The 126,636-nt window shown below is 44.2% G+C and overlaps 6 protein-coding genes and 2 pseudogenes across 13 annotated transcripts; 3 read left to right on the top strand and 5 right to left on the bottom strand.

Annotated features, from left to right (window-relative positions):
- Positions 1-1,826: 1,826 nt before the first annotated feature.
- On the bottom strand, positions 1,827-2,608 carry LOC110148105 (spliceosome-associated protein CWC15 homolog pseudogene; annotated as a pseudogene).
- A 24,244-nt stretch (positions 2,609-26,852) lies between these two features.
- On the top strand, positions 26,853-55,967 carry RNF212B (ring finger protein 212B). Its single transcript, XM_020909861.2, has 15 exons — positions 26,853-26,945; positions 28,499-28,599; positions 30,429-30,481; positions 30,949-31,023; positions 38,846-38,961; positions 39,588-39,648; positions 40,314-40,342; positions 41,308-41,354; positions 41,590-41,632; positions 41,789-41,849; positions 42,240-42,288; positions 53,592-53,631; positions 53,928-54,028; positions 54,718-54,779; positions 55,640-55,967. Exons 2-15 carry the CDS (start codon positions 28,500-28,502, stop codon positions 55,688-55,690), a joined length of 888 nt encoding a protein of 295 aa, XP_020765520.2. The 5' UTR covers positions 26,853-26,945; position 28,499; the 3' UTR covers positions 55,691-55,967.
- Positions 48,183-51,333, top strand: LOC110147975 (calcium-transporting ATPase type 2C member 1 pseudogene; annotated as a pseudogene).
- Positions 55,968-56,726: 759 nt separating the features above from the next.
- HOMEZ (homeobox and leucine zipper encoding) lies at positions 56,727-71,552 on the bottom strand. 4 transcript variants are annotated; one of them, XM_070468846.1, is made up of 2 exons: positions 71,462-71,552; positions 56,727-59,402 (listed from the first exon to the last, which is right to left on the bottom strand). In XM_070468846.1, exons 1-2 carry the CDS (start codon positions 71,487-71,489, stop codon positions 57,817-57,819), a joined length of 1,614 nt encoding a protein of 537 aa, XP_070324947.1. In that variant the 5' UTR covers positions 71,490-71,552; the 3' UTR covers positions 56,727-57,816. The 4 variants fall into 4 exon arrangements, with proteins under 4 accessions (XP_070324947.1, XP_020765441.2, XP_020765451.1 ...); XM_020909782.2 differs by lacking the exon at positions 71,462-71,552 and adding an exon at positions 68,334-68,549; XM_020909792.2 differs by lacking the exon at positions 71,462-71,552 and adding an exon at positions 64,682-64,891.
- On the bottom strand, positions 69,098-75,456 carry PPP1R3E (protein phosphatase 1 regulatory subunit 3E). The gene is made up of 3 exons (XM_070468851.1): positions 74,007-75,456; positions 73,250-73,706; positions 69,098-71,584 (listed from the first exon to the last, which is right to left on the bottom strand). Exons 1-2 carry the CDS (start codon positions 74,421-74,423, stop codon positions 73,284-73,286), a joined length of 840 nt encoding a protein of 279 aa, XP_070324952.1. The 5' UTR covers positions 74,424-75,456; the 3' UTR covers positions 69,098-71,584; positions 73,250-73,283.
- A 2,750-nt stretch (positions 75,457-78,206) lies between these two features.
- Positions 78,207-94,760, top strand: PABPN1 (poly(A) binding protein nuclear 1). 5 transcript variants are annotated; one of them, XM_070468848.1, is made up of 7 exons: positions 89,610-90,283; positions 90,643-90,757; positions 91,464-91,531; positions 92,009-92,115; positions 92,582-92,669; positions 92,752-92,903; positions 93,832-94,760. In XM_070468848.1, the coding sequence occupies exons 1-7, from the start codon at positions 89,933-89,935 to the stop codon at positions 93,869-93,871; spliced, it is 921 nt and encodes a 306-aa protein (XP_070324949.1). In that variant the 5' UTR covers positions 89,610-89,932; the 3' UTR covers positions 93,872-94,760. The 5 variants fall into 5 exon arrangements, with proteins under 5 accessions (XP_020765517.1, XP_020765511.1, XP_070324950.1 ...); XM_070468850.1 differs by lacking the exon at positions 89,610-90,283 and adding an exon at positions 90,405-90,493; XM_020909858.2 differs by lacking the exons at positions 89,610-90,283; positions 90,643-90,757; positions 91,464-91,531; ... (2 more) ...; positions 92,752-92,903; positions 93,832-94,760 and adding exons at positions 78,207-78,343; positions 78,621-78,708; positions 79,179-79,618; positions 80,208-83,151.
- Positions 94,761-103,979: 9,219 nt separating this feature from the next.
- Positions 103,980-110,241, bottom strand: SLC22A17 (solute carrier family 22 member 17). The gene is made up of 10 exons (XM_020909883.2): positions 109,948-110,241; positions 109,243-109,749; positions 109,049-109,152; positions 106,811-106,965; positions 106,073-106,238; positions 105,728-105,873; positions 105,540-105,645; positions 105,154-105,371; positions 104,760-104,871; positions 103,980-104,618 (listed from the first exon to the last, which is right to left on the bottom strand). The coding sequence occupies exons 2-10, from the start codon at positions 109,648-109,650 to the stop codon at positions 104,330-104,332; spliced, it is 1,704 nt and encodes a 567-aa protein (XP_020765542.2). The 5' UTR covers positions 109,651-109,749; positions 109,948-110,241; the 3' UTR covers positions 103,980-104,329.
- A 3,242-nt stretch (positions 110,242-113,483) lies between these two features.
- EFS (embryonal Fyn-associated substrate) lies at positions 113,484-124,740 on the bottom strand. Its single transcript, XM_020909904.2, has 6 exons — positions 123,261-124,740; positions 117,626-117,904; positions 117,240-117,380; positions 116,401-117,123; positions 115,971-116,060; positions 113,484-114,454 (listed from the first exon to the last, which is right to left on the bottom strand). The coding sequence occupies exons 1-6, from the start codon at positions 123,276-123,278 to the stop codon at positions 114,020-114,022; spliced, it is 1,686 nt and encodes a 561-aa protein (XP_020765563.2). The 5' UTR covers positions 123,279-124,740; the 3' UTR covers positions 113,484-114,019.
- Positions 124,741-126,636: the final 1,896 nt, after the last annotated feature.

Here is a 126,636-nt window from a genome sequence, read left to right as displayed (position 1 = left end):
TAAACAGAAGAAAAAAAAAAAGACCTCAACCCTGGTCCCAGGAAAAAAAATGACACAAAATCTGGTGGAATGGGGCCTTTTATAGCTTCTAATATTATACTTTTGCATAATGAAATTATTAGAAAGGCAGACCAGAGAGGAGGTGGGGAGTTATCAGCACCTCTCTGATCATGAAGCAGATTGTTGATGTTAAGAGATGGCTTACTTCCATATTGATATTGTATCTAGTCTTCTGTGACGAATTCTACCCAGAAACTCCTGCTTTAGGTGAGAGCAATGATGGCTATTTATAATTGCAAAGTACTCTGAAAAAACAGCAGAAAGCAATATAGCATATAAAAGTATATATCTAAAATGAAATTACTTTGAATATGTGTTACATACCTTATGCAAAAGCACTTGAGTTTAAAGTGGGTCTAAAAAAGTTCCCAAGTTGACACTAGTGTGGAAATTTGGCCTCACTTTCTGCAGAATGTTCCAAAAGATTTTGGATTTTAAGAAAAGTAAATACTTAATTCCTTAAAATGGGGATGGCTGAGCTGTTGTAGGAAGGTCTTTTTCAAATGGGGTAAAGTCCAATCGACAATCTTTTCTACTTCTCCCCTTGACCACTCAGCAAGTATTAAGAAGTTTCAAAGGTTGAGAGTTCAACTGCTTCTCCTTCTGCAGTTCATGATACAATAAATTGAAAGCCTCAGCAAAAAAAAAAAAAAGAAATAAAAGGTGGGGGGTGGTGATGCAAAAAGGATTTTTTTCTTAACAAAAGGAGCAGAGGAACAGACAAGGCAGGGAATATATAGCCCAAAACTCCACAGGAGGGGATGAGTCATGAGAAATGAAAAAAATCTGAATTGCTTTTGGCCTTTCCTCATGACATCAGAGAGCATCAATAATCTCATTTTGAAACTTCTGCTCAAATTTCAACATCAAGGTATAAAACAGTCTTTCTGCTCTCAAATATGAATTCTTTCAGTAATGTCTCAATTCAAAAGCTGTAGATTTCGTATGAGATAAAATAAGAATGTGATGAATTCCAGGTCTCTTGCCTAAACTGGTGCTTACTGACCACAATATGGTAAGCTTTAGCCATCTCAATTTATGAACTAAGAAGCTAAGAGAGGAATGGGATCAAATGCAACCGTGGAATGCAATTAAGCACAGCCAATTGGAAAGAACGGGTTGTTGAAGATTAATATTTCTATTTCTTTTGCACTTGAAGTTTATAAGTGGCTTATGATTGTCTACTAATGGTACAATGTAAAAGCTAGAAAAGGAACCTCCACCCCTTCTCCCTCCACAAGACCATTCATGTGTATTATATGGCTCCCTCCAGGTTGGGATCTTTTTGTGAAATAAAGCCTAAGTGTGTCAAAATTCCACGTGGCTAACAAAGAACTCAGGAGAGAAACAAAAATTTCCCTCTGATAATTTGAGAAAAATCTGTAAGAATAATTAACTGAAGGTTCAATTTTGAGCACTGAATTCTTCTTTATTCATAACTAATGTACATTTGCCTTTATTTTTTTATTTAAAAAAATTTTTTGGGGGGAAAATACGTAATGTTTTATTAGCTGCATACATTTCAACAAACAAGTTGGGGACACAGATTTGGCTATTTAAATTATTAAAAATATTTATTATAAGCAGGTTTCTTTTCCCATATTTAAGAGAAAACACATGACTGGAAATATTGAGATGGAAACTGGGTTAAACCAATTCCCAAGTCCTTACCAAGTAATTAACCAATAAAGGAAAAGATACTTTGGAACTAAAGCCTATACACAATTTAGACATGGGTGGGGAGGGAAAAATAAATCAAAATGAAGTCAGATCATTTACATTTTATAGCCTTCAATTCAGCACATAAAACTGTACTATTTAATGTATTTCTCCATGAACTTTTTGTGAAATTCAGATCGAAGCGTATCATTTACAAATCTTTTGTCTTTCTTCTGATGATCTACACCTTTTGCACAGTTCTTGAAGACAACATCATCATCCCACCTTCTTTTAACTTTGAAGTTGGCCTGAGGCTGGGATGGGCCAGTGAGATTAAGAAGAGGGTTTCCACTCAGAATGTTTTCCATATGAATCCTTTCTTCTTCAGCCTTTTGTTCTTGTTCCTTCCTGGCCTGCTCTTCAGCTCTTTCTTTTTTAATTTTTTCCAGCTCTGCAAGAAGAGCTGCAGTGTCGTCATCATCACTCTCCTCTTCAAAATCTTCATCTTCATCTTCCTCATCTGTTAGAGGGTCATCTGCATCAAGGTTGGCAGCAGGAATCTGGTCCAATCGGGGCTTCTTTGACACTGATGAAAAGGTTATATGTTCTCGGGTTGGCCGATCTCTGTTTTTTTCTCTTGCAGCAGCTCTCTCTCTCTCTTCCAACTCTCTCCTGAAGTCATGGTTTCGAACCTCTTCAGGGGCATCCTGAGTGGTCTGTCTATATTTTATCTTTGTATGAGAGGGTAGGTCTCTGCTTGAATACTGCTTTGACAGCTGGCTCAAATCACCCTCACCTTTTCCTCTTCCACCTCTTGTAGGTTCAAAAGTTGGCCGAGCTGCTGTTGTCATCGTTTATGTTTGGCCGAGCTCCGACGCCGCTGCCTTCGGAGATCATACAGATGCCATCATGACTCTTACATTTTTGCCTTTATAACTTTAAATCTACTATCTATATTTAAATAATACATTATCTACAAACTGTTTTCTGCACAATATCTTGATTTTTTTTTTCTCATTAAATACTGTGGGTAGACAAGAACAATTATTTTTTCCTCTTTTAAAGATTAGGAAGCTGAGGCTCAGAGAAACGTCTTATCTGAGGACAAAGATAGGGCACCTTTGGACAGACAGGATATCAATGGTTTACACTGATATCTTTCCCCAGGACACTGCAGCTACTTGCTGATGCCTCAGCTTCTTCCACCTGAGGGAGATGAAGACCTTTGATCAGGTCCATGTCCATATCTTCTTGAGTTGATAGCATAACTGTGATACAGCCCACCTTGATATCACACCTGATAGTTGATGAAAGTGAAAGAGGAGAGTGAAAAAGTTGTCTTAAAGCTCAACATTCAGAAAACTAGGATCATGGCATCTGGTCCCATCACTTCATGGCAAATAGATGGGGAAACAGTGGAAACAGTGTCAGACTTTATTTTTGGGGCTCCAAAATCACTGCAGATGGTGATTGCAACCATGAAATTAAAAGACGCTTACTCATTGGAAGGAAAGTTATGACCAACCTAGATCGCATATTAAAAAGCAAAGACATTACTGTGCCAACAAAGGTCCGTCTAGTTAAGGCTATGATTTTTCCAGTGGTCATGTATGGTGTGAGAGTTGGACTGTGAAGAAAGCTGAGCGCCGAAGAATTGATGCTTTTGAAATGTGGTGTTGGAGAAGACTCTTGAGAGTCCCTTGGACTGCAAGGAGATCCAGTCAGTCCATCCTAAAGGAGATCAGTCCTGGGTGTTCATTGGAAGGACTGATGCTGAAGCTGAAACTCCAATACTTTGGCCACCTCATGAGAAGAGTTGACTCATTGGAAAAGATCCTGATGCTGGAAGGGACTGTGGGCAGGAGAAGGGGATGACAGATGCTGAGATGGCTGGATGGCATCACCGACTCGATGGACATGAGTTTGAGTAAACTCCGGGAGTTGGTGATGGACAGGGGGGCCTGGCGTGCTGCGATTCACGGGGTCGCAAAGAGTCGGACACGACTGAGCGACTGAACTGAACTGAGACCCACAGGTTTTAACCTGTCCCCCACCCCTCACTTGTCCCATTTTCCCATAGTCCCACAGTCCATTCAAGGTACATTAATACAATTCTGTTTCCAGAATCACTGTTTACTATTGTTTTTCATGCTTAAGATGAGAAGAAATTAATCTTTTTACCCAGGGAAAGGGTGCGTAAGAGGGTAGTTTTCTTAGGAATCTGTAGTTAGGAAGAGAAAGACTGTGTGAGGCTGACATCTACTGCATAGAGAGGGATATAGCATGGGGACATGCTATCATGTAATAGCGGAACAGAAACACTATCGTGTTTCAGTGTTCCACCTTCAAAACAACAGATAAAAAAAAGATGAAAAAAACAACAACAGATAAGAAGTAACTGCAGAGGAGCAGAGCATAAAGCACTCTCACTCCATTTCTGACTTTTTTTTTTTTTTTTGGCCTTGTTGCATGGCTTTCACGATTTCAGTTCCCTGATCAAACCTGGGCCCTGGCAGTGAAAGCCACTGGACCACCAGGGAATTCCCTTGACTTCTTTTTCTGGACAAGCATTTTATTCTTGTTTCTTGTAGCAGAGCTGTGAAGTCTGAGGTCACTAAAAGAGGATCCAAATCTCTTTCTGGAGGGAACTCACAGTCCATGTTCCCAATCCACTCTTCTCGCACCTTCCTGCCCAAAGTCAGAAGGGAGCCATGATTTCAATTAAAGCCAGCTTTCTTCCTAGAATCCCAGCGACCAGCCTATAGTGAAACAGTGGCTTCCTGAGCTAGTGGTTCTAAGAGCCTTTGTTTCACTAAAAATGGAAAACAGATGAAAATTAGTGAGTAAAGAAGAAGGAAGGAAGGAAGGAAGAAAAGGCCAAAACGGGCAAGAAAAAAGGAAGGTGGAATGAGGAGATGCCCTCAGTTAAGCCCTTTCAAGGGTATGCTCTGTTTTACATATTCCTAAACTGAAAGGAACTTGTATCTTCCCTGGTTTATGTAGTCCTGAGAATTTGGATGGAGCAGACCCTGTTTTGTTATGATGGTCCATTAATTCATGCTTTTCTGGAGATAATGATGAATCCTTACTCTGACACTAGAGATAAAAATTCCAGCATATTACTCTTCTGTCTGCTGCACTTGGCTGCTTTCCATGGAACTAGCCCAGCACCAGTGGGAAAAAAAGAAAGATGCATTCCCTGAGGCAGACTGCGTGTCCTTCACTCCTTTACTGGCCACATCTATCATGGCACCTTGGTATTCTTCTTTTTAGAATGTAGGTGACTTTAGTTTTGAGTACTTAAATATGAAACTTCCACCTCCTCACTGGTTTTCACTGAGGAGTTGTATTAACCAAAGATGAGGTCTCTTGTCTTTTAAGATATGGAAGAGAAGTTCTCTGAGGTCAGAGGTTTGTTTTGTTCAACTGATATAGCCCTAGTGCCTTAAGTGGTGCCTGGTACTCAATAAATATGATTCAGTGAATGAATGGTGATGTGCGTTAATAAATAATAAATTATATAATAACCAATGAACCGATGTAGTGACTAATTTTAGCAAGATACAGTCCTCAGTGCTGGGAGAGGTACTGGATTGTGGAAAGAAGGGAACAACATCATCCAAGTTTGACTTAAAGATCATTTCTCACAGAGCACACATCTCAAGCAGGCCCTCAACACTGCCCAGCAGTCCTACTGCAGTCCTGTAGTCATTGCCTGTTGCATTTATCTACTGCTTGCTGCAAACCAGCACCATCCCCCAAATTCTCACTTTCAGTTGACATCCTTGCCTATTGTTTCATGGTGAGACGATAGAAGAGAATGTCCATATCCTCCAGCCACTGCATCTGTCCAAGCGCCTATATCTTTCCCCGCATACTCGATCTCCTCTCCTGTAGAAATGGGTGTGGTGTGTTCCTGGGTGTCTCCCTGACTTGTGCACTAGCTTCCCTGTCCTTTCTTACCCACTCAGGAATTTTGCTCCTGCAACTACTCCTGTCTTTCCAGAATCATGTTTTTTACTCTCTCCTGGATCATTCTTATCAGCATGCAAACATGCTGTAATAACTTCAGTTTAAAAAATACAAAACTAACAGAACCTCCCTTGACTTTACTTCCTTCTTCAGCTGCCAGCCCACTTCTCTGCTCCCCCGTTTTCACTTCTTCACCTCCATTCATGCTTGAGTCCACTACCCTTAAGCTTTTGTCTTTATCCATATGATGAAGCTGTCTGTCAAGGTCACAGATAGCCACCACAGGGTCCAATCTAATTGGCATTTCTCAGTCTTCAGCCTACTGATCTCACAGCAGCCCTGGCTCACGGGATCCACTCTTCTGGCTTTCCTCTACCTCACTGGCCTCTTAGGCTCCTCAGCCGGATCTTTTTCTCTTTCCAATCTCTCCTCTTCTTTGTCTTCCCTCACTACCTGGGTGTTCTCGTTCAGTCCCATGATGAGACTAGCGTCTACAGTAGCATCTACACACTGATATCTCCCAAATTTATAGATCCAGCCCTCATCTCTCCCAGAAACTCTGGAATTAGCTATCTATCTACTTGATGTCTTTCTTGGATGTGTGTGTAATAGGCATCTCAAACTTAACATGTCCAATTACTTCAAACCTGCCCTTCCTCCAGTACTCCTCACTTTAGTAAATGGCACTCGTTGGCCAGCCCAAACATCTTGGAGTTAGCCTTGACTTACATTGTTTCTTATCTTTTACTCTACATCTGGTTTATCAGCCAATTCTATTAGCTGTCAATTTAAACTTACTGAGAAATGACTTATTTCTTACCATCTTCACTGCTACTACCCTAATTCATCAATGACCTTTGTGACCTTCTCACCAGCGCTCACTTGGAGTGTTTCAATCATTTCCTAGTTGGGCTCCTGTTTCAGACACTTGTTCTCCTAAAATGTCCTCCTATACATCACTCTTACCAGAGCAACCAGAATGCTCCTCTATAATTATAAGTCAAGGCATGTCTCTCCCCTGCTCAGAATCCTCCAAGGCTGCCCATCCCACCTAGTTAGAGTCAGGTCTGAAGTCCTTTCTCATGGCCTCAGGTGAGCATTCCAAAATCATATCCTTGTACTCTTCCACTTGGTCCTCCCAGACTGCTAGGCCTCTTTCCCATTCTTTGAACACTGAGCTCTGCCTCAGATCTTTACACTGGCTGGAACTTCTGTGAGGAAGACTCTTCTTCTACACAGTCATGTGCTTTGCTCCCTCCTGTTATGCTCATCCATCATCAAATGTCACCTTGCAGGATTTCTCTGATCACCCAATAGAAAAATCAATCTTTATCCCATCACCTGGGCATTATTGTCATTATTGCCTAATATTTTTTGCTTATTTTTTCCTTGTTTCCCCTGTTGAAATGTAAGCTACAGATGATTGGATTTTTAATTTATTAGGTGGGGAAATGATATTATGGTTATAATGAATATATGTCATGTCTATATAATCTTTTAGAGTTATATACCAATATGGATGAAACAATTTGATGTCTTGGGTTTGCTTCAAAGTAATATGAAAGGGAATGGAGAGGTAGTTGTCAATGAAAGAAGACTATGAGATGATATTGTTTAAGCTGGGTGATGAGTAGATAGGAGTCCATTATAATATCTTCTCTGGTTGTTGTTCAGTTGCTAAGTTGTGTCTGACTCTTTTGTGACCTCGTGGGTTGTAGCCTGTCAGGCTCCTGAGATTTCCCAGGCAAAAATACTGGAGTGGGTTGCCATTTCCTTCTCTAGGGGATCTTGCCGACCTAGCGATGGAACTCATGTCCCATGCATTGACAGGTAGATTCTTTACCACTGAGCCACCAGAGAAACCCACTATCTCCTCTAGCTTTGTATATATTTACATTTTTCCATAATAACAAACAAACACAACCTTTGCTAGTTTATCATTATCTCCCTAATGCCCAGAGTAGTACTAGGCATATAGAAGGAATTCAATAAATATATATTTGTTGTACAGCAAAACCCAACACAGTACTGTAAAACAATTGTCCTCCAATTAAAAATAAATTTACAAAAAGAAGAGAGAACATTCTCCAACACATTTTTAAGTTTTAAAATGTTTCATCTGATCCCAATTAAACAAATGTTAATAATATATATATATAAACTATAGAATATGTTCTTTATTACATATAATAATAAAGGCTTGTATTGATCTATAAAAATTCATATTTATTTAATACTGATTGCATTTTGAATCAGTTAGGAGAGTAAAGGTATATTTTCAAGATAAATGTTAACCATTTACTGCTAATTGTGGAAATCTAAATTTTAAGTTCCAAAGGAGATTTTATAAAGAGTATCCCCTTCCAGGTTTTGCATCTGAGAATGTTTAATTGTGGGAATACTGAAAACTAAACTTAAGAGCAATTTTAAAAAATCCAGCTTGGGGGCTTCCCTGGTGATCCAGTGCTTAAGACTTTAAGCTTTCAAGGCAGGGGGCACAGGTTTGATTCCTGATCAGGGAACTAAGATCCCACATGCCATGAAGCATGGCCAATAAATAAATAAATATTTTAAAATATACATGTGGTTTAATTTCTTACCTCTTTTCCACCAAATCATGGTAATTAACTATCATCTCCTATACTACTACAACTGTGTAGCGAATCTGCAGAGGAAATACAAAAGTCTAAAAGGCTACAGTGTAGAGATCACTGATGTGCAATATACTGCCCATAGGAAGAGAATGTGATTGTTAAGGAAATTTTCAATACTACACAATTAATCAGATTAATATAGAAATAAATTGTAGAAGTTGGATTACACATATGGGGATGTGCTCAATTAATGTACTTGCATAGTCAGCCCATATTTATCAACTGTTTACTGTGCTGGATACTGGGAACAAAGACCATCTGCTGGGGATTCCCTGGTGACTCAGTGGTGAGGATTCTGCTTGCCAATGCTGGGGACAGGAGTTCAATCCCTGGTCCAGGAAGATCCCACAGGCTTTGGAGCAACTCAGCCCATGTGCCACAACTGTTGAGCCTGTGCTCTCGAGCCCATGTTCTACAAGAGAAGCCACTGCAATGAGAAGCCTGTGCACTGCAACTAGAGACTATCCTCCACTCGCTGCAGCTAGAGAATGCCTACGGAGAAACAAAGTTAAAAATAAAAATGAAAATGCTTAAAAAAAGAGACCATCTGCCTTCAGGGACTTCAAGGACTGTGATGATTAATTCTAGGTGTCAACTTGACTGGCATGCCCAGATTAAGCATTATTTCTGGGTGTGTGTAAGAATGTTTCCGAATGAGATTAGCGTTTGAATGATGAACTCTAAAGTGAAGTGCCCTTCCCCACGTGACTGCATCACCCAATCTGTTGAGGACCTGATTACAAAAAAAAGCAAAGGAAAGAAGAAGGAATTCACTCCTTTCTGCTTCCTGTCTGCCTGCTGGAGTTGGGCCATCTCATCTCATCTTCTCTACCCCTTGGATTGGGATTTAAAACTTTGGCTCCCCTGGTTCCCTGACCTTTGGACATGGACTGACTTACACCACCAGCTTCCTGAGTCTCCAGCCTGTAGACAGAGGGTCATGGGACTTCCCAGCCTGTGTATTGAGTAAGCTAATTTTTTATAAATAAATCTCTCTTCCCACCTCCATCTAATATACATATTATATATGTATGTATATATATATACACATACATACATACATACATATATCTTCTGCTGGTTCTGTTTCTTCGGGAAACCCTTACTAATACAGGGATCTTAGATGCCCAATACTTTAGATCTTTATTCTCCTAAAGTGAGGTATAGTTAGGTTGCCTGTGAAATGGGAGGGAAGAGGGCAAGGCACAACCTTTAAAAGAATGACAAAACCCTTGAAGAGATAACAAAAACTGGTTAGAACCTACTAAGCCAAAGATAGTGGAAGATTCAATTTCAGTAGACATTGAGGTTCAGTGTACGCTCTTGGTAGTACATTGAAAGTGAAAGTGTTGGTCACTCAGTTGTGTCCGACTCTTTGTGACCCCATGGACTGTAGCCCACCAGGAGGGTTACCTGGAATTCTGGCAAGAATATTGGAACGGGTTGCCATGTCCTCCTCCAGGGGATCTTCCCAAGCCAGGAACTGAACTTAAGTCTCCTGCGTCTCTTGCATTGCAGATGAATTCTTTACAGCTGAGCCACTGGGGAAACCCTTGGAGTGTGTATCCCCCTCTTAAATAAATCTGCTTTCACTTTACAATGGTTTGCTCTTGAATTCTTTGCTGGGCAAAGCCAGGACCCTCACTTGCCTGTGCATTCCAGAGACTCATCTGAGACCTGGGACCTGACCAGCCTCTCTTGCCCCATTTTCCTGTAACATCATGACTTCAACAAAGGGTCACTGGACATTTGAGGAAAGCTCCAGCATGAAAGCCATAGGCAATAACAAACATAGGTGATGCAAGGAGTGGAGGAAAATTTCCCCCAAATTATAATTATCAGTATGCAAAAAGGGAAGAAGATAGGACCTTGTTCTGAGGCCAGGTAATAGGCCCATTAGGTCGAAACAGTCACTGGGTTCAAAACCAAACTCTTCTCCATTCCACAGACAAAGCTAAACTCCCATGTTCCCCATTTCATCATGGCCACAGTATCATGTTTTTGTTACCAAGTTCAAACTCACTCTGTTCACCACATGAGAGGCCAATAAATCTGAGAGATAAGGTGTTGAGGCAACGAATAGGGCTTTATTCAGAAAGCCAGCTGACTGAGAAGATGCAGATTAAAGTCTCAAAATAATCATCTTGTCGGGCCTGGATGCCGATTTTTTTTTTTTTTTATAGAGCCTGAAGGAAAGAAGCAATGAGGACCTAAAGTCTAAAGGCAGAATAGAGAGGGAGAGGCAGTGAGGAAGTAAAGCAAAAAGAGTCTTAAGTCTTGCAAAACATCTCCTGGAAGGGCCAGCCTTTGGAAAGGGGTGTGTTGATCTCTTCTTTTTCGGTAGCCATTCACAGGTGGGCAGGGTCAGATTATCTCTTCGCGGGTTGAGCAAAGTTACTTTAGTTTAACAGTTCCCAGAGGGGCAGGATCCTTTGAGGCAGGCCATTATGTATGACCATAATATCAACAGCAATGAAAAGCAAGTCAAAGAAAGTTTTCAACATGGAATCAGAACTGGTTCTTCTCTGCAACATTATCATAGCATTGTGCTCTCAGTCACCCAAGCCTAACACCTTAATCTTTTTCCTTCCTTCCTCCTTTTTAACCCCATAGCCAATTAGTTACCAAGCCCTGTTGTTCTGCCTCTGAAAATGGTTTCACATCTGTATTACTACCCACAGTTGTTGGCCTATTCCAGAACTATTCTTCTCTCTGCAGTCCCATTGCAATAGCCTGCCAATTAATCCTCCGTCTGTGATCGTCCATCCTTCATTCTGTCCCCAGAGTTATGTTTCATAAAACATGGGATTGATCATGTTTCTATCCTGCTGAAAGCCTCTGGTGGTTCTCTATTGTATAAAGCTGTGGTCCCTAAAGCTGGCTGAGCGAGCATCACAATCACCCCAGGAATTTTAAAATTAAAAAATACTGGCCACAGGGAAGGTAGACCTTCTCCTATGGAATCTTCTGGTGGCAACTTCCTACAATGGAAGTTCACCCACAAAATTCCCTCTGAGCTTTTAATTCAGATGGATATGACTATTGGTTGGGGGAACCACTAACTTAGCAAATAAAGTCTAAACTCTTGGATATAGGAATCAATTAATTCAGATGGATATGACTATTGGTTGGGGGAACCACTAACTTAGCAAATAAAGTCTAAACTCTTGGCTAGAAGAATCAATCAATCTCTCTAGCTTTTCCCCATAATATTGTCTTTTCCTCATCATTCTCTTTTGGTGTCCCATTCACTCTTCCCTTTAGACACACAAGACCAGCCTGTACTTCCCCATACTAATGTGTTTACTGATGTTCTTCTCCGCCCTCCTCTACATCTCTGCAGAATAAAACTTCCCTATTAAGGCTCATTCAAATACCCATTCCTCTAGGAAAACTGTCCAAATTGTCCTGATCTCCTCTCTCTCTTTTTGTTCTCATAGCTTTCTCTACTTCCTCAGGGAAGCCTTCCTAAACTATATTCTGTCATAGTTATTGGTGTTTTGATTTATATGAGAGTATTTAAAGTACTTAATAGTAATACATTTATTTATGAGGTTTAAGAAAACATCTTTGTCTCATGCTATACTGGAAGTGACTTGAAGGCAACAGTTTTATCTGTTACCATGTACTGATGGTGCCTAATATATGTGTTCCATAACATTTGTCGACTGGGAGGGGAATTAATGTTTTTGGAATGATCACATTTTCTGTTTTGTTGTGTGTGCAATTATATCTATATATATTCCCTTATTAGGTCACAGGCTTTTTGAAGGGAAAGATAATATTTATCTTTTTACTATATCCCTATCCTCACCTTGATCTGTGCCTGGTGGCTAAGATGGTAAAGAATCTGCTGGAAATGTGGGAGACCTGGGTTCAATCCCTGGGTTGGGAAGGTCTCCTGGAAGAGGGCATGGCAACCTACTCCAGTATTCTTGCCTGGAAAATCTCACGGACTGAGGAGCCTGGCGGACTACTGTCCATGGGGTCACAAAGAGTGGGACATGACTGAGCTACTAAGCATAGCACAGCATAGTATCCCAGGAGAATACAGATTCCAAAAGAGCCATGACTTTGTCTTCTCTCTTGTCATATTCCCAGGGGCTAGAGTAGTGCTTGGTCCCCGGCATTTGCTTAGGAAATGCTTGTTGGATGATTGATTATAATTATCAGATGGATCCTTCTCCTATAGTTCCTAGTGGTACTACTAATCTTCATTTTATTCCTAGATTTCTCTTCTCCAATTGAGATATAGTTCCTGTTTGAATGTACTAAGGTGTGACCTGAAGCAAGGTAAGAGTCTCCCTGATAATTTCCTTTCTTATTCCATTGTTTATCAAATATCTACCCAGCACCTACTACATATCAGACACTGTGGGAGGACTGGTAAGGCCGAAGCAAAGTGTAGTCCCAGTCTGGTTAGAGGGATAAGTGAACACAGTGAGCTATGATAGTGACTTGCAAAAGTTACTCTGGGAGCGCCCCACAGTGGGCAGGCCAGGACTGGCATCTGGAGAAAGTGATTTCTGAGCTGAGTCTGAAAGGACGAACAGAAGTTAATCTGGAGACTATGCCAAGCAAAGGAAACAGCTTAAAAGGCACACCAGTGGGACAGTGTGATTTAAATTCAGTGTGACTGAAATGCACTGCGCTCTTGACCAAACATTGAGAAATGCAAAAAGAAATGCAAATCATGAAGAGCTTTAGTGCCATACTCAGTGAATTGTCTTGAAAGTATCTGGCAGTTTTAAACAGAACAGTGATTGGATCTGGCAGCTTAGTAGGACGGAATGGATTGGGCAAATCTATAGGCAGAGAGAAGTTAGAAGGTGATTAGGATAATCAAAACAAGGCATAAGGAGAAAGAAAGCAAGACTAATGAAAATAGAAAGATGATGGATTCCAAGCATATTTATAAAATACATACTCGACGAACACTTATGTCTAGAAAATTAGTTTCAGAAATAATGGCATGGGTGCTTAAAGGTCAATAAAGATGTTTATTATATCATATTTCTGCAACATTTAAAAATTGGAAACATTATGTGTCCATCAACATGAGATTAATTAAATTAGGATATACCTTATCAAAGCATGCAAACTTTAAAAAGAATGGTGTATAAAGGTGAAAATATTAGCTAAAAACAAATTGTAGGGCTTCCCTGGTGGCTCAGTTGTAAAGAATCCGCCTGCCAATTCAGGACACATGGGTTTGATCCCTGGTCCAGGAAGATCCCACATGGTGTGGAGCATCTAATCCTGTGCTCCACAACCATTAAGCCTGCGCTCCAGAGCCCACAAGTCACAACTACGGAGCCTATGTGCTGCACCTACTGAAGCCCACATTCCCTAGAACCTGTTCTCTGAAACAAGAGAAGCTACCACAATGAGAAACCCGTGCACCACAACTAGAGTATCCCCACTTGCCATAGCTAGAGAAAAGCCCTTGCAGTAAGGAAGACCTACAACAGCCACAAATGAAAAAAACAAATTGTAGATATTATGTATGTAATGTCACATTTTCCTTTAAATGTGTCTAACATATGTCTATGGTGTATTGGTATATGCATTGAAAAAATTTTCTGAAAGGATTTATATAAGACTTGTCAACCATGTTTGTCTTTGGGGAATAGGGTCGGGGTGATGTGCTTTCACTTTCTAATATCTAAACCTGTGTTTTCATTTTTAAAAAATTGGATGCAACATGTGAGCCTGAATAGAAAACAAAACATTTTCTTTTTCTATAAAGGACATTTGTGGGACAGTAGGTGAAATTTGAATGAGATTTCTAGATTATCATATTAATGTTAATTCTTTGATTTTGATAATGGTATTGAGTTTATGGGAGAAAATGTCCTTGTTTACGGGAAATACACTCTGTATTATGTCTGTTCTTGTCATAGTTAGGAACCATTGTCAAATTCAAGGTCATTAAGATTTGCCCCCTATTGTTTCTTCTAAGAATTTTATGCTTTTTGCTCTTACATTTAGGTCTTTGATCCATTTTTAGTTAATTTTGTATGTAGTATAAGTAAGGGTCCAGCGTTATTCTTTTTCATGTGGATATACAGTTTTCCTTGCAGTTTGTTGAAGAGAGTATTCTTCCCCCAATGGAATGGTCTTGACAACTTTGTTGAACATCAGTTGACCATAGATATGAGAGTTTATTTCTGGATTCTCAGTTCTAACCCATTGCACCACATTATTTTGATGATGGTAACTTTGTTTTTTTTTTAAAAATGATTAGTTAAAACTGGATCTTTGTTGCTGCGTGCAGGCTTTGTCTAGCTGCAGCAAGCAGGGACTACCCTGTAGTTGTGTTACACGGGTTTCTCACTGTGGTGGCTTCTCTCGGTGTGAAGCATGGGCTCAGTAGTTGTGGCTCAAGGGCTTACTTGCCCTGCTACAAATGGGATTCTAGTTTCCAGACCAGGGGTCGAACCTGTGTTCCCTGCACTGTCAGGCAGATTCTTAACACTGAATCACCAGTGGTGATTATACCGTAACTTTATAGAGTATGTTTTAAATTTGGAAAAAGAGAAGCTAAAGGCAAAGAAGAAAAGGAAAGATATACCCATTTGAATGCAGAGTTCCAAAGAATAGCAAGGAGAGATAAGAAAGCCTTGCTCAGTGATCAGTGCAAAGAAATAGAGGAAAACAACAGAATGGGAAAGACTAGAGATCTCTTCAAGAAAATTAGAGATACCAAGGGAATATTTCATGCAAAGATGGGCACAATAAAGGACAGAAATGGTATGAACCTAACAGAAGCAGAAGATATTAAGAAGAGGCAGCAAGAATACACAGAAGAACTGTACAAAAAAGATCTTCATGACCCAGATAACCACAATGGTGTGATCACTCACCCAGAGCCAGACACCCTGGGATGTGAAGTCAAGTGGGTCTTAGGAAGCATCACTACGATCAAAACTAGTAGAGTTGATGGAATTCCAGTTGAGCTATTTCAAATCCTGAAAGATGATGCTGTGAAAGTGTTGCACTCAATATGCCAGCAAATATGGAAAACTCAGCAGTGGCTACAGGAATGGAAAAGGTCAATTTTCATTCCAATCCCTAAGAAGGGCAGTGCCAAAGAATGTTCAACTACGGCACAATTGCAATCATCTCACATGCTAGCAAGTAATTCTCAAAATTCTCCAAGCCAGGCTTCAACAGTACGTGAACCATGAACTTCCAGAGGTTTAAGCTGGATTTAGACAAGGCAGAGGGGGGAGGGGGGATCAGGATGGGGAACACATGTAAATCCATGGCTGATTCATGTCAGTGTATGGCAAAAACCATGACAAAATTGTAAAGTAATTAGCCTCCAACTAATAAAAATAAATGGAGAAAAAAAAAAAAAAAAAAAGAAAGAAAAGGCAGAGGGACCAGAGATCAAATTGCCAACATTCATTGGATCATAGAAAAAGGAAGAGAATTCCAGAAAAACATCTACCTATGCCTTATTGATTATGCCAAAGCCTTTGACTGGGTGGATCACAACAAACTGTGGAAAATTCTTCAAGAGATGGGAATACCAGACCACCTGACCTGCCTCCTGAGAAATCTGTATGCAGGTCAAGAAGCAACAATTAGAACTGGACATGGAACAACAGACTGGTTCCAAATCTGGAAAAGAGTATGTCAAAGCTGTATATTGTCACCCTGCTTGTTTAACTTATATGCAGAGTACATCATGCAAAATGCCGGGCTGGATGAAGCACAAGTTGGAATCAAGATTGCTAGGAGAAATATCAATAAACTCAGATATGCAGATGACACCACCCTTATGGTAGAAAGTGAAGAGGAACTAAAGAGCCTCTTGATGAAAGTGAAAGAGGAGCATGAAAAAGCTGGCTTAAAACTCAGCGTTCAACAAACTAAGATCATGGCATCTGTGTCCATCACTTCATGGCAAATAGATGGGGAAAGAGTGAAAACAGTGGCTGATTTTATTTTTGGGGGGCTCCAAAATCACTGTAGTTGGTGACTGCAGCCATGAAATTAAAAGATGCTTGTTCCTTAGAAGAAAAGCCATGAACAACCTAGACAGCATATCAAAAAGCAGAGACATTACTGTGCCAACAAAGGTCCATCTAGTCAAAGCTATGGTTTTTCCAGTAGTCATGTATGGATGTGAGAGTTGGACTATAAGGAAAGTTGAGTGCCGAAGATGCTTTTGATGATTTTTTTTGATGCTTTTGAACTGTGTTGTTGGGGAAGATTCTTGAGAGTCCCTTGGACAGCAAGGAGATCAAACCAGTCAATCCTAAAGGAAATCAGTCCTGAATATTCACTGGAAGAAATTATTCTGAAGCTGAAACTCCAATACTTTGGCCACCTGATGTGAAGGACTGACTCATTGGAAAAGACTCTGATGCTGGGAAAGATTGACGGCAGGAGGAGAAGGAGACAACAGAGGATAAGATGGTTGGATGGCATCACTGACTCGATGGACATGAGTTTGAGCAAGCTCTGGGAGTTGGTGATGGATAGGGAAGCCTGGCATGCTACAGTCCATGGGGCCGCAAAGAATTGGACACGACTGAGTGACTGAACTGAAATTTGGAAATTGTGAGTCCTCCAACTTTATTCTTCTTTTTCAAGAATGTTTTGGCTATTCTAGATCCTTTGAAATTCCATATGAATTTTTGAATGGATTTTTAAATTTCTGTAAAAATCACCATTGGAATTTTCATAGGGATTGCACTAATCTGTATATCACTTTGGGTAATATCAACACTATTTAGTAGTTTTCCATACATAAGTCTTGCTTCTCCTTTGTTAAATTTATTTTAAGTATTTTTTTCCTTTTGGTGCTTCTGTAAATGGAATTGTTTTCTTACATATAACTTATTTTTGACAAAGGCGATTTAGTTGAGAAAAGATCTTTTCTTTTTTTTTTTTTCCATTTATTTTTATTAGTTGGAGGCTAATTACTTTACATCATTACAGTAGTTTTTGTTATACATTGAAATGAATTAGCCATGGATTTACATGTATTCCCCATCCCAGTCCCCCCTCCCGAAAAGATCTTTTCAACAAGTGGTGCTGGAACTACTGGATATCCACATGTGGAAACCAAAAACAAAAGACAAGGACTTTAATCCATACCTTAAATCATGTAGAAAAATTAACTCAGAATGAATCATATTCCTAAACATAAATACAAAACTGTAAGTCTAGATGTCTAGAATTTTAGAAGAAAATGTAGGAGGAAATCCTGGTGACCTTCAGTTAGGCAAAGATTTCTTAGATATGACACCAAAAGCATGCTCCATTAAAGGACCAACTGATAAATGGGACTTAACCAAAAGTAAAAATTTGCTCTTCAAGGGGAATTGCCTGGTGAACCAGTGGCTAGGACTTGGTGCTTTCACTGCTGTAACTGCATGGCATGGCCCCCCAAAAAAGAAAAAACAAACAGTCCCTGCCCCGCCCCACCCTTACTTTTTGAAGACTACTATTAAAAGATTGAAAACACAAGCCACAGTTTGGACATGTATTTGATAGAGAAATTTCTTCAGAATATATGAAGAACTCTCAAAGTTCAAAATATGAAAAAAAAACCCACCTAGTTAAGTGGTTAAAGATTTTAACAGGCACTTCACACATATTTGTGCTTCCTGGTGGCTCAGTAAAGAATCTGCCTGCAATATGGGTGACCTGGATTCAAATTCCTGGGTTGGGAAGATCCCTTGGAGAAGGGAATGGCAACCCACTCCAGTATTCTTGCCTGGAAAAATCCCATGAACAGAGGAGCCTGGCAGGCTACAGTCTATGGGGTTGCAAAGAGTTGGACACAACTGAGCGACTAACACTCACACACATTCATTTATATATAAGCACACAAATATATGTTCATCATCATTAGTCATTAGGGAAACAGCAATTAAAGCACAATGAGATACTAGTACATACCTATTAGAATTAATAATAAAAAAAGACTGAACATTCTGTGCTGGCAGTAGCATGAAGAACCTGAAACTCTCATACATTGCTTGTGGGAATAGAAAATGGTACAACCACTTTGGAAAAGTTTGGCGTCTTCTTCAGAAGTCAAACATGTACCCAACACAGCTACTATATGATCTAGTCAGGGAAAAGAAGGCATACATCCAAACAAAGACTTGAACATGAACATTTATAGCAGCTTTGTTATAGCCCCAAACTGGAAACAACTCAAATGTTCATGAACAGATGAATGCACAAATTGTGGTATCTCCATATTAAAGGGCTTCCCTGGTTGACTCATCCTTAAAGAATCTGCCTGCAATGCAGGAGACACAGGTTCAATTCCTGAGTCAGGAAGATCCTGTGGAGAAAGAAATAGCAACCCACTCCAGTATTCTTGCCTGGGAAATCCCGTGGCCAAAGGAGCCTGATGGGCTACAGTCCATGGGGTTGCAAGAGTTGGACACTACTGAGCAACTAAAGCCACCACTGCCACATATGATAAAAGACTACTCAGCAACAAAAATAAAAGAATTATTGACACATGCAAGAATATGGATGGATCTCAAAATCCTTCTGTTGAATGAAAGAAGCTCAACAAAAGGTATATATGATTCCTATATGTAAAACTCCTGAAAATGCAAACTGATCTGTAGTGATAGAAAGTACCTGTGTTACCTGGAGAGAGAAATGTGGGGGAGGGTTGGGAGAGATGGTTAATAAAGAAGCATGAAGAAACTTTGGGACATAATGGATATCTTCACTATCTTAAATGCAGTGATCCTTCAAGGCTTTATAATATGTCAAAACTTATCAAATTATACATTTTAAATATATACAGTGGGTCAGGAAGATCTGCTGGAGAAGGGATAGGGTACCCACTCCAGTATTCTTGGGCTTCCCTTGTGGCTCAGCTGGTAAAGAATCCACCTGCAATGCAGGAGACCTGGGTTCGATCCCTGGATTAGGAAGATCCTCTGAAGAAGGGAAAGGCTACCCGGTCCAGTAAAATTCTGGCACGACTGAGTGACTTTCACTTCACTACACATGTCAATTCTATATCAATAAACTTTTTAAAAAAGCTACCAATCTGATGTATAGTTAAGTTCATTTGTTTTAGTCCTCAAATTTTAGAAGTTGCTTTTTAATTCTATTTTTGAATATGTAAAATAATTGCATTTCTATAGACAAAATTATATAACCAGTTAAATTCAGGGAAACATTCCTTTCATATTTTCATTTCAGTGTTCCCTTCCTATCTCCATAGGTAACTTTTTCTTTTTGTAATTTCTGTTTTATCATCTAGAGTTGCTTTTTGATATGTATTTATACTCTCCCCCATCTTTTGGCCATGTTTTGGCCACAACGTGTGAGATCCTAGTTCCCCCACCGGGGACTGAATTGGTGCTCTCTGCAGTAGAAGCTCGGAGTTTAACCTCTAGACTGCTAGGTCAGTCTCCCTTCCGGAACAAAGAATTGCACATTATGCAACCTATAACTTTTATTTTCATTTAACAATAAATTCTGGAAATTGTTGAATATTCTTCTTTAAAAAAATTTTTTTATTTATTTATGCCGGGAGCCAACACACGAGACCCTACCCGTGACAAGGTCATGAGGGAGAAAACCTGACGGGCAAGGCGGATCAGGTCTTCAGGGGTTTCGGAAAGCTGCCCCCGGCGCTCACCTTAAAGATAATATCTGTCTTTCTGATGCTTGCTTCAATAGACTACTCCTTAATTTCTGTGACACAGGCAGAAGGCATTGCCCGATCTCTTTCCAAATTAAAAAAAAAATCAATTTAGAACTTTAATCAATAAGTTTTCCGGGTGGTGGTATTTTATGAGATTATCCAGGGTGAAAGGAGTGTTTTAATTTAAACTCCTTTGCTGGCATTCTAGTTCGTTTAGCAAATGCGTCTATGCCCTTAGTACTAATATGCATGATTGCTTATAATACCCTAATCATAAAACAGCATAAAGAACCTGATCATATAAAGGCCCTAATAGACATAGAGCCCTTCAGGGAGTGAGGAAGCCCTATTAAGAAAACATAAGAAAAATTATTCTAAAAGTGGTTATTGGGTTAACGTTTGCTTGCTGTGTTTTCCTTGCTGTGTTTTTGCTTTTAATGTGCTAAGGTTTGTGTTATAGAAACCATTGTTAATATAGTTATAGATCTAGAAAAATAAGAGCTTAGCCTTAGTGTGGTACCAATGAGATGGTTGTTAATTGTCAGCCAGGAGTGCTAGGCAGAAACTGCCTCACCAAAGTCGCAGAGTCTGTGTGGGGTAAACTTCTTAGACAAACGCAACTGACAACTTCTGCAGAAAGATTAATTTTTGTGTTAACAAGGTTATACTTCTACTCTGTACTGTTGCCCTATGAGACTGCTACCTTTCAGTTAAGGTCACCAGAGAAACAGAAAGTAGGTTTACATTCACCTGACCTACATAAAATGTTAATGGGCCCCAAGGCCAGAAGATAATGTACAAGACCCTCATAAACAAAGAAGTATGCAGAAAACACCCTGGTTTCGTGAAGAACAAGCTGATGTAATGCTAAACTATCTTCCCCTTAGAAATGTACTAACTTAGGGTATAAAAGCTATGGTAAAAAATAAAGCATTGCCAGACTCTGCCAGACTCGGCTGCACCCCCAGTCTGGTCACTCTCCCTCTCTCTCTCTCTCTCTCTCTTTCTCTCTCTCTCCCTTGCAGACTTGGCCCTATCAAGGCTGGTCTCACGTGTCTTCTCTCTCTCTCTCTCTCTCTCTCTCTCTCTCTCTCTCTCTCGCCGACACTATTCATCCTGAGGGTACCCCCTGGATCCTGCTGGGGCTGGACCCCGGCGTATTTATGGCTGCCTTAGGTCTTTGTTGCTTTGCTTGGGCTTTCTCCAGTTGCTGCGAGTGGAGACTACTCTCTAGTTGTGCATGGGCTTCTCACTGCAGTGGCTTCTGCTGTTTCAGAGCACAGGGCCTAGGTGCACAGGACGCAGTAGCTGCAGCGTGTGGGCTCGGTAGTTGTGTCTTGTGAGCTCTAGAACACAGGCTCAGTAGTAGTCGCGGTGCATGGGCTCAGCTGTTCCACGGCATGTGGAATCTTCCCAGACCAGGAGTTGAACCTGTGTCCCCTGCATTGGCAGGTGGATTCTTATCCACTGTGCCACCAGGGACATCTCTCCTTTCTTTATTTCTTTTTAAAAAATATTTGTTTACTTATTTGACTGGGCTGGGTCTTAGTTATGGCATATGGGATCTAGTTCTTGGACCAAGAATCGAACCCAGGCCCCCTGCATTGGGAGCCCAGGGTCTTAACTACTGGATCACCAGGGAAGTCCCTCCCATTTCTTTTTATATGTGCATAATACTCAACTGTGATTTGTCACTGATAAACATTTGCTATTATAAATACTAATGCAAAAAATAACCTTGTTCATAAGTGATCTCATATTTTTGCCAGTGCATCTTTGAGACAGATTCCTAGAAATAGAATTGCTCTGTTAAAGATAAATATATGTGTAACTTTCCTAGATAATGTCATGTTCACTACAGAGTGGTTGCAGTATTTGGCATCCTCACCAGCAATATATGAGTGTCTGTTGTCCCCTAACCTTGACAAATGAATATGTTATGAAATACTTGGGTCTGCCAGTCTGATAGATGAAAAGTGGTAGTTCGATGGAGTTTGCTTATCCCACTAAAAGTGAGGTTGAATATCTTTTAATATGTTCAAGGGCCATTAAATTTTTCTCTATGAACTGTTCATGCCTTTTGCTCAAATTTCTATTGTCATTGGTTTTCTCTTTTTAGAAGTTCTTTGTATAGTAAAGTTATTAACCCTTTGTGATTTAAGTTGTCACAGTTTGTCACTTAGGTTTTCACTTCATCTATAGTGGGCTTTCTCTGTGTATATGTGAGAGAGAGAAATAATTTGGACTCTTTCTCCAAAGGGTGTTCTTTTATTTTTATTGTTGCCGAGTTTATCAATCTTTTCTTTTCTTTTCTTTTATTGCTTCTAGACTTTTGGATCACAGCAAGAGTTCCTCCAGTCCTCCAGTCCCCATGTTTTCTTTCAGTACTTATATGTTTCGGTTTACATTTCTGACCGATTTGAAATTTATCTTGGTGAACAGTGTGAAATACAGACCCAGTCTGATATTTTTCCAAATGGCTATCCAATTGTCTCAAGTCTTAAAAAAAAACCCTCAATTCTGGGAATTTTCTGGGGATTCAGAGGTTAGGACTCTGGCTGTACTACTGCCAGGGGCATGAGTTCCATCCCTGGTCAGGGAACTAAGATCCCACTCCCACTGGTGGTGCGACAGGGCCAAAATAAAAACAAAAACAAAAAAACCCTCAATCCCATCCCATTCCTGTTGAATTCCTCACTTTTATCACAAAATAATAATTTCAAATGTGCATGGATTTATTTCTGGACTTTCTCTTCTTTTTTATTGGTCTGTATGTTATCCATGCACCAAGAGCACAATTTTTCTGTATGATTTTTTAATATAGAAACTTTATAGTATGTTTTAATATTGGGTGTGGCTAGCTTCCCCCCCCACATGACACTAAAAGATTTTCAGGGTGTTCCTGGATGCTCTTGTCTGTTTGGCTATTTTCTACATGAAATTTATAATCAATTTGTTTAATTTGAGAAAGGCAACATTTTTTGGATCATGTTGTTAAATTTATAATTAGCTTAGGGAGAACTGACATCACTATGATGTTGACTCTTCCTATCCACCATGACGTTTATCTCTTTCAATAAATGGTTTAAAGGTTTCTTCATATATATTATTAAGTTATTCCTAGGTATTAATCTTTTTTGTTTCTACTTTAAATAGTTATCTCTTATATCTTCCACCTAGCTATTATTTGAATATGGAAAGGTTATTGTATTTCATTTTGTTAATTTTATAACTTGTTACTTTACTGAATTTTCTTATTATTTACAGTAGCTTATCCATTGATTCTTTTGAATTTTTCAACATACAATGATATAATCTGCTAAAAGAGGTACTTCAATCTTATCCTTTTAGATTAGTGTTTGGATACCATATTAAATGCTAGTGGTAGCTCATTCCTGACTAGCAATAATGCCTCTAATGTTTCCTCATTTAAAAAAACATACTGGATTTTGCATACACATACACACACACATCATTTAATCACATTAAGGAAATATCCATTGACTCTTACTTCACTGAATTTTTAAATCAGAAATGGATATGAATTATGACAAACATTTTGTTGGCAACTGTGGAGATAAGCATATGACATTTCTTCTTAGAAAATTACCATAATAAGTTACATTAATAGATTTCCTAAAATTGAATTATCCTTTTTTTTTGTAATGAACATCACTTGGTCATACTTCTAAAAAATGTGTATTCTATTTTCTATCTTATTTAAGATTTTTGAATTAATATTCACAGGTGAGATTGTTATATGGTTTTCTTGTGTGTATGTGTGCAATCTTTATCATTTGTTTACTAAGTTCATTTCATAAAATGTTTTTTAAAAGTTTTATCCTTTTTCTATGACCCAGAATGTGTAAGTAGAATTAAGATTATATTTAGGAAAACTAGGCAATGGTTTGAGTTATGGGCTGAACTAATCACTTTTTAGTGGAACATCTTTTTAACCTGAAAGAACAACTAACAAACTATACTTATTCAGATTTGAGTATTTGGTAGACATTTTCTCAAAAATATACAAACTGTGGAGAAGGAAATGGCAACCCACTCCAGTATTCTTGCTTGGAAAATCCTATGGATGGAGGAGCCTGGCAGGCTACAGTCCATGGGGTTGCAGAGAGTTGGACACTTCACTTTCACTTTAATTTACCATTAGACTGTACTTGAATGGTAATGCTTCAAATGAATATAATCTATATTAAAAGGAGGCTTGTGGTTGGAGAACAGGGTGATTCTGTAGAGATTAGTGTTTTATACATGGACCCAACCTGATTAGAGATAAAATGATTGAACATTAAATATATATATATATACACAAACTGAATTTGTCACTTCAAGGAAAGCAGGTGACTTAGTATAATACTTATTGCCAATGATAAAACTCAAACTTTCACATGAAAATCAAAATTTTGAGAAACTTTTATCTGCAACTGTACGCCTGACTAATTTCCAAAACTCAAAGATTTTTCTGGTGAGATAGGTAGTGATATTAACAAAGTTGATTTAAAAATATTATAAAATGAGTGTGTCAACATTTAATATTGTTTCATGAAATGTGTCAATGTGTGTAATTCAGTGAACTAGTATTTTCCAAATGACCAATTTGGTCTAAAGGTAAAACGTGACAAGTTCATTGATACAGTGCAGTTAGCTTTTAACAAACTCCCACTTCTTAAATTTTGGTGTAGTGTCAGAGATAAATATTAACAAAATCTAAATAGGTGAACAGCAGACTCATTGGAAAAGATCCTGATGCTGGGAAAGATTGAAGGCAAAAGGTGAAAAGGGCGGCAGAGAATGAGATGGCTGGATAGCATCATTGACTCAATGGCTATAAACTTGGGCAAATTCGAGGAAATAGCGGGGGACAGGGAGACTTGGCTTGCTGAGACCCACAGCCTCGAAGAGTTGGACAGCACTTAGTGACTGAACAATAGGCTCTAGGGAAATACTACTCTCTTTTCCAGCTACATACTTGAGTGAGTCCAGATCTTTACACACTTCAACCAAAACAGTATACTGTAACAGAGTGATTGCAGAAGTACATGTGTGAATCCAGCTGCTTTCTATTAGGTCAGATTGTGTGTGTGTGTGTGTGTGTGTGTGTGTATGCACACACACATGCTCAGTTGTGTCCAAGGCTTTGCAACCCTGTGGGGTGTAGCCTGCCAGGCCCCTCTCTCCATGGACTTTTCCAGACAAGAAATACTGGAGTGGGTTGCCTTTTCCTTCTCCAGGGGATCTTCCTGACCATAGGATTGAACCCACGTCTCCTGCGAATTCTTTACCACTGAGTTAGCTACCTGGGAAGCCCAGGTTAGAGAGTGTTGTTATTCAGTTGCTGGATCCTGACTGATTCTTTGCTATCCCATGGACTGCAGCACACCAGGCCTCCCTGGCATCATTAGATGCCTGGTCAGATAGTAAGAGATTATAAAACGGTAAAACAAAAGCGATGCCACTCTTCTCACCAAGTTGTATTTATTTTGGAACATACAGTTATATTTCACAGGTTATGTTACCACTTAGTGGGTTTGTTATTGTTGTTTTCAAATAAATTAATAAATATTTTAAACTTTTCAGTTTTAATTGCTAATATGGTGAATATTGATAGATACAATCCACATAAACCAAAACTTTGTAGGGAGGGAGTCTTCAATATTTTTTTTTTTTTTGCTATAGCATGTGGGATAGAGGATTTTACTTCCCCTACCAGGATCAAACCTGTGCCCCAGCAGTGGAAGTGCAGAGTCCTGACCACTAGACCACTGCTGAATTCCTTTCAATACTTCTTAAAAGTTAAAAGAGTTCTGAGACCAAGAAGTTTGCGAATCACTACTTATCGACTTCCTCAAGGAAATTTCATGTTCACTTTTTTTTTTTTTTTTTTTTTGGTCAGCTACTTTTATAACTGAACAAAGGATAAAGAGCCATAAAATTCTTGGATCATATTTTCTTTTTGAAAACCTTGAAATGCATCTTCATTGTCTCTAGCATAAAATGATTCTGTAAAGAAGTCTGATGCCAATCTACTTTTCTTTTCCTTATAAATGACTAGTATTTGTTGTCTGGATGCTCAAAGGGGTTTTCCTTATCATTTTTTCCCTTATCTTTAAAGACTAATTTAATAGCTTTACTAGAAAATGTTTTGGTTTTGACTTTCTGGGTCCATTTTCTCCTTTGCAATATATAGACTTAATTCTTGTTTCAGGAAAATTTTCTCAAAATTTTGTTTTAAATATTTGTTCTGATAACGTTGCTCTGGTTTCCCTTGAGAGGATAAATGTATGTGTAAAATATCTTTGTTTGTTCTCTATATCTCTTTCTCTTGAAAGTTTTTCTTTTTCTTTTTAGAAAAACCTTCCTCCTTTCAGCTTTATTTCTGAAAAAAAAATTTTTAATTTCCTTGATACTGGTTAGTTATCATTTATTATACAACAGTACTCTAAACAAATCACTTTTTAGCTTTTCTATTTCTGGCTTACACTGTTCTTTAAAAGCATTTATTATTTTCTTTTTTTTAAATATTTTTTGTTTTACTTGAAAATCAAATGAAAAACAGAGAAGAAAAAAAATTACGTTAACCTTTTCATCAGCTTTGTGACCACATTTTTCTAGTGTGTTACCGTCTAATTATTAGGTTTATTTTCACCTTTTTGTTTCCACAGTAGCACGCATGGGATTCGATCATATTTCTTATCTTTTCCCAATTTTAAATCAGGTAGATTTTCCCGAAATATTAAGAAAGGGCACTTTCGTCTCTCGGGCCCCGCCCACTCCCGGGCCCCGCCCACGCCTCACACACCATCGCGGGACACGCCCAGTTGCTTGTCTCTCGCTGGTGCCAGACTCGCTCTATTTTTTCCCGCCATTTCCAGCTCTTCTTGAGAGCTGGTTGATTTCGGTGAGACCCGAGGCCTTCCGGAATCACTGCGGTCAAACAGGTAGGGAATATAGTTTAAGAAGAGCTTCTGGTAAATTCGAGCCTTTGCCAAGTCTCCATCGCTCTTAGAAATAGGGCGAGTCTTACCCTCACAAACCCTGTTAACGGCTCTTCTTTGAAAGAAAGAGTTCATTTGGTCAACCCATTTGATTAAAATTCTTCTTGCTCCGTCTAACTGGGAGCATTATAACTGGGACCTTTCCAGTAGTTCTTTAGACTCACTTCTGGGAGAAGTTAGTGTGTCTGTGAGCAACAAATAGAAATATGAAGCTCGTGCCTGTGTGTAATGTCTTTGCGTTGAAATGTTTGCATGCTCAGTCGCTTCAGTCGTGTCTGACTCTTTGCGACCCGATGGACTGTAGTTTGCCAGGCTCCTCTGTCCAAGGGATTCTCCAGGCAAGCATACTGGAGTGGTTTGTCGTGCCCTCCTCCAGGGGATCTGCTCCACCCAGGGATCGAACCGGTGTCTCTTTACAGATCCTGCATTGGCAGTCGGGTTCTTTACCGGTAGCGCCATCTGGGAAGCCCTATTGAAATATTTATTCAGTGTTTTTGTCTTGAATCTTGCCCTTGTGTGACAAAAATGTTAAAGTGTGGGACAACTAGCCAATACCCTTTGAGCAAATGTCTCCATAAACGACTTTAAAACTTTTTTAAAGAAAAAACTTAAGTGGGGAAAAAATTTACCTTCTGTTTTGTATTTTCCCCCCAATTTAATTTTAAATTAAAATCAAACCTATTTCATTCTTGTAGTATATTCATGAAATTAAACATAAATTCATTAAATATAAGAACTAATGACAGCTCACTATGTATCAGTTCTGTATTTTTAATGTCAGTTTTTTTGTTTCAAATCTTGCTGTTCAGTGAATATCAAATACATCTTTTATTTTTATTTTTTCAAATACATCTTTTAAAAAAGGATGGGATTGGACAAAACGTTAAATGATTTTTAAGATCACTTTCAGATCTATGATTCCAAGGTTCTGTGGAGTAGAAGAAAATGTAAACAAGCTGAGACATCATTCAAAAACCATGTTTCTCTTAGATAAAATGTGTCCCAAGTGGTTAATATGTGATCTTCTATATTTTGTCCACTACTTCCTCCTTGCTCCATCTTGCTGTATCACAGGAAACTATTAGGAAACATGTAGATGGTTCTTTTTTTTAAAGATTGTTTTTTCTAATTACAAATTAATACCTGAATTAATACAGAAAACTTAGAAAACAAAACAGTGTAAAGACAGCATATACACACAAATATCCATAATCTCACCATTCAAAAAAGAAATCATCACTGTCCTGTTACTTTTCTGAATATGTATACTTTTTAGAAAATGGCATTGCATACTCTGCAATCTGCTTTTTTACGCTTCAGAGATATATGTACTTTTCTTACAACCAATTGAAATACTCCACAAAAATATGCCCATATTCCAATAAATTAGCAGAAGCTAAGCAAACATTGTTAAGAAGATTTTTGGAACAGCTATAATTATGTTATAGTAAATATAATTATGTTATGCCCAGAATTGTTCTCTCTGTTTGCTGCAGAATGGATTGGTTTCACTGCAACCGATGTTTCCGAAAAGATGGGGCCCATTTCTTTGTCACCAACTGTGGCCATATTTTCTGTAAAAAATGTGTGATTCAGGGTGAGTGACTTAACTGTTTTCAGATTCAGGCAAAAATGTTTTAAACTTAGAAATAATGATTAGCCATTTCTCTGTGTAATTTGGAATAAAAATCACTTAGGAGGTCAAATGTGCTGTGAGTATAATAGGAAACTGTTGATTATGAAAATTGGAGGAATCCATTAACAAAGAATGATTTAGCAAATGGAATATCTATTATATGAACGTCAAAAGGTGCTTGTCAGTGTTCTGAAGCCTGTAGCAGGGAAAGCCACAAAATTATGAGACTGACTAGAGAAAAGAGAGAAAAATAAAAATGATGACTAGAAATTGGGAAAGTGGTTGATAACAAGAGTCATTTCTAATAGAAAGTAGTATAGTCTGTCAAGTTAATTTGTTTAGAAATATTGACTATGATGATAGTGGTGGGTAATACCTTTGTGGTTTTCACATGTTCTGATTTTATATATCCTTACCACAACCCCAGGAGGTAATTATTAGTAGACCCACTTTACAAGTAGGGAGCTGATTCAAAGAGGTGATTTGACCAAGTTCTTACAACTGTTAAATCCTAGAAGTGGGACTTTAAGATATGTCTTTTTTTTTTAAATGCTAAAACACTTACATTTTCTGTATGTATGTATTCTGGGTATGTAGGTCCAGAAGAGGGACTTAGGATGCTTTGATCAGGGAAAATTTCATGTAAGAAGTGCCACTTTGATAAAGTTTTGAGTAATAAATTGGAGTCTGCCAAGTGAATTAGGCAGGGAAGATCATTCTAGTTTAAAAGAACATCATGTATAAAGGAATATAGCATCATAAAACTTAGTACAGGGAAGTACACGTGATTGGGATTGGTAGAACATAAAAGAATAAGATGAGAAATGTGAGAGATGAGGCTAGAGAGGTAGGCAGTGGCCAGATGATGGAAGGCTCTACCTACCAGGCTAAAGAACCTGAACTTTATCCTGCAGGTGATGGAGAGCTGTGGAAGTTTCTTTGTTTGGCTTTGTCTTAAATAGAAGAATGATTTGGATGTGCTAGCTGGTTCTGGCAATAGTATAGGAGGAAGACTGGGAAAACTTTATCCCCAAGGAAAAAGAGTCAGGTTAGCTCACCTCTGGAGAAGCTTTTTTGAGGTGTGAATCTCATGACCCTTTTAAGTTCTCTGCTAATATAACAAAACTATTACTATGCTAACAGCAGCTCACTTTGGAGCAGTTTGTCTCAGTGAAGCACATGTCATATGATGTTTTCTCCTGACATGGCCTTTATCTTAATCAATAACCAGCACCACTACTAAAAATTCAACTTCAAAGGAAGATTAGGAATTTTAATTCTCAAATCTTTCATGTTGAGTTAATTAGACAATGAGGGTAGGAGAGCTTCAAAACGATATCCAGGAATAGTAGCAAAGTGCGAACAGGGCAGGAATAATTGGAGAATTTCTTCAGGTACCCAATGTGTGCCTACTGTCAGGGAGATGGAATAAAAAAATAATAACTTAAGTTGAGATCATTGGTACTCTTCCTAGACTCTAGTAAATGTACACCCCTCAGTGACTGCTGGGAGGCAACTGTCCCTCATGTGTAGCAGAAAATTGGGAATTTATTAAAAAGGAAATGGGTAGAGGTACAGAGTGAAAGCCTTACTTCTCATCAACATACATGTTTGGAAACGCTGATTTCTGGCATGGTGCTCAAGTTGAGGTCCTTTTTTAGCACAATGACATTCTGAATTCAGTAAGAACCTCTTTTCATTAGCTAGCCAACTTGACTATTACCACATACTTTGGGAAAATCTTACTTCATGCCCATGAGAACCAAACATTTTTTCCCTTTCTCCCCTAGAAAAATGTGCTGTTTGTGGAACTGCCTGCAAGTATCTGGCTCTTTCTGATAATGTAAGTTTTTCCTTCTCTGTCAACAATCTTATCCTGTTTCCTGATGTATAGGAAGTATACAAAGAATACAGTGACTATGAACTGAAAGTTGGGGGGAATTCCCTGTCGGTTCAGTGGTTAGGACTCAGTTCTTTCACTGCAGACCTGGGTTCAGTCCTTGGTCAGGAAACTAAGATCACACGAGCCACACCATGCAGCCCCCCAAAAGACACAAAATAACATAAATAACAATTGAGGGGGAAAACAAGAGATAGAAGAATAATTTGTGGGTTTGTGGCTACTGCCACAGAAGCGTGAGGTAAGGAGGATTAAGACATATAGTTAACATCTCCTGGTTCAGTAGTGATCACACTCTTACCTAGCACAGTAAAATTCTATCTGGTGCTTTAGAAAGGGTGGTACATCTTTAACTGTATTTGCCAGTATTTTATTTCATTCCATTGTGATGTGTCTTATTCTCTTCATAGCTGAAACCTCAGGAGAAGATGTACTTCAGAAACCCTGTGGAGACAGCTTTGCAGTATTTTAGTCACATCTCTCAGGTATGAGAAATAACAGTGAAGACAGTCTGATTTTCCAGGCAAGTTATAATTACATCTTATTTCTTTTCCAAAGGTTCTCTTTAAACTACATTCGTACATTTATATACAATGGGGAGAAATTGGCTGCCTTATTTGCTTTCCTCGCTGATAATACAAATCTCAACAATTAACTTTTTACTGACCCAGAATCTGTGATAGGCTGTAAAAACCACTATGTAGCTGAATCTTGTAGTTCCTAGTTCTATTAAGTCATTTTTGAGGATAAAGATGCTTCTAGGCAGCTTCATTATTCTTCTGTGCAGATTTAGTGAATCTTCTAAAAGTTGCTTTGAATATATAGGTCTGACCCTGCAGTGGACTTAGCAACCTGGCTTTCAAAGTTTTGCTTATAGACCTAAGTTCAAGAAGGGATTTCTTGTTCTCTATTCTTATTTTTCAATAACCTTTCTTAGTAATGCTTATATATTTAATTCTTCATTTGGTATTTATAATTAGTTGTCTGAACTTTAGAAGATATTTTTCTTTTCCTGATGCATGATATGTTGTCATGCATATCACTCGGTCAGGAGCAATTGAGTTGTGGAAGGAGGTGAAGAGGAAACAGGACAGATTTGAGAGAGTTCCCAAATTGTAAAAATTTTGGTTTTTCACTTTCACTCTTTAGTTCTCCACCAAGATCATTTCATAGCCTCATGGGATTCTTATCTGGGTATGTTTCTTGAGATTTTATCGCTATTTTTCTTCTCTATTCTTCTCATTATTTTGAGAGTTTTTTTTTTTTTGAGAGTTATTCTTTTATTAAACATGAAGATGGTCCTTTGTCATGTTTGACTGAAGAGAGTAGATTTCATTTTTCTTCGATGTCTCCCCTTTGATGTCGTCAGTCCTGACTCTGAAGATGGAGGAAGGGAAAAGAGGGCTTTCATGGCATCCTGCTTTTAGCTGCTTGGGTGAACCATCATATTTGAGATACTATTTAACATTATGAGGAGATAAAATCCAGCTGAGACTCAAGGAGAAATGTAAACAAGGTCACATGAACAAGAGAAAGAGCAGAGCTTTGGTTAATAATGAAACCAAGGATTAGTTAATGATCAGTAGAGAAATTATATGTAGTCTGAATTCTAACCTACCTAATCATGGGACCAATTACACATGGTCAAGTAATCAAGATAAAATACATGGAAAGGGTCAGTTAATCATCACTTTAGTGAAGTGCCAGTTTGGTAAAGTCAGCAATGTCTGAAAATGTGTTTTCCTAATCTGTGAAGTTGAATAACTGATCCAAGTAATGTCTAGATTGTTTTTGCTCACATTTTCTTTCCTCAATCAGACTTTTACTGATTCATCTCAAATAGCAGCCCCAAGTGTACTTATCCTGCTTTTTCATTGGAAATCTTATCTCTAGTATTTTATAGTATATTTGTTATTGTCTGAATTCTGCTCTGCTTCCCCATAGCGTAATGTGTTCAAGGTTCATCCATGTAAAAATATTATAACTTCATTAGTATTTCATTCCTTTCCATGACCAAGTAATAATATAGATGGATATACATTTCATGTATTCATTCATCTGTTTAGGGACATTTAAGTTGTTTCCACCTTTTGATTATTATGAATAATGCCATTATGAACATGTGCATACAAATTTTGCGTGGACATATATATTCATATCTCTTGAATATATACATAGGAATTAAATCACTGGGCCAAATGGTAGTTCTCTGTTTAACTTTTGAAACTGCCAGACTGTTCTCCCAAGTGCTTGCCTATTTTACCTTTTTACCAGCAGTGTGTAAGGATTTTGATTTCTCCATATTCTAATCAAAATTTGTTTTTATCTGTCTTTTTTTTATTATAATCATCCTAGTGGTATGAACTTGTATCTTGGTGTGGTTTTGATTTGCATTTCTCTGATGATTAATGATATTGAGCATCTTCTCATGTACTTATTGGCTATTTGTTTGTCATCTTTAAAGTAATGTCTATTCGGATACTTTACCCATTTTTAAAAAAGTTAGATTGTCTTTTTATTATTAGTTGTAAGTGTTCTATATATATTCTAGGTACAAGTCCATATATATCGGACCGTATATATACCTAGGTATATATCCTAGGTACAAATCAGGTATATGATTTGCAAACATTTTCTACCATTTTGTTGGGCCCTTTCCACTTTAAAATTAAGAAATAAAATAGGTCTTCCCTGGTGGCTCAGTGGTAAAGAATCCGCCTGCCAATGAAGGAGACTCAGATTCGATTCCTGGTCCAGGAAGATCCCACATGCCGAGGATCAACTAAGCCTGTGCGCCGCAACCATTGAGCCTTTGCTCTAGAGCCTGGGAACCACCACTACTGAGCCGCAACTACTGAAGCCTGCTCTTGGCAACTACAGAGTAGCCACCACTGGCTGCAACTAGAGAAAAGCCCGTGCAGCAAGGAAGACCCAGCACAGTAAAAAATAAATAAAAATTATTTTTAAAAAAAGAAATAAAATAAATGTTCATTAAGTAAATTCAAATAGGAAGAACAGACAAGATGGGATATCAGTAAAATAGGAAATAGAAGATATTGAGAGAAGAAGAGGGAAAAATGTAAATTCACAAAGAAAGACCAATTCAGAGCAAAAGGCATAAATGAAAATACAGAAAAAGACTTTTATTAGTTTAGTGTTGGGATAGACAAATATTTCTTGAAAGATCAGTAAATAGGCTTTGCAGGCCATGCAGTCTCTGTTGCAGCTACTCAACTCTACTGTTACAGCATAGAAGCAGCCATAGGCAGTCTGTAAACTAATGGGCAGGACCATATTCTAGCAAAAGGCAAAGGAGAAAAGGAAAGATATAACCATTTGAATGCAGAGTTCCAAAGAATAGCAAGGAGAGATAAGAAAGCCTTCCTCAGTGATCAATGCAAAGAAGTAGAGAAAAACAATAGAATGGGAAAGATTAGAGATCTCTTCAAGAAAACTAGAGATACCAAGGGAAGATTTCATGCAAAGATGGGCACAATAAAGGACAGAAATGGTATGAACCTAACAGAAACAGATGTTAGGTGGCAACAGTACACAGAGGAACTATATACAAAAAAGATCTGATCGATAGTTGCCTGACTTTGAAGTCATATGTTTTCCTAACGTACATAGATAACTACCATACAAGTCATTTGAATAAAATCAAGATCCGATCTCATCAGTAGACCAGACCAGTTTTCCATCCCTCACTTGAATTTCAACATTGAACAACTGAGATAATCAGTGATGCCTTTGAAGAAAAGTTTTGTTTAATTGAAGATTATTTTACCTGAAAAGAAAGTTTATCTGTCACTATATAAGACTTCTGAAACAGTATAGTTGAGTTCTTTGTCACTACTGAGCAGGTTGAGGAACTCAGGCCCCAATGTAAGAGATAATATCGCTTTGATTACAAACTGTTCAACCCAAAACTTAACTTTCTGACCTCGCTGCACAGCATGTAGAATCATAGTTCCATCAACCAGGGATGGAACTCATGCCCCTTGAAGTGGAAGCATGAAGTCTTAATCACTTGCCCACCAGGGAAGTCCCCTGCTTTTGATAAGGAAGCATTTAGAAGAAAATTTTTTTTTGCACAAATCACTTTGAGCATCATAATTACTCTTGGAATTACAAATCTGAACATGTAACTGCCTTTTCAAAACCCTTTGATGGTTTCTTATCACCTGTTTCTGACTCTTCAGAGTGACACCTAGTTCCCTTAAGATCTGGTTCCTCCAGATCTTCTCTCTCCAATGTCATCTACAGCTACCACCTCACATTTTATGTACCACATAAGTTCTTATGTAGGTTATTTATTACCTAACCTATAGGGTAGGTTTAGTTCTTTGCAGTTCTTTTATACACCATGTAGTGAATAACAGTTTTGTATCTCTGTGCCTGGAATGCTTGACTTCCACACTAAAGTCACCTGTTAATTATCATTTCTATACTTTATATATACTTCTTCTGTTTTTCATATCACCTTTTGTTTTAGTTATTGATTCATACTTCTGAATGTCTCTTGTACAATATAGTGAGGAGCTACAAAAGTACAAGAGTTCATACAATCCCTCTTAGTATTTCCTATTCCTTGTATCCATCACCCTGCTTCATCAATTCTTAGCTCTTGGCCAATCTTCCTTTTTCTGGACCACCCCATCTCCTGCCACCTCATCTAGATTATTTTGAAGCCAAAATCAGATATCATATCATTTCAATTTGTAAATATTTCAGAGTCTGTCTCTAAAAGATAGGTACTCCTTTCTTAAATATAACCATGTCATGATAAAGTAATTCCCTAATATTATCCATTAATCAGTTAATATTCAGTTTCCTCAGTGTTTCATAATTATTTTAAAACTTTTAATTGGTTTCAATAAAATCTATATAGCTGAGTTGGCTATTTTGTCTCTTAAGGTTATTTTAAACTGTAAGTTTCCTCTCTTTTCTTTTTTACTATTGTTGAAGAAAATGGTCTTTTGTGCTGTAAGGCTGTTCACAGCATGGATTTTCCGCATTGTATCTGCCTGGAGTCATTTAGTATGCTTGTCTGTGCTCTATATTTTCTCTAAGTTAATAGTTATTTAGGCTTAATCAGAATCATTTAAATTGAGGGGAGGGGATGAGACAAGACTACTTACAGCAGTGCTGTGTTCTACCAAGAGGTATGTAATGATTTTCTGTCTTTCATTTTGTGTGATGGTAGAAATTGATGAACTTTACATTGATCCATTAGTTCACTGAGTTGCAAGATGCTGATATTTTAATTCTGTCTTTTCTTCTCATTTATTTTAGCTGAATACTTAGGAGAAATTTACATTTCTCAACTATATGATTACCTAGAGATATAATTCAAAATTATGGGAATTCCCTGGTGGTCTGTTGATTAAGATTCTGAGCTTATACTGCAGGGGGAACTAAGGTCTAACATGCCACATGGCATTGCAAAAAAAAAAAAAAACCCAACAGCTAAGACCTGTAGATATTAAGTAACAAGGGAGTCAGTTTCACTAAAGATAGATATGGGAAACTAATAAATTTTGAGTACTTAGGAGAGATAGTGAATTTACCAATTTTTTTTAATATGAAAGTGAAAGTCACTCAGTGGTGTTTGATTCTTTGCAACCCCATGGACAACACAGTCCATGAAATTCTCCTTGCCAGAATACTGGAGTGGGTAGCCACTCCCTTCTCTAGGGGACCTTCCCAACCCAGGGTTCGAACCCGGGTCTCCTGCATTGCAGGCAGATTCTTTATCAGCTGAGTCACCAGAAAAGCCCAAGAATACTGGAGTAGGTAGCCTATCCCTTCTCCAGTGGATCTTCCCGACCCAGGAATTGAACCGGTGTCTCCCACATTGCAGGTGGATTCTTTACCAGCTGAGCTAAATGTATTTATTTGGCTGTGCCCAGTCTTAGTTGTGGCTCTTTGGATCTTTGATCTTCGTTATGGCATGCAAACTATTAGTTGTGGCATGTGAAATGTAGTTCCCTCACCGGGGATTGGACCTGGGCCCCTTGCATTGGGCCCCTTAGCCACTGGACTAGCAGGGAAGTCCCTACCAATGCTTTTAAAGTAAATTTTTTAAACTTAGCAGCTCTTCTATAATATTCAAAGCATTAAAATTGCATGGGAGTATAAATCTGCAACTAAAAAAATGACTTTTTTTTTTTAAATGACATTTAAAAGTAAAAATTAGGAAAGCCATTCTTTAGCACACACACACACACAAAGCTGGTCACGCTAATATTCATTGCCAAAATATATTTTATGAGACAAAAACCCCCTTTTCAATTAAGGCAATAATATGCACACCCACATTGTATCATATGTCTTAAGAAACCACTGAACTCCCCTTTACTTCTGTATGGTGACTTTCTCAATATCTTTCAGTGGTTTCTTCCTTACTTTTTCCAGCCTCTTGGCATTAACTGAATCTAATTCATAACTGAAATTTTAAAAATATTCTACAGTAAACAAAATAAAAATTATGTCCCATGTTATCAATTCTAAAAGCAGTGGGAATCCAAAGCATGAAGACCATGATGCCTTTACCTGGTCCTAATATGAAGATACAGGAAAGGAGTCTGAGTATTAAAGTAGGTAGTTCCATGCATTGTTACAATGAAATAAACAATATTTAACACTTGGCATTATACAATGTTTAGTGTTATCAGCAGGACTACTTTTGTTACTATCTGCTCTGTTATTATATGAAAAAAATAATCCCAACTAAAAACAAGTAGGCAAAACTTGTCCTAAAGAAGCTATAACCTTTTTATGAGGCTGAAGGATTTGAATGAGACAGAATAATGAATTTGCTCACATTTGAGATTTGTAAAATACTGAGATTCATTACTGAGTTTAGAATCTCCTTTAGTAGGTGTATTTGAAATAGATCAAACATTTGTACTCTAGCTTTGGGAGAAATCCCTTGATTTTCTCCTCTGATTCTTCTTTTTTGCTGATGGTTGTTTACCAATTGATCTTTCTTCCTCTTGGAATGGTCAGATCTGAGGTTTGGGTGTTAGTTTTTTGGGGTAAAATAGGTGAAGCAGGCCTACTTAGCCCTAGGCAAAAGGTTCCCCCAATAGTCTAGTCTTGTTCCCTGGAATTCCACAGTAGGGGAGGGTCTGTTCCCCCTGCACACAGGACTAGGGGAGGAGTAACCCGGCTAGGGAAAGATTTGGGCTTTCTTGGCCCAAGCCTGATACTAACAATTTTATCACAAACTGATCCCAAGAGTAGGTTAGGATGTTTGTGGTACTGGCTTTTGGCTATATATTATATCTACCTGTAATATCTATTTCTCCCTAATCCGTTGCCATTTTAGATAACTCTCAGGAGTGAGTGCCTTTTTTTCTGCTTCTGCATTGTTCAAATTTTCTAAAATGAATATGTTTTTACTTTTATTGGAAATAAGAACAATTTAAAAAATAGACTACAGTGAGTTCTTATCTGTATAGAATTAGTTTAGTTTGTTTTTGAGTAGAAAATTAAGAGTCTGGAGATAGTATAGATTCGGAAGTAGAATTCTTCAGTAAGGTGGCAAAAGCCACTTGCAAATTAGACGAGAATGAAGTTTATGGCAAAACTACCAGAACTAGGAAGGACCTCAGACAAAGGGTTTATGGCTTGAATAGGTAGGAAACAGATGAGACATAAATACTGCTGTGTATTCAAAAGTACAGCCTGACAAAGCTAAAACGCTTTCTAAATATTAACTTTTGATCTGATTCAGTAATCCCATGATGGGCACATCAGTACATCAAATGGTAAATTAAAGCAAAAGATAAAATTATTTGCCCATGCCCAGAAATAATATTCAGGAAAAGTCATCTCCGTGTGTGTCTCTTTGCCCTTAACTGTAGCAGTATAAACAGCCTGGAAGTATCTTTGTGTATCTTAGGGAAAGTAAATTGGTTACCAGTGCTCTGCAGTATCTAGGAATGTGGAAGCCGAGTCCAAACTAATTGTAAACAAGTAAGGTCAGAACCAATTCTAAACCAATTCTAAACTTGGAAACTTTTTTTGTTTTTGTTGGTTGTCACTCTTGCTCATGATGAATGGTTATATTTTAAAAGGGCTTATCTGTGTCAGTATTCTCATTAAGATATTAGGAAGGTGTTATTCTGGAGATGTAAAGCTTTGGCTTTCCCTAATTTTGGGGAATCGTGAATTAGGTCAGATGCTCCAGAAGAAAACAATCAGTAATAGAGTATGAATTAAAAAATTTCTGTTTGTTGCTGGAAGGAAGGGGAAAGGAGTTATGGGGTTGTATGTCAAAGGCCTGTTTTTCCCTAGTAGGTGTGGAGTTTCCAGAAGAAACAAACAGATCTCCTCATCGCCTTTTATAAGCATAGAATTACAAAGTTAGAAGCAGCCATGCAGGAGTCACAGGAAACGCTGACCAACCAGGACAAGTAAGTGACAAATCAGATCACCCAAGAGCCCTTTCCAGAGAAGCTAGAGCCTTTATATCCTTATGGTTCCAAAGCCTGAACATTGCTTCATGTGTGTTTATGTTTGTTTTGGGTAAGTTCAGTACAGAATTTTGTTCCCTCAGTCTCCATTTTCTTTTTCCCTTTCTTCCCTCTGTACTTTACAGCTTTCCTCTTTTACTTCCATCGGTCAAAAACTGCTTTTTCAGAGAAATCAGACGTGGCTTTTTCACAGTAATAATGATGGGGATAGCATTTAAAATGTTACCTGTAGGAGGATGTGTTTTGGAAGTGTTAAGCTAAAAGATGGAATCCCTGATGGAAATGTTCAGACATCTTCAGGCCAGGGGTGCATATGAAGAAGAGATGCAATTCTGTGTAAAAGCCTCTGAAACCATACCAACTGATGCTTATTTTCTCCACCTGGTTCTTCTCACCACCAAAACCCTGCCATTGCTGACCTGAATCACTAGGTCTCTGTCAGAATTATCTTGTATAGTGGCAAACGTCTCTCTGGAAGCATTAATTAGATTTGATAATAATAAAAACCAGGAATTTTTTTTATCCCACTGACCTGCTGGAGCTCACTGTTTCCATCTTTTGCCTAGAGAGCTGTCAGTCTTAAGGAAAGAGAATGGAGAACTGAAGAAATTTCTAGCCATCGTGAAGGTGAATAAAATAGATTTTCCATACTATTATTTTCTCTTCTACTTTGCCCATCTGTCTAGCTGACTGAATAGAATAGTTTTACATGGCAGGTAATAATTAATAATGTTTGTAAAATAAACATACTGTAGTAAATGGACAAGGCCACAGAAGACCTTGAAGGGATGAGAGGACAAAATTTAGCACAATGGTAACCCATTCTCGAACATCAATGAATCATAACATGGCACATGGGGAAGCTCTCTTACAGAAGAGTTATCTGTTGTAACTTAAAATTTCTCTTCAAGAATCCCAAGGCACCTCAGGACCCTTCTCCATCAAACTCTATTTCCTAGACATTTCTGTCTTCCCAAGATTGTTCTTTGTGTTTATGTAACGTTCCTTTTTATCTTACTCTTATATTTTCCTTTCTCTCTCCATAGATTCTATATATTTCCCCATGTATATCAGTTTTCAGGATTCCCAATGTGTTTTTGTGAAGAGAAACTAAAATTTTCTTCCCCCAAAGCTAATCATTTTCTAAGGAAACACTGCAGCTGTTTTCTTCTATTGGAAATATTAGTAACCACAACTAGAAGACATTGCAGCTTAGTTATCTGAAAAGTAAGATCCATTGATGGGGACTCTTGAGCTATAGCTTCCTTCACCCCCATTTTTTTCACTTACAGGAATCTCCAAGTTGGTACCAAGGAAGCAGGTCAGTTTTATTAGGCACCATAGCTTCCCTCTTTGAAAATATCTATCTTTTCTTGACACTTGGCTCTAACTCTTATGTGGGCTCTGAGGTGGAGGAAATGGTTTATGAATTTATCTTTCACTTCTCCATGAAAGAGTTAACTCACTGAAAAGCGCTGATGTAAAATTTTGAATGCAGTGCTCACCCCTGACTGTCATCTTATGAAATTCTACTCATCCTTCAAAATTCAACTCAAGTGTCATTTCCTCTGTCGAGACTATTAGGCAGAGTTAGATGTTCTGTTATTCACTTATTCAATAAATACTCATTAATTGCCTATTGTTTGTGATGTACTGTGTTAGGTGCTGGGTGTACATCACCAATGCTTCTAATTATAAATGTCTGTACCCTACCAATCATTAAATATTTTTAATATCAGCTCTGTACTGATGGATTAAAAAAACATGGCCGTTGACTCGCAGAAGCTAAAGTCTAATGTTCTAGCATACTCCATACTTCGAATACAGCCATTATAACATTGAACGTTGCTTTTTTATTGTCTCTCCCACTAAGCCTCTCAAAAATGGAAACCACATTCTAGTTATCTTTGTAACCTCAGGATCTAAGATACATGAGCACTAAATAAATGCTTCTGGATAGATGGAGGAGGGGATGGAGGGAGTGAGGGAATGGTGGATGTGTAAATGGGTGGATAGATATACGTAAAGTTAAGAATACCTGGTGAGGCACTAAGGGAAGGATGAAAGGACTTCAGAATTTCTATTACTGGCGATAAATAGAGAAGTGGAGAAGATTTCACTTAGGGAATTGGAGAGCCAAGGAGACCCATATGGAAACCTTGCTTCCACTATGCTCAGAGAGGAAGCTATTATTTTTATAAATAATGGTGTGATTGATCCTCTAGGGGTGGCACCAAGTTCTGCTTACAGAGATTAGAACTGCTTTTGTTTTTTCCTTCCTTGCAGGTTAAACACACCTCGGCCAGTGGGCATCACTTCTCCATCTCAGTCAGGTAGAGACCATGTTTTGCCCAAATATAAATGTGAGATAAATAAATATCCTTTTTCATAAACTATAAACCATAAGGAAGATGATTTCCTCTCAGAAAGCATAATGTGATTTTTCCTATTCTTATGTATGATATGGAAAGGCCAAACTCACAGATACCAACTTGCAATAGACAGGCCAGGCAAAACAGGGCACATCATTGATGGCAACTTTTCATCCTCCGTTTTATTCCCTTTTAGTTACTCCAAGACCCATTTCTCAGCATAGTGGCCAAGTGGTCAGGTGAGTAGAAAGCTACACAGAAGCATTAAAACTGTTGGCAGAAGATGGAAGATGAAATGCCTAGATGTGGCTGAGATAGGGACTGAGGAGACTTTACGTCTATAAAAGTTTAATACCAGGTTTGTTTGCTTTTCGTTTTTGTTTCACTTCATACAGTCGGTCCTCCTCAGTGGAGTCTACCCCTTATAGAATGGCTGGCTTTAGTAACTTGGGACAAGTAAGTAATGTTTACATTGTCTTTCCAGACTGAGATTTCTAATGCTAAATGAAAGCCAAGATTAAAGAAAGAATATTAAACTTTTATTGGTTTTAGCATGAATTGTCTCTCTTTTGGCAATGCAGACCTGATATTAGAAGCGGACCTAATTCATAGCTTGGAATGAATAGACGTGAAAATAGTGGACCACATTAACCGTGTCCATGATGTTAATTTTGGAAGGATTAAAATGTGGGTCTTAAAAAAAGTAATTAAATAAAATAAAATGTGGGTCTTTCTTGGACTTGTGTACCCACTCTGGGAGAACAACATATTCTTCAATGTATACATATCATGAAATATGGAAGCCAAAGAATCAGGATATATTTACTAATGTTATTTGTCCCTCAGGGAGCCAGAGGTCTTCAGGGAAGGAGCACTCCCAGGGATTCTTTTACTGGTAAGGGGGAGAAAAAGGTTTTCAGAAACCAACATATTCTGTAAAAGTACTAACAGATTTCGGGTTTTCTGTGCATAATATAATGCCATTTTACTTCCTTTTTCTCTAAACAGTGATCCCAAGTATCCAGACACTACTTTTGAATAATATTTCTGTTCTTAAACTGATAAGGAGAAAATTGAAACTTGAGTAATAGGAAGTCTTTAATTTTTCTGGTCAGGAGATAGAACTTTTGAGTAATTGACTTAAGTAATTGAGTAATTGGGTTTTTTTTAATTGCCACAAGATGGCAGTAGAAGTTAGATCTAAAAGAAGATTAACTGGTTGTCAATTTATGTTAGCCTGAAGAGTACCTGGCTTCTTCAGTTCAGTTCAGTTGAGTTGCTAAGTCATGTCCGACTTTTTGCGACCCCATGAACTGCAGCACGCCAGGCCTCCCTATCCATCACCAACTCCCGGAGTTTACCCAAACTTATGTCCATTGAGTCGGTGATGTCATCCAATCATATCATCCTCTGTTGTCTCCTTCTCCTCTTGCCCTCAATCTTTCCCAGCATCAGGGTCTTTTCAAATGAATCAGCTCTTAACATCAGGTGGCCAAAGTATTGGAGTTTCAACTTCAATATCAGTCCTTCCAATGAACACCCAGGACTGATCTCCGTTACGATGGACTGGTTGGATCTCCTTGCAGTCCAGGGGACTCTCAAGAGTCTTCTCTAACACCACAGTTCAAACGCATCAATTCTTCGGCGCTCAGCTTTATAGTCCAACTCTCACATCCATACATGACCATTGGGAAAACCATAGCCTTGACTAGACTATGTCTCTGCTTTTTAAAATGCTGTCTAGGTTGGTCATAGGTTGGTCATAATTTTTCTTCCAAGGAGTAAGTGTCTTTTAATTTCATGGCTGCAATCACCACCTGCAGTGATTTTGGAGCCAAAAAAATAAAGATAGTCAATGTTTCCACTGTTTCCCCATCTATTTGCCATGAAGTGACGGGACCGGATACCATGATCTTAATTTTCTGAATGTTGAACTTTAAGCCAACTTTTCCACTCTCCTCTTTTGCTTTCATCAAGAGGCTCTTTAGTTCTTCACTCTCTGCCATAAGGGTGGTGTCATCTGCATATCTGAGGTTATTGATATTTCTCCCGGCAATCTTGACTCCAGCTTGTGCTTCTTCCAGCCCAGCGTTTCTCATGATGTACTCCGCATATAAGTTAAATAAGCAGGATGACAATATACAGCCTTGATGGTACTCCTTTTCCTATTTGGAACCTATGTGTTGTTCCATGTCCAGTTCTAACTGTTGCTTCCTGACCTGCATACAGGTTTCTCAAGAGGCAGGTCAGGTGGTCTAGTATTCCCATTTCTTTCAGAATTTTCCACAGTTTATTGTGATCCACACAGTCAAAGGCTTTGGCATAGTCAATAAAGCAGAAATAGATATTTTTCTAGAACTCTCTTGCTTTTTCGATGATCCAGAGGATGTTAGCAATTTGATCTTTGGTTCCTCTTCCTTTTCTAAAACCAGCTTGAACATCTGAAAGTTCACAGTTCACATATCACTGAAGCCTGGCTTGGAGAATTTTGAGCATTACTTTACTACTCTGTGAGATGAGTGCAATTGTGTGGTAGTTTGAGCATTCTTTGGCATTGCCTTTCTTTGGGATTGGAATGAAAACTGACCTTTTCCATTCCTGTGGCCACTGCTGAGTTTTCCAAATTTGCTGACATACTGAGTGCAGCACTTTCACAGCATCATCTTTCAGGATTTGAAATAGCTCAACTGGAATTCCATCACCTCCACTAGCTTTGTTCATAGTGATGCTTTCTAAGGCCCACTTGACTTCACATTCCAGGATGTCTGGCTCTAGGTGAGTAATCACACCATCGTGATTATCTGGTTCGTGAAGATCTTTTTTGTACAGTTCTTCTGTGTATTCTTGCCACCTCTTCTTAATATCTTCTGCTTCTGTTAGGTCCATACCATTTCTGTTCTTTAGCGAGCCCATCTTTGCATGAAATGTTCCCTTGGTATCTCTAATTTTCTTAAAGAGATCTCTAGTCTTTCCCATTCTATTATTTTCCTCTATTTCTTTACACTGATCGCTGAGGAAGGCTTTCTTATCTCTCCTTGCTATTCTCTGGAACTCCGCATTCAAATGGGAATATATTTCCTTTTCTCCTTTGCTTTTTGCTTCTCTTCTTTTCACAGCTATTTGTAAGCCCTCCTCAGACAACCATTTTGCTTTTTTGCATTTCTTTTCCACGGGGATGGCCTTGATCCCTGTCTCCTGTACAATGTCACGAACCTCTGTCCATAGTGCATCAGGCACTCTATCAGATCTAGTCCCTTAAATCTATTTCTTACTTCCACTGTATAATCATAAGGGATTTGATTGAGGTCATACCTGAATGGTCTAGTGGTTTTCCCCACTTTTTTCAATGTAAGTCTGAATTTGGCAATAAGGAGTTCATGACCTGAGCTACAGTCAGCTCCCAGTCTTGTTTCTGCTGACTGTATAGAGCTTCTCCATCTTTGGCTGCAAAGAATATAATCAATCTGATTTCGGTGTTGGCCATCTGGTGGTGTCCATGTGTAGAGTCCTCTCTTGTGTTGTTGGAAGAGGGTGTTTGCTATGACCAGTGCATTCTCTTGGCAGAACTCTATTAGCCTTTTCCCTGCTTCATTCTGTATTCCAAGGCCAAATTTGCCTGTTACTCCAGTTGTTTCTTGACTTCCTACTTTTGCATTCCAGTCCCCTATAGTGAAAAGGTCATCTTTTTTGGGTGTTAGTTATAAAAGGTCTTGTAAGTCTTCATAGAACCGATCAACTTCAGTTTCTTCAGTGTTACTGGTTGGGGCATAGACTTGCATTACTGTGATATTGAATGGTTTGCCTTGGAAAGGAACAGAGATCATTCTGTCATTTTGGAGACTGCATCCAAGTAGTGCATTTTGGACTCTTCTGTTGACTATGAGAGATACTCCATTTCTTCTAAGGGATTCTTGCCCACAGTAGTAGATATAATGGTCATCTGAGTTAAATTCACCCATTCCAGTCCATTTTAGTTGGCTGATTCCTAGAATGTCACCGTTCACTCTTGCCATCTCCTGTTTGACCACTTCCAATTTGCCTTGATTCATGGACCTAACATTCCAGGTTCCTATGCAATATTGCTCTTTATAGCATCGAACCTTGCTTCTGTCATCAGTCCCATCCACAACTAGGTGTTGTTTTTGCTTTGGCTCCATCCCTTCATTCTTTCTGGAGTTATTTCTCCACTGATCTCCAGTAGCATATTGAGCACCTACTGACCTGGGGAATTTATCTTTCAGCGTCCTATCTTTTTGCCTTTTCATACTGCTCATGGGGTTAAGGCAAGAATACTGAAGTGGTTTGCCATTCTCTTCTCCAGTGGACCACATTCTGTCAGACCTCTCCACCATGACCCAGCTATCTTGGGTGGCCCCATATAGCATGGCCTAGTTTCATTGAGTTAGACAAGGCTGTGGTCCATGTGCTCAGACATAAAAATATTGCAGAGAAGAAATACTCTGCAAAACTCCAACTTAATTTCTTGTCTCTTTCCCCTTCGAACTATTATTCTTACTACTGTTTTTTAAGACATTAGTCAGTCCATAGAGAATACTTATCAGAAAGGATTTCCCTTTCTTTCCCAAGAGGCAGTTTTGAAATTCACAAATCTCTTCCTGAAATAGCCATTTTTGAAATTCACCAAATAGTCTCCCTCTGATTCTTTCATACTCATCCCTTTGAAGAGTAGGTGTCTTAGCCAATTTATTTCTGTCAAGTTAGTAGTAATGTTACTGATTTTAGTTATTTAAGGCTCTCTTTTTTTCTTGAACAACCTGGCTAAAGATTAGTCAAGTGTTTTAAACAACTCTAAGAGGGAAGTTTTAAAAATTTGTTATTGAACTATAGTTGATTTATAATATCATATAAGTTTCAGGTTTACAGCACAGCAATATATGTATATATATTTCAGATTCTTTTCCATTTAGGTTATTGTATAATATGAGTATAGTTCCCTGTGCTATACAGTAGGTCCTTGTTGGTAATCTAACTAACTATACATAGTAGTATGTATATGTTAGTCCCAGCCTCCTAATTTATCCCTCCCATTACCCCCTCAGGATTAGTGAATTTTGTTGATCATTTCAAAGAACCAACTTTTTGTTTTCTTGATTTTTCTCTATTATTTTCCTATTCTCTATTTCATTTATTTTTGCTCTAATCTTTTTCTTTCCTTCTGGTTTTGGGTTTGGTTCTTCTTATTTCTTAAAGTGGAAGGTTTCATTATTGACTTAAGATCTGCTTTTTTAATATAGATGTTTACAGTTATGTTTCACTCTGAGCACTGCTTTCACTGCATCTTTCAAGGATTGTGTTTTTGTTTTCATTCATCTCAAAGTATTTTCTAACTTCTGTGATTTTTTTTTGTTTGATCCACTAGTTATTTAGCAGTGTTGATTATCCATATAATTGTTAATTTCCCAAATTTCCTCCTGTTTTTTAATTTCATTTCACTGTTGTTGGACAACATATTTTGTATGATTTAGATCCTTTTAAATGTATGGCCTAAAGTATTGTCTATCCTGGGGAATGTTCCGGGCACACTTGAAAAGAATGTATATTCTGCTGTTGTAGGGTGGAGTGTTCTATAGATGTCTGCTAATTTAGTTTGTAGGTAGTGTTGATGTGTTTTAAAAAAATATTTATTTGTTTGGCTGCAACAGATCTTAGCTGTGTTGCGGCATGCAGGATCTTTCGTTGTGGTTTCTCGCTGGTTGTGGCTTGGGTTCCAGAGTGTAGGCTCTGTAGTTGTAGCACGTAGGCTTAGCTGCCCCACAGCATGTGGGATCTTAGTTCTCTGACCAGGGATCAAACTTGTGTCTCCTGCATTGGCGAGCAGATTTTTAACCACTGGACCACCAGGAAAGTCCTTATAATGTTGTTTAAATCTTCTGTTTTCCTGCTGATCTTGTCTAGTTGTTTTATCCATTATCAAGGAGTATCTTAATTTCTCCTTCATTTTTGAAAGATAGTTTTGCTGGATTTAAAACTTTTGGTTGACATTGTTTCATTTAGCGTTTTGAATATGTTATCCTCCTATGTTCTGGCCTCCATGGTTTCTGAGGAGAAATCAGTGCCAGTTTTATTGAGAATCCCTTGCATGTGATGAATGGCTTCTCTCTTGCTGCTTTCAAGGTTCCTCTCTTTTTTTTTTTGTCTTTAGCTTTCAGCAGTTTATGATGCATCCAGGTATGGATCTCTTTGATTTATCATCTTTGGGATTTGTTGAGCTTCTTGGATTTATAGATTAATATTTTCATCAATTGGGAAGTTGTCAGCCCTTATATCTTCAGATAATTCTCTCTGCCCCTTGTCCTCTGTTTTCCTTCTGGGACTCCCATTTTGTACGTGCTGGTATGCTTGATGGTATTCCATCAAATTTTCCGAGGCTCTGTTCATTATTTGTCATTCCTTTTTATTTATCTTCCTCAGACAGGATAATCTCAATTGAATTATCTTCAAATTTGCTAACTCTGAGTGCGGGGCGGACCCCGGGTGCGGGGCGCGCCGGGGCGGCGGGCGGCGGGCAGGGCGGACCCCAGGAGGCGGAGGCGGGAGCAGGCCAGCACGGCCGCATCGAGCCCGGGCCCGCTCGAGACCGGTCTCCTCACTTGCTCCCCTTCCCGCCCCGCCCGCAGTCCCGGTAACCGCCCTCACGTCGGGAGAGGCGCCGGGAGAGGCGCCCGTACAGCGCCGCCGCTTGGCAAGCCGCTTCTGCGACCTTGCGGATGCTGCTGGTAGGGGTGGTGGGCGCAGCCGCGGGCGCGTGGCCGGGAGCGGGGGTGATGGCCTGGGATTCCGGGGGCTTCTCTTGTTCTCTTCCTCTCCTTCTTCCCAGTGTGGCCGCTGCTGAAACTAAAGACTTTGTAGCCATCAACCCAAGTGCAGTTTCGATGGAAGATGAAGGTTGCACGTTTTCAAAAAATTTCTAATGCTGAAAATGAGACAATGATTCCAGTATTGACATCAAAAAAAAGCAAGTGAATTACCAGTCAGTGAAGTTGCAGGCATTCTCCAAGCTGATCTTCAGAATGGTCTAAACAAATGTGAAGTAAGTCATAGGAGAGCCTTCCATGGCTGGAATGAGTTTGATATCAGTGAAGATGAGCCACTGTGGAAGAAGTATATTTCTCAGTTTAAAAATCCCCTTATTATGCTGCTTCTGGCTTCTGCAGTCATCAGTGTTTTAATGCATCAGTTTGATGATGCTGTCAGTATCACTGTGGCAATACTTATCGTTGTTACGGTCGCCTTTGTTCCGGAATATCGTTCAGAAAAATCTCTTGAAGAACTAAATAAACTTATGCCACCAGAATGCCATTGTGTGCGTGAAGGAAAATTGGAGCATACACTTGCACGAGACTTAGTTCCAGGTGATACAGTTTGCCTTTCAGTTGGTGACAGGGTTCCTGCTGACTTGCGCTTGTTTGAGGCTGTGGATCTTTCTGTTGATGAGTCCAGCTTGACAGGAGAGACAACACCTTGTTCTAAGGTGACAGCTCCTCAGCCGGCTGCTACTAATGGAGATCTTGCATCAAGGAGTAACATTGCCTTCGTGGGAACACTGGTCAGATGTGGCAAAGCAAAGGGTATTGTCACTGGAACAGGAGAAAATTCTGAATTTGGAGAAGTTTTTTAAAATGATGCAAGCAGAAGAAGCACCAAAAACCTCTCTGCAGAAGAGCATGGACCTTTTAGGAAAACAACTTTCCTTTTACTCCTTTGGTATAATAGGTATCATCATGTTGGTTGGCTGGTTACTAGGAAAAGACATACTGGAAATGTTCACTATTAGTGTAAGTTTGGCTGTAGCAGCAATTCCTGAAGGTCTTCCCATTGTGGTCACAGTGACTCTAGCCCTTGGTGTTATGAGAATGGTGAAGAAGAGGGCGATTGTGAAAAAACTACCTATTGTTGAAACTCTGGGTTGCTGTAATGTGATTTGTTCAGATAAGACTGGAACACTGACCAAGAATGAAATGACTGTTACCCACATGTTTACTTCCGATGGCCTGCGTGCTGAGGTTACTGGAGTTGGCTACAATCCATTTGGGGAAGTGATTGTTGATGGTGATGTTGTCCATGGATTCTATAACCTATCTGTTAGCAGAATTGTTGAGGCTGGCTGTGTGTGCAATGATGCTGTAATTAGAAATAACACTCTAATGGGGAAACCAACGGAAGGAGCCTTAATTGCTCTTGCAATGAAGATGGGTCTTGATGGACTGCAACAGGATTATATCAGAAAAGCCGAATACCCTTTTAGCTCTGAGCCGAAGTGGATGGCTGTTAAGTGTGTGCACCGAACACAACAGGACAGACCAGAGATTTGTTATATGAAGGGTGCTTATGAACAGGTGATTAAGTATTGTACTACGTATCACAGCAAAGGGCAGACCTTGGCACTCACCCAGCATCAGAGAGATCTGTACCAGCAGGAGAAGGCCCAGATGGGCTCTGCAGGGCTCAGAGTTCTTGCTTTGGCTTCTGGTCCTGAATTGGGACAACTGACGTTCCTTGGTCTTGTGGGAATCATTGATCCTCCTAGAACTGGTGTGAAAGAAGCTATTACAACACTCATTGCCTCGGGAGTGTCAATAAAAATGATTACTGGAGACTCACAGGAGACTGCAGTTGCCATCGCTCGTCGTCTGGGATTATATTCCAAAACCTCCCAGTCAGTCTTAGGAGAAGAAATAGATGCAATGGATGTCCAGCAACTTTCACAAATAGTGCCAAAGGTTGCAGTGTTTTACAGAGCTAGCCCAAGGCATAAGATGAAAATTATCAAGTCTCTGCAGAAGAACGGGTCGGTTGTGGCCATGACAGGAGATGGAGTAAATGATGCAGTTGCTCTGAAGGCTGCAGACATTGGAGTTGCGATGGGTCAGACTGGCACAGATGTTTGCAAAGAGGCAGCTGACATGATCCTGGTGGATGATGATTTCCAAACCATCATGTCTGCAGTTGAAGAGGGTAAAGGGATTTATAATAACATTAAAAATTTTGTTAGATTCCAGCTGAGCATGAGTATAGCAGCATTAACTTTAATCTCACTGGCTACATTAATGAACTTTCCCAATCCTCTCAATGCCATGCAGATTTTGTGGATCAATATTATTATGGATGGACCTCCAGCTCAGAGCCTTGGAGTAGGACCAGTGGATAAAGATGTCATTCGTAAACCTCCACGCAACTGGAAAGACAGCATTTTGACCAAAAACCTGATACTTAAAATACTTGTTTCCTCAATAATCATTGTTTGTGGGACTTTGTTTGTCTTCTGGCGGGAGCTGCGAGACAATGTGATAACACCTTGGGACACAACAATGACTTTCACGTGCTTTGTGTTTTTTGACATGTTCAATGCACTGAGTTCCAGATCGCAGACCGAATCTGTGTTTGAGATTGGACTCTGAAGTAATAAAATGTTTTGCTATGCAGTTCTTGGATCCATCATGGGACAGTTATTAGTTATTTACTTTCCTCCACTTCAGAAAGTTTTTCAGACTGAGAGCCTAAGTATACTGGACTTACTGTTTCTTCTGGGTCTCACCTCGTCGGTGTGCATAGTGGCAGAAATCATCAAGAAGGTTGAGAGGAGCAGAGAGAAGATCCAGAAGCCTGTTAGCTCGACATCGTTGTCTTTTCTTGAAGTATGATGCATATTGCATTCTTTTATTTGCAAACTAGGAATTGCAGTCTGAGGATCATTTAGAAGGGCAAGTTCAAGAGGAAAAAATGAAGATTTGAGAACTTTTGAACTTTTTATTGACTAAAAATGAGTGTTAAAGACTTGAGACTTTAACCTGCTGACAGTCCCAAATGAAATTATGTAACTTTGGTAACATTTTCCTTGATTTAAATTGGCTTTTGCAATTGAATGGAACTTCATAAAGTGTATGGGCAGTTATTTAATTAAAAAAAAAAAAAGGTAAAACCTGAACCACCTTCTGCACTTAAAGAGGTCTAACAGTTCAAATACACTATCTATTCTAGATAGATATGATTTTAAAAAAATTTTTAAATATTGTACTATTTATGGTGGTGGGGCTTTCTTACTAATACACAAATAAATTTAATCATTTCAAAGGCATTCTGTTTGGTTTAGGAAGTTAATTCCCAGGAGTGCCATATTTCAGCTACTGTATGTCCTTTTCCCTGCAGTGTAAGCAGTTCAGCTACCTTGTGTTAGCATTTTTGTATCTCACGTTTTTTGCACAGGATGTGACCACTGTCAGATCACTGTTCTTTTCTTTCTTTTTGTGATTGAAAAGCCTATACTGCAGTTTGAAGTAAATGTTTGCTTTTCTTAAAAACAAACAAACAAACAAACAAATTTGCTGACTCTTTCTTCTGCCTGCTCATATCTCTAGTGAAGTTTACAATTTAGTTAGCTTTTACTTATCAATTCCAGAATTTATATTTACTTAGTATTCTCTATTTGGTGAGACCATTGTCATACTTTCATTTAGTGCTCTAGACATGGTTTTCTTTAGTTATCTGAATATGTTTAAAATAGTTGGTTTAAAGGCTTTCCCTTAAAAGTCTAATGTATCTGTGCGTGCGTGCATGCGTGTGCATGCTAAGTAACTTCAGTCATGTCCAACTCTTTGCAGCCCTATGGACTGTAGCTCACAGGCTCCTCTGTCCATGGGATTCTCCAGGCAAGAATACTGGAGTGGGTTGCCATGCCCTCCTATTGTATCTAGGCTTCCTCAAAGACAGTTTCTACTGCTTTTTTCCTTTCCTTTTGTAGGTTCTACTTTCTTGTTTCTTTCATGCCTTATAATTGTTGAAAACTAGACAGCTAAATTATATAACACGGCAACCCTAAGAATCAGGTACTCCCTTGCCTCCCAGCGTTTGTTGTTGTTTGTCATTGTTGTTTAGTGACTTTCTAAAACTAATTCTGTAAAATCTGTTTTCTTTGTCATGTGTGGCCACTGAAGTCTCTTTTCAGTTAGCTTAGTGGTCAGCTAATGATTGGACAGAGATTTCCTTAAACACCTGATACCAGTAACTCTCAGTGTGTGCTAAAGGACTGTATATTGAGGTGCACTTTCAACACTCAGGCAGTTGACTCCTGTGCTGTAGCCTTCCCTTTCTGCTTGTGTGACCTCTACGTAAGCCCAGGATGACAGCTTAGGGTGTTTTTAGGTCTTTTCTGAGCGTGCATATAGCCCTGTGCACATGGCCTCGATTCCCAAGAACCTGTTGTTCCTTTTCAAAGTCCCTGAAGACAACTCATTCCATAGCTTCCTTTTGATGCTTTTTGATTAGACTTTTATTTGTTCCAATTGATAGTCACCTCAGGCAGCCTAAACAAATACCTCTAGTTGTTTGCAACAAACACTCCTGGGAGAAAGGCTTTTCACACTTGGTGAACTCTAAGCTCCAAGTCCTAGTAAGTTTGGCTCTTTGTTGTTCAGTTGCTAAGTCATAAACTCTTTACGACCTCATGGACTGCCGCACGCCAGTTTGGCATCAAGTCAAGTCAAATAAAGGCAGCCTTGCAAGTGAAATCTTCCAGTGAACTGCTAGACAGGTGAAGTAATGACAGTTTTCTGGGAATGAGGCTTTGAAAGAGTTCTAACCCCATTCCATCCCCTATGATGACGGCCAGACTTGGTTTTCAATGCTTCCATTGAGCTGGAGAGGGAAAAGTGGGACTAGGGCAAGTTAAAATGTCCCAAAGCTCACTGTTCTCATTCACATTCAGTTATTTTTCTGGAATAAACTTTCCCCAGATTGTTAAAGATGCTTTGTTAATTTCCATAATTCTGAAAGTAGTCGACTGACAATTTTTGCCAGATTTCTCATTCCTTTTATGGAGAGACTCTGTGGAGGTCCTTACTCTGCCATTTTTATTGATGTCACCAATTTAATGACCCATTGTGTTTAGACATTCTTTCTGGTAATCTTCAACTTAGAGGGAAATCAAGGCACAGATACATTAGAGCACATCAGAGCAGTGTGCTCATGATCCTAGCCTACAAACTCATGAAAGAGAGAAGACAATTCCATAATGATTCACTGCAAGGTGATTTGTGGGCTTTTTCACTTGCCTTTAGCCCCAAAGCCTAACATATATACTGAAAATCTTTGATCCCCAGTTCCTTTACCCTGGTCCCCAGAATATCTGGATCTCTTCTCAGTTCATAGATTATCTCACAGACTCGTTTTTATGCTTCCCAGAAACCCCTTCACCAGCTTCTACTCACAGCCTATCTTATAGGTAAGTAATACTGTTTCCTTTCACTTGAGATCTGTTCCCACTGACATTCTGCCAGCAGCCCTGGAGTTATTTCTCCACTGACTTGTACTACTGAAATTTATAATCTACTTTGTAAACAAAAGAGAAGATAGAATAGTACTGTGTCTAATACATATCTAAATTATTTAATTGTATTCGCAGTTGCAAGCAGGGGATTTATTTCCTCTGTGGCTTAAATGTGTAGGCTCTTCCTTTACACATGCTTTTTACTTTAACTTTTCCTTTTTTCTGTTGATGCTCTTGTTTCCCCTCTTTAGAGCTTCATCTGTCTCCTCTGGACAGGGGGTCTTTTCTTTCAGACCATCTCTAAATGGTGGGGATTCAGGTCACACAAGAGTCTTCACCCCTAATAATTCAGGTAAGTTAATTTAACATTCCTAAAGAAGTGGCGCTTCAACTATCAACATATATACTAAAATGACAATTTCAAGGTGAAAAGAAGTTTTTTTTTTAACATGTTATTCTAGACCCTGGAAAAGCATTGTCTCAAGTTGTCCCCCTTAATTTTCTTTAAGACCATTTCCTTCACAGTGAAGGCAGGCTTTGGATTGTGCCTAATTTTCACTCATCTTATCCCAGGAATCAAAGTCTGCTGTAATATTTAGCCAGAAGATTGGTCTATAATATTAAACTGGCTTTTTTTTTTTCTGTTGCTTTTGAGATCCCTATGTTGGAACACTGCTGGGGGCTCAGTGCTCAATTAAAATGATAAACCAGCATCTTTTTTCTCCTCATGTTTCTAAGATATTTCTGCCACCAGTCCTTGTGATAAGGGTCTGTCATCTTCCATAGCTCACCAAAATCTTGATGTTGTCTTTACATCTTTCTCTTCATAGTTAAATTCAAATCTCAGACCTCCATGTCAGTACCCCATCCTCAAAGGAAAATAATGAACCTTATAACTCTTGAGTTACTTAGCTAACAGCCTTTTCTCTTCTGAGTAGTGTACTACAGATTAAGAACCACTTATTTAACCTGATCCATAATTAACAATACTGAGGAAATGCTCTAGGAAGTTATCTTTCATCATTCCATTCCATCCTTAAGGTCAGAGGCAGAACAGAACCACACTGGAGAGCCTTCCTGGTTTCCAGCTACCACTCCTACAGGTGAGCCCTAGCTGGTCTAACTTGTCTGCACATGAAAACCTCAGTTAGGCCTGCACACTAAATGCCTCATTTATCACTAAATGTTAAGGTGATAAAATGTAACAAGTGAAGAGGGAGGTGGATTTCAAGTGTGGTAATCATATGCACACAATTTTTCAGAGTGGTCTTAGTTTCAAAGGTTCTATTCTACTGTCAGATTGGCCTCCTGGTTTGGGGTTTAAAAATTATGTCACACAGTTGTTGTTATGGTTGTTTTTTAAAAGTCTAAAAAAAATAAGTCTATCTTTCGGAGATGTATACTAAAATATTTATAGATAGAAAGTTAAATGATTGTCCTAGTTTTGCTTTAGCTTCATCTAGTGGAGCAGGGTAGTGTGAGGGAGCAGAAATCAAAGAAAATTTGCCATGAGTTAACTGTTGAAGTTGGGTGATGGGTATGTGTGAATTCATTATATTACTGTTTATATATATATATATATATATATTACTGTTTTTGTATTAAGAGTTATTGAAGAAAGTACCACTTACCCAGAGACATAATTCTGCCTCCCTGGTAATGGTCTCTGGGTATGGTAGTCATGTTCCAGGTTTCCCCAGTTTGATTTCAGAAATATTCTACCTTATCACCATAAACCAACTGAAACATTCCAGTTTCATAAGTAGCGACATAGCCTTTGTCACACTGGACGTATCAAATCTTATAAGTTTTCTTGCAATGAAGAAAACTATGGGGAAGCAACAGCAGTGGTTTACCGTCATGCTAAACTTCATATAATGACTTAAAAGGGCCTTACTTGCCCTTTTTTGTTATAAACGCCCTTAACTGCCTTCCTGTCCTGTGCTGCAATCTCTACCAACAGAGGCAGATGGGATTAGCCAGAGGGAGAGAAGCATGGAACACTCCCAGATAGACCACCTTCAAGGTCTCACCTATGCATACTGCTGAAGGATGGACAGAGGCATCTCATACTCACTTAGGTGTGATGCCCTTGGAAAATGTACCCCTGCCTATGCACGTTTCATTCTGTACTTTCTCTCAACCTTTACCCTACACACACTGGATTACTTCCTATGAAAGTGATCAGGTCAGTCCTTCAGGAAGATGTTTATTATCTCTCTCACAGGATACAGATAGCTCCTTTATTTCCTGCAACTTGAAACAAAGGTTATAAAAACAGTTCTTGGTATCATTGGGGGGTGGGGTGGGGTGGGGTGATATACTTATTAACTATGTTTTATTTCTGGATTTCACTTTTTAGCTTTGTATATATTCTCTCATTGTCAGTGTTAACAAGCAATAACTGTTCCTTGGCCTTATTATAATTTTTCTACTTCCCTGTTGTTTCCTCTGTATCTAGATCCTGTTAAATATGTTGATTTTCCTTTCTTTCTGTTTGGTAACAGTTGGAGACATAGGCTTGAAGCCCTACTAAAGTATACAGATAATGAAACAAAGGGGATGCCCTTTTATTGCTACTGTAACTCTGTTGACGTCATAAACTCTCAAATGGTGGGATAAGCAAAGAACACTACCACTGAGATCAAACATTTATTCTTCTTTGGGTATTAAGGGGTAGAAATGAAGGATTAACTGGGTGGGCCATAGGCAGGTATACCTCAAGTGAAAATATTGGAAAACTGAAGATAGCATCCGCTAGAGATAATTGGGTCTTAGGAGTGAGCTTGTAGCTGAATAGGATCCCATTACCCTTTCTGAAACTGAACTTATTTTTAAAGGCATTTCTAGACTTCCCCTCTTCTGAGAGAGAGCCTACGCTGTAGCAGGTGCAGAAAGCAATCGGCCTAGTAATAGGTACTGATCTATTTCAAGTTTTGTTCATTTACTTTACTTCAGTATATCCTGCTGCTTTGAAAATAAAAAGTATGCTAAATCAGAAAGTGGATGGATTTGGTTCCATTAATCTTTAAACCAGAGAAGTGGCGAAGTGGAGAGAGAAACAATTTTATTTTTGGCCTTTTTATTATTAGTCTAGCAATTTGGGGCTTCCACTCTTTTATTTCTAGATGGTTAACCCACCGATATCTTTATATCTGACCCCAACGGATGAAAACCACTCTAAAACATAAGGACTTCTGTCCCCAAGACAGATATTATAAACAGGGGGTAAAGTCTCTTTTCTGGACACAAATTAAACCAACACCAAAAAGATTAAAAAATCGGTTTCTGTCAAACTAGGCAGGAGGGAGTGTCAGGTTTGTAAAACCAAACCTGGAATCTATCTGTACTGTCCTTCCGAACAGCAGATACCATTCCCTCTCCTCTACCCCTCTGTAATCTATAATTCTACTAATTCCCACCTCCAATAAATATCCAGCCTAAATTATTCTCCACCCAATTATTAAACTTTTTCACAAGCTCCGGGGGGAAGATTTACCCTGAGACAAACAGTGAACAGAATGGGGATTTTTGGAAAGGTACAAGGCATAGTGGTCCCAGTATCAGAAATGAAAACATTCTGCTCCCTGTGTGATTCAATAAAGCAGCAGGAAAACATATAAAGTCAAGCTGGTATGAGGAGAGGAAGTATTTGTGATTGACTGGGACATAACTGAGATTCTTAGCTGCATTATGCATGAACTTGTGCTCAGAGAGAAATGGGGTGCAAGGCAGCCTTATATTCAGGGAAAATGTTGGGACTGGGGTCATATTAGAAACTTTACTCCTTTCCAGAACTCCATGGCCGTGGGCCAAAGCCTCGCCTCTTTGTAGAACAGTAAGGGGAAAGAACAGGGATACGAGAAGAGCAAGAGCCTTTTCCCAGACCCGTAGCAAGCCCCTCATTGAGACTGGAGGCCTAGATTTCTGCCCATCCGATCCCCACTTCATTCTGTACTCCATGGTCATCCTTTCTGGTCTACCCTTACTGTATCCCTGTCCCCCACACTCAAGAACACAAAGCTTTTCAGTTCTTTGCCACAAGGTAAGTTAAAAAAAAAAAATGTGGTTTCTTTGTTGAAACAGTTACTAAGTTGGTTTGTCTTTTAGTAACAGACCTCCCCTCCCCCAGCCTCCCACTCAGTCCTGGATGATCACATCATCGTCATCATCGTCATCCTCCTCCTCCTCCTCTTCATCCTCATCATCTTCTGGCAGTTCCTCCTCCTCCTCTTCCTCCTCTTCATCTAGACAGACCACCACTTCAGCTGGCTCAGGTAATCGGGAGTCAAACCAATCCAGTACCTGCTGGGTGCTAAGCCTTGATGCCTGACTCAGTTGAGGGATATCACTTTCCCGGAGCTGTTGGTGGGTTGCCCAGTACCTCTCCAAGGGTCGTATATCCGGTGGGGGCGGGGGATTTGGCAGAGGTGGTGTCTCAGCCCATTCATTCAAGGAGCGGGTTGAAGGTGGTGGTGTGGGAACTGCTGGATCCTGGAAGCTAGGGGCACCAGGTACTGCATTGTCCCGAAACCATTTTAGTTGCCCATGCTTCAAGGCATAGCGTGTGTCACCAAACCACTGAATAATCTCAGGCCGAGGTAAACCAGTGATCTGCTCTAATTTATGGTAATCCTCACGCCGTGCCCACTGGCACTGTAGAAAAAACGATTTGAGGATAGCCAACTGCTCTTTGGTTTTGCGCTTGGTCTTTCGCTGGCGTTGCATGTCTGGGGAAAGATACTCTGCAGGGCCAACCCTACCTGATGCTGAGTTATGCCTCAGCCCCTGGGGCCAGGCTGGCTCCAGCTGTGGGGGTAGTGCCTGTTCACTGGGTGACAGTGGTTGTGGGGCACAGCCCAGTGGCTGCAGGGGCTTAGAGGTGGCCGGAGCTCCATTAGCCAGTCCCTGGAAAGAGGAAGAAGAGGTAGAGGAAGGAGGAGTCATATTAGATGCTGACTCCTTCTTACAACTACTGGCAAGTAATGAGATGGGTGGGGGCTTATCCCGAGCATGGGGCTGCTGGACAGCTGTGGAGTGGTTCCAGGAAGCAGTACCTAGGCTGTGTGACTGGTCGGGACCCCTGCCTGCCTGCTCCTTAGAGAGGCCACTGCATTGATGATCCTGCCAAAACTGCGATTGGTGGGGGAATGCCCCACTGCCAGGCACCATCAGGGGCTCCTTTGCTTTCTGGTGACTCAGTGGCTCCTCAGGCTCTACCTTCAATCCTTTCATCTGGGTGGGTTCGCTAAGAGTCAGGGGCACTATTCCAAGACCAACTTGTTCCGGAGGTGGCACAGGAGAAGGAGGCACTTCCTCTGGGGGCCGCCCTGCATGATGAGTAAAAGAGAGAAGGGATTTGAAATGGAGTTGGTCCCGATGGTAGACTACTCGGGCTCGAGTCTCTTCAATTTCTTCAGATGACCAACTAATGCCACAGCGAAGGCGCTGGGCCATGAACCAAGTCTTGACTTTCTCCATCTGCAGCCCATAGCGTAGGCAAAGAAGGGCAATGTCTGCTAAACTGGGATAGGGGAAGTAGCTGAAGGTTTGGAGCAAGTGTTCATTGCTGTCCAGCTCACTGGTCTGGGCTGCTTGGGTCCACACAAGCTGTAGCTCCTCAGAGATTGGAGGGAGGCAGATGAGGCCCGCAGGGGAGCTATTAAGACTGCTGGCCTCTTTATTAGGAGGCATGGTGCTTTCTGATTTGTGCCCTTCAGAGATAGCTGTAATAAGAAGAGAAACAGCTCAATCACTGGGGTTCCCCTTTCAGGCCATTGCTCAATTTCTACCAAACAAAACGCTGGACTCCAAAAACAATTTTCTATGTGTACTGTGCTGGATTGCTTTTAAAGTGCTTAACAATTTCTCAATTTTCATAACCTTATAAATAATCAGAGCCTGCTATAATTCCCCCTGGGTATGAAAAAACCAAAGTCCAGAGAAGTTAAATTATTCCAAGTCACAAAACTAGTGAGTGTTGTCACCAGGATAATAATCTGACTTCTGAGGTTAAAAAAAAAGGAAAACATCCTTAGAGCCTTTATCTTTCCCATTCAAATTCACCCTCTAAGTTCATGCAGCAAGAGTGACAGAATGAAGACTCACCTAGAAACCCAAAGAGATGTATGTAATCTCAGAACACTTTAGCTCCTAACAGATTATTTCTTGAGTTATCTCTAGATTCTCTCTAGAATGTGGAAAGATTAGGAATACAATTTGTGACAATCTAGAAGGTAGAGAAGGTAGAACACAGCACTGTCCCTCTACCCAGCTCCCTTTTCTTTTCTTCTTGGTGGGAGTGTTGGGGGAAGGTGATTGATAGTTTTATTTTTTTCTAAGTCTCAGTAGGATGAGATGGGTCAGTGATCTGGGATGAATGGAGCTCCCCTTGGATTTGGTCCGGAGAGGGTAGAGGGAGGTGAATGTTTCCTTCCCCAAGACATCCACAGAACAAAGGTTATTCCCCTCTTCCCCAGCCTTTGTCTCTTCCAACTGCTGAGTCTCTCTCCAGGGAGCCTAGAGAGCTCCCTCAGACCTTAATAGCCGCCCCCAACCCCGCCCACACACACACACACACACACACACACACACACACACACACACACACACACAGGGCGGTAGCCCTGCAGCTCTTATCTCTTCAGTCCAGCTTTCTTCTTGGAACCAGGTGGGCAGGCTCATTATAAACTGTCCTGCAGGCTACCCAGTGGCACCAGGGCTCCCAGGCTCAACATGGGTGTGGGGACTGCAGAGAAAGCCTCTGACTATGCTTCATTCCTGGAAACCTGCCCAAGCTGTTTCCCAGAATAATTCTGGGCCCCAATTTTTTTTTTTTGCGACGTGGCTTGTGGGGATCTTAGTTCCTTAACCAGGGATTGAACCCATGCCCCCTGCATTGGAAGTGCTGAGTCCTAACCACTGGGCCACCAGGGACTTCCCTGGTGACAGAGTTTTAACTCGACTCCCTGTTAAATGTTCCCTGTGTGGGCATTAGAGACTAACATTATCTGTCACCCTTTACTTTTCGAGGACTCCCATCTGAGTTTACAAATAGTCCTTCTAATACACTACGGAGAGGACAACATGCCTATGTAAAAGTTACAGGTAGAGCAGTGTAATATTGGAAATTTTATATGATGAACAGAAAAATTCGGCAGCATTATGATGCATGTCACCATTCCCTTTTAACAAGAAAATCTTAAACTGAAGGCCATGCAGACCGTGAATGCAATGCAGTGTGAGAACCTTCAGAGGGTAAGTGGAGGCAGCATGGCATAGTGGATACGAATGTGATTAAGGCCCGCATTACATAGAAGTTTGAATCCCAGTTCTGAGCTTACAGGACCCTCAGTTTCCTCATGTGTAAAACTGAAGATAATGTTGAGTGTATGTAAAGTTATGTTTTTACAGAGCACCTACTGTGTGCTCGGTGTCGTATAGGTGGGGCCTAGAGCTGTTAGAGGTAGAGGCCTGGGGTGAGACAGATCTGAGAGGAATCACAGCTTCACCACTCCCGAGAGTGCTCGCTAAGCCTTAGTTTCCCATCAGAATAAAAGGTCATAACAGTATCTACCTTGTAAGGTTATGACTAAAAAAATGCAACTGATATGATGCCTATACTAAAGGCTCAATAAATTAAGACTTTTTGTCATTGCTTCAGCCTCATGGGATGACTCTGATATAAGGTAATGCTCCTCCTAGACAACAGGGGAAGTGAGACAAAGATGGAATATTTTAAATTACTGTATCCAATCTGTTATTGCAGAGTCCTAATTCTAATGAACAGTGGGGGCAACCAGGGTATCTGATTTTGTACTTTTTATATTTGGGGAGTTGGATATAATTCCAGAAAGGATTTTGCTGCTTTTTTAAAAAGTATCAAAATGACTGCTTTAGAACTGAATCTATAATTTAGGTATAAATCCTTTTTGATTGCTGCTACCCAACAGGTTCCTCTCAAGACACAGCTGAGTGGCTGTGAGGAAGTGCCTACGTGGCCAGGTACTTAAAACCACCATTTGGAAGTTGTGGCCCACCAGGAACACCACCACATCTAAACTGGAGAATACTTGATCCAATGCTCGACACCCACTCAACCTTATTTGTGCCCTGGTTTTTTAAGGTCACGGTAACAGTTTAGATGTGAGGAAAAGGTAGCACAAGGAATAAAGCAGTCCAGTGTGAGGATGAAGACTGCTAGACAGGGAATAAGGCAGGTGCAGCTATAAGCCTACAAGGAAACAGGTTGCTTTCATTCGTGTGGTCTGCTATCCTTAAGATTCTCATGGCTTGATAGTTCAGTATAACAGTACTGCAAAGGTCGTATTTGGTGTACTGCATATATCCACATTTCTTCAATAACACAAAACACAAGTTGTGGAAGACTTTTTGATACAGAATGGTGCCTTAAAATTAGGACACAGCAGTAGAGCTGGTGCCCCCTGGAAGAATCTGGCTTTGACATAGGGGGAAACTAGAACCAGGGAGTGGCTCATGAGAACTATGACAAGGAGGGTAGATCCTACAGTAACCAAAACCACAGTGAAGACACTATAGCACCTTGTGACCTTGTGCCTCATTTGGAGAAAGTAGAAAAAGAATGAAATCAGAGCTGGAGAAATAATGATTCCTTTGGGCAGAGGTGTCAGTGGTGGTGGTACTATCAATTCTGAATTTACTAAATTTGTAACCATGCCAGATATGCCCTGCTGCTGCTTAAAAGTCACTAATAAGAAGTACAGAGTCAGGGTAACACCCTTATTTCCCTTTGGGCTTTTCCATACCCCTGGACAAAAGGCAGAAAAGAATTAATGGGCTGCCTTAAACTTCCAGTGTAGGTGTTCACACGAGGCTAGGAGAAAGAGATCTTCAGAACTTGAGCCTAGGCTGGGAATTTCCTGGTGGTCCAGTGGGTAGGACTCCACACTTGCATTGCAAGGGGCATGAGTGTGATCCCCTGGTCAGGAGACTAAGATCCCACATGCGGCATGGTGTGGCCAAAAACAAAAATCTTGAGCCTAGGCTTATGGTTAAAACAGGTGACAGTTCAAGTGAAGACCAGATATGAGCCTGCTAAATTCCCTAAGTCTTTATTCAGAGAACTGAAGAGTTTCTAAATGAAATGTGTTTTGGTTATTGTTTTCGGGGCCTTAAAGGACATTTAGTGATACTCAATTCATGTGCTTCTCACTTTTTGGATCATGAATCTCTTTGAAAATAAGAAGTTAAAGGTTCTCAGAAAGTTGTGACTTACCTCGCACCAACCCCCCCCCCCAACATTCAAACTTACAGATGATAAATTATAATCTCAGGGGGTTCACCGATTGTCCAGAAGCCCCTGTTAGAAACTCTGTCCTATGTCCTCCCAACTTAACAATGGCAATGGTCGTAGCTGCTTTAAGAAAACAGTTTATGAATGAATGGAACGAGTGGTTGGAAGGCTGAAAGAATGTAAATTAGTTTAGAAGGGACTAGGTACTAGTGCTATTAGCTGAACAGAGTAGAAGCGAAAGATGTTCAGTTGGCCCAGGGGCTTGGTTTAACTGACCCCCACTGGATGACATAATCAATACCCACAGTGCACTGGACACTAGAGGCTAGTAGCCTAGTCTAGCATGGCAGTCATCTGCTTCCTTCAGCTGCCCTATGTGCTGCGGCCAGTTGTGTGTGATTCCAAACCTGCTTATGCCCCTTGTTTTTCTCTATGTAATTAAACATTCTGTAAACCTATGAAAATTAGTGCATTAAGAATTGTTTTTGGGGAAAAAAAAGTCAAATGCTTTGGAAAGACATAATACAAAGAAATGCACATTTAAAAAAAATTGTTGAGTTGGGAGTAGGCAAGAAAACTGTAAAAGACTGGAGGGGCAGGAGACTTTAAAATCTCAGAAGTATTCTGCACTCATATTGCTTCAAAAGTGTTTAAATTCAGACTCCACTTTAAAGAAACCAAACCTGGAAATCACAGATGATGATGCAGTGGCTCCAGTCTGACTGCACATTAGAAAAATTACCGGGGGAAACTTAACCCACAGCATCCACCTCCTCCTTCTGACTTAGTTAGCCTGGATTGGGGCAGATGTAAGCAGTTTTAAAAAGTTCTCAGGGTGCAGCCAGATTAGAGATTTGCTTATGTAGTTGATATTAGAAAGACAATTGGGACTGCCAATCAGCAACACAAAGAAAACGCTGGGACACTTACCCAAGAAATTGGTGAGATGAATACTTTTAATGACAATGCTTAGGATATGTATGCATCATTTAAAAAATTCCTAACTTTAACTAGCTTACTTTTAATTACTGCCACCTACCTATCCTCAGCATAAAAAGCCCTTCAAATATATGGTGAGAAGAGGGTTCATATAAAATATATCATCTGGGTCCACATTACCAAATAGGTCTCAGCTTGAGTCTTCTTTCAGTTTAGAAGTCTCTTGATTAGAGAGACTGGCAACACCAGGAACCTCTGAGAACTCAGGTTCTCACTTTTCTGGTTGGTTTTCTGGGTATGGCTGGGCAGGGGTGAGAAGGGGCAGTTTCTCTCAAATCTTTCATTCCCAAAGGCCATGCACCCCAGGAATAAGGCCAGGTTTCTGTACGTGTGTTGAAGTCGCCAGGAGGCAGTCATGGAGGGGAGGAGGGGAGGCCTGGGAAGGAAACGTTTCTCCTATCCTCCATTTCGCAGGCAGTCTAGAAGGCTCCAAACTGGGTCAGAGAACAAAAAGTTGCTGCACTTGGGGCGATGAGCCCCAGGGAGCAGGCAAATCTCAACCCTCCCCTCGCCAAGGGCGTCCCAACCCGGCCTTCCCTTCCTCCTACACACCCACTCACCCTCCCCCAGTTAAAACAGGGAACCGAAAAGTCCTGAGGAGAATGGAGAGAGAACCGGACCACTTCGAACCTAGAATTCTCCTCCTCCCCCCAGCGCGGAGATGGGGCTCCGGAGGTCGGAGATCGTAACAGGGACTGGAAAGGGAAGTCGAAAGGGCTGGGGATCACTCACCGCAGTCCAGCCCGGGCGGCGGCTCCCAGCCTCGCACCATGGGCCGGGGGGAAAGGGGGAGAAAGGGCAGGGGGCCTCCGGGGTGAGAGTGGGGTTGCTGCCCGGCGCGGCCTGCTCCGAGCCCACCCGCGCGGAAGGCCAGGACCGGGACTGCCCCCCCCGCCCCCGAGAGCGCGCCCGTCTAGCCCAGCCCTGCTCCAGCGAGTTGGAGGCGGGGCGGATGGGCGGGGTGGACTCCAGGGGTGGTGCCAAGGTGGCCGGAGTTCTGATTGGTGGGCGCAGGCAGGCGGGCCCTTGCGGAACGGGCTGGGCCGGCCATTGGCTGAGTGGGTCTCGGCTGAAGTCGGCTATTGGCTGCGTGGGCCTCAGCCGGGATGCCGATTGGCTACATGGGTCAGGGAAGATGTCCCCCCGGGCTAGGATGCCGTGAACAGTACCCCCTCCCACCCTCGCCTTGTGGACGCCGGATCTTGGGGGTACGCTGGGCTATGTTCCTCCTGGAATTCCCCAAGAAATTCAAAGCAGTTTGCTGAACTGTCCAAACCGCCTACAACTACTCCCCATTTGTTTCCTCCGAAGGAAGACGTTTTCAGTATCCCTTTGCCAGCCTCGTACAAGAAGACAAGCGTTCCCAGCCTAGGGTCAGACCGCCGTCAGCAGCGTCAACTGTAAACGAAGCGCCTAGAGCAACCGTTAACTTGTTCTCCAGATGGATCAAGTGTCTTGGCCACCCAGAAAAATGAGGATCCTATCAGCCTGGCACCTTCCGCCGCTTCCCGGGTTCAGTTGTCACCAGACAGGTGTTCTCAAAGATGAAGTTCTAGAGGGGGTCACTTCATTAGGTCTTGCCAGGCTCCCCAGGCCCTTCCTCTGCCCTAGTAGAGACTGCCTGGAGCTGTGCCTCATGTTGGGGGGGCCTTGGTTTTGCTGTCAAGAAAGGGATTAAAATAAAAGGGCTTCCCACCGACTCAGTATTCCACACACTCCAAAATTCTGGGCCAAAAGTTTGTATAGTTAGGATTCTTAGTTTTCTGACCAAAACTTGGGAACAATACTTTATGAAGTGACCCTTCTGTTCTCATGATAGTCTTCTCTTGTTTATTTAGGTCACAATAGCTTATATACTTACAATAACTTATAAAACAGTTTCAGACGGGTGCCCTGTATTCCACAGATTTTGCCACTCCATATACCCCCTAAAAAGTCAACCATAACTGATACTTCTGATTCTTCATTGCTCCACACTAAGGTCTAGAGCTCTTTAAAGGTTGCCAAGCATGAGAAGTGTATCTCTAATTCAGCTTTTTTCTGTTGACTCTGCATTTGCCCCTTCCTCCCTTCTCTCAATACATTTGGTAACAATCCCAACTCCTAAGGGCCATGCCCTTCAAACTAGTATCCCTTAAAAACATGATAGGAGTAAGCAACAGAAATAATCTTCTCAGCTTTAGAGTTAGAAACTTTTGATCACTTAGGATTTAAGCCAAGACCGGTGCTATATACAGACCTAACTCAAGACTTATTATAATAATCCCAATGGTTTGTTTGTAAGGAAGAAAGGGAAAAGCAAAACATTTTAGGCAGTGACAACCCTCAGCTGTCAATGGAGAGCTCATTCTTTTAATCCAAACAATGAGGCTGGATATTGACTGGGAAGAACTCAGTTTGGCTAGAAAGCCAGGCAGGAACTGTGAAAATTTAGTGGCTGCTCTTGGGGGGTTAAGTCAGTCCTTCTGGGCATCACAGATCATGGGCTGGGAATTATGAAATGTAGACAACTCAGTCACATTTGTCTCAGAATGATACACACTTCCAAGTTAGGAGTATGCAGAAGAGTCAAAGACTCGAGATTTAAGAGAAGAAAGAAATCCAAGGAAAGAAATTCCTGTGCCCTGGTTCTGGAAAGCAGGCTGAAGACTTCCTCTTTTATGTGGGTTTCACCCTTACACTTAAGATGATGGAGTGGACTGAAGTAGGGTAGTGGAAGAGAGGAAGAGGTCCAGACTTGACATTATCAGAGAAGGAAGTTAGCAAGTCAGTGATCATCCCAGCTCTCCCAGGAACTAGTGCTGAAGAATCCACGCCATTCTCAATCTTTAGTGAAAACTCCCTCCCCCTTTGCATGGCTCAGTAACATTAGCAGGACCGACCAGATACACAATTACCCAATAGCTAAGGAAGCTGGAGGAAGTTAAGAGTCCTCTCTTGCATAGATCTCTTCCAAAGCACTGGAAGAGTCTCAGCAATGTGCTAATAGGTTTTTGTAGAATTAAAAAAAAAAAAAATTCAAACTACAGTTGGTCAAGATTGATGTCTCTTTCTGACTTCCCCTCTATTACCCTTCTCTTTTTGTCCAATGGCAATGAAGAGGCCATGGGCATTTAGGGATTGACTAATGAAGTTGAGTTGGGAATACATTTAGTTTGGGTTTAGGAGTTACACATCTGTGGTTTGCAGTTACTTCTTTGAACAGTTATTAGTATTTATAATGTTATGGGCTGAACTGTGTCCCCCTAAAATTCCTGTTAAAGCCCTAACTCCCAGTACCTCAGAATGTAACCATATTGGGAAATAAGGTCTATTCAGAGGTAATTAAAATAAGGTCTTTAGAGTAAGTCAATTCAGTATTAACTGCTATCCTTATAATAAGATGGAATTTGGATGCAGACATGCAGGTAGGACAGACCATATGAAAACATAGGGATAAGATGGCTATCCACAAGCCAAGAGAGAGGAACCTCAGAATGAAATCAACCCTGCCAACGTCTGGATCTCAGGCTTCTAGTCTCTAAACCGTGAGAAAATTTCCATATTATAAGCTACCCAGTCTAAGTATTTTGTTATGGCAGCTCTAACAAACTAATATACAGCTTCCAGGAATACTACTGTCAACAATTCAGAGTTATGTTATTCATTATTACAAAATTTGAAAATGCTCCAAAATCTTACACCACATCTACTAAAGAAATTTGGTAGGGTTTTCCCAAGTTTGACAAAAATCCCACCCCCCAATTATGTGAACATTATGACTTACAAGGTATGAAGGTGAAATGTTTTTAAATTATCCAAAAAATTTTTTTAAAAAGTGATTATGGTGATGGAATTACCTCTTTATGGAAAAATTATATGTAATCATATTAAAAGACTGATATCAAAGAGTGTGCAGCCAAAAACAAAATTGTAGGAAAAAACATTTAGGTTTGCCACATTTTTTCTTGGATTTTGTGATCTTTTATCAGCTTTTAAAATATTATAATTTTTCTATTTTTTCTCATCCTGAAATATATTCACTCTTTTGTGCCTTGTGTATTTATTTTTCTTGAAAAAAGTTGTGTGCTTCAGACAACCAAAAACTTGGATCTATCCCTGGGAATGAAATGGATATGGTGAGTTTCTGCCCCATTTAGGGAAACCCTGCTCTAGTGTTCTATGCTCTGTCCTGAGAAACACTGGAGGGGAGGGCTGACCAATCACAGCTGCCAAGTATGGAGGACTTAGGATAGCAAAAGCTGCAATAAAGGAGTTTGCAGAAAAAGATTTCAGACAAACCTATTACCAAACTAAGACGTGACAAGTCTGGAAAGACATTAGGGCCATGGAGCAACCCTAGGCAATAAGCCATGGAGGGAACCCCCGGAAAGCCCTCAGTTACCTCTCCTTGGGTGTCTGCTCCTCATGCCGATTCTACCCTTCAGCGTATCTGGTTTCAGTTACAGTGTGTACTAAAGAGTAGGTACTCTGCAGTGACATCACAACTTGGCCATTATGATGTAATGACATGGCATCTGATTATTCTAGGGCTAGGGCTTCCCTATAAGGAATGTCCTTTCATTACTTTGAGGGTAATTGGACTCTCATCATTCAGGTGATGTGGGAGTCAATACTATTTTAGAACTCAGTCTTTTTCAAGATTACTTCTCTTTAATATCTGTCACTTCAAAAAAAAAAAAAAATCTGTCACTTCATTTTGTATTAGACAAAGGTCCTTGCTTTTCCTCTCCATCATGCTTTTGTTCTTTGTTTTAGGGTTGCCCTTGACAATGGGGCTTTGATCTTCCCTCCACTGACTAAGGAGCAGAATGTAATTTAGATGATCCCTTAAGAAGAGCACCCCACCAACGGGGAAAACTTTTACCTGAGCTATTCTCTTTAATTGCAGCGGCAACTGGTTCTGGGCGCGGGGTAGAGGGGAGCTAAGTGCCAGGCCTGGTAACTTTCCCTACCACTGCCCCAAATGGTAGTGTTATACAGTAGGGCTGTCTCGTAACAGGGTCACCCAACTCCTCCATTATCTCCTTCCCATCTCAAGCAATGAGATGGCCAAGCAATGAGGGGTGAGAGGGAAGAAGAAATCTTGCCTCTGGGTCTCTTGCCACCCTCAGCCCCCCAAAAATACTACTTCTCAACATCTTATACTTTATTTTCAAATTTCAAATTTATTTCAAAGATGAGGTCTTCTATCCAAAAGGGAAGGCAGTTGCATGAGGAAGCTGAAATGAGGCACAATACCAGCAGGTATGGGGTCCAGAGAACCAAGCTGCACTGTGAAGGGGGTGAGGAGGTTCAGGGAGGGTCTGATGAGAACAGTGGTTTGGGGGGATTCACAGAACACACTTTTATTTCCTCTCTAGGTTAGCTATTCAATGGGTAGATTATTCAGTTGTTTGTTTTAGCAACTTCACTGTTCTTCAGCAACATCACTGAAGCAAGTGCCAAGGCTAAGACATACTAGTCCCTTTTGTTTCTCTTTCTGCCTGAATGCAGTAGGGAATGGAAACTAGAAGCAGAAAATGAAACACTTCTGATGTATCCCTTGCCAAGAAAAATCATGGGTCTGTTCCTGTGGAGAGAGGACTCTTTGGTAGCCTGGGAATATGATGAGGTCAGGAGGCTTGGATTTAAGTCCCATCTGCAGTTGTACTAACAAATTCTCTGACCCTGCTGGGGTCCCTTCTAATCTCTGGACCTGTGTCCTCATCTCTAGAGGAATATAGATCTCCAAAGACAAGCCTTTTCAGGTCTCTGAATTCTGTGATCTATGGATTGCCAAGATCCAGAGGAGCTCCAGAAAAACACAGGAGTTAGAAGAAAGGGAGTGTAGGATGAGATTGGAAAGCTGAGTTAGGGCTTATTAAGAAGAGAAATGATGAGCTACATTCATAAAGGAAAACAAAGGAACAGGAAGAGTATGTAGGAAGGACATCTGAGGTCTGGATGAGAGGAAAGGGCAAAAGTGTTCCTGCTGTGTTGCTTCAAGGACCCAGCCCATGACCATGGTACTGGTTTCTCATATGGCACTTCCCAGTCCACGACTGACAGGTTATACCCTGAACTGTTCCTGTTTGGTCAGGAAGTCCTGTGCTTAACACATGACACACCTCTAAAGATTCTGCCAAATTCCAAGTGTTTCTCATGTCAGATTTGACTAGCAGCTTACCACCTTCCCACCACTACCCTGGGGCAACTCTGTATGGAAAAACCACAGGACTCATGTCTTGGCTCTGGAAAGTTGAGAACAGGAATGGGTGAGCAATGGTAATTCTCAAGGGATGAAGCCCAAGAACAATGAATTCTCCTTGGTTCCCTGCCCCCAAATTCATTTGCATTTATCCCCTTAGTATTACTCGGGCTCCAGAGCCCGACCATCCAGCAGACCATCCAGCAATTAGCCTATTCATGAATCCTTCCAGTGCAAATTTTAGGCAACTGGGCGGTTCAAGGCTAGTAGGGGGGTGGGGGGTAGGGTAGGAAGGCGTACAGCACGCCAACAGGTGTGGACTAAAACTACCTAGGGCCAGAAGAGAATCCCACTGTATGTGAAGGCTGGAGTTCACATGGGTTCCTAAATTCTCCAGCAGGCAGGTGAAGTGGTTCCTTGCTGATCCAGAGCTGGGACAGGGTCACAGAAAGCAGCAGCAAGCTTCTGGAAGGAGCAGACGAAGCCTGGGACCCTCAGTGCTTTGCCTTTCCCAAGCCAGTTAGGAAGGCTGGGAAGGCAGAGCACAATTAGAAACTCGTCTTTTCCTAGTACGAGATGTGGCAAGGGTTTCTGTTTTTTGTTTTTTTTTTAAAGGCAAGGTTTTAATTTTGTTTTTAAAGGAAAATATTATGACATCATGCTTATACACAGAGGCTCTGGAGATCTCCTGCATTCACAACCCTAGCTCTGCCATTTACTAGTTGTGTGATCTTGAATAAATTACTGAGCTTTTCTGAACTGTTTTCTCTCTAAAACAAGAATAACATTACTCAATTCATAGGGTTGTTTTCAGGATTATAATGCATGCAAGGCACCAGATTTTAGTGGATAGATAAGTAAATGTGGGCTCTTGAGATTGCTAAATACAAGATAACAGTCATGCATACACATTAAGCAAGAGATTACACATTGAGCCTTGACCCCGTCTCCCACTCCATTATCCTCCCCTGGGCTCTTCACTGGTGACTAAAAAGTGCATTGCTTGGTGGCTTCCAGTACACGTTCTCTCCTCACTCTGCTGGGACTCTGACCTGAAGGTGATCCACAAGATACAGGAAATTCTTTGTTATCAGATAAGGATAACATTTAAATGGGCATTAGAGTGACTTGGGGTTTCTCTTTTAACCTTTTTTTTCTTTAAAGAATTAGGGTTTTGGAGAGGAGGGGCACGATAAACAAGCCCTATACTCTATTCTGAATGCATGTATGCGTCTACCTTCTCTCACTGAGTGGTAAAAGGGGAATCCAAAAATTTTTGAGAAATCAGTAACAGAAAGAAATGGGTTTGGGGAGCTGGTTACCTGGGAGCTCCATGTTCATCTGCAGCATCAGGAACTGCTTCTTCTCCCTTCTAGAAGACTGTCAAGAAGGAGCCTGAGAGAGCAAAGTGGACCAACCATGGCCTTGGAGAAAAGGAACCTCTTATGGAGGGAGAAGGAATAGCAGAGATCAACAAGGATGAAGAGGGAGGCAGATGGAGAGGAAATGAAGGTAAATACCCTACATGCTAAAAGAAAATGAAAATGGTGAGAGGGGCAGAAGGAAAGAGAAGAACTTAGAAACAGGGTGGAAAAAAAAAAAAAAAGAAACAGGGTGAAAGGAGAGGAAAAACAAAACACCCAGCAGAGGTTAACCAGGAGACATAAAGCATGAATGTGAATGGGTAGGAGTCCAGCTTTCCCATTCACTTGCTCAGGGTATGAACAGACTGCTATCTTCTGGCACCATTTAATTTTCAAGCTGCTCTGCTTCTTTATTTGAAAAGTTTTCCATTTCTCATACCAATAATCCTTTAACCTCAAGAAAGTCCCCAACACTGTTTCATCTTAGGGGCTCCCAAGCATCATTTTCCCCGAGAGGCACCTCCCACAAGCTGTCTCATAGCACCCAGGCTGGAAGTCTGTGGGGCAAGAGCAAAAAGCAAGGGGGTGAAAGAGGCCCTGGAATATCCTGAGACTGTAAGCTGGCTATGGGATGTTTCCTGGGCTCTGGAACATGTGTCAAAAACTGGAGGACCATTCTCAGGCCCAACCAGATGCTTGGGGTACTGTGTGTTCTGAACTGTAAGCACTCCAACTGCAGGCTGGAGAATGTGGCTTCTAATCCACACTCTTCCCCTCACAGATCATACAATGTCAGAGCAAGAAGGGGCCTAAGAGATCAACTAATCCAAATGCAGTTTCTCAAGGAGGAAACTGGGGCCCAGAGAGGTGAAGTAACTTGCCCAAAGTTATCCAGCTAGTCAGTGATTCCCTTTTCTTCTGAGGCAGAAAGAACCCCGTGTTGTCCCTTGACAAAGACAGTCCATAAAGTGCTTAGAGGTCATTAGAAGGCACCCAGAAAGGTAAGGCTGGCATTTTTCTGGAAGCTCCTGATTGCACTCACCCCTTAGGCACCACATTATTTAGCTACAAGGCCTGGAGTTGGTTTTGCTTTCATTTTCATCCCCAGGGCTGCCTGGAGGAAGGAGCTCCGACTGTTACCTGCCATCACTCCCCAGCCAGTCGGCAAAGACTGAAACCAGGGACTGCAGGGGTGACAAGGGAATCCTGTCATAATGCCGGGGGCTGGGGAGCAATGGCCAAATTCCTGGGACTTAAGCAAGGTAATTATAGCTGAGTTAAAGCTAGGACAGCCAGGTCCCCTGTGGGACCTGGGGTGGCAAAGACCAGTAAGAGGGAGTGAACCAGCAATCTAAATGATTTCAACTGCGGTGTGTTTCTAGTTCACATAAAATACCTCCTGAGTACCAAAGAGGTGTCCTCAACCTTTGACTACCTAAGCCTGACCCACCTACTCACTTTCTCCCAGTACCCACTCACGGAAGAGAATGTCACCATCGTCCTTTTGCTTCTTTTCTAATATTCCAGCACCCCTTCCGTCTCCCTTTTCTATGACGTGGGTTCATCCACTCACATCCACCCCAGTCTCTTCGGCTTTCTTTAAGTCCACACACTCTTCACACCCCTTTGGTTTCTCCCATTCTCCTCGCCCTCCCTGACTTGACTCCTTAGGACAGCTCCCCGCCAGTCCCGGTTTCTCCCATTCCTCTCAGGCAAATGTTTGGGATCTCCCAGCCCTTCCGGTGCCTTTGATTTTTTTCCGCCGTCGGCCGCCTGCGTCTCAGATGAAGTGGATCCAGCCCTGGGGCTCCGGGTTTCCGCCACTGCCCGGGTGCTCCGGCCCACGCAGAGCATAGTCACGGCCGCCGTTGTTGTCCCAGAACTCGCGGCCCGTCACGCGGTAGCGCAGGGCGAAGAGCAGGGCGCCTCCAATGGGTGGCGCCGGCAGGCGGAAGGAGAAGCGGTCGGCGCGAGGCGGGTGCGGAGCCGGGCCGGCGTAGGCGGCGGGCGCCTCTCGTTGGCTCCGCCAGCCGTCGGCACTCCAGCGCACGCTCACGCGCTTCTCGTAGGCCAGGTCCAGCACGCGCGCGCTCCCGGCCACGCCCAGCGGGCCCGCCTCGACGCGTTCCAGGCAGATGCGCTGAGCCTGCAAGCGGGCGGCGAAGCCGGGCTCGCTGGCCGGCTCCAGGGCGGCGCGCGCCTCCTGTAGGGAAAGGAGGAGCGGGGAAGAGGGAGCCGGGAAGGAGAGGGGCGGGGGGAGAACGGGGGCCGGGTCAGGGCGAGGCACCGGACCAATCGGAGGCCGACCCTGGCGTCGGGGCAGTCTGAGGGCAGCAGGGAGAGTGGCCTAGGGAACTCCCCAAAGGGAACCCCAAAGCGGGTGAGCGAGAGCAAGCCCAGGGTTGGGGATGGAGATGGGTGTTTCTAGGTAAATTCACTCCCACACGTCCGCCGAGGCCAAGCTGAGGAAGTCCTGGGGAAGCGGAGTGCCTCTGCCGCCTACCTGGAGGCCTCGGGAGCGGGGCTGGCACGGCGCGAAGTGGCGGAGGGCGTCCCTCTGCAGCTGGACTTGCACGTGGCGGGGCACCCGGGGCAGCTCTCCCGGGCGGAAGCGGCGCACGGCTGCCAGTTCCAGCCCCAGCGCGTCAGCGAAACGCACTCTCTTACGGGTATCAGGGCTGTGGTTGCGGAGCGCCCGGATCCCGCTGCCTCCGGCGGGCGCAGAACGAGCCCGGCGCCCCCGACTCGGACCTGGAGCTCGGGGTCGGGCCCCGAGACGCGTCCCTCCCTCTCCTGGCTCCTCCTCTGGCTCCTCCTCGAGGCTGGGCCGCTGACTGAAGTAGTAGGCGCGCTCTGTCAGCGAGGCAATGAAGCTCAGGTTGCGGGGGATGTCGGTGCGGGGGTGCCGCTCGCGAGACATGGCACCCCCCGCGCCCGGGCGGGACCCTCCGGCAGCGCCGGCGCGCTGCCCTCCTTTCTTAGCTCCACCCTGCCGGTGTTCGCACAGAAGCTTAAGCCACCCCTCGCAGTTGTGTGCTGTCCTTGCTGTCACCTCCAGAATCCTCCACCTTCTGCAGTTCTGCCTCGTCCCCAAGTGACTACCTTTCCTCCCACTGGCCGCCTTCTCCCAGGGTCTTTGACCATCACCTCCTGCGGGCTGTCTCCTCTGAGCCTGCGCTTAGCCGCGCTCACCCTCCGGTCCCGCGGCCCTCGCGGGGCCTGGCCCCCGCCCACAGCCCTCTGACAAGTGACTCTCCATCTATCATTGATGCTGCCGCAGCAGGAGGCGGGCACTCCATTCTATCGGTCCAGAGTGGGACCACTCTTCCTTTTCTTTTTTTTTCTTTTTAACGGCCTCAGCCTTTCCGGCACCGGATGAGTTAAGCAAGGAGTAGAGAGCAACCTTTTCTTTTAGAGGAAGGTTCAAATCGCCCAGCCTATAACTTTCTCTTCTGGGCTCAATGTTTTCTTTCCTAAACCCTAGGCTCCGGGTTTGGGAGGATGGTAGTGGTGGGTGCAAATATGGGAAAGTCACAAAAGCAAGGTAGAGCCTCAAATAGAAATTGAGACGTGGCGCTCAAATAGGTGGGTGGCCCTTTGGAAAGAGTTATGAGCTGAGAGTTGTGGAAAGACCTAGTTTCTTGTTTCACCTCTGGTGCTATTTAGCTTTGTGACTTTGAGCAAGGCACAACTTCTCTGGACCTCAGTTTTCTCATCTGTAAGAAAAAGTGGATTAAAATTCTGATCTCTAACCTGACTGTAAGCTCTTTGACCAGCAGAGGCTGTGTCTGATTCATGGTGAGTTTCAGCATATAGAGTGAAGTGAAAGTGGAAGTTGCTCAGTGGCCTCCGACTCTTAGCAACCCCATGGATCGAGGCCTACCAGGCTCCTCCATCCATGGCATTTTCCAGGCAAGAATACTGGAGTGGGGTGCCATTGCCTTCTCCGGCACATAGTAGGCCCTCAAATTATTGAATTAATCATCACATATCTTTCTTGGAATTGGGACTGTGGAGTTGTAATTCCAGTGAGAGCTCCAAGAAGACCACAGAGCTGCTTTTTACTCCATTTTTTCCCCCCTGTATTTGTGGAAAAAAGTGAAGTTTTGTTTATTTTTTTTCTAACTCCCTACTGATCTTACATAGCACTTACAATGTGCTAGGTACCATTGTTTTACAAACACTAACTCATATAGTACATTCATCATAGGAGAGGGAGTATTATGCCTAATTTATGGATGAGAAAATTGAAGGAGGGGGTAGGTCTGTTGCCCAAGGTCACATAAATTAATATTTGGAGGACTGGAATTAGAATCTCAGCAGTTCCGTTCTAGAGTCTACTATTTTATACACTTAATTATATTAACTGGATTAAAACATTTCATGGTAATAATCAACTTTCTCCGAGCACTGAAATATGGAATGTTAGAGTAGAAATGGAATCTCTAAAGCAACAAGGGAGTTTAACTGTAAAATCACAAGTGACTAAGTTGGAAATAAACAGTGAGACATATACTGTTTTATTATACAATTTATTCCTGTTGGCATTTTAACTCCAGTATTAAGCATAGCAATGCTCTTTAGCCAGGACTCATTTTTAAAGTGATACTGAGTTTTAGTTTCTTATTTTACACAACATATGTAATCCACGGACACATTCTTTTCATATTTTAGGGTATGAAATAATGCTACAGTAATTTGTGTTGTAGTCAAGCAGTTTAAAACTGTCTTCCTTGCTCTTGTACCATATGTCATTGACAGAACAGGTAAGGTTCAGTGTCAGGCTACATGGCCCAAGGTTTTCTGGGAAGAGCTCTATTGTCTGAGCTGCCATTCCTTGGCTCTGTGGTGTTGGTCTGAGAAGATCCTTGAGGCACACAGCCTTGGACCTGGTGTAATTTGTGTTGGTCCAACAGTCTTTGTTTATTAAGTAGCCACTGCAGTGATCTTCAAACATCTGACTGGGCTTGCTCAATAACTGGCCAGAGGCATCGAGTGATTTCTTCAGTCAACATTTACTGAAGGTCTATTAGGCCATGAGGACATAAAAGTGAGTACGATTCAGTGCCTGCTCTCACCAAGTTTATAAATGAATGGGCAGGCAGAGAGAAATCTATTTGGATCCTGAGACTTAAAAGTTTTTATTTCAAGTAAACATCTTAGAAGAAATCAAGACTGCAAATGAAGGACTAGATTATTCCCTGAAAAAAGAGGCAGTGTTGCTGATGGCATCTGGAATGACTATCCCAAGAGCAAAGAAGAAATGCAGATGGTTGAAAGGATACAGTCATAAAGGAGTGAAATAGATGTTAGGTTCAGAGTATTGGGGAGAACTGAATCTGGGTTGGTAACTGGTGTGGATTTGGCTTGGCCTCGTAAAGGGCGTGATAACAACACTGATTACCGGAAGCAAAGAGGGACCTTGAAGCACTGCAATATTAAAGTTAAGACAAAAAAAAAACTTTCAAATCACAATTAGGTTGAGGCCTATCTTCTCAGTATGTGGCTTTGGGAAAATTACTTAACATCTCCAAGCCTCACTTTGCTCATCCATAGAATGGGAATAACACAACATAAGTACTGGTGTGAGGATAAAATATTAAGCATGTAAAGAAAGCATTTAATACCTAATAAGTCTTCAAAATGTGTTAGTTGTTACCATTGTTACAAAAAAGACCTTTCTTCTTGAATTTGGGGCAGATGGGAATACCAAGACTTGGACTGGAGGTGGAAGCAAAGGAACCAGCAGGAAAGGAGAATTGGGTTACCTCTTTTGGTTTGATTGGAGAGTCCTCCAAATGGAGCTGTAGGAAGTGCCAGCTGCAAGAGCCAGTGGGCCCCAGCCAGAATGCCTGAGGGTGCCCTCGTGTGGATCGGCTGTGGTCAGGTGGCTTCACAACCTGTGTAAACATACTGCCTGGTATAAATAATAGGCATTCGTGTATGTGTGTATGTATATGTAATCTGAAAGGATAAACATCAGCCTTGACATTGGCAACTTGCAGGAAGGGAAGTGGGATTTTGGGAGCGGCAGAGGGACTGAGGACTGGTGTTTCTCCCCCTACACTTCTATATTATATGACTTTTTAAAAATTTTATTTATTTATTTTTTATTATATGACTTTTTCATAGTGAGAGTAAGTTCATGCACTGGTTAGAAAGAATTAAAAAGAAAACCAATCTGATTATTTAAAAAGGAAGAAAGAAGATGAAGAAAAGTTACCTGCAGAAACTGCTTGCATATCCGAGTCTTGGCTCCCTGATGCTTGGCTAAAGCCCCAGCTCACACAGAGGCCACTGGGTTAAAGGTCCCGGAGAGAAGAGGAAGTGTCTGCTGTCCGTGTCACGTCTGCCAGCCCCATGGGGTAAGGCACCTGGCAGGCAGTTCCCACCAGCATGTGAACTGTTCCTCTTTTTCTGGGCACCCACTCCAGGCCTGGAAGAGTTCAACAAGTGCATGGAATATCAGAGATCTTCTGGAAATGCTGAATTTGCTCCAAGGTTTCATGAGGCCCAGCCGGCTTCTCTTCACAGCCTCCAGGGTCAGAAGCCCTGCCTGGCCCTCGATGCCCTCCTGGCCCAGTTCTTCCTGGCCTCCAGCGGCCCTCTCCCTTCCTGAGTTGTGGCTCTTCCCAAGCCTGCGTCCCAGCCCCGCCCCTCTCTCTGGACGCATCTCTGGGCCCCATCATCACCCGGCGCCGGGCCCTCCCTCCCGCCCCCCCTTTCTCCTCCCTCCTTCCTTCCCTCCCTTCCTCCCTCTCTCCCTCCCTCCCAGCTCCTGCACCAGGAAACGGCCGGATCCCGGCAGCGGCCTGACCCGTGAGATCCCTAACCTGGCAGGCAGGCGGGGTTGGAGCCCGGCTGAGGGTGGGGGTGAGGGAGGAGCTGGGCCTCTGGGCTGCACTGAGGGGAGCCGGGAGCAGAGATGGTGTCGGCAGGAAGCCCTTGGCCCTGGGTTTCCCGGGAGGACAGTCATTAAACATGGATTCGGCCACACAGCTGGTAGAGCGTTGGGGGCAGGGGCCTGATCCCGGGAGCTGCAACCCCAGCCCTTCTCAGCCCAGACCCTGATTCCTAGTCTTCCCCACCTAGCTCTGATCTCCCCTCCCCTTCCCAGGGCTCCAGGCTGGGCAGGAGGATGAAAGGCCCCAGCTGGGGGCTCCTTGCCACCAGTGCTGGGTCCTAAGAGCTGCCATCCAGGCTGGGTGAGTGTCCCCTTCCTTCTCTGTCCCAGGCAATCCTTTGCTTCTCCGCTTTCCCTTCGGCCCCTGTCTCCTCCCCCATCTTGTGCCTCTGCCAGTATCTTCGCATCTTGCCCCTGGGGAGGCCCCAAGCCCCTTCCTCTAGCCAAAAAGGTGTGTACTGGAGGGGGAGGGGTTGTAGGGGTGTCATAGAGCTGTTGTTGTCTTGTTATGGTAAGAATCTAAAGTATTTTAGATGAAATTTACTTGTGTTATATTGAATTTGGCATATTACGAATTTAGGGGCCAGCCCCTCTAGCCATGGTGCCCCTCGCCATGGCCTAATTTTTTTGCTTTTACCCCTCTTGGCCCAGAGGTCTCTGAGATTTCCCCTCACCTCCCTGCCTGTCTCATGGGCTGGCCAAACCTGAAATACCTCCTTCCGGGCCTCTGACCATATATTTATGCCAGTCTTTTATGTTTGACTCCAACAGCCGCCCGGATGGCGACCCCAGCCTCGGCCCCAGACACACGGGCTCTAGTGGCAGACTTTGTGGGCTATAAGCTGAGGCAGAAGGGGTATGTTTGTGGAGCTGGCCCCGGGGAGGGCCCAGCAGCTGACCCACTACACCAAGCCATGCGGGCAGCTGGAGATGAGTTCGAGACCCGCTTCCGGCGCACCTTCTCCGATCTGGCAGCTCAGCTGCATGTGACCCCAGGCTCGGCCCAGCAACGCTTCACCCAGGTCTCTGATGAACTCTTCCAAGGGGGCCCCAACTGGGGCCGCCTTGTGGCCTTCTTTGTCTTTGGAGCCGCATTGTGTGCTGAGAGTGTCAACAAGGAGATGGAGCCACTTGTGGGACAAGTGCAGGAGTGGATGGTGGCCTACCTGGAGACGCGGCTGGCTGACTGGATCCACAGCAGCGGGGGCTGGGTAAGAAGCTTCTTGATTGCTGCTCTGCATATCCCTCCGAAAAGGGGGTCTCCAGGGGGAAGACGGGGGGCTCTGGCTGGACCTGGGGGGCGGCCGTGCTGGGAGTGAGGCGTGGGGGCCGAGTCTGCCTGTTTGGGTGGAATCAGGTGCTCTCACTATGGGCATCTCTGAACTCTGCCCTTCAGGGCTGCCATGCAGTCGTCATTCGGGGGGGCTCATGGTCCAAAGCAGAGGACAGCACGAACACACGGTAGCCAGGTAGGGCCTGCACAGAAACGGCATCCAACCAGCACAAATTTTTACATCTGAGTACCTGGTCAGGGATCAGGGATGGCTGGTGGCCAGACAAGCCTTGACAAAGGATGCCAGTTCTGAGCAGAATTTTTGGCCAGGGAAATTTCCGATGGGATTCACCTGAGGTAGAGAAGGGCAAACGAGCCAGGTGCTCATGGGGGATCCGAGGGGCTGGGGGTGGGATAGTGCTTGCAGTGGATGGAACTGGAGCTCTTCCTCTCCTCTTTTCTCCACTCTTCCCTCTCCTGATCGCCCTTTCTCCTTCTTTCTCTCCTACTTCCCTTCTCTCCCACAGGCGGAGTTCACAGCTCTATACGGGGACGGGGCCCTGGAGGAGGCGCGGCGTCTGCGGGAGGGGAACTGGGCCTCAGTGAGGACAGTGCTGACGGGGGCCGTGGCACTGGGGGCCCTGGTAACTGTAGGGGCCTTTTTCGCTAGCAAGTGAGAAAGCCCAGGGCCAGGTGGGGTGAGGTGTGGCTGGGGGGGCAGGAGAGCTGGAGCAGAGTGGAGGAATGCCCTTGGAAGAAGTGGGGGAAAGAATGGGCATGGAACGGGAATTGGAAGGGGAAAGGTGGCGTGTGAGGGAGCTGAGTGTGCCAAGCAGGCAGTTGAAAGAGTGAGCTGGAGACATTGTGGAATGTATTTGGAAAGTCAGGAGATGGAGTCATTCCAGGGTTGGGGGGAGGTGGGAAGGATCATACCTATAGGTATAGGCACAGGAAACTCTGCCTGGAGCTTGATTTGCTGTCCTGAGGGAGGTGGACTTGCAGAGGGGGTTGGCATCTCCATTCAACGAGTGGAATTTGGGGCAAATACAGAAGGCACATCCCTTTGGAACGGGAGCTCGGGGTTCTCAGGGGCTAGGAAGAGGTGCTGTGACTGAGGGCTGCTGAGACACGAGTGTGCATGTGCACGAGCGCTCGTGTGCATGCTGGGCTGCTTGTCTAATCTGGTGGCAGTGAGATTCCTTGGAGAGAAAACATTCACTCCCTCTTGCAGTGGTGAGAACAAGGGCACCTCTCTGTCCCTCCTCCCAACCTTCCACTCCCTCTCCCCCTTGTCTTGCTGCCTCAAGGCTGAGGGAGAAACACTGTATCCAGGCTGAGGGCTCTGGCCACTTTTTCGCAGAAAGTTGTCAGCAGGGCTTTGGAGAGAAGAGCAGTTCTATAGCTGGCCTTGTTCCTTCATCATCCCCCTTCCTTGTGCATCATACACTTGCTGCTGCCTCCTGGGCTCTGACAGAAAGGCAGGGCTGTGGAGCCTGCGGTGGGTGGGGGCTTTGGGAGCTGGAGCTGCCCCTGCCCTCCTCTCCCACTGGGGCGCCTTGGTGCCTAAAGGGTTCCCTATCTCTGGGACCTTCTGTATCCAAACTTAAACTCTAAATTGGGGCTCTTACTAATTTTCCTTTTGAGTGTGTGGACGTAAATGCAGACCTGGAATACAGTCTGGTCCTGCACTGTGTCTCGGAAAGACTGTGGATGCCTTGAGAGGAACATTCCAGCTCTGAACCCTGTGTGAAGGTGACGTGTAAACTCTGTGGCTGGCCTGGTCCATGTGGTGGGCATTGGTGCTGCTTCATTAAGGGCCAGGTGTCTGGGTTCCAGAGTACCTCCCATGACCTAGAAGCATTGATATTTTCTTGGAAGCCACACTGTTTGCCATGGGTGTTACTTGTCTGTACCTCAGAGTCTGAGGATGTTAACTTTAGAGTGCACAGTCCTCTAGAATAGATTCAGATGACAGCTTTTTCTTTTGAGAAAGACATGATTGATTTCACTCCAGATGCATGTCCTGAGCCAGACCTCACTGCTGCACTTTCCAAGGTGCTAAAATTGCTGCTTTCCAATGCTGACTTCTTCTGACACAGTGCTCTAGAGCCCTTCCCTTGATCCTGAGCACTGACCTGCTTAGCTAGACCATGGTTGACTCTTGGAGACTTTCACTGGTCCTAGAATGTGGCGACATAGTTGTACTCACGAGAACGTGGGACCAAAATTGGCCTCAGGTGTTTAGCTCAGACTTTTGCTTTTGAGGAGGGCTGCACTTTTTAATGATATTTATAGGGGAGGTGGTGGACTGCATGGGCCACTTGGTCTGTTGTGAGTATGCTGGTACCAGGCACTCAGAGCTGGTCTGTGGCAGGCAGTTTTGGGGTATGTGGGGGGGGTGGTCTCTGACTTGCTCAGGACAAACTAGGCCATTGGTTTTCCACCTGCTTGGCAGGATCCTGAAGTTTCCTAGGGATTGCCTCAGGAGTCCTTGGGGGAGACGAAGTGGGGGTGCTGAGCAGGCTAGGCGACTTGCCCTCAAACAGAACAGCTCCCCTGTAGCTGTCTTACATATCGGGGTTCAGGGTAAGATTTTTTTTGCATTAAGGGGTTTGCTGCTGAAAAAAGAAAGTTGGAAAACCACTGACTAGACCCATCAGCTCCAAATGGGAGCCTGTGCTCCCCCAGGTTTGGGGCAGACTCTTCCCTCCCCCCTCTACCACAGACGTCTAGCCCTCGTAGTTTTCCTGGAACCTGTAGCAAACAGGGGAGGCAGGGACCATGGTCAGTTACCAAAAAGCCCTGCTCGGAGGCCTTCACACCTGGGTGGAAGGAGAGGCTGTTTTCTGAAAGGGAAAAGGGCGTGGGCTGATTTCCAGAGGTATAGCTTGGATGGGACCACGGAGGGCAGTTTTGACATGTCCTGCCCTTCTTAGCCTGAGAGGGAATGGAAACCCCAGAGACTTCTGTCAGGGAAAACTAGAGACTCTCTTTTAGAGCCATATAGTTCCTTGGGATTAGCTCTTGGCCAAGATGGCTGAGTATGGCTCCCAATTTTTAAATCCATGTCATTTTTTAAAAAGTGAGGGAAATAAATCTTATTGCCATTTTTCAGAGAATAAATAGGTGGAGAGGCTGTTTCTTGCTCTCCAGAGCCCAAAGGGACAAATATGGACTTTGCTTAGGCCAAGGAAGGAGCAGAAGTAGGGCAACTAGGTCCTGCACTTATTAACCCCACTCCCCACTTATCCTGGGGCATACACTATTTTACTTTTTTAAAATCATAAAGCGGCGGGAGAACAGATTTGGTTAGTTTAGAAGAGAAGAAAAGCTCTATAAATATAAATATATATTCCTGTATTTTTATTTAATAATTTATAAATACCAAGTTCATTTGACTTTTATTTTTGTGTAATATGTAATGGTCGTATTAAATAAATAAATAAATAAAGCCCAGAAGTTTAATGAGAAGGACTGAGCAGGGTTTGTGACTTCTATACTGTATAGCCTGCGGTCAGGACATCTCTTGATCTAATCATTTCATCATGACCTTGTTAAGGCCAAGAATTAGATTAATAGGGCTTTGGGAAAATTGAGATAAAAAAATTAAAAAAAAACAGAAATTCCCTGGCAGTCCAGTGGTTAGTACTCCACACTTTCACTGCCTAAGTGCCTGAATTCTGTCCCAGGACAGGAAACTCAGATCCTGAAAGCTGGGCCAAAAAAAAATCAGTTGTTCCTCCACCCCCCTATCTCAGCCAAATGCTAAAGCCAAGAACTGCATCTGTGCCAACCCAAGCCTTTGAGAGGGTGCGTGTATATGGTGCTTTGGGATAGCCACAACAAAACCCAAAACGAAACAAAGAAAACCTATCAAAAATCTTTATGATGGAATCACGTCCCCAGTTGTGGTTTAGCCTCTGATCAGAAGTGTGTGATGATGAACATTTCTCAATATCCTGCTATCTACTTCAGACTTAAGTCTGGCAAAAATGGAGCCCTTGTTTACTTTCCTGGTCCCCTGAGATATTTGGTTTCAGTCATTTTAATGTGAAACGCTAAACTGGATGGGATCTATAAAATTGTTTAGCCCATCCCTCTGTACTTCTAGTCTAGGACCATATCAAAGTTATGTCTGACAAGAATAGTATCTTAATTTGAAATTACAAGTGGGAGTTTCTAGTCTTTCTGTAATCCAATACAATAACATGGTATTTGGTTTATGTGTTAAATTGCAGTGAGAAATACACTGCTTAGAGGAATGTACTGTTGCATTTCTATTCTCTCTATATAGAAAAATCTATAGGACAAGCCATTAAAATCAGAGTGGCTTAGTGAGCATGGCTTTTGGGAAAAGGGAATTAGATGGTTTTAACAGTTCCTATCACCAGGCTATATTAGCTAGTGGATTTATTCCTACTGTGGTTTGATTGGTTTGTAATTTGCCTAATTCCAAAAAGCATTTGTAATATCTTACTATAATACAAAAGAAAAAACAATAGGAAAATGTAGATTTTTAAAGTAAGGGTAAAGGGAAAATTGATATAGTACAATAAAATGACAGCAAAAGGACAATTAACACAGAAAAGCATTCTCTAAGCAGTATTGCCAAATACTAAAGGTAGGCTATGAATTCAACTGAGCTTCTTGGCAGCTAAGGAAAATTGGTGAACAATGAGATTCACATCCCTTTTAGGATTTATAAAACTTTTCAGTTCCTTAAGGTAGCAAAAAGTTTTGTGGCTCTTCTGAGAAGACACTGGGTGCCATTAGGAACATCACCATCTATAGCACCTGATAGCAATATGAGGTTGAGTTTTATACTACCGTTTCTTGCAGAAACACCAAAGGAGGATTCAGTAGGTCCTAAGCTTGTTTTATCAGAATCGTCACAATTTAGCCCAAATATGCTCTCTGATGCCATAGTTTAAAATAGGGCTAAATTTCAGACTATCTAAATGGACAGATGAATTGTTTATTCTTCACACGGTTCTCTGTGAATGTTATTTCTCCAAATGACACTTCTGATGAAAATTGGGCAACATTTAATTGTACTTTCTAGCAAATGGATGGATTATAGATAGTCTGGTTTTAGTTGAGAGCAGATCCTTTGAAAACTTTAAAAGCTGTCTTAAATGTGGATACAGGTGAGATATAAATAACAATATTTTAAAAAATCAACCAAAAAAGATAATATAATGGAATGATATACTTTTTTATTAATTCAGTCATTCACTCAGCAAACACTCAAGCATCCTCTGTGTGCTGAGGACAGTTTTAGGCACTGAGCTAGAGAAGTGAACAAATAGGCACAAATTTCTGCCTTCATGTTACTTGTATTCTAGTAATGGAAACAAACAAAGCTAAATAACTATCTACCTACCTACATAAATAAATTTCACAGCATTAATTAACATAACATTTCATGTTAGGGGCAAATGCTATGGAGAAAAATAAAATATCTCATTAGGGTAGGATTGGGAAGGTGTATGTATAGATTTCAATGATAAATAGAATGATCAGAAAAGTCCTCATTTCTAACATAACTTCTGAATAAAGTCATGAAAAATGAAATTGGAAAAATATTTTTATTGACATGGAAGAATGCTTCTGTATCTTATTGTAAAAAAGAACATAGAGTAGAAAACAATATATACAGTATGATCCCATTTTGCTGAAAAAATATGTATACACACACATACATACATATACCTCTACATGTATGTGTGTATTGAAAGTTTGAGAAAGGGCATATGCCAAAATATCATTAGTGATTATCTCTGGATGGTGGATTTTATGGGTAATTTTATTTATTTTTTTTGCTATCAGTATTTTTGGAAGTTTTGATAAGGAATACATTTTATAAGGTACAGCATATTAAAACAAGGTTTTCAAGGCACAAAGTCTTCTAAAAGTTAACCAAGCAGAATGGAGATTAAGCAGCCCAACAGAGGCTCCTTCTCACTACTGGCAACTCCACTTCCCCTCAGGGTTGGACCTAGGGAGTTAAGGTAGGCCAGGGCAGACTCTGCATTGGAAAATAATTGGAATGGACTCAAAACAGAGGTAAGTAAATGATCAAAGCTCCAAGGTTCTGTGTCAACACTGTCCAATAGAAATAGAATGCAAGCCACATAGGTATTTTACATTTTTTAGTAGCCTCATTAAAAAAAAACTAAAAGAAACAGGTAAAACTAATTTTAATGGTATTTTTTACACTCAGTATATAAAGACTACTATAATTTCAATCTGTAATGTTGTACAATTTTAAGTCATTTTAGTCACTTTTTCATCCTGAGTCTTTGAAATTCAGTGTATATCTGACAGTTGCAGTACATTTCAGTTCAGATCATTTCACATTTTAAGTGCTCAGAGTAACCATGTGTGACTGGTGGCTACCATATTAAACAATGTACTTATAGATTAGAGGGAATTATTGCAGCAGGCAAGGTAAAATTTTCAAAGCAGGAGTTAAAAATAAGGATGAAACTATATTAGGAACCCAAGTATTTATATGTTTAGTGAGAAAACTTTTCCCTTCTGGACAGAACTGGACATGCCCTCATCCATTTTTACGGATTTAATTCTCCTTTTCTCAACTAGACTGACCACTCACTTTCCTTAAGGCATTTTTCGTCTTTCTAGGGCACAACATCACTGTGTTACAGTTTTTCTGAAACTCCATGGCCTTCTATTTATAGGTTATTGCTGAAGGAAAGGGGGCTTCTCTAGTAGCTCAGAAGATAAAGAATCTGTCTGCAATGCAGGAGACCCCGGTTTGATCCCTGGGTCAGGAAGATCCCCTGGAGAAGGGAATGGCAACCCACTCCAATATTCTTGCCAGGAGAGTTCCATGGACAGATCATGGGGCCGCAAATAGTAGGACAGGATTGAGCAACTAACACTTTCACTTCCACTGAAGGAAAAGTATACTTATAATGGGTGAACCTTGTATCATTACATACCAATTTTTTTAAAAATTCATTCACAGAGGAAAACATCTCTTTGATGTTCTCTATGCATCAACAAACACAGGAAGGATATAAGATTATTACATGTAAAGCAATTATCCTCCAATTAAATATAAATTAAAAAGATTATTACAGAAGGTCATCCATTCAGTTAGTACCTATTGAGCACAGTGATAGTCAATGGCAATGCAAAGATAATTAAGAAAGTGCCCCTGCCTTTTACAGTTTACAGCCTAATAGGAAAGTATCTTACAAATCACCATTCAAATATCTTTTAAAAATGTGTTTGTAAAAGTAATCATGTTTATTGAGTAAGTTGGAAAGGTGGAGTGTTTTAAAATTTCAAATAAAAATAGTAATTGATATTGTGGAAAAATCATAGAACATGGGAAATTATAAAGAATATTAATCATAATCCTACTATCCAGAGAGGATCACTGTTAACATTTTGGTATATTTCTTTTCTGTTGTCTGCTTATATTTTATGATCATACTGTATACATAATTTTGTATACTGCAGTTCTGCTTACCATTATAATGCGAGCATTTTCCTTGTCATTACACATGTTCTGAAGACATAATGACTATATAAAATTACAATATATGCTTGTATAATAATTTCCCTGAAAAATGCCCACTTGGACATTGTTGGTTACATTTTTTTTCACTTTGATGAACATCATTCTCAAATTTTACTCTAGGTTTTAGATTATTTCTTTAGAACAGATTAGAAGAAACAATTACTGGGTTAAAATTTTCAATATTTAAAAAATATGTTGCATATTGCCATAGAAAAGATTGTCTTGGTTCTTATTCATTTTCCCCCCTAATGCCCAAGTTGTTTTTTTTTTTAAACCAGGTATACATAGCTTTAATCACATTTTATATACAATTTTACATTCTACTTTTTGGCCTAACAAAAATGTTTGCAAATTATCACAGTGTAAACCTTTTTTTTAAAAAACCAGTGCATAATCTTGTGATGTAATTGTAGGTTGCCTAAACATTTGTCTATTGTTGGAATTTAGTCTTTTTCCAACTTCAGCATCGTACATAATGTTCTCTTTGTATATTAAAACAGACCTTACAGTAATTTTCATCTGAGCTTTTAAATCTGGTTTTGAATTCCCTGCTCACTTCTAATTAGTTCCATGACTTGGACAAATTACTTCATTCTTTTCTCATCCCTAAAAAAGACAGTGGTTTTGTGATTCCTTACTTCATAATGTTTTGAGAATCCAATAAGATAACATAACAAGGAGTCTAGGATGGTGCCTGTTACAAAATCAAGTGCTTAACAAAATTGGATTTAAAGGCATTATTTTAAAAATCCCATTTCCCTTAATTGGCTTTCTTAAACAGGGTACCAATGAACATCCAAGTCTTGACTTGGTTAAAATCAGTAGAAAAGATTTTTCTTCCAGCCAACTCCGTTTTTTAGAGCTTGTCTTTGGTGCTAAACTTAGTTCTCCCAGACCACTGAAGCTGCGATGGTTCATGAAGTATTTTTCGGTGAAATTTTAAGCAACTGTGACCCTGCTCCAAGTTCTCCTGTTCCTGAGGTAAGGATCTGTGTGGGGGGAAAAAAATTGAGGGTGAGGGGAAGAGTGGGGTATACTGTGAAGCTCTGACTTTTTGGTTTGCTAATAGGAATCTCCTCTTATCCAAAACCCCCTACCAAGCTATGCACATCGTCTCCAGGTTGTTTCAATAACTATTTGGTTAGGCTCAGGTGAATCTGGCGCCCAAACTGTAGCTTGGTCTGGCTATAACTATCCCTCCTGCAAACTTAGCACTGTCCTTCTTTCCTTTTTAATAAATGTGTAGCAGCACCACTAAACTATGGCAACCCTGTCTTGCAGGACTAAATTTCATTGGTATCTCAGAGTGCAATGGTGTGGTGGAATTCCTCTGGGGTCTGAAGCAGGGTCTGGAGCCTCGGAAAGCGTTGTAAATGAAGGGTGACACCCAGATCCCCAGTCAGTATATCTTCTGGTCAACAAACTTCTGGACACTTACTGTGTGTTAGGCATATTGCCCTAAGGTGGAGATGCAAATGTAATTAGAGACCAGCCTTTCATCTCCAAGCTCTCACAAGCACTAGTTAGGAAAGGCTGCACAAAATGATTAACTGTTCAGAGGAGGTAGGCCCGCTTTTCATGGGAGAGGAGGGGAGGCTAGTGAAAGGCTTCGCAGGGGAGGTGATGATGGGGTTTGCTATGGTCTGGTTGAAGAGGGAATGCATATGCAGAGGCACAGACCTGGTACAGACACACCCTCTGGAATGAGAAGCGTGGAAATAGCATTCACGAAGTAGCCTCGTCTGGAGTTCTCTAAGGTCTAGCTAAGGAGTTTTGAGATTTTATCTGGTGTGAACTGGGGTCGTGAACCATTGGAAGCTGATCCATTAAGGGGCTGTAAATAAGTCAAGAAAGAGAAGAACAGGCTGAAACTGGGGCATGAATAGAATGCTTGCAAAGTATGCCTGTGCAGAAAGACAGCACATAGAGGACTCCTGACTGCTACTGGAGTGAGGATTACTCCCTGCTTTCTGGTTTGGGGAGACCTGACGGATGGCGGATAAATAGTGGTGCCAATAACCTAGGTAGGAAAGGTAAACTCCTTTCTGGACAGCGCCGTTCAGAACCCTCTGCTGCAACATCCCATCTACTGGTGCATTCCTGATAGAAGACCGGTTTCCAGGAACCGCCGCAGTTTCCGGCCTCTACCTTCCAAGAGCTCACTAGTTGGCAACCAGCAGCATCAAGATGGCGGCCTCCTAAAAACTAGTCATGTGACCTCGGGTTTCCCTCGAAGGGACCCGGCAGTCCGTTCGGGGACAAGGTTCACCTGTCGCGAAATGGGGGTCAGCTCTCGCGAGCCAATTGGCATCTGAGGCTTGGGCCACTTCGGCTAGGCGGTCGGAAGACTGTTCCTTTCCCGTCGCCTTGCCAGCGACCAATCAGCGAGCGTTATACTTCGCAGGCCCGCCCTTAGGCGGGGGAGAAGCGGTAACGTCGTCACAGCTTGGCGTTATTGTTACCTAAGGACTTGAGAGGAGGTGGGACGTGTGTTGATTGACAGACCGATTTCCCCTACCGGGATTTGAGAATTTGGCGCAATTACCCGCCTTAGGGGGTGGGGTCTTATTTGATTGCCAAGTAATATTCCCCAATGGAGCCCTAGCTCGTGGTGACGGGCAGGCTGCTTGACTAATGAATCCTCGGCGAAGCCGGCGCAGCTCTCCAATCGCTGGGCGGCGGGCCCCAGTCTGAGCGGCGATGGCGGCGGCGGCGGCGGCGGCAGCAGCAGCGGGGGCTGCGGGCGGTCGGGGCTCCGGGCCGGGGCGGCGGCGCCATCTTGTGCCCGGGGCCGGTGGGGAGGCCGGGGAGGGGGCCCCGGGGGGCGCAGGGGACTACGGGAACGGCTTGGAGTCTGAGGAACTGGAGCCTGAGGAGCTGCTGCTGGAGCCCGAGCCGGAGCCCGAGCCCGAAGAGGAGCCGCCCCGGCCCCGCGCCCCCCCGGGAGCTCCGGGCCCTGGGCCTGGCTCGGGAGCCCCCGGCAACCAGGAGGAGGAGGAGGAGCCGGGACTGGTCGAGGGTGACCCGGGGGACGGCGCCATTGAGGACCCGGTGAGGGAAAGAGGGCGAGCGAGGAGGCCGGCGACCGGCCGTGTCACGGGAGGCCCAAAGCTCGAGAGAGCGGGAGGCGGGAGGGGGGTGGGGGTGGGGGTGGGCGGGGAATAACGTGGCTGGGGCCGGGCCGGGGACGCAGCCTCGACCGCCAGAAGGGGCCCAGCCGGGTTGATTCCGGCGTCATGGGTGCCTAGTGTACTAGAGAAGGTAGCTTGCTCTTCTTTTCTTCACGACCCTCGCGTGGGGCGAAGGGAATGGCCGAGTATGGCTGGGGCCGCACGCGGATCGAGAGCAGGGCAGAGCCCCTGCGTTGGTTCCTCTTAAGCTCTTCTCCATACCCTCCCCACTCATTGTAGGAGCTGGAAGCGATCAAAGCTCGAGTTAGGGAGATGGAGGAAGAAGCTGAGAAGCTAAAGGAGCTACAGAACGAGGTAGAGAAGCAGATGAATATGAGTCCACCTCCGGGCAATGGTGAGTGAGTGGCGGTTGCACGCGGAGCTCAGGTCCTCGGATTGGAGGGGTTATGAGAGTACGGTTTATATGGAATTAGATACTCGGAACCTTGGAGCTGCTTGTCTGAGCAATTACTGGGCAGTTGCCGTGGTCATAGTCCATTGTGCGTTTCTCTGACCTTTGTGAGACAAGGCCTGTGTTTTCGCGATGGTAGTCTTGTGCCTCCCTTTGTCCTTGTTACAAGTGTGTTGCTCTTTGTTCCTAGTCCTCCTCTACTCTTTGTGGAGGTTGCCAGCTGGTGTTTGACCTTCAAGTCTAATAGTTCTTCGTTCAGTTGGAGACCCTTTAGTTAGGAGTTCTAAGAGAAAATGCCAGGCTGCAGGGGGCTTCTCTAATCTCGAAATGTCCAGTCTCAGCCCACATAATTTTGTTCATTTTTCAAATCATTTCAACCAAAGGTATAATAGGGACTTGATTTGGGAGCAGGAGGGGATTCATGTACTGTTTTCTTTGATTTTTAAGAATGTATTTATGTGTGCCATAACTTGTCAAATATTTAATAAGCACCTACTATGTGCTAGACTTTTCTAGGTAATGGGTACAACAGGGAACTGAACAGACCAAAATCTTTACCTTTACTAACGGCGGTGATGGTGGTGGTAGTGGTGCATATATTGGCGAAGCAGAAAACAAGGGTTATTTTCTGATTATTTTTTCTTCAAAGCTGGCCCAGTGATCATGTCCATTGAGGAGAAGATGGAGGCTGATGCCCGTTCCATCTATGTTGGCAATGTATGTACGAGGGCCTTGATTGGGGTTGGGGGAACTCTTAGTTTGGGAGATTATTTAATAGGAGTCTTGATGGAAACTCTTTCCAGGATAGGTGGTGGATTTAAGGAGTGGAGGGAAGGTTAGAATGAAGTGAAAGTTAATGGTGATTAGCAGAGGCTCTTGGGTTGGAAGGAGAAGAGTTCCTTAGAGAAATAGATTTGATGTGCTTTGGTGTATATGGGGGGCTTCCCAGGTTGCACTAGTGATAGAGTCCTTGTGCCGCCTCAAAAGATGTGGGTTCTATACCTGGGTTGGGAAGATCCCCTGGAGAAGGAAATGGCAACCCACTCCAGTATTCTTGGTTGGAGATTCTTGGGGACAGAGGAGTCTGGTGTGCTACAGTCCATGGGGTCGCAAAGATGGCTCAGCCCAAAGGCTTGGCAGGGTATCTGTTGAGATAGGAGTTTGCCTATTGCCTGTGAAATGTACCCTCAACAGGTGGACTATGGTGCAACAGCAGAAGAGCTGGAAGCACACTTTCATGGCTGTGGTTCAGTCAACCGCGTTACTATACTCTGTGACAAATTTAGTGGCCATCCCAAAGGGTAAGTGTGGGGAAGTTGAGGTCATTTTAATCACAGTTAAAAAATAGATAAATTATGCTTTATATTGAGCAGTAAGTTAGCTGGATGTTAAAGTAAGTAGTCATCATCTTTTTTTAAGACAGGGCATTAATGTTATGTATCAGGGATTATACTTAAAATTGCTTTCAGAGGCCCAAGAGGTAACAAGATGAGGGCCGGGTATGGGTGGGATCATGAACTAAAATGGAGGGTCGGCTTCTGCTTGGCTTCACCTTGTTTCACCCTCTGGAAATCCAGGGCCCTCTGATCCTATTTTATAATTTTCCAGGAGTAGGTGCAAATTTTGATTAAAGTCTTCCATTAAGAATTGTTTTGGACAAGTAGTTAGAAATGTGAACACATTGTACTCAAAGCCTGCCTGCAAATTGGATTTTACCTATGAGCTACTGTGTTCAACCTCAGATAAAGTGGCAGTTACTCTTTTCAGGTTTGCGTATATAGAGTTCTCAGACAAAGAGTCAGTGAGGACTTCCCTGGCCTTAGATGAATCCTTATTTAGAGGAAGACAGATCAAGGTAAGCCCCATCCCATCATTCTGGTTCTCAGTAAACTCCCCGGGTTGACTCTGAGGCTTTCTGTTGTGCTTGTCACTCTCAGGTGATCCCTAAACGAACCAACAGACCAGGCATCAGCACAACAGACCGAGGTTTCCCACGAGCCCGATACCGTGCCCGAACCACCAACTACAACAGTTCCCGCTCTCGATTCTACAGTGGTTTTAACAGCAGGCCCCGGGGTCGCGTCTACAGGTCAGGATAGATGGGCTGCTCCTCTCCCCCGCCTCCCATGAACCCTTCCTTTTCTCCTCACCTGAGGAACCTCCCTCCTGTACCCTCCCCCTTGGTTCCAGGGACTTGGTCTCCTGCCTGTGCAGGGTGAGGAAGGTAGTTGCAGGCCAGGCCAGGCGGCCAGTCTCATCTTTTTTTTCTGGAGCCGGAATTGGTGATAAGGGCTGGATCTCTCCACCCTGTTCCGAGAGATGCTGCTTCTCCCAGCTTTTTTTTTTTTTTCCATGAAAGTTGATGACAGTGAAAATGTTTACACAGGAGGCCTGGGAAGAACAGGGCCTCAGAGCAGTGAAAGTACTACTTGGACATTTGCTTCTTTTCCCAGAGATAGGGAAGGGTTGAAGAAAACCAGAGGCTAGTTGATCCTCTTGGAACGCGATGTGGGAGGATCAAGATATTTACTATACTAATAACTAGCCAGGCTTTTGCAAGGTTAATGTGCATGCTGGGCCTGGTGTGGCATCCATGTTGTTTCTGTACTTCCATCTTGGTACATTTAGATAGAGGGATTAGGTGTATAGATCTTGGCTTTTCACAAGATTTGCCTCTCTGCTCCCTGGAGGAATTAGGGAAGATCTGTTGGTGAGATCCTTGCATTTAAGAGCTGTGGAGAACTGAAAACTGTATAAACAAGGAGTCCTTTTTCTTGCCCCTGTGTCTCAGATGTATTTTTTTATTGCCACTGTTTGGCGAAGTGATAACAGTTAATTTCCCCTCCCACTTGCCAGGTGTGTCACTGTTTCTGGGATTGTGGGGATCAGTTTTAGGACTTGGCAACTTCTTTCCCCTCTTCCCTTCACAGTAACTGGGGCGAGGGCCCACGGGGGAGGGGCTTGTGCTGAACTCTTTAGTGATCATGTTAACACCTAACTCTCCTTCTTTCTTCCAGGGGCCGGGCTAGAGCGACATCATGGTATTCCCCTTACTAAAAAAAAGTGTGTATTAGGAGGAGAGAGAGGAAAAAAAGAGGAAAGAAGGAAAAAAAAAAAAGAATTAAAAAAAAAAAAAAAGAAAAACAGAAGATGACCTTGATGGAAAAAAAAAATATTTTTTAAAAAAAAGATATACTGTGGAAGGGGGGAGAATCCCATAACTAACTGCTGAGGGGGACCTGCTTTGGGGAGTAGGGGGAGGCCCGGGGAGTGGGGCCAGGGGGCTGCTCACTCACTCTGGGGATTCGCCATGGACACGTCTCAATCGCGCAAGCTGCTCCCCCTGTTTCCCTGTTCCCCTCTGCCCCCTTGGGGGCTGCTCAAGGGTAGGTGGGCATGGGTGGTAGGAGGGCTTTTTTTACCCAGGGCTCTTGGAAGGACACCAAACTGTTCTGCTTGTTACCTTCCCTCCAATCTTCTCCCTAACTTTCACAGTCCCCTCCTGCCTGCTCCTGTTCTGCCAGGTCTACCACCCACCCCACCCCTCTTTTCTGGCTCCCTGCCCCTCCAGATTGCCTGGTGATCTATTTTGTTTCCTTTTGTGTTTCTTTTTCTGTTTTGAGTGTCTTTCTTTGCAGGTTTCTGTAGCCGGAAGATCTCCGTTCCGCTCCCAGCGGCTCCAGTGTAAATTCCCCTTCCCCTTGGGGAAATGCACTACCTTGTTTTGGGGGGGTTTGGGGTGTTTTTTGTTTTTCAGTTTTTTTGTTTTGTTTTTCTTTGCCTTTTTTTTTCCCTTTTATTTGGAGGGAATGGGAGGAAGTGGGAACAGGGAGGTGGGAGGTGGATTTTGTTTATTTTTTTAGCTCATTTCCAGGGGGTGGGAGTTTTTTTTTTAATATGTGTCATGAATAAAGTTGTTTTTGAAAATAAAAAATGTTTGGCCTTTTGGGTGTATGGATTATTTATCTACCTGTCCTTTCTTAAATCCCAGATGGCTGTTAATTCTCATTTCTGAAAATGCTGGTGTTGTGGAGGGGAAATTGCAACCTAAATTAAGGAGCAGGAGTTAAAATTACAACTAGGAGGAACATTGTGTGTTTGAGTTTTCTGAAAATCATGCAATCTTGATTGGCATTTGAGAAGTAAATTAACTGAGCCTGGGAATATAAAAAAAGAACGGCTAGTAAGATTTATGTACAAATGAATTACCCATACCAGTATTAGATTCTTCTCTTGGGGTTTGGGTAGCCTTTCTTGGCTTATGCACCCCAAGCTATCTTCAAAAAATGAAAAGTAATGTTTAATGATAACTGCAAAGCTTAGGTTATCTTCTCTAGCAATTTGGGGCCACTTAATATGTTCAGCTGACTTATTTTGGGTGGTTCCATTAGGAAAACTAGTCATTGAACATCCTTTAGTTTAGCTGCTTAGTCATATTAATAACCTGATTTCTCCATTTTTATATTCTAAGTAAAAGTCCTTGGGTACTGCGTCACACCCCTCCAACCCTTTATAGGCTGCATTTACAGGGTTTCTAAATATCTAAACCTGTTTTATTGAACCATTTACTTCTCTTCCTAGGATGTTTTGTTCATGATTGACTTCGACATAGATGCTCTTTTTGATAATCTTAGATTAAAGAAACAGCTTTCTACGTTCATGGAGCCTTCGTCTGCCTCTCAAATGGCTTGAAATTTCAGGTCCGTATTGACCATCCAGTAATTGAGCATTTGATCATTTGTACTACCTGCTGTTACATCCTTTGTTAGGTATTTGGGAGTCTTCTCTGTCTAGACTGAACTAGAACAGTGTCTTGTAAGCTGAGTATGGAAATTTCAGAGGCTGATTAGCAAGAGACTGGATAAGTAACTTAGGAAAATGTGCAACATCCTAACGCTTGATGTTCCTAATGCTGGGGAGGTATTGTCTATCCACCAGGGGGCAGTAAGTGACTATATAAATTCTGTAAACTTGTTTGCTCTTGGAGGGTGAGTTCCTTTTTTGAACCTTAGTTTTTATAATTTTCTGTGTTCAGTCAAGATATCAATATCCTATATGTCTTCGACTTTAATTTTTGAACAGTTCTTAATTGTAGTGGTACGGCAGATTGGTGGTTCCAATTCACGTTTCTGGAAAGGCCCATATGCTGTTAGGTGTGGAACTAAGGCTTCTCCCAATTTGATCCTGATTGACTTTTTCCTGCCACATCCTGCTGTACATCTGATACACTGTGCACTCCTGTTGAATTTTTATTTTATTTTATTTTTTTGGGTTTTTATTTTCATGTATTGCTCGTTGCTGCTTAGCCTGCTATGCATATCACATTTACTCTGTCAGAATGCTAAGATAGAAGCCAAGGTGTATAAGCCAAATACCACAGCCAGGAAACTAACTTGATTTCCTGGGCAGAAAGAAGCATGTCTGCACTCAGGGCAAATTGCTTCTCTTTGGAACTTAATGGTTTCATAACTTAAATGATTCCATCCCTGTTTCCCCACTAGACTAAAAATTGAAGGGTGTGGATTGTGCCTTTGTATGGCCTTACGGCACCTGCCACTTAGGTGCGCAGAAAGTGATCATTCAACTTGGATGGTCCCTTTTTCCTGGACCTGCTGATTCCTATCCTTAGAATTAAATTTCCTGTTCTACCTGGTCTCTTCATTATTCATGTATCATCCTCAGTGATTTTAGAGGAAGTAGCTTGGGAAGCAAGTTGCTTTCCTTGAAAAAGATTGGTTGGTTTTCTGTCAGTCATTCCTAGTAAACTCTCTTAACCAATGGGGCAGGAATGAGTCCAGTCTCATTTGGATTCTGTAGGCAGGAAGTGTCCTTGAGAGATTAGGGGAGCTGGTCTTAAGATTTCTCTGGAGTCTGAATCAAGAGGGACTATGTGATACAAAATGAATGAGGACAGCCCAGTGCTTTCTCAGAATTTGCCCAACTTGTCACCAGCAATAGAAAAAAAGCAGTGGCTGGGTTTTTTCCATAATGTAATAGCTTTCCTCGGTTTTTATGGTTAGATGAGTAACCTTTCTCAGATATCTGGTTTTAAAATGTTGACTCAGCTAATGCCTTTTCCGCCTTTATGCCTATGGTAATCATTCATTCAACAGACATTTGAATATTTAATCAAGTACTGGGCACTGTTCTAGATGCTCAAATTTGGCACAGAAAAAGGTACTAACGGACACTAAAGGAACTTTAGGGACTTGCCTGGTGGTCTATGTCTAGACTCCATTTTCCCAATGCAGGGGGCCCAGATTTGATACCTGGTCAGGCAACTGGATCCCTCATGCTACAAATAAAGATCCTGAGTGCTGCAGCTAAGACCTGACATAGCCAAATAAATAAAAATCCTTAAAAAGATGTAAAAAAAAAATTTTTTTTTAAAGTAAAGGGAATTGTGTTATTTGCTGAAGAAAGCTTACGATATTTCTGACTTCTGCCTTTCATCCCACCAGAAGGCTCTATGAATTTCTTTTTTTTTTTTTTTTGAGATATGATTCTTATACCATAAAATTTGCCTTTGAAGTGTACTTAAATTTCAGTGATATTTAGTGGATGTCTTTATAGTAACCATATTATTTATACATATATATGTACATATGTATATAGTAATCATCACCATTACCTAACGGTGCATTACCTAATTAGAGCATTTTCATCACAGCAAACAGAAACTGTATACCTATTAGCAAGCATTCCCAATTTTCCCCTCTAAGTCTCAAGCAACCACTAATATACTATATATATCTACAGATAGGACCTTTCTGGATATTTCATGTAAATGGGCTCATATAATATATGGCTATTTCTGCCTGGCTGCTTTTATTTAGCAAAATGATTTCAAGATTCATCCATGTAGTGTTTACCAATACTTCATTCCTCTTGATGGCTGAATATTTCATTATACAGTTGATCATGAACTGCATGGGCTCCCTTAAATGTGGGTTTTTTCAGTAAATATGTACTAGAGTAGTAAGTACATGGTCAATGGTTAGTTGAACCCATGGATACAGAGCTACCTATGACATGAAGGGTAGGCTGTAAGAATTTTGCAAATTTTGAACCACATGGAGGGTCGACATTCCTAAACCCCCAAGTTCAAGGATCAAATATAGAGCTACACCACATTTTGTTTATCATTCATCAGTTGGTGGATATTTGGGATATTCCCACTTTTTGACCATTAGGAATGAATGTGTGCTCCAAACATCTGTGTGTAAGTTTTTGTGTGACCATATGTTTTCGTTTCTCTTGGGTATATCTTTTCATGGGCTTGCTGACCTTTTGTATATCTTCTATGAAGATAGAATCTTTGTCCACCTTTTAATTGGGTTATTTGTCTTTATTGTTGAGTTGTATGAGTTCTTGATATATTCTGAATACTAGACCTTTATCAGATAAATGATTTACAAATATATTTTCTCCAATTTTGTGGGTTTTTTCACTTTCTTGATAGTGTCCTTTGAAGCACAAAAGTCACTAAGATTTATGCTTATGTTTTTTCCTAAGGGTTTTATAGTTTTAGCTCTTATATAAAGCCTTTCATCCATTTGCATTAATTTTGTGTATGGTATGAGTAGAGGACCAACTTCATTCTTTTGCATGCAAATGATGAATTTGTTCCAGCACCATTTGTTTAAAAGGCTCTTCTGGACTTTCGTGGTGGTCGAGCAGTTAAGAATCCGCCTGCCAATGCAGGGGACACTGATTGGATCCCTGGTCTGGGAAGATTTCATGCGCCTTGAGGCATCTAAGCCCCTGCACCGAAACTGCTGAAGCCCACCCACCTGGAGCCTCGCTCTGCCCCCGCGCTGCTACCAGAGAGCAGCCCGAAGTCGCTACAGCTGAGAGCAGAGTGCAGCAAGAAGACTCAGTGCAGCCAAAAACAACAAACACATAAACAAGTTGTTTAATGCTATTCTTTCCCCATTGAATGGTCTTAGCACCCTTGCTGAAAATCAGTTGACTCTTAAGTGTGCAGGTTTATTTCTGGAGTCTGAATTTTGTTCCACATATCTATATGTCTGTCATTATGCCAGTTAGCACCCTGTTTTAGTTACTGGAGTTTTGTTTTTGTTTAATTTTTGGCTGTACTGAGTCTTTGTTGCTGCGAAGGCTTTTCTCTAGTTGCAGTGCATGGGCTTCTCATTTCAGTGAGTGGCTTCTCGTCGTGGCACCTGGGCTGAGTAGTTGCGGTTTTCGGCCTCTAGAGCACAGGATCATTAGTTGTGGTGCAGGGACTTCGCTGCTCCACAGCTTGTGGGATCTACACCATGTATCCTACCTTGCCAGGTAGATTCTTCACCACTGAGCCACCAGGGAAGCCCCTTGTAATAAGTTTTGAAAGTGAAAAGTATGAGTTCTCCAGTTCGCTCTTTTTCAGGGTTGTTTAACAAGTCTGGGTCGTTTACATTTCCATGTGGATTTTAGAATCAGTTGGTCAGTTTCTGCAAAAATGATAGCTAAGATTTTAACAGGGATTGCAACTGATTTTTACTGATTATCCACTACTGTCTGGTGCTGCCTCAGGTCTGGGGGGCATGGTCCTGGTCTGCAAGAGCTCAGAACACTGGGAGATAGTTACAGTCCTATACAGAAAATGCAGAGAAATGCATTTCTGTAGGATCTATAGATCAATTTGTAGAAGGTTGCATATTAACAATATTGTCTTCCAATCTAGGAACACAGTGTACAAGTCTTGCACTTCTTTTATTAAATTTATTCCTGAATATTTGGGGTTTAGCTATTTTAAATGGAATTCTCTTCTTAATTTCATTTTCAGACTGTTCATTGCAGTTATTATAAAAATGCAATTAAAAAAATAAAGATAACAATTGATCTTGGGGATTCCTTGGTGGTCAAGTGGTTAGAACTTTGAGCTTTCATTGCCAGGGGCCCAGGTTCAATCCCTGGTTGGGGAACTAAGATCCTATAAACTGCATGGTGTGGACAAACCCCCCCCCCCCAAAAACACCCCAGTTCATTTTGTATATTGATCTTGTGTCCTCCAAGTTCAATCTCAAGTTTAGTAATCTTGCTGAACTTGTTTATTTAGTTCTTAAAGGGGTTTTGTGTATTTTTTTTTTTGGTGTGGATTCTTTAGGATTCTCTGTATACAAGATCATGTCACCTGCAATATAGTTTTACATTGTCTTTTCCTTTCTTCGTGCTTTTTACAGACATATCTCATTTTATTGGGTTTTGCGTTATTGCACTGTGAAGATAATTACATTTTTTTTTAATGAAGGTTTGTGGCAACCCTGCATTAAACGAGACTGTTGGCACCAGTTTCAGACAGCATTTGCTTAATTTATGTCTCTGTGTAACATTTTGGCAATTCTGGCAGTTCTCACAATATTTCACGCCCTCCACCAATGGAAAGATTACAACTCACTAAATCCTCAGGTGATGGTTAGCATTTTGTAGCACTGAAGTTATTTTTTAATTAAGGTATGTACACTGTCTTTTATAGACAGAATGCTATTGCACATTTCATAGACTACAATACAGTATAAACATAACTTTTATATGCACTGGGAAACCAAATAATTTGTGTAACTTGGTTTATTGCAGTGGTCTGGAACCGAGCCTACAGTATCTTTGAGGTATGCCTGTATCTCATTTTCTTGCCTCATTTCTCCGGCTAGAACCTCCAGGACAACGTTGAATAGAAGTGGTGAGAGCAGACATCCTTGTCTTGTTCCCGATCTTGGGGGAAGAGCTTTCAGACTTTCACTGATGAATACAGTGTTAGCTGTGGGTTTTCATAGCTGCCCTTTATTCCATGGTTCTCTACATACACCACGTTCTCCATTCTGTGGTGGTCTCCACGTGTACCATGTTCTGTCATGTCTCTAGTCTTGCACTGTTTCTTCTTTCTGTCCTTGGCAAGCTCACAACTTTACCTGTAAGGTCCAATCCAAATATCTGAGAAGCTTTCCTTGACTGCCTCCAATAGAATATATCCAATCCTCCTTGAGGTGCTATAGCACTTCTTCCATTTCTCTGCATTTTCTGTATAGGATAGTAATTATCTCCAAGAGTTCTGAGCTCTTCCAGGCCAGAACCATGCTCCCCAGACCTGAGGCAGCACCAGAAAGTAGTGGATAATCAGTAAAAATCAGTTGCAAGGTAGACAGGCTAGGTTGACTGAATGAAGAATGGAAGTGGCTTTCATATCACTTTATGTAACTTTTTAAGGTTAGAAATGTAAACCTGTATATCCTTTTAATTTCTCCCTCAATAATCCATTGTGGCTTTTAGTTGTGAATCCAACTAAAACATTTCTAAAAACAGTTCATATTTCATCAGTACAACCTTTTCAGGGAAAGTAGTTGTTTCCTTGTTTGTCTGAAAATGATCTCTAGGTTCCTGGGAGTACCTTCTCAATATTACAGGATAAGTAATACTTTCTTTCATGGTGTTTAGAATTATTTACTGTGCAGTAAGAAGATTGAAGCTTCTCATTTCTCAAGATCTGACTACTCTACCAGTCACTGCAAAAGTGACGGAGGTCCAAACCTCAGTCTTCCCATCTGAAAAACATGAAAATAGCCATGTTTCATGGGGTATTGATAAGGGTCCAAGGAGACCATGTGGTTGGTGAATTTTAGAGCAACTGACAAGGTGCCAGTTGCAGCGACACACATGGTTCCTTCCCACCTAGATCGTGAGTTGCTTGGGGTGGAGGGATCCTATCTTTCCCTGGGCTTCCTTGATGCTTCTCGAATGCTACCATTTTCTTTGCCTTTACCTCTTTGCTTGAAGTCGGAGAGGCTTGCTTTCTCTTACCTACCCTGCTACAGGAGCTGCCCGAGCTTCCTGAGTATTTTTGTTTTCCTTACTTGGAACTTTTTCTAGCGGTATGCAAAGGATGTGTTCTTTGAAATGCCTCTTTGACACTGTTCCTCACAGTGTGCTTTAGAGACTGTCATTAGCATATAAGTAACTCCTTGGCTTTACATGGGATCTTCCAAAATGTATTTATTTACCATTCTGTTGGTTCTCGCAGAATCTCTGGAGGCAGCGATGAGTATGCTTTCTTGTGTTATCATTGACCACTCAGAGCTAAAAAGTCAACACTGGGACTTCCCTGGCAGTCCAGTGGCTAAGACTCTGCGCTCCCATTGCAGAGGGTGCGGGTTTGACACAGCCAGTCAGGGAATGAAGACCCTGCATGCCGTGCGGTACGGCCAAAACAAAGGCAACATTGGAGTCAGTTCAGATGGCGCAGACACTGTTGGGCAGAATATATGATGCAGAATGTCTAGCTGTGTGGGAACTCTGGTAGTAGAAAGAACAGTCGGAAGGCCTGGGTTTAAGTCCTGGCTCTGCCTTTCACAGCAGTTCCTTCCATTTCTCTCATTTCCATTCCCTCAGTAGCTAAATAGGATAAAACTACTAACACCTATTTCAGGGGACTGAAGATTAAATGAGAAGGATTCCCATGAGTTCTCCAGTGACTGAGAACTCAGAAGTGAGGCTTAGTTCCAGAGCTCCGGGCCTGGGACATGGATTGGCAGAGGGAAAGGAGATAGGAACTGCAGGAACCTGTGGGTACTGGCCTCCCTTATGTGGAAGAGGCTGGCCTCCAGACTTGCTTTTCCCAAGAATTCCTCCTCTAGGGCCGTCTCAGCCTTTCCTCCCTCGAGGCCTCTGCTCTCCGTGTTCTTTAGTCACTCAGTTGTGTCTGACTCTTTGCGACCCCGTGGACTGTAGCCCACCAGGCTCCTCTCTTCATGGGATTTCCCAGGCAAAAATACTGGAATGGGTTGACATTGCCTTTCCAGGGGATTGTCCCAACCCAGGGGTTGAAACCACGTCTCCTGCATTGGCAGGTGGGTTCTTTCCCACTGAGCCACCAGGGAAGCCCCCTGCTTTATGGCCTTTGAATTGAGAACAATGTACCTGTCTCCTGGGTCTTTGCCTGAGGTCTTCCTGCCTCTCTGAGTCCCACTTCCTTCAATAGGCAGCCTTTTGATGCTCCAACCACTGTTGTCTTCCTCCTCATTAATATTCCCAGTGTTAGGTGGATTTCAAGCTCCTTGAAATCCTAATATCCAGGATAGTACTGGTCTGTAAATCTGGCACAGGAAAGATTTGCCAAAAGAATGAACAAATACAACTGTTTGAACACCTATCATGGATCAGGCTTTGGTGTTTCAAAGTTGAGTAAGACAAAGTTCCTTTCCTCAAGGAACTTACCATCTAGTGGGAAAATTTGAGGCACATACATTATCTTGTTTAATCCTCATAGCAGCCCTTGAAGGGGGCTGGAGGTTGAGAAATTGGCCCAAAGCCAGGCCAGGGTTAGTTAGAGGCAGGCCCTAGCACTGAGGTGAAGACCCATTCTCCTACTGCCCCCTCCCGGGGCAGGGGCGGGGGCTGGAGACTCACTCCTCGATTCCCAGGGTGGTGTACAAAGATTGGAAGGATTGGGAAGGTGGCCACAGTGTGCGTCATTAGAGAGCACCAGCTCCAGGATCCAGTTATACCCCAGCTATCACTCCTTAACTTTGTAATGTTGGGCAAGTTACTGAGTCTCTGGGTGTCAGTTTTGTCATCTGTAAAAGAAAAGGAATACTGTGGTGGGCATCCATTTTTTCACCTGTACAACATCCAGTCTTCTGCTAGCAGCACTCAGGCAGGTACTGCTTCCCCCTCTGCAGTTGTCAGTAATGGGCGTGGGGGTGGTTGTGATAGGCAAGCTAGCCAGTCATTGACTCTCTTGCCCTTTCTGGTTCTTGGCCTTTTATAACTAGTTCCGCTTTTCCTTCTACCCCATGAGCTTCCCCATAGGGTAGAACCACAGCCTGCCCCCACCAAATCCCTCTAATAAGTTCCCTTTGTTGCTCTAAGTTCATTGGAGTCAGTCAGTTATTACTGCCTGCAACAACAACAACAACAACAAAAACTTTAATAGATGCAGACACCTACCTTGCAAGGTTGCGAGGATTAAATGATTACATGAAGTTTGTGAAGTGCCTAGCCCAGTCCTAGCAGCAGAGCAAGCCATCAGTAAGGGGTGGTTAATTGTCTGTAAGTTAACATGGAGGTGGGAGCAGGGCACAGGGAAGGAGAAGGAGATGGTTAATGGTTTGGATTCCACCTTTCCCCAAGAGACAGTCAGGAGGACAACAGAAGGGAGGGAAGTCCAGGCTATGGTAGGCTCATTTATTCAAAATGTCTTTATTGAAACAGAATGATAGAGCAAGAAAGAATGAGGTCTGGGAGGATGTGGTTGGGCACAGGATGGAGCCCAGACCTGGCGGTAGTGTGGAGCTCTCTCCCTGCCCCCTGACTCTAGCCAAGGAAGTGAACACCAAGCAGCAGTGGGGAGGAGATGGGGTGAGGGCAGCCCTCTGAGCGCTCCTTCATGTCTGGCCCGAGGTGCCTCTGGGCCTCGCGGGCAGCCCTGCCGAGCTCACTCAGTCCTCCCGCTCTCCTTGCCAGGGCCTTGTGCCACTTTTCGGTATGGGCCAGCCTCCTGCCAGGGTGCTCAGAGGTCGCTCAGAGGGCGGGGTTGGGGGTGGCAAGCAGCGGGACGTGGTCACAGCGGTTGGGGGGGGGCTGCCGCAGCAGGGAAGGCCGGCGGCACAGCTCCCCATCCCGGAGCACCTCCGGCAGGAGCTTGCGCTTGGTCTCCGGCAGAAGCATGATGCTGAGGATGCAGAGGAGGGCACAGGCCGCCAGGACCACGTGCTGCAGGAAGGCCCCATGGCCCATGTGGAGGCGCTGGGCTGGGCCACTCAGCCCGCCGAGCGCCCCCAGCGCCATGATGAGGCCCAGGCCTCGGCCCCTGGGAGAGACGACAAGGCACTGAGCCTGCGGCTGTGGGCCTCATCCCCACCCTTCCCCAGCGGCCGCTCCTCCTGCATCCCTCAGGCCCTGTCCTCAGACAGAGGCCGGGAGGACGCCCTGGCAGCACGCCTGCTCTCACCGGACCGTGGTAGGGATGATTTCGGCAGCAAGGAGGGTGCTAAGGATGCCGGCAGCTTGGGAGGAGAAGAGCCCAAGGACAGAGAAGGTGGTGATGGCGGCCTCGTTCAGATCTGGAGGGACAAGACGGGGCGTGTGAGTGGAGGTGGCAGATCAAGCTTGGCCTTGTCTCTGCCATCACCCCTTCTGATCCCTAGCCAGGTGTGCCTGGGCATTCATGATCAGTTGGGAGAACAGACTGGAGTGTGCGGCCAGGGGAAGGTTGTAAAAGATCTGGACAGGATCTGGTCTGGTCCTGGGAAGCCTGAGCCAGAAGCAGTGGCTGAGTCCATGTGGGGCACCTCTGCTGGGGTTCCTTGGCTGAGCCCACACTGTGGGGAAGGGAGGGTGCTTACAATCCCACAGGCCCAGCAGGGCCAGGGATGCAATGCCAGTGAGCGTCATCGAGAGAAGCAGGATGCCCCGGCGGCCGAATCGGTCCACAGTGACCCCCAGGAAGACGCAGGCCAGGGCTGCTGTGCCGCTGGCCAGCAGGGAGCACAGGTAGAAGTCCGATGGGCTCCCTCCTCCTCCCACAGGCTGGTAGCAGTGGCGAATGGCGTGGGCAATAAAGCTGTGAGACAGGGCGAGAGGTAGAGGACAGCGTCTGTGGTGTCTGCATTGTCACCTGCAGCCTTTCACCACCCTGGCTGCCCTCTGCAGGGGTCCTCAGGCCTTCCCCACCCAGCCAGCCCCCATCCTAGCTACCAGCCTGGCCCTTGGCCCCGACACCCAGGCTCACTTGGTGAAGCCCAGGATAAGCAGATTTTTCCAGATGTTGCGGTAGTTGAGGAGGGAAGCGAAGGAAAAGGAGGATGTTGCAGGGACAGGGCAGGTGTTCTCCAGGTCTTGGGAGAGAGAGAGGCGCTGTTAGAAGGAACAGCTGAGCACCCAGGGTCCTCCTACATGGGTGGGGCCCCTGCCTCTTACCCTGCAGGGCCTCCTGGGCCTCCTCTCCCAGCATCTGCCCATGGGGCCGGTTCCGCTCAGCCAGGATTCTCAGCACAGACTGGGCCTCCTCAATCTGTCGCTTCACTATCAGCCACCGCGCGGACTCCAGAAACAGACCCGGCCAGCTGGGGGAGGGGGGAAGGGGTGCACTGTGAGGCTTTCCATCTACTGACCCAGGATGGAAAACTCCCACCTCTTGAGGGGCTGGGGCTGGAGCAGGCCTGGACGAGGGGCAGTGGAGAAGAGGAGGGGTCTGCAGGCTAGAGCTACAGGTAGGAGGTAGAGATGGGAATGGCCAGACAACAGGTGGAGGGCGATACTGACCCATAAAACAGGAAGAGGATGCAGGGAGCGGTGATCATTCGCTGAAGAAATCGCCAGTCCTTAGAGACAAGGGCCAGGCCCAGGAACAGGAAGTGCCCCCCTACCCCCACCAACTCCCCCGCCAGGGCCACCCGAAGCCTCTGGGTTGGGTCACACAGCTCCAGCCCTGGAGATACAGCAGGGACAGGGAGGAGAGGCCGGGGAGGAAGGAGGCGTGGAAGAGAAGAGGGGAGGGGAGGGAGGAGGACAGAAAGCAAGGTCAGACCCTGAGTGGAGGCTGCAGCCACTCCCTCCCACAGACTATGCTCTAAGGCAGAGTGGAGAGGCTGTTTGGTCCTCTCCTCTCTCCTGCTCACACTTGGGAGGGCTTGAGGCTCAGAGTTCCTGCGGGGGCTCAGCATCCCCAGTTTATGGGCCCTTTCACATCAGACCTCTTATTTGACCTTCACATGAACCCTTGTTCAAGGTCATACAGCTACTATTTCATTTTTAAAATAAGGCTCATTCCCTGACAACAGTAAGTCCAGGGCAGGGAAAGCTTTAAAGATCATGGAAGGAGAGGGGCGTGTGAGAAGCAAGACCGCTGGATCCTTTAAAGGCCTGGCCAGAGAGACAGCCGAGATTCCAGACAGCTGAAAAAGGGACCGAGGGGCCCTAGGGAGCAGTGGCAATGACCTGGGGATCCAGACAGGCAGGCATGAGCCCCTAGGGAAGAAGCTCTGGAAGGGTGCCACTCACGCATCAGGTAGACACCAAGGTCAACGCCAGCAAGCAGGAAGCCCAGGAGGAATCGGAGGGCCATGACGCCCGTGGAGGAGCCTGCAGCAGCACCTCCCACCCCACAGGGGCCCACCAGCCCCAGAGTCAGCAGCACAATCCCGCGTCGGCCAAACCTGGAGAGCAGGGAGAGCCTCTGGTCACCCAGACTTCCTGAGGGAGGAGTGGCTGGGTGGGGTCCAGCTGCCCACTTCAGAGATGGAGATACGAGGATGAGGCCCGGGGAACGAGGATTGCACTAAGGCTACAGGAGACGGGGAAGGATGGGGACCCTGGCTACAGGGCACTGGGGCGTGGCTGTTGTTCTGTGGGGGCTGTGACCACTGACTCTCAGGGCTATAGGTCAGAGATGAAGGCATTTCTTCATGGAAGTGAGACCAGCCATCAGTGGGGATGCGATATTGCTTAGGGGAATTGGATCCCTGAGACCTTGGCAATAGAGAGATTGGTCAGTGGGGATGGAGCTTGTCTTGCTCAGACTGATCAGAGGAGATGGGCTTGTTGACATACAGGGTTGGAACTACTGATCTAAGGAGGTGGGCCATTGGCCACTTGTCCATGGGGATAGTATTGGTCAGTGAAAATGGAGCTCTTGACCTTTGGGAACCGAGTAGTTGATTTGGGGGGATGAAGCCATTTTTCCATGGGATTGGGGCATGGGTCTACTAACCCATAGGGGTGGTCAGTGGGATAGGGTCACTGACCAGAAGATGGAGCCATTGATCCATGAGAGTGGAGCTCTTAATCCATGAGACAGGACTATTAATCAGTGGGGCTGATCACTAACCTCTGAAGATTGGACAGTTGATCTTTGGGGATGTAGCTATTAATTCCTGGGGTAGGAATTTCAGTCAAGATGGATGGGACTATTGGCCAGTAGGGGTGAATCTATTAATCCATATGGATAATCGGTAAGCATGGGGTCACAAAGCAGAGAATATGAGAGACTATTGGTCAGTGGTGATGGTCACAGACTGTGAGTCAGTGGGGACAGGGTTACTGATCCTTGGAAGCGAGGCTACTGATTTTTAGAGATAAGAGCACTGGTGTAATATGGATGTAGACTGGGGTCACTGGTCATTGGGAAGGGGACACTGATGCCTGAGAGTGAAACTACTGACCCAGTAGGGTGAGACCATTTTCCATGGGGTTGAGCTTATTGGCTAAGGCTACTGAATTTAGGAGGCTGAATTTAGGTCTTTGGGTATGAGGCTATTATTACAGAGGAATGATGCTACTGGTCTTGGGGTATGAGGTCACTGAGGCATGAGGATGGGCTATTGACCTATGGGTTTAGGATCATTTGCCCACAGGGGTGTATGACTATTGGGCAGTGAGGATAGGTATTGTTTTTAGGGAACTGGATTATTGAATGGTGGGTTGCCTTTGAGCCATGGGAGTTGAACTATAAAGCCATTTGGATGGGACTGTAGACCAATGGAGATGTCTAATAATCCCCAAGGATGGAGCACCTGGTCAGTGGTGATGGTGTCGAGGATCAGAGATGGAGTTTTGACCCCTGGGAAGAGCTGCTGGTTGATGGGGATGGGTTTGTAGATCTTTGAGATGAAGCCACTGATTCCTGGAAATGAGGCTTTTGATCTGAAAGGATCTGAGAGCACTAATGATCCATGAGGATGGGACTATTAGCCTGGGGTGAGGGGTGCTATTGTTGTCACTGATCCATGGGGGTTAAACTATGGACCCCCCCAAGAGGTTAGTCATTTGTTTGAAGAGTTGAACTACTGGCCAGTGAGAATGGGGCTGTTGATATTTAGAAAATTAACATAATGATTTTAGGAATGAGGCCACTGAGACAGAGCTAACAGTCCAGGGAGACAGTACTGTTAACAGGGATTAATCTATGAAGATGGCAAGTGAGGAGCTTGGTGGTAATAGGACAATAGAGGAGTTAGGACTTCTGTGGACCGAGGGGTTTTGGTGAGTAGGGATGGGGCCACTGATTCATGGGTGTGGGACTGGCAGTGGGGGGAGAGTTATTCTCTGTGGAAGAGGTATGGTAAGAGTATTTCTTGGTGGGGAGTGAAGTTGAGACAGTGGTGGGGCCGCCTGTCAATGAATAGAAGAAATCCAGAGGACACTGCAGAGTTGAGCAAAGCCTCTTCAGCCTCTTGCGAAGGCTAGCTGCCTGGGCCAGCCTCCCTAGCAAGCCCTCCTCTCTACTTGCTGAGCCCTCACCTGTCTGCTGGGTAGCCCAGGAACAGGTAGCCGGAGGCGAAGCCCAAGATGAAGAGGATCTGCTCCAGGATCACCTGCCAGCCCAGGTCACACACCAGATCCCACTGGGGATGTGAGAGGGAGGAGCGGGTGTGAGACCCCTCGCTGGTGGCTCTCGGCCCGCCCCCAGGCCCGCGGCCCACGGGCCGCCTCACCTGGCCGATGGCGTTGGTGGTGAGCACCGGAAGGCCGTTATAGTCCCAGTCCTTGAGACAGTGGTTGAAGTCCGGCGGAGCGAAGCCGCTGCACGAGGGGTCCGTACTAGTGGCGAGGCGGCTGGCGGCGCTGGCGGCTAGGGCCGCGCTGGCCACGCTGACGCCGCTGGCGTTGGGGGGCTGCTCCCAGCCGGAGGCGTTGGGGGGGAAGGCCCCGTAGTGGCAATGCAGCGGGGGTGCCAGCGTGAAGATGGGGTCGGAGGCCAGGCCCAGCGCCACGAAGAGCACGGGCAGGCAGCAGAGGCCGAGCTGCAGCTGCTGGCCGCCGCCCAGCGCCCCCACCTGGGCGAGCAGCGCCTCGAAGCTGAGGGGGCCGGGGGGCACGGCCAGCGACAGGCTGCTGCCCATCCCGTCGCCGCCCGCGTGGCCCTCCCCCTCCCGCTCGCGTTCGCGCTCCCGCTCACCCTGCAGCTGCTGCGTGGGCACCGCATCGCCAAGGGTCCCGACCTGCTGGGGGTGGGATTGCGGGGGTGGAGGGGTGGCAGGAGAAGGGTGAAGCGGAGAAAACCGCAGGGTAAGGGAAGAGGGCGGGCGCCAGAGGGAGGAAGGCGGTCTGCCGCGGGGGCTGCGCGGGAGGAAAATGCCAGGCGCTCGTCGCGGGGTGCGGGGAGATGATGGCGTAGCCCCCAGGGCGCGGGCACTTACTCCGTTGGGGCTGGGGGTGATCTCTACAGTGCTGTCGATCTTGCTGCCGCCCCCGCCATTGGGCTCGGGGGTCCCGGTGGCTACCCGGGGAGCCAGTTTGCCGACCGCAGGGGCCCAGGCGGCCCGCACGGAAAGGATGCGCTGTCCTCTGGCCCAGTGGCGCGCCCGTTGCCCGGACACAGAAGCCGAGAGACCCCGCTCTGCAGCTCTGCAGCCGCGGGCGCCTCCTCCGTCTCTGCGATCTCTGCGCCGCTTTCCCCTCCCCTTCCTCCAGACTCTCCTCCCCTTCCAACGTCAGCAGAGCCTTCGGTCCAGACTCTTCGTCAGAGAGAGGAAGGGGGGCCGGGACTCAGGGGAGGGAGACGATGGGGCTCTGTCTCTGTTCCCTGGGTCTGCGGGCCATTGCGGTATAAAGGGAATAACTAAAGGATAGTACATCCCAGGCAGGTGCCAGCGATTCCTCTTTTGCTTCCAATTCTTCCTCCTCATCCATCCATCCATCCATCCATCCATCCATCACTGATCAGTACAATTTATTAAGTGTCTTCTATATTCTGGCCTTGTGCTAGGCTTTGGGGATAACAGGATGGACAAGACCGACCTCAGAGTGGCTTATGGAGGAGATAGACAGGTATACTGGAAAGGATGCTACAGGGCATGCATATGGTGGACTGCATTGGGTACTGTCTCAGCCTTGGCTTTAGTCCTCTACAAGACCACTTCTCTGATTTCACAACCCACATCCTGGCTGGGTTTCCATCATTTCTCAACAGCATTTGGCATTGTTGGCTACCCCTTCCTCTAAACTCTTTCTTCCCTGGCTGCCAGGTCTCACACTCTCCTGATTTTCTTTCTCTTGCTACTCTTTTTTCTACCACAGACTCATTCTCCTCATCATCAGTCAGCACCTGTGATCTTCAGAGACTTGATTCTAGGTCCTCCTCTCATCTCACACTGTTCTCTCGCCTCAGAATCTCACCTATGCCCGCAGCTTCCATCAAACTCAGTATAAATAATATGAGCCAATATAAACCTGATTTCCAGATTTACATCTCCAGTTCCCACCTCTCTTCTGACCCTTGAAGCCACCTCTTTGGTTTCTTACCCTGGAAGACTCACAAGGATCTCAAAGTCAATACGTCCAAGACCAAACTCATGGTCATATCTCCCCTGTCCCCCCAACTTGGTTGTCTTCTAGCTCTTCTTTCCTCACTGAATGGCACTTTCACCATCCAATTGTGGCCAGTTGCTCAGGTGACAGCCCTTAGAGTGCCCTCTTCCTTACTCCCGCTCTCCACCCCATGTCAAATCCTCTACAAAATCCTATCCCTTTGATTTCCTGTGTAGTTCTCAGATATTCTGCTTCTTTCCATCTATCTCTGGCACCACTAGTCAAGCTACCTGTTGCGCAGACTGCTTTAGCCTCCCAGTTCTTAACCGGTGCTCTATATCTGCTTTGTTTCCAATCCTTTCCCCCATCTGTTCATAATGCAGATGGACTGATCTTTTAAAAATGCAGATGTTTGTGTTCCTTTCCTATTTAACAACCATCAACGTATTCTCACCGTCAAGGTAAATGCAATATTCTAGACCTCATAGTGATCCCATAATCTCTGCAGCTCTCTCTCTCCAAATTCTGCACACTAGTCACACTGACATTCTTTCAGTTTTTCCAGTGCTACAGGGCCCTTGAATAAACTGGTCTTTATGCCTAGAAGTCTCCTCTACTTTAGTCAAGTTCTCCTTCATCTGTCAGTTCAAGCATATTTGCCTCAGAGAAATCTCCCCTAGCTCCTTGAATTGCTACTCAAAGTATGATTTACAAACCAGGAACATCCACATCACCTGGGAACTTGCTGGAAATGTAGAATCGAAGGCTGGTTTCAGATAATTTGCATTTTAAACCAGATCCCCAGGTATACTTACATTGAAGTTAGAAATGCACTCCTCAAAGAGATTTGATTTCCCCCCCTTTTTTTTTGAGATTTGATTTCTAATAGGTTCTTTATTCTCTAATTCCAGGTAAGTGTTGAAAAGGATGTCCTGTCAATCTCAACCAGGAAATCCATTCCATCTAGTCTCCACTGAACCACACTTCTAATTTGTCCCCTCTGTTCAGAAATTTTCCAGATATGGGAAAGACTTCTAATGCAATAAACAGCCTCCCGCCCACCCCAACCCATTTCAGCATCTCTTCAGGATTTACTTTGGTGCTGTTACAGGCAGCATTCCTTGGGGATTTATTTGTTAGTGTCCTCGTGTCTGTCCTGGAATTGTAGTCCATGTAACTTTCTGCCTTGCTGGGCTGTTCACATGCATTATCTTGCTAGGGCCTCACAAGAGCCCTGTGAGATCATTATGTTCCTTCTCATATTAGAGAGGAAACTAGGACTCTAAGGATCTTATGGGATTTACCTGCAGACACAGGTACACGGAAACTTGCATTGAGACCTCTGACTCTAATTCCAGTCTGATCTCTTGAAATTCTTTCTGGAAAGTGGTGGAGGATGGCCTCTGTTATGTCTTCAATGCCAGCACCTAGGGGTGGATTTTGGTGGCCCCAGCCTCTGGAAATGAGTTTCGTTTGAGAGTGAATGAGAACAAAGAACCTCAAATGGAGGAGGCAAATGCATGGGGAGAGGGGCCAAGGGACTGATTGTGATTGAATTTTGGGGTACCTTCAGTCCAGTCACTGTGCCAGGGTAGAATCTTGGGAAAGCAGAGCTTAAGCAATGAATCTGTGGCTTGGACTTCTCCCCTTGTGAACGACTGAAGTGATCCCCTGTCTAGGCCGTGGCCCATCAATTTCACCAAGGCCCTGTGCACTATGGACTTCCAATACATTGAATTTATTGGCCCCTCAGCTCCTCCAGAAGGTGGTGTGTCCGGAAGGACAGTCAGCAGGGAGTCGGGAAGGGGAGTTTAAGGAACTAGACCCTCTTGCGTTAACCTAAGGGAGAGGGCACCCAGGCCAGTTCTCTCCAGTGGGTCACAGCTGGGGTGACCTCTTCAGCAGGGCACCATCAAGGCTCTCTCGTGGCCTCCCTCCCCATGTGTACAACTCTCTAATGACATCATCTGACATCGGTCTTGGAGGAGAGGCCTTGGTCAGGAATCAGGGCCTGCCTTCCCAGAATGCTACGTTGCAGACTATTCTTGGTTCTCTCATCCTCGGGGTCTCAGCACAGATACCACCTCCCCAGCAATCCTGTCTAAAGTCTCCAATGGCCTCTCCCCATCTACTTAGTCACATATCACCCTGTTCATTTCCATTACCAGCAACTATCAACTCTGTGGCAGGTTCCTTTTTTTTTTTAATTTACTTGTTTCAGCTGACTTGTTTATATCCAGCCCACCCCCACAATGGACCTTCAGAACTGTGCCTGGCACATCATGGGAGCTGAGAACCTGCTAGATGAATAGTTGGAGGAACAGCGGAATTTCCCCACAAACCCTAAAGGCAGACTGCCCACAGTGTGTGTCCCAACAGTTTGGCCAAGGCCTGCCCCCCAGGCTCCCAGGAAGCAGAGTCGGGGAACCAGAAAGCCCGGGTTTATTGAGGTGCACCATGTCAGAGGCCCAGCTCTCCTGCTTCTGTGTGGAGGAGTCCTCTGGCCTCGCCCAGACCTTCCCACTCTGGGCTGCCAATGTTTTGCCCTCGCTCTCAGCTAACAGGGAAGCGCTGATGTTCCAGAGCCAAGATACAGGACAAAAAAGGGGCTCCTGGTGGCTCTAGGTTTCAGCTACTTGGCTCTCTGTGGGGTTACGATTCCAGAGGGGGTTGGCCTTGCAGAGTCTAAGAACCTCCACCCCAGGCTGAGGGAGGAGGAAGGTCCTGCCCCTGACAAAGCAGGGAATAATATTAAATATAAATAATTTATACAAAATGGCTCGTACAAAAAGCTGTGGGGTAGGGGCGGAGGGGCCTCAGTGAGAGGCTGAGATGCCTGGAAAGGGCAGTAAGGGGGAAGGATGCCTCAGTGTCTCCTAGTCCCGAAAACAGAGCCCTCCAGCCACCTGAGGACTGGGGCGGCTCTGGGAGGCAGGTGAAGGCAGAGAGGAGACGAGGGGCTCAGGGCGCCAGGCTGGTGAGCAGAGTGGTGAACTGCAGGGCCCGCCCTGCCAGGTCCGCCACGCACTGCGCCATCTCTTGGGCTGCAGGGCTGGATGGGTAGCCCAGGGCGGCCCCCTTTATGGCCAGCACGGTGGCCCGCAATGCCTGGCCCAGCACTGTGCCCGCAGCCCCGACCTGTGCTCGCAGCGGGGCAGAGGCTGCCAGGCGGCCCAGGGTATCCCCAATGAACACCAGGCGATGAGCAGCCACCAGCACCCGCTTGCCGTGGGGCACAAAGAGGCGCGGGGGCTGGTTTGCCTGGGTGCTGGACATCAGGGCCGCCACAGCCGCCTGCAGTGTTGAGTAGTGGCCCTGGCACTGCCCGGCGTAGAAGTGCAGGAGCTGTAGATCTCCAGTGGGCAGAACCAGTGGCTCCCCGGGGGACAGGGCCTCCTGAGGGTGAGAAGAGTGTTCAGCGGGACTGCTTGGCCAGTGCCACTTCCGTTCTTATCTCCTTTCTCCTTCCCTCCCTTTGTTCCTCATGCCTTCCTTTCTCCCTGAGCTCGACCCCCTTAGATTGTGCCTTTGCCTATCAGACAATTTAGATTCTCTTAGTGAGTGACAGGAAGATGCCCAGAATTGATGTCTGATAAATCTGGATTCAAACAACCTCAAAAACAAGTCTCTGAACTTCATCATTCCTTTATCTCCTTTATCTATGGGGAGCCTAGCACTACACTGTCCCATGTAAACATAATGCCAACCACACATGCTATTTCAAATTTCCAAGTAGCCACGTTAGAAAACTTACAAAGAAATTGGTACATATTTTCTAATTCCATACATTAAAAATGTACATATTTTCTAATTCCATACAATTAAAAATGGTGTAGTTTCAACACTGTAATCAGTATAAAAATTATTGAAATTGTTTTTCATACTAAGTCTGCAAAATCTGGTGTGCATTTTATATTTATAGTGCATTTCAGTTTAGATTGGTCACACTTGGGGATCAGTAGCTGCATGTGGCTGTGGCTACCACACTGGATAGTGCAGTTCTTGTTTTTTCTGCCTTCTAAGGCTGCAGTGAAGATTCGTTGATAGGGTACATAGAAAGAGCTGAGAGCACAGCATTGCAAGCTGTAATCTAAGTATGCCTATGATCAGTGCTGACAGGTGCAATGTACTGAGCACAGGGTCTGGTGCTTGGTACAAACTTGACAGATGGTAGCTATGGTGATTCGGAGAAGGCAATGGCACCCCACTCCAGTACTCTTGCCTGGAAAATCCCATGGATGGAGGAGCCTGGTGGGCTGCAGTCCATCGGGTTGCTAAGAGTCGGACACGACTGAGCGACTTCACTTTCACTTTTCACTTTCATGCATTGGAGAAGGAAATGGCAACCCACTCCAGTGTTCTTGCCTGGAGAATCCCAGGGACGGGGGAGCCTGGTGGGCTGCCGTCTATGGGGTCGCACAGAGTCGGACACGACTGATGCGACTTAGCAGCAGCAGCAGCAGCTATGGTGATTAGGACCATTCTAGACCATGAGTCGAGGAGACAGTCTCATTTCCCTGAGACCCAGAGAGATTAACTGGCGGCTTCAGAGGCCCTGGCTTCTTAGTGGTGGAGCTGGAATTAAGAGCCAGGTCTCTTAGGAACCCAGGAATTCACAGTTGGAAGGAGCCTCAGAAGTCACCTGGCCCAGCAACTCTGTTCCCCTGACTGCTTGGTTTCCTGACTCCTCTCCAACACATTCTTTCCTCTCTTTCTGAATTCCTGATATCCTTTTCTAAGTTCCAGCTCCTTTCTGGATTCTAATTCCTCTCTACCCCAACTGTCCTGTTTCATTGAACTCTTACCCCCCCAAATAGACTTCCCTTGATGCTTCAGTTAAGAATACCCCTTCTTCCAAGTCCCTGCTCCTTCTCCCCTGCCCCCTTCTCTAGCACCAACCGCACCGGGTTACCTGCTGCTCTGGCGGCCCCCTCTCCAGCTGTTCGGGATCCCCTGGGGAGGCCTTATCTGGAGGCCTGGCTTCCTGAGCCTTATCCATGCCCTGCAGCGGGGGATAAGGGCCTCAGTGCAGGGGAAGGGGAGCAGGGCAAGGTAGGCCCTGTGGTCTTCCCGCTCCTCCCCACTCCCACTTCCTCCTGAAGGTCTCTCCTCCCATCAGATCTGCAGCCTCCCGACTCTGGGTCTGGGAGAGCCCTAGTGGCAGGTCAGAGAGCTTGGGGACCCCAGGTTGCGTTGCAGTACTGACACAAATGTGGCCCAGGCTGCAGGGTCAGCAGAGGGGAAGGAGGGAATGGAGGAAGCCAGGGTCTGCCTCTGGGAGCTCGGGTCTTGAGCCCCGTTCTCCTGCAGGCATTCTGGGGGGCTGACTGAGGCAAGCTCACCTTCAGGTGGACATAGTCGTACTCTTCGGCCACCGGGATGCCCTCGTACTCATTGTGGTGTTCTGCAGGGTGGTCCTCCACCTCCCTGCCCTCCGGATCCCCCTCCACCTTGGGGCCCCCGTAGCCAGGCAGGCGCGGAGGGGGTGGGGGCAGGGGCCTGTCCTGGATGCTGCCCTTCCGGCCCGGAGCAGGAGAAGGAGCCGGGGAAGGGCTGGGGGCCTCCAGCACAGGCAAGGCAGGCAGAGGGCGGCGGGACAGACTCTCGGCTGAGGGCAGCCGGGGCCTGTGTGGGGGCGGGGGGCTTCTGGCCAGAAGGAGGGCCAGGGTGTCCGGGTCACTGGAGGCCGAAGCTCCCAGGGGCTCTGGAGAAGGGGGTGTCTCCGGCCCCAGCAGGGGGACGTCATAGATGCCCTCGTCAGCGCCCCCGCCTTCCCCGTCTGCCAGCAGTTCCTCTGGTGCTTCGTACAGATTGAGCAGCGCCGATGCTCGTTTCAGGTTGGAGGGGGCAGCGTAGAGCGGGGGCCCTGGCTCCCGGCCCCCCTCCCACTCCAGATCTGGCTCCAGGTCTGATGGTGACTTCGGGGCCAGAGGCACATCATAGGGAGCTTCATCCTCTCCAAGGGACTGGGGGGCAACCTGAGCCAGAGGGCGGGCAAAGGAGGCTGGGGAGTCATAGGGGCCACTGCAGGGAGCGCGGAGGGCAGTGGGGGGTACGTCGTAGACCTGCAGAGGAAGAAGTTACTCACTCTCAGGCTCGGCAGTGGGCCCCCACTCCTCCAACCCATCTCCGAGAGCCAGCTGTCCCCTGTCCAGCAGACACATGAACCCCTAGCCCTCACCTCCAAGGCAGCTCCAGGGCCAGCCAGTTGGGTCCCACCACCTCTGGGGACCTTGTAGATGGGGTCAGGGGAGGGTGGGCAGGGTCCAGCTGGAGGTCTTGAGGTAGGACAGGGTCGAGCTGGAGGTGGCACCACGTACAACTGGGGGATCGACAGGCAGGTGGGTCAGGTGGAGTGGGGAGCAGGGAATCAGATAATGTGCGCCTGGGAGGAGCTTAGACACCTTCCAACCCCTTCCCTGTTCCAATGGAGAAAGAGCCCAGAAAGACTTGGCAGACAGGATTTGTACAGCAGAGTCAGGGTCTCGGGGCTCCTCCTGTCCCCCCCTGCACCAGCAGAGAGGAACTGGTTGTCCAGGATCGGGGTTGGGGGGCTCCAGTGCTCACCTCCTGGTCCTCAATGCCGTGCTCTGGGGCTGGATGTGGTGAGCCTGGCTGGGTTGGGGGCACCTGGGAGAGGCCAGGCTTGGGTGCTGCGCCAGCCGGAAGGAGCTTCACTCTGTTGGCAGGCACGATGCCCTGCTGGCCATGCAGGGAGCAGAGGCACCAGCCATCCAGCCCACCAGCGCCTTCCCTCTGCAGTACCCGCAGAACGTCCCCGCGGCGGAAGGACAGCTCCTGCGGGGACTCCGCTGTGTTGTCGTATAGCGCCCGGGCCAGCTGCGCCTGGTGGGTGAGGTGGGAGCAGGAAGAGGGGTCTTCACACACATCATCAGGTCATGTTACCCCTGCTCAAAATACAGAGCTCCCTGGTTTCCTCAAGCTGAACATCTGATCTCCTGACTCAACTCTTCCTGATGGGCCCAGCCTGTCTTCAGTGCCATTCCCGGCATTCTTCCTCTCTATTTATTCTTTGATCTAGACCAGCTCTTTCCCACCTCTGGGTCTTTGCCCTTCTTTTACCCTTCCCTGACTCTTCTGTTGATTAGACCTTTTCATCCTTCAGTTCTTCTTTTTAATTTTATTTATTTTTTACTGTGCTGGGTCTTCATCGATGCACAGGCTTTTTTCTCTAGTTGCGGAGAGCGGGGGCTACTCTCTAGTTGTGGTGCATGGGACTCACTGCCGTGGCTCCTCTCATTGCAGAGCACAGGCTCTATGTGAATGGGCTTCAGTAGTTGCAGCACATGGTCTCAGTAGTTGAGGTTCCCAGGCTCTAGCGCACAGGCTCAATAGTTGCTCTGACGTGTGTGGGATCTTCCTAGACCAGGGATTGAACTCAAGTTTCCTGCATTGGCAGGCAGATTCTTTACTACTGAGCCACCAGGGAAGCCCCTTCAGTTCTTCTTAAGTGTCTCCTCCTCCTGGGACTCCCCTGGTGGTTCAGCGGTTAAGACTCGGTGCTCCCAATACAGATAACGCAGGTTCAACCCCTGGTCAGAGAACTGAGATCCTGCATGGCATGGCCAATAAATAATGTCTCCTTCTCGCTCTTCTCCCCACATCCTTCTGTGTCTGTCTCCGCCTATTACTTCCTTCACAATAGTTTATACTGTTTGTCTGAAGTGAGGTGAAGTGAAGTGAAGTGAAAGTCGCTCAGTCATGTCTGACTGTTTGCGACCCCATGAACAATAAAGTCCATGGAATTCTCAGGCCAGAATACTGGAGTGGGTAGCCTTTCCCTTCTCCAGGGGATCTTCCCAATCCAGGGATCAAACCCAGGTCTCCTGCATTGCAGGTGGATTCTTTACCAGCTAGGCCACAAGGAAAGCCCATACTATTTGTCTACTTACTTTTAAAACTAGATTTCTTCCCTTGTTAGCCCTGTGAGAAAAGAGACTGTTATATTCCTAGCCCCTACAATAGGCTTGACCTGGAGTTAGTCCTCCATGAACGTATGTTGAATGAATTACACAGGGAAATCTTGCAAAGGTCTCCCATAGAATCTCCTTCACCTTCCCTGTTTCCCAGTCAGTATCCCCTACAAGCAGGTTAGATTAAGCAGCTGAAGAGATAACCTCATTCTGAGAGAGACTGGGAGAAGTCCAGCCCCGACAGAGCCTTGGCATAATAGGGAAGAAAACAGAAACCAAAGCAATTGTTTTGTTCTCAGTCTTAGCAAGTAAGGTTCTACCAGCAGAGGCTGACGTTACCATGGAGAAGAGAAAAGTATCTACGCTCGTGTGTGTGTGTGTGTGTGTGTGTGTGTGTGTGTGTGTGTAGAGGGGGCTAGTGGACCAACCAAGAGCAAAGATTTATCAGCCTGTTTCCAGTTCTCCTGGTGGGGATATCTAAGCTTTTTCCTTTGAGAGTTATGTGCATGTGTGCTAAGTCACTTGAGTTGTGTCCAACTCTTTGCAACCCTATGGACCATAGCCTGCCAGTCTCCTCTTTCCATGGGCTTTTCCAGGCAAGAATACTGGAATGGGTTGCCATGCCCTCTTCTAGGGGATCTTCCTGAACCAGGGATCAAACCTGTGTTTCTTACGTCTCCTGCATTGGCAGGCAGGTTCTTTAGCACTGGTGCCATCTGGGAAGCCCTTGAGAGCTATGCCTGCTAAGTCGCTTCAGTAATGTCTGAGTCTTTGTGACCCTATGGACTGTAGCCCGCCAGGCTCCTCTGTCCATGGGATTCTCCAGGCCAGAATACTGGAGTGGGTTGCCAGTCCCTCCTCCAGGGGATCTTCTGACCCAGGGATGGAAACTGCATCTCTTGTGTCCCCTGCATCAGCAGGTAGGTTCTTTACCACTAGTGCCACCTGGACACTATAAGCTCAGGTAAATCACAGACACCAAGTGCAAATTATATATCTAGACACTGAACAAGTGTTTGCACTAATCATCTCATCTCATTTAATCCTCAGCTTGATAAGGGAGGAGCCATCATTATCCCTGTTTGGAAAGGAAATTGGAACAGAGAGCTTGGTATGTTGCCCAATGACATATAGCTGGTGAAGCGTGATTTCAACTCCAGGCTGTGTGATTCCAGAGGCTGCACTCTCACTCTTTTTCACAACCACAAGCATAAGGATCTACTTTTGGGGAGTTCCCTGGTAGCCTAGTGGTTAGGATGCCAGACTTTCACTGCCATGGCCTAAGTTCAATTCCTGGTTAGGGAACCCAAGATCCTGCGAGCTGTGGGGCATGGCCAAGAAGAAAGTATCTACTTTTTTCTTCTTGTATAGTAACAGTAGGAAAATCTAGAGGGCCTACGACATATATCTGACAAAATTATAATTCAAAAAGATACATGCACCCCTAATTTCATCACAGCACTATTTATAATAGTCAAGACATGGAAACACCCTAAATGTCCATTAACAGATACACGGATGAAGATGTGGTATATATATCCACATGGAACACTACTCAGTATTGGAATGGAATGGAATACTATGGAATTCTACTACAATGGAATACTACTCAGCCATGAAACAGAATACTACTCAGCCATAAACTACACACATGCACACACACACAATGGAATATTACTCAGCCATAAAGAGAATGAATAAATGCCATTTGCAGCAACATGGATGCAACTAGAGATTATCACACTAAGTGAAGTCAGAAAGAGAAAGACAAACATCATACGACATCACTTATACATGGAATCTAAAATATGCCACAAGTGAAACTATCTGTGCAGCAGAAATGGAATCATGGATGAAAATAATATACTGCTGGTGCCAAGGGGGAGGGGTTGGGAGAGGGATGGAATAGGAGGTTGGGGTTAGCAGATGTAAGTTTTTGTATATAGAATGGATAAACAACAAGGTCCTAGGGTAGAGCACAGAGAACTATATTCAATATTGTATGATAAACCATAGTGGAAAAGAATACTAAAAAGGAATGTGTGCATATGTATAACTGAATCACTTTGCTGTAGAGCGGTAACTAACACATCATTGTAAATCAACTACACGTCAAAAAAAAAAAAAAAAAAAGAGGATCCATAGCTCAAACATGATTTAAGTTCATAGGAAGTTTTCACAATGTCCAAGTTCCCTTTGCCAGTCACTCATCACTAGACTCTGGTTCCACCAAGTCCTTTGGTAGAATCAGGCTTAAGCCACTCGCACTATCAAAATATATTCCACTTCCTATATGTTTGCTAGTGGCTTACACAGTGATGGTAGAAAACAGGTAGTTAGGCATTGAGTAGTTAGTACTGAGCAGGTAACCCATGTGGATTGACTAACATGGTGAAACTTCTCAAGCCCAAGATATCGGGTAGTCTGCATCTGGCCAACAGACACTGGGCGAAGGATGGCCTGCTCAGCCAGGGAGAGTCCATGTTCCTCTTGACTGATATTTCCCTCAGGTGGAGACGTTGTCCAGCCCTTTATGGCTGGATGATATTAACAACAAACTGACTTCTTGCCTGATTCCAAATTCATCAAACTCTTTTCTGATTATATTTTGGCTTCTAAAGGCAATTGTGCCACAGAAAGCAAACATGCTAGCCAGATAACACAATTCCTGGTTAGCTTGGCACTTTTTTAACTGTAAATTAGAAATTGGTGTTTTGGATCTAGGCAGGCAGTTAAGAGCACTGTTTCTAAGGCAGACAGACCTGAGGTTTGAGTCCCGGCTCTGCTGCTTTCGAGTTGGGTGACTTTAGGCTGTCTGTTTAACCTCGCCAAGCCTCAGGTTCCTCCTTTGTAGAATTCCATATCCATAGCTGAATATCCACTTTCAGATAATAACAGTACTAGCTTCAGAGTTGTTGTGAGTACTGGATGAGACAATGCATCAAAGAACCGGGACATACCAAAGACAAAGTTTAGGGCCAGTAAATACTCGAAGAAGATTAGCTGTTATCAGGGTCCTGTATGTTTCACAAGCATAAATACCAACACTTTCCCCTTCCAAGTAAAAAGAAAGATCTACCTCCTGGGACTACAAAGATGATTAGCTGGTTCCTGAGGGAGCATCTTTATGCCGGAGTACCCCCACCTCCCCGCTTCTGGCTCTGAACTAGGGTCTTCTCACCATCATATAGATTGAGAAGCTAAGAGAAATTTGGTCTGAGAAGGAGTGAAAATCTAACTCATCCTCGAGGGGTGTGGGAGGTGAGGAGCCATGCTTTTCTTCCCAGCGTCACAGTCCTCCTTCCCAGAATGCCCATTCAGAGGGGTCCAGAAAGCAGGTGGCGGCCTCGATTTCCCTGGGCATCCTAGGGCCTAGGAAGGGTAGAAACGGGATATAGTTGCTGGGATTCAGGCTACAGGAGTACAACTCAGAAAGCAGGGGCGGGGCTGTGAAGAGCTCCTCCTTGTGTTCAATTTCAATTCTGTCCAATGAGATCAAACCTCCGGGCCGTGCTATTGCGGGAATTGGGCTAGAGTCTCTGATAGACTGATTGATGATGGGTGTGTCCACCCCAGCTCTACTCGCTCTTCAGGGGCCCAGCTGACTTGTGAGGGAGTGGCTGCCTTAAAGAGGGGTGGCAGTGAGCCACACGTTCCCTGGGAGGCCTCCTCCCACTGTCCCATCATGCCAGCTGTCTCCTCCCTTTGTCTCCAGTCCCAGGAAAGTGGCCAGAGGCTGGCTGACATCACCTCCCCTCCTCTCTCGATTTTCCCTTGCTCCCTGCCTGATCTCCATCTTTTACTCTATTTCCCCTCCTTTCCTCCATCCCTCCTCTAGAGTAGGGCTTCCTTGGGCCTTTTGCCCTCCGGTTTTCCTGGAGCCACCTCCATTCTTTCAGCTCCCTTCCAACCTTTTACTGCCCTCCCAATCACAACCCCCTGCCAACCTCCAGTGGCCAACGGTTCCGCCCATAGAAGAGGAAATAGGACTCAAGCTTGCCCCCTCCCCTCCTTCCAGGGGCAGCCTCCAGAAAGAAAGAGAGGAGAATGGAAAGGGGAGGAGAGAAGGGGAGGCCAGGCCCAGTAGGGGTTAGGGATGAGAGGCGAGAGGTAAGGGAAACCAACGTGCCAGAAGGGGGACACAGTCTCCTCAAGAAGCAAGGGACGAAGGAGCGAGACAAAGAGAAGGCAGAAATAAAAGTGACAGGAGTGCAGGACAGACCGTGGCGGTCTCTGCCCGTCAGCCTCCTTTCTCTGGTTGGACTCACCGACGTGGCTATGGCCATGGCCTTGGCCTTCCTCGTGGCCAGCTCCAGGCCAGGCTCGGTTTCGCTGACTTCAGCAGCGGCTGACCCGCACCATGGAGGCGGCCCCAGGCTGAGGCGCCTGAATCGTGGCCTCCCCGGAGGTTGGAGGAGGAGAAAGAAAACCCACACAACTCCCCAAATGGGAGGCAGCTTGGCCGGGCAGGAGGAGGAGCGGGGCGGGCCGGGGCGTCGCTGCGGGACCTCATCCAAGGGCGCGCGCTCTGCCCCGTCCCCGCGGCCTCCCAGGGGCTGCAGGGTGGGCCAGGCCCCCGGAGCTGCCTGTCCTAGGCCGCGGGGGCACCACGGGTCCGCATGGGCCCAAAGCTCCCTTCCAGTGCCAGGACGAGGGAGGAGGTGGGAGCTGGGGCTGCGCTCGACGCCTCTCCGGGCCGCTCAGGACGGCCCCGAGGGCAGGGAGAAGCCGCCGGGGCGGTCGGGCTGGACGAGCGAGTTTAGGGGCCAACCTTCTCCACCCGGAGCCGCGCCGGAGAGCGGTGCTCCCGGGGCTGAGATCCGGGCGTCGGGGGCTCTGCCACAGCCCAGCTGCGAGGGAGGGGGCGGGGGTAGTGAAAATCGAGAAGTTCTTCTCTCTTCAAAGTCGCTCGACTTGGCAGCGGAGGCCAGGCTGGAGCCAAAGGCCTCGGAGAGCAGGGCGGCTGAGCTGGAGCACCCCAGTGGAGGCTTTCTGCCCCAACGCTCGAAGCCCCCAAAGCGGGCTCCCGAGCACGCACACTTGCTCGTAGCGCGCCTGGGGGTCTGGGGGCGCCGGGACCGCGCCTCGCTACGCGCACGCGGGCCGGGCTCGAGGGGGCGGGACGGCCTTCCCCACGCGCCCCCCTCCAACCCTCGGCGCCAGTACTCCCGCTCCCACCCTCGGCCCCCTGGCCCAGGACGCTGGCCCCCGCCGCCCCGCTTACACGCACCCTCGGCGGGGCCCCTTTGAGCGCCCCAGGGCTCGTGGCAGCCCAGGTGTCTCTGGGAACCGAGAGAAAGGCCGCAAAGCAAAAGAAGGAGCAGAGAGAAGGCTAAGAGGCGCAGCGGCCAGGGTCCTGCGGACTCGCCTGGAAGTGGGGTTGGGGGGCCACTGAGAGGGCTGGAAAGGGTCCGGGGGTCGCTCGCGGCTCCCCTTCCCTCCCCGCCCCTGCCCAGGCTCCCGGCGCCCCCTGGGTGCAGCTCCGTTCTCCTCCCCTCGGGCCCTCTCGGCTCCGGCGCGGGGCTCAGTCCCGGGGATTAAGAGAAAGGAGGGAGGGGAGAAGGGAGGGGAAGGGAAGGGGCGGAGGAGAAAGGGGGACGATCCCTCCGAAGGCGGGTGTTGAGTTTCAGCTCAGGACCCTCGGGCTAAATTGCGCGCCCCCTCCCGGCTCCTCTCCCACTCCTGCTCCAGCCCGACGTCGCGGCGGACCTCCAGGTGGTCTGGTTCCCTCCCTCCCCGGAGCTGTCCTCTCCCCGTCACGCCCCCGCTCTCGCCCGCCTGCCCCGCGCCTCTCGGCTTCCCTTTCATCAGCCCCACATCTGTCTTTCCTTTGGTAGGGAGCACGCTCCCTCCGCCTTTCTGGGGTCCTCCGCGGAGCCTGTCTGCTCGCTTGGCGTGGCCTCCGCAGGGATGGCCGGCCGGGGCTCTGGAGCTGACACAGATTCCAGCCCGGGCGAGGGAACGTGAGGCCTGGGCGGCTGGTTCCGGAGCTTGGGGCGGGCGAGCTGGCGGGTTGTGCCGCCTCTGACGCTCCTCTGCCAGTCTAGGCCTGTCCTCTGCCCTCACTCTGGCTCACTCCTGCTGAGTGGAGTAGAAGTGGGCCCTGCGGACACTTTCGGAGAAGCTGGGATTTGGACCCCCGGGAGCGTCAGCTGAAAGGACGAGGCTCTGGTCCCCACACCTGTCGGCCCTATTATTGCTCCTTCGTCTGCCGGCATCCCTCCAGCTCCCCACTCCCTCCCCGCTTTCTTTCTCTTGGAAAGAAGACTGCAAGGCCCCCTCAGGGGCGCTGGAGAAGCCTTCTTCTGTTTTTGAGGGTCCTAGAATTTAAAAAAATGAGATGCCAATCTGGATTGAAAAGCTGTAGCATATTTTCAGGAGAAGGCAATGGCACCCCACTCCAGTACTCTTGCCTGGAAAATCCCATGGACGGAGGAGCCTGGTAGGCTGCAGTCCATGGGGTCCCTACGAGTCGGACGCGACTGGGTGACTTCACTTTCACTTTTCAATTTTCACTTTAATGCTTTGGCAGGAAATGGCAACCCACTCCAGTGTTCTTGCATGGAGAATCCCAGGGACGGCGGAGCCTGGTGGGCTGCCTTCTATAGGGTCGCAGAGAGTCAGACACGACTGAAGCGACTTAGCAGCAGCAGCAGCAGCATATTTTCAGTATTTACATTTAACGTATTAACACTCAAACACAATAGACAATGGCTCTATGCATAGCCTCATCTGGAGATAACATCTGAAGTCTAATTTAAGGCCCTTTGTGAACCTGAGGCCTTGGAGAGAGGCTCTCTACCTCTCCTTCCGTCCACCCCACCTCCACATTCCACAGGCCCACAAGTCCAGGCATTTGCCAGGAAGGGAGGGAGAGACACCTGCCCCAGCGCCTTCCTCTCCCTATTGCTTGGGCACCTATTAACAAACTCAGACTCCTTTGGGATGGGAGAGGAACTTTTAAATTTTCAGATGCATCTGATGGTAGAACTCCCTATTTCAGCTATTCGCTATTCCAGCTCCTATTCCCTATTCCCTATTCCAGCTCCAACCTGGTCCAGCCTCTTTCAGACCCCAGCCCTAGGGGCCTAGCTGCCTGAAATACAGATAGTCAGCTACTGGGGAGTGACTGGTATAATCTCTGCCCAGAGGACTGCCAAGGCAAATTGGGGCTCAAGAGGTGGCAAGGCAAATTGGAGGTGGGCAAGAAACCCAGTTCTAAAGATGAATGCTCTGACTGGCGCACAGGAAATAGAGACTGGAAAAGACTAAGCAGGAAGGAAGTGCTGGGACCTGGCAGAATGGTGGTTTGGGAGGTGGGCAAGAAGGCTCACTGCCTTCATTGTAGCTGAGCATCTAGCTAGTGCCTGTAGCTAGGTGAGGGGAAAGGGAAAGTGAAAGTGAAGTCGCTCAGTTGTGTCTGACTCTTTGGGACCCCATGGACTGTAGCCTACCAGGCTCCTCCATCCATGGGATTTTCCCAGCAAGAATATTGGAGTGGGTTGCCATTTCCTTCTCCAGGAGATCTTCCCAACCCAGGGACTGAACCCAGGTCTCCCACATTGTAGGCAGATCTTTACCATCTGAGCCACCAGGGAAGTCCCTGGCGAGGGGAGCAGAGTGCAAACCTGCACGGAAAATGAA

Source organism: Odocoileus virginianus, chromosome 6 (genome assembly GCF_023699985.2).
Source record: "Odocoileus virginianus isolate 20LAN1187 ecotype Illinois chromosome 6, Ovbor_1.2, whole genome shotgun sequence".
Lineage (NCBI taxonomy): Eukaryota > Metazoa > Chordata > Mammalia > Artiodactyla > Cervidae > Odocoileus > Odocoileus virginianus.
Note: the sequence above shows the minus strand (reverse complement) of the source record. Positions and strands in the feature narration are given on the sequence as shown.

Excerpts from the sequence above, each read along its gene's own strand:
- RNF212B (XM_020909861.2), top strand. The coding sequence starts at position 28,500 with ATGGATTGGTTTCACTGCAACCGATGTTTCCGAAAAGATGGGGCCCAT. Across the intron at positions 31,024-38,845 it reads ATTTTAGTCACATCTCTCAG|GTGTGGAGTTTCCAGAAGAA; the intron begins GTATGAGAAATA and ends TTTCCCTAGTAG. Across the intron at positions 39,649-40,313 it reads AATTTCTAGCCATCGTGAAG|GAATCTCCAAGTTGGTACCA; the intron begins GTGAATAAAATA and ends TTTCACTTACAG.
- HOMEZ (XM_020909792.2), bottom strand. The coding sequence starts at position 64,721 with ATGGTGCGAGGCTGGGAGCCGCCGCCCGGGCTGGACTGCG. Across the intron at positions 59,403-64,681 it reads GCCGCCCGGGCTGGACTGCG|CTATCTCTGAAGGGCACAAA; the intron begins GTGAGTGATCCC and ends TTCTTATTACAG.
- PPP1R3E (XM_070468851.1), bottom strand. The coding sequence starts at position 74,423 with ATGTCTCGCGAGCGGCACCCCCGCACCGACATCCCCCGCAACCTGAGC. Across the intron at positions 73,707-74,006 it reads CCCGCTCCCGAGGCCTCCAG|GAGGCGCGCGCCGCCCTGGA; the intron begins GTAGGCGGCAGA and ends CTTTCCCTACAG.
- PABPN1 (XM_070468848.1), top strand. The coding sequence starts at position 89,933 with ATGGCGGCGGCGGCGGCGGCGGCAGCAGCAGCGGGGGCTGCGGGCGGT. Across the intron at positions 91,532-92,008 it reads GTTCCATCTATGTTGGCAAT|GTGGACTATGGTGCAACAGC; the intron begins GTATGTACGAGG and ends TACCCTCAACAG. Across the intron at positions 92,904-93,831 it reads CCCCGGGGTCGCGTCTACAG|GGGCCGGGCTAGAGCGACAT; the intron begins GTCAGGATAGAT and ends TCTTTCTTCCAG.
- SLC22A17 (XM_020909883.2), bottom strand. The coding sequence starts at position 109,650 with ATGGGCAGCAGCCTGTCGCTGGCCGTGCCCCCCGGCCCCCTCAGCTTC. Across the intron at positions 109,153-109,242 it reads CCACCAACGCCATCGGCCAG|TGGGATCTGGTGTGTGACCT; the intron begins GTGAGGCGGCCC and ends TCACATCCCCAG. Across the intron at positions 105,874-106,072 it reads ATCCTCTTCCTGTTTTATGG|CTGGCCGGGTCTGTTTCTGG; the intron begins GTCAGTATCGCC and ends CCCCTCCCCCAG.
- EFS (XM_020909904.2), bottom strand. Across the intron at positions 116,061-116,400 it reads ACGACTATGTCCACCTGAAG|GGCATGGATAAGGCTCAGGA; the intron begins GTGAGCTTGCCT and ends CCCCCGCTGCAG. Across the intron at positions 114,455-115,970 it reads GGGGGCCGCCAGAGCAGCAG|GAGGCCCTGTCCCCCGGGGA; the intron begins GTAACCCGGTGC and ends TCTCACCCTCAG.